This window comes from Budorcas taxicolor, chromosome 7 (assembly GCF_023091745.1).
Source record: "Budorcas taxicolor isolate Tak-1 chromosome 7, Takin1.1, whole genome shotgun sequence".
Classification (NCBI taxonomy): Eukaryota; Metazoa; Chordata; class Mammalia; order Artiodactyla; family Bovidae; genus Budorcas; species Budorcas taxicolor.
The window spans coordinates 5546274-5668169 of record NC_068916.1 but is presented as its reverse complement, the minus strand read 5'-3'; the positions used below and the strand labels follow the sequence as shown (position 1 = coordinate 5668169).

Below are 121896 nucleotides of genomic sequence, written 5' to 3'. Positions count from 1 at the left end.
ATGGTGGCAAAATTAAAATCAGTTCAAAATTGTAATGGCAGAATTGGTGCCAGAATTTCTTGTAGAAGTAGTTCCTAGTCTTAACCAGAAAATTACTATATGTATGTATATATATGTATAAATACAAAAACAAGAGCTGGGAGAACAAGCAGCATCTCAAGCTGTTTCAAATCCCAGCTGGTAAGCGGGGAGTCGGTGTGTCTGGCCGGCGGCTTAGGGAGCGCCCTCTGCTGTCAGCTCTGGGGTTTTGAAGGAACTCGAGGGCCGGGGAACCGCGGCAGGTCACACCGTCCTCTTTTCTGCTCGCCCCAACACTTGATTAGATGCGTCTGAGGGGACACTGCCGGGGTTGCCAGCGGGTGAAGCGGTTGGCATTCGCTTCACCTGCCAGCCGCTCCTGGGCTGGAAAGACAGACAGGACTCAGTGTGTGTGGGGGGTGAAGACTGGGGGCCCGTCCAGCCTCCACGTCCCTTAGAACGTGCTGAGGACTGTGAGAGGAGCCAGGGGACGAGGGGGCGCAGGGCTCTGCCCTGAGGCGCAGCTGGCCTCCACATGGCTGTGCTTCCTTGGCGGGGTCTGGCTTCCGCTGGCCGGGCGCTGGCAGGGGAGGGGCGGGGCACCGTGGCACGTGCTCTGAGGGGGAGGGAGACCCAGGCAGGCCCGGAGCTAACAGTGGGCCCTGAAAGACCGTGGTGAGATGTGCTGAGCAGCGAGAGGTTCAGGAACCCAGCAGGACCCGCCTGACATGGGAGGGCCCATGGCCGCTGGCTGGGGGCGATGTACTGGGCACACGTGACCGTGGGGTGTTCGTCCACAGACCCCCCACCATCATGCAAACCACTGTTGATGATGGCTGTCTGCTCCAAGGTGAGTCCTGTGTGCAGCCCGCGAGAGCAATGATGCACAAGCTCCCCTTCTCCCCCCTCACTCTCAAACTTCCCTGAACAGGCTGAACCTTCCTGCCTGCATCCAGGCCGACGATGCCCAAGACCCTGCTCCCTTCCCCCTCTCCCCACAGCTGTTACCTCCCACATGTGCCTGAGGACAGTGCTGGGCAAGAGAATTGGGAGGCCAGCGCTGCTGCACTCAGCCTCAGTCTGAAAGCGCCTGGGGCGGGGACGCTGGCTGCAGGGGGACACACTCTGCCCTCGGGTGGGCACCACAGGCCTGTGACCTCAGCAGGAAGACATGAGTGAGGAGGGGAGGACTCACCGGGCAGGCCTGGGAGGTGACAGGCTGGGGCCCAGTGTGGGCCTGGGAGCCAAAGGGCAGCTCAGGGCTGAGGAGTCGGCGCCCAGCTGGGTGGGGGGTGGTAGGGGAGCGGGGGTGCTCAGCCTGGAGACCTTCTCTCAGGAAGAGCATCTGTGCCTGCCCACGCCAGGGGACTGGGGCACAGCTGGGTGTACACACCACATCCCACGCTTTCCCACTTACTCCATGGGGCCGACAGGACCCGGCCCCCGGTCCACGGACCCCTCACCCTGAGTCACTCTCACAGGCTTGCCCCTACTGTGGTCGTGGCGCTGGGCCTTGGGCAAGTGCAGGGCAGGATGAACTGGCCACCCGGTGACAACAGAGTGCTGGCTCTGCCAGGTGCTCACTGTGGGCTGTGGGGTTGCCATGGTGACAGGATGCCCTGCACCAGGGGACATCCATTCCCTGCATCTTTAAGAGGGGTACACTGAGGAGGGAGATTTGTCTCTGAAGCAAACAGTCTGGCTGCGTAAGACCCTGCCCACTGCTGTGTGCCCGTGTTACACCTGTACCTGCATAGCTCCGCAGGACAGCCCTGAGTGTGGGGCCAGGCCCCCTAGCCGCCCCCCGCCGTGGCTGTCAGTGGGGGGCCAGGAGGCCCCAGGGCCCTCGAGAGGGATGGCGTCCCGCACTCTGAGAAAGTTCCTGAGGGCACATCCTGAGAGTCGGGATCCGAGGTCCATGCTCTTCCCAGTCGCCAAAATGGACCTTCACTCTGGCCCAGCTGGGTGCCAGCGGAGGGGGTGGCCAGGACGGTGAGGCATGCTGAAGGCTCTGAGCTCGGGGGCTGCACCTTCAGACCATCGGGGCCTCGTTTTCCCACCCCACCCTCTGCCTCCTCGGGGAGGGAGGGCCCCTTCCCAACAGGCAGAGCCTGCCGTGCCCACTGAGTCCTGTGAGGACTGAGGTCTCTGGTGAGTGGCCCTCTGTGCCCAGGGTGCCCCGGAGGGGCTCCGCCTGCCTGCACCATCCCCGTGATGAGGGCCTGGCGGGCCCAGCTGGTCGTCATGCCCTTCACGAGAGCCTGCGGAGACCACAGTCCTGAGGACCAGACACCCACGGGGGCTCCAGGCCTGCTCGTCACTGGGTCGGGGACCTCACAGGCCTCGGGGTTGTGCCACAGACTCACCTGGGCCAGAAGGCCGCCTTCCTGGGAGCTGGGCTGGAGGCAGGCCAGCGTCTGCAGGTGGATAAGTGTGTCCCCGGGGCCGGTCAGCGGAAACGGGCCAGAGGAGCCTGCAGGGGTCAGAGGGTCAGGACCAGCGTTCCCGCCCCGGGAGGCGCAGCGACGCTGCAGGTGGGACTCGCCAGCCCCTGGGTCAGGAGGAGGCCATGAACGTGACTCCCGTGGCTCCCAGCCCTCCTGCAGCCTGTGTGGGTGGGGAGACCAGCCTTCTGGGGTACACCTTCTGTCCCCACGGCACCTGCACAGCCGGCGGGGCTGTGTGACTTGATGGGGACCGTCTCCAGTGGGAATGGAAACCCCACAGTGTGAGCAGAGGGGAGAGGCATGTGCAGGGGCCTGCGGCTGCCCCGGATGCAGCTTGGTGCACTCAGCCTTGGGGGGCCGCCGAGCCCGGCTCTCTGTCCCACTCACTGGAGTGGGACATCGATGGGGGGCTGGCCTGGCGCCCTGGGCCCCTGACTTCTGTGGCGTCCACTGCTGTCTTGGCTGTGTAGATGGTAGCCTCTTCTTGAAACTTCCTCATGTTCTTTTTATACCGAATTCTTTTGTTGCCGAACCAGTTGGAGACCTGTGGACACACAGAGACAGAAGTCACTGGAAAAGCTGAGGGAGCAATGAGACACGCAAGGAAGGGGCGTTGCTGCATGACAGCGCATGGCCCCGGAACGGGGTGAGAGGCTAAGACTGTGAAGCTGGCACTGATGAACCCTGGGCACAGGGAAATGTCTGCTGTGTGTTGGGGGTGCCCTGGAGTCGGTGTGGCTTACAGAGAGGGAGGAGCTGCGTTGCTTGAGGACCAGGCGCTGCTGGAACTGGGATGAGGATGGAGGTGGGAGCAGGGCAGGCACGTGTCACACGCTTGGAGAGACCAGTGTCTGCTCACTGCAGGCAACAGACTGAATCCTGGTGCGGGACACGTGCACCAGGAACCGCATTTCTGGGAATGCGATTGAAGCAAAGAACACAGTCAAATCCAAAACTTATCAAAGGATAAAGGACCATCTGATGGAGCAGGGGAAGGAGCTGAGCGCGGATCGCAGGCAGCCTTCAGTCCTCGAAGCTGGTTGGGAGGGAGCTGCAATCACACACATCTTGTAAGCACAGAGCCGGCCCAGGGGCCCAGCTCTGACTGCACGTCTGCACGAGCCCTCTGGGGCAGGGCTCCTCCCTGTGGATTGTCCTGGGCCCTGAGGGTGCTGAGCAGCATCCCCGGTCTCCAGCGCCGGAGGCCAGGCGTGCCTTCTCCTCCCCTCAAGAGCTGTGACAACGAAAACGTCCCTGGCTGGCTGAGAGGCTGGACAGCGCCCAGCTGTATGAGCATGGAGACGTGCACAGCTGGAAACACCGTGTATCCCCAGGTAGGGCGCCTGGGCCTGCAGGTTCATGCACACATGAGACGTGTGCATTTTCATGAATAGAAACACACAGCTGAACTGCATGGCAGGACTGTGGATGACCTTTTCTCCTTTAAAAATTAGTTTCTTTAACGTCTTTCTGTAATCCTCTCAATGTCAACCATGGACAAAAAAAGCCCCATGTGTGTTCCCTGCTCTCAACTCTCCTGCCCTCAGTGTTGAGTGTGACCTGCTCGCAACCAAGCCAGGTAAGCACCTGGTTCCCACTTACCTCCAAGGAGTGCACCCACACGTCTGTGCTGAAGTTTGCAGAAGAATGTTGGCGAGCGGTTTTCCATGTTGAATTCAACTGGCATTTTAGAGGGACAAAGAGCAGACTTCCCGAGTGGGTGTCTGCAGGGGAGCTGGTTCAGGCTGGGGTCTGCCCTCCCTACAGGGTCTGTCCCAGCGCCTTGGACAGGAGCGAGATGCCCTCTCTGCAAGGGTAGCCACACCTCGGTGTCACCGGCCACTCCCTGCCCAGTCCCTCTGGCCCCTTTGGTCCATGTAGCTGTAGCCACTCAGGTTTCCACCCAATGCCCTGTCCATGGGCTCAGCTCTCCTGTCCTTCCCCCTCGGGCCTCCTCAGCCTGCAGTTGCAGCTGATCCTTCCTGAAAACATCCGTGGTCTCGTCTGCAACACTGTTTGCCCAGTGTTGCTCCACTATTTTCTCCTTAAGTGAACCTCACAGCGCACCATGTTTGGAGCCCTACTCAGCTGTCAGGCATTTCTACCGAGGAGCCGCCACAGCGGGGAGGGGTCCCAGGGCAGAATCCGGCTGCTGGTGGGTGGGTGGGGATGTCAGGGCCCAGCCACTGGAATGTGGCCAGAGCTTTTCAAACCTTTGTTTGTCACAAACTCTCTCCTCAGATGAAGTTTAGACCCCAGGCCCGCCTGCTGTCTGAGGTGGCAGGCCCTGGAGTGAGTCTGGTTCTTTCCAGACAACTGCTCCTGGGGACAGATGGGCTGCCAGGCCGCCCGCTTCTTCTGGGCCTCGAAGTCCTAGAGGCGTAGGCCCCACCTCAGCTCTGGCCAAAGTGCTGAGGACACCACGGCAGTTCTGGGTGAGTGAGGACACCGGTGTGACCCCGCAGGCCTCCCGAGCGCCGCTGCCCCCAAGGTGCTGCCGGACTCCGAGGGGGCTGGGGCAGAGGGTGGTGACTCAGCCTCCCCCTCAGCACAGGGGGAGGGGGAGGGCCAGCCTACTGCGTCCAGGCCCCTGATGGCCCTCTCTGCGGCCAGAGGCGGGCGCCGACCCCCACGCTGCCCCGTGGGTGTTGCCTGGTCTGCTCTCTCCCTTGTGGCCTGCCTGCACTTAACTGTTCTCATTGTAAAACCTTTTGAAAGCGCTTCCCTGGTGGCCTAGTGGTTAAGAGTCCACCTGCCAATGCAGGAGGCATGAGTTCAATCCCTGGTCCAGAAAGATCCCACATGCCTCAGAGCAACTAAGCCCAAGCCCGAGCACCTGTGTTGTGGAACTCCACAGCAAGAGAAGCCACCCGATGAGCAGGCCCGCAGCGCGGCTAGGGTATCCCCCACTCTCTGCAGCTAGAGAAAGCCGGTGCAAAGCAGCAAAGACCCAAGACGATAAAAATCAGTAAGACAAGCAACAAAACCTTCTGACAGATTTCTTGGGCTCTCGCCTTAGCCCCGACCCCACCCCAATCCCACTGAGATGAACAGTCATCCCAATATGGTCTCTTCTCCAGCCTGCGCTTCTGTTTCCCATCTGGAGCCAGCTGTCGCCTGTCTTGTGCCCCCAGACTCACACACTGGACTGTCTGAGCAACTAGCAGGTGATGCACACGCCTGAATTTATTCCAGGATAACTGAACTGGTACTTTTGCACAAGAGCCCGTCTATCACTTTCAGTCCTAATTTTGCTCCAAGTTCTTTTTCTTCTCCTAAGCTTACACCCCATCCATCTTACAGGACACAGCACACCCCTCTGATATGAGGATATGAAATCTTAGCGACTGGGCTTCCTTGGCGGTTCAGTGGTGAAGAATCTACCTGCCAACGCAGGAGACACTGGTTCGATCCCTGGTCCAGGAAGATCCCACATGCTGTGGAGTAGCTCAGCCCATGTGTCCCGACTATTGCGCCTGCGCTCTGGAGCCCGGGAGCCACGACTACTGATGCCCGCTTGCCCTAGAGCCGTGCTCCACAAAAGAGACGCCACTGCAAGGAGAAACCTGGGCCCCACAATGGCGAGTAGCCCCTGCCCACCACGACTAGACAGAAGCCTGCACAGCAGTGACGACCCGGCCCAGCCAAAACCAAATACATCAATAAAGAATGTAAGGTTTAAAAAAAAAATCCCTAAAGACTACAGTTCACCAAGGATCACTCTTAAGTGCTGTCCTCAGTGGTGGCAGGACCGCACACTCCACACCCATTGTGTCAGGGAGTGTGGGAGGGTAGGTATGGCTTCCTGCCTGAGGTCCGGGTTCGTAGCCCAGACCCGGGACCTGAGCCCAGCCAGCCAGCTCCGAGGCTGCACTGCGCGTGCTTGGCTGTGGCTGCACACCACGTTTGGCTCCTGCACCACACGTTTGATGAACCTCCCTGGGTGTCCCTTTCGGGTTCAGGGAGGTGTGGTAGGAAAAGACCATCACCTGGGAGACCGTGATGCCACCCCTCCTGGCCAGCTCCTCTTTGGTTTCTTCGCTGGGGTATGGGTTGCTCAGATGGGAATAAAAGTATTCATTCAGCACCTCTGTGGCTTGCTTGCTGAAATTCTGCCGCTTACGCCTGAGAAGATAGACAGCCTCAGCCGGTGATCATCCGTGGGGCCTCATCCCCATCTCTGATCTCCTAGAGGCTGTGACAGCAGCGGTCAGCACTTCCTAGCCTTCCTGGAGGCTGTGTGAGGGCTGCCCCTGCAGCCGTGGTCAGAGCCCCTGCCTAGGCCGGGAGGCTCCCGTAACTCAGACCCAAACCAGTGCAGGACTTGCTTCCCTTCCTGAGGTCAGAGGTTGGGGGGAGGGCCTGACCTGGCGTCGAGGAACCTCGCGCGCAGGGCCAGCACAGCCTCACAGGTGCTCTGCTTCAGCTGCATCTGGATGCTGTGGAACTTGCCGTGGATGATGCCCACCATGTGCTCCATCTCCGCGGGCGAGACGGGCCTGATCCTGCTCTGCTCCTGGAGGAGGTTGGTGACGTGCATGGTGAACTCACGGCAGGCCTGGGGTGGGGACACACGTGCTAGCTGGTGACCACCTAGCAGGCTGGCCTAGGGTCCCGGGTGGGACCAGCCACCTGCCCCCCAAGCCTCTCATACAGGCTGGCTACTGAGAAATGATGGCAAGGGGCTGGGGTCAAATCAGCCACCTCTGCTATGAGACCAAGCTCGTGGGCTCTCTGCTTGATGCTGCCAAGGGAAGGCAGTTTGTACTCCATGGGTTCCTTTGACAAATGTGCATTCCCGTGATAGAAACTCTTCACGCAGAAAATCACCTGTTCATATTTCTCTAGCTCGGAGTGGTACAGCTGTCGGATCTGGGACAGCTTGGCCCTGTAGTCAGAGTGCTCAAGGCCACCCTCGTTTGGACGGCCTCCTGGTGTTGCTGCGTTGGCCGCTGCCGATGCTCCCCTCCCTTGCTTGTCAGGCCTGGACATGCCCTCGGCCAGCAGCATGTTATCCAGCCTCAGGAGCTGAGCATCAGGGGGGCCCACTTCCTGAATGCCGTGGATGCTCGACACTGGATCAGAGAGAGGAGATGGAGTCAGTGCTTGTTGTTGGAGCAAAACCCCCCACGACAGTGCTAGCACTGGCTGAGTGTCTGAACCCTCTTCATGCATCCCTTTTGCGGAAAGAAAGACTATGATGACAGACATCAAATAACCCACTCTGATGCTGGTCTAGGTGCTGTGCTCAGGAGCCCAGCTGGGCTGCCAGGAGTGCAGGGGGCAGGCACGCCACAGCCCACAGCTCACAGCTGGGTACATGTGGAGCTCCAGGCAGGGCAGGGGTGGGATGGCACCAGGTGCTGGAAAGCCTGAAGCCCTGAATCATGCCTCCAGATGGGAGAGGTGGCACCTTCCAGAGGCTCAGAGTGCATAGACAGGAATATGAAGGCTGGTGGCAGCCTGGCTTTGGGAAGGCTGTGCTGGCATGTATCTGAAACTGAGCCCCCCCATTGAGCCACCTGAGAAGCCTCAACTCCATGTTCAGTTCAGTTCAGTTCAGTCACTCAGTCGTGTCCAACTCTTTGTGACCCCATGAATTGCAGCACGCCAGGCCTCCCTGTCCATCACCAACTCCCGGAGTTCACTCAGACTCATGTCCATCGAGTCAGTGATGCCATCCAGCCATTTCATCCTCTGTCGTCCCCTTCTCCTCCTGCCCCCAGTCCCTCCCAGCATCAGAGTCTTTTCCAATGAGTCAACTCTTCGCATGAGGTGGCCAAAGTACTGTAGTTTCAGCTTTAGCATCATTCCTTCCAAAGAAATCCCAGGGCTGATCTCCTTCAGAATGGATTAACTGAACACTAATCAACCAGTCAGATGATTAATACCCTGTTGTTGATGACATGGTTAAGGTGCTAAATTTGCTATCATAGATATTTCATCATTCACGCACAAACTCAGGTTGTGTCTCCGGGGCAAGATGAGCTAACAGGCACAGACCACCTGGAGAGAACCATAAGCCAGAAACATCCTGACTGTTGAAACTATGATTATGAAATGTCACAAGATGATGCTTAATTCCAGCCTCTCTGTTCTCCCCCTTAAAAAAAGACCCTCATTCAAAGACCAAAGTGGGGCAGATCTGAGGCTTGTCTTCCACTCCCTTGCTTGGCACCCTGAAATAAATGCTGTACTTTCCTTCACCATGATCTGGTGTCAGTAGAGTGAATTTGCTTTTCAGGTGACCGAACTTTGGTTTGGTAATACGTCTGTTGTGCCTGTGTCTGTTGTGTGAGTGTGTTGAGGGGAGGGTTTCTGCTGTAAAATCAGAGAGGAAAAGATGGATCCAGAGGTGCCAGAAGAGACGAACTAACCCACTGAGAGATGGGTTAGTTTGAGCACAGACACAGTTGCCTGACTTTATAACACGGAGAAGCCATCCTAGCTAGGCGATGTGCTCAAGGGCAGGACTGGACAGGCAGCGGGTGGGCAGGGGATGAGCTGCTGCTGTCCGAGGGGTGCATGTCAGCTATGAGGCGGCCAGAGGGAGAGGCCCCAGACTGTGACCACCGGAATATGAAAGTGTTAGTCACTCAGTTGTGTCCGACTCTGCGACCCCATAGACTGTAGCCCACCAGGCTCCTCTGTCCAAGGGATTTCCTAGCAAGATACTGGAGTGGGCTGCCATTTCCTCTTCCAGGGGATGTTCTCGACTCAGGGATCAAGACTGAGTCTCCTATGTTTCCTGCACTGGCAGGTGGATTCTTTACCGTCTGAGCCACCAGGACTTGAGAAAAAGGAAGACGCTGTGACAACTCCCACATTCCCCCTGGAAGGCGCTACTTTTTCCCAAGCAGAGCACTCAAAACAGCAGGCAGGCAGGTGAAAAGGTGGTGTCAGGCCGGTCCCTGACACAGCTCAGCACAAATGTCTAGGTGGCTGCGAAGCAGCTGCTACCTGGGAGCTGGGGCTGAGGTGACCAGTTCGGGTGCAAGAAGGTATTCCTGAGTCATCGGTGTGTGGCGTGTGTTTGGGAAGTCTGTTTTTATCTGCTCGTACCTGCAGGTACATCTATGAGAAGGCCACACCCCCTGAATGCTAGAAAATCAGTGTTTAAAGGGCAGGCAAAGGAGGAGATGGAAGGAGTTATGAGGCGGGTGGAGGAATAATCAGAAGTGGTAACAGAGGGGTGAAAACCTAGGCTTGGGGAAGATTGGTCAGTTCAGTTCAGTTCAGTTGCTCAGTTGTGTCCAACTCTTTGCAACCCCATGGACTGCAGCATGCCAGGCCTCCCTGTCCATCACCAACTCCTGGAGTTTACTCAAAATCATGTCCATTGAGTCAGTGATGCCATCCAACTAGGGGTAGATTGTTAACCTCTGCAAAAGCAGCTGCAAGGTATGGTGGGGTGAAGCCTGACTAGCAAGTTCAGAGGAGGACGGGAGGTGGGCAGTGTGGGGAGGAGTCTGCTACAGGGGTTACAGAGTGAGGCTTGGGTCCAGGGAGGGTGGTCTTGCAGGACCTATTTTTTCTCTGCTTTTTCAGTGATGGAACACATATCTGTGGAGACACAGGAAGGAAGGCTGAGGGGTGGTTCCTAAGGGGATGGGAGGCAGGGAATGCAGAAGGAGGTAATGATAGATGATATAGATTCCATGTAGTTCTGACTTTCGAGAAAAACAAAGTTTTAAGTCTTTTCTTAGAAACAGGCTCTTAATATTATCAGCTACTAATTGACTTCAGTGCTCAAATAAGAATTGAGCTTAGGGAATTCCCTGGTGGTTCAGTGGTTAGGACTCAGCACTTTCACTGACATGGCCTGGTTCACCCCCTGGTCCTGTAAGCTGCATGGTGCAGCTAAAAAAAAAAAAAAGTATAATCCTATCATATAGACATTTGCTCATTCATCATATGCCCCTTTCTTGTTCCCTATTTAACAGATGAACTTGTTTTGGTCAAAAACTCACTAGCGAAAATTGAAGGAGTTCAAGAGATATCCCTGCAGGAATTTTCCTCACATGCAGGAACCCCTACCTCCTCAGATTCAGGGACTCAATTCACACAAAAGAACCCTTTCCATTTAGTCTCACTGGGCTGCAACAGGGCTCTTTCTGAAAGCAATAAAGGAAAAGGGTCCTTTTTATGAGTTGCAGACCTTCCAGTTCAGAGACCTAATTCCCTAACAGCCTTACTTGGTCTTCAAGAAGCACCAGATGTAAAGGCTGGGGACTTCTGGACAGAGTGGAGCTGCACTGCCTGATCCTTGTAAAGGCCCACCCCCTCTTAACCGTTCCTAACCCAGAGCCGATTACGGACATGCTCTTCCCTCATCCCTCTGTGTGTGCAGATCCTATTGATTCTACCTCGACGCCTGACCCACCATCCAACCCCTTCCTTCATGCCACTCCTGGAGTCCTGTGCGTTGACCCCTTCCTGCCCTCTGCGACCTGTGAGGAAAGCTCCCCGCTCTGGTCCATCAGGCACACCTGCAAGCTGACCACGCTCAGAAGCTGTCTTCATCACGCCAGTCTCCTGTTCAGACTTCAACCAGCTCTGCATCCACGGCGGCAGCCTAGACTCTGACACCTGGCACTCAGGGCCTTTCCTGACAGCCTTCCAAACCCGCCCTTGTGGACTTTCCCTCTTTTGGGCCCTTCATGGCCCTTGGAAGCACAGCGACTGTCTCAGGCTTGCTCAGCAGCTCCTCCCTAAGCACCCATGGGTCCAGCCTGGGCTCAGGAGTGACCGAGAGGGACACACACAGCACCCCACCCCCCACAGAGGGCCCCCAGCACAGCCTGCCTCCCAGGGCTGGAGAGGTCCCTTCAGTTTCTCTCATTACAGTTAGGGGCAGGAGTGGTCCAGGCTGGACACATGGCTAAGTGAAGGGTGGCTGGGAGCACGTGTGTGTGTTTGTGCATGTGTGTGTGTATGACCCTGGGCTGCTGAGGACTGCTTAGTGGTTTGTCTTTTGTTTTGTTTTGTTTTTGGCCACACCTTGCAACCTGTGGGATCTCTGTTTCCCAACCAGGGATTGAACCTGGGTTAAGGCAGTGAAAGCACCGAATCCTAACCACTTGGGTACTCCCCTTTCATTCTTTTATTTAACCAACAGTGTGAAAAAAACACTCTGGTTGTAGCAAACACCCTCTTCCAACAACACCAGAGACAATTCTACACATGGACGTCACCAGATGGTCAATACCAAAATCAGATTGATTACGCTCTTTGCAACCAAAGATTGAGAAGCTCTATACAGTCAGCGAAAACAAGACCTGGCTCAGATCATGAGCTCCTTATTGCAAAATTCAGGCTTAATTTGAAGAAAGCGGAAGTTCCAATACTTTGGCCATCTGATGCAGAGTCTATTCATTAGAAAAGACCCTGATCCTGCAAAAGATTGAAGGCAGGAGGAGAAGGGGGTGACAGAGGATGAGATGGTTGGAGGGCATCATCAACTCAATGGACACGAGTCTGAGCAAACTCTGGGAGATGGTGAGGGACAGGGAAGCCTGGTGTGCTGCGGTCCACAGGGTTGCAAGGAGTCAGACAGGAATGAGCGACTGAACAACGGTAACAAAGAAACTAGGGAAAACCGCTAGGCCATTCAGATACGACCTAAATCAAATCCCTTATGGTTATACAGTGGAGGTGACAAATAGATTCAAGGGATTAGATCTGGTAGACAAAGTGCCTGAAGAACTATGGACAGAGATTTGTAGCCCTGTACACGAGGCAGTGACCAAAATCATCCCCATGAGAAAGAAATGCAAGAAAGCAAAGTGGTTGTCTGAGAAGGCCTTACAAATAGCTGACGAAAGAAGAAAAGCAAAAGGCAAGGGAGAAGGGTCCCAGAGAATAGCAAGGAGAGACAAGAAGGCCTTCTTCAATGAACAGTTTAAGCAAGGGAGTTTCAGAAAGACATCTAATTGACTTAATTGAAGATGCTAAAACCTTTGACTGTAGAGATCACAACAAACTGTGGAAAATTCTCAAAGAGATGGGAATACCAGACCACCTTACCTGTCTTCTGAGAAACCTGTATGAGAGTCAAGAAGCAACAGTTAGAACTGGACATGAAGGGCAGTCCTAAGATGGCAGAGGAATAGGACGGGGAGACCACTTTCTCCCCCACAAATTCATCAAAAGAACATTTAAACGCTGAGTAAATTCCACAAAACAACTTCTGAATGTCGGCAGAGGACATCAGGCACCCAGAAAAGCAGCCCATTGTCTTCGAAAGGAGGTAGGAAAAAATATAAAAGACAAAAAAAAGAGACAAAAGAGGTAGGGACGGAGCTCCATCCTGGGAAGGGAGTCTTAAAAAGAGAGAAGTTTCCAAACACCAGGAAACACTCTCACTGCAGAGTCTGTGGCGAGCCTTGGAAGCACAGAGGGCAGCATAACAGGGAGGAAACATAAATAAATAATTAAAACCCACAGATTACGAGCCCAACGGTAACTCCCCCAGCAGAGAAGCAGCGCAGACGCCTGCACCCGCCACTAGCAAGCGGGGCCTGGGCAGGGAGGCGCGGGCTGCATGGCTTAGAGTAAGGAGCTGGCCTGAATGCCCCGAGGGCAATCTGAGCAAACTAACTTGGGCTAGCAAACCAGACTGTGGGATAGCTACCACGCGAAAAGTCAACCCTAACCTAAGACACCACCAGGCCCGTGCACAGAACAAAGGACTGAACAGAGATAGCCGGCTGCAGACCTTCCCCCTCTGGTGACAGGCAGCCAGAGCTGGAAGGGGCAATCACAGTCCCAGAGAGACATTATCTACCAAACTGCAAGCAGGCTTCTTTGCTAAGACTTCTTGGGGTTCTGGGCAGTCAACATCCGCCTGAGAAGGTGCGCTGATTGTACACCCAGAAAACCAAGTGACAGGGACGGGGGAGGCGATAAGTGACAGCGACCACGCTCGCCAAACACCTCATCATCTGAACTGCTCGGACCTGAAAAGGGCACAAAACGCAGGCCCAACCGAGTCTGCGCCTCTGAGGACTACCCGAGTGCCTGAACCTGAGTGGCTTAGACCTGGGAGGTGCATGCAGCCTAGGGCTGGCCTCCGAAGGTTCCCAGCGGACCAACCTAGAGCCTGAGCAGTGTGGGCAGGGAGGGTACACGCGCCGTGAGCGGGGACAGGCCCAGTGTGGCTGAGGCACTGCGAGCACACGCCAGTGTTATTTGTTTGCAGCGTCCCTCCCTCCCCACAGCGCGACTGAACAAGTGAGCCTAAAAAAAAGTGTCCACCACTGCCCCCTTTGTGTCAGGGCGGAAATCAGACACTGAAGAGACCAGCAAACAGAAGAAGCTAAAACAGAGGGAACCGCCTTGGAAGTGACAGGTGCAATAGATTAAAACCCTGTCGTTAGTACCGACTACATAGGAAGGGGCCTATAGATCTTGAGAAATATAAGCCGGACCAAGGAACTATCTGAAAATGAACTGACCCCACAATACCCACAACAACACCAGAGAAAGTCCTAGATATATTTTTTCTATTTTTACAATCATTCTTTTAAAAAAAATTTTTAAAAATTTTTAAGTCCTCTATTACTCCTTTAATTTTCACTTCTATAACCTATTATTACTTTGCAAAAAAAAAAAGACCCTATTTTTTAAAGCAAACTTCATATATATATATTTTATATTTTTGTGACTTTTTTTTCTTCTTTTCTTTAATATTGTATTTTTGAAATTCCAAACTCTACTCTAGATTTTTAATCTTTGCTTTTTGGTATTTGTTATCAATTTTGTACGTTTAAGAACCCAATCTTCAGTATCCATTTTCACTTGGGAGCGAGATTACTGGCTTGACTGCTCTCTCCCGCTTTGGACTCTCCTTTTTCTCCACCAGGTCGCCTCTGTCTCCTCCCTACCCCCTCTTTTCTCCACCCAACTCTGTGAATCTCTGTGTGTTCCAGACAGTGTAGAACACTTAGGGAACTGATTACTGGCTGGATCTGTCTCTCTCCTTTTGATTCCCCCCTTTTATCCTCCTGGCCACTTCTGTTTCCTTCCTCCCTCTTCTCTTCTCTGTATAACTCCATGAACATCTCTGAGTGGTCCAGTTGTGGAGTGCACATAAGGAAGTGATTACTGGCTAGCTTGCTCTCTCCTCTATTGATTCCACCTCATCTCATTCAGGTCACCTCTAACTCCCTCCTCCCTCTTCTCTTCTCCATGTAACTCTGTGAACCTCTCTGGGTGTCCCTCACTGTGGAGAAACTTTTCATCTTTAACCTAGATGTTTTATCAACAGTGCTGTATAGAAGGAGAAGTCTTGAGACTACTGTAAAAATAAGACTGAAAACCAGAAGCAGGAGGCTTAAGTCCAAATCCTGAGAACACCAGAGAACTCCTGACTCCAGGGAACATTAATCGACAGGAGCTCATCAAACACCTCCACACCTACACTGAAACCAAACACCACCCAAGGGCCAACAAGCTCCAGAGCAAGACATACCATGCAAATTCTTCAGCAACACAGGAACACAGCCCTGAGCTCTATAATACAGGCTGCCCAAAGTTACTCCAAAACCATTGACATCTCATAACTCATTACTGGACACTTCATTGCACTCCAGAGAGAACAAATCCAGCTCCACCCACCAGAACACCGATACAAGCTTCCTTAACCAGGAAACCTTGACAAGCCACCTGTACAACCCCACCCACAGCGAGGAAACTCCACAGTAAAGAGAACTCCACAAACTGCCAGAATACAGAAAGGCCACCCCAAACTCAGCAATATAAACAAGATGAAGAGACAGAGGAATACTCAGCAGGTAAAGGAACAGGATAAATGCCCACCAAACCAAACAAAAGAGGAAGAGATAGGGAATCTACCTGATAAAGAATTCCAAATAATGATAGTGAAAATGATCCAAAATCTTGAAACCAAAATGGAATCACAGATAAATAGCCTGGAGACAAGGATTGAGAAGATGCAAGAAAGGTTTAACAAGGACCTAGATGAAATAAAAGAGTCAATATATAATGAATAATGCAATAAATGAGATCAGAAACACTCTGGAGGCAACAAATAGTAGAATAACAGAGACAGAAGATAGGATTAGTGAAGTAGAAGATAGAATGGTAGAATAAATGAATCAGAGAGGAAAAAAGAAAAATGAATTAAAAGAAATGAGGACAATCTCAGAGACCTCCAGGACAGTGTTAAATGCCCCAACATTCGAATCATAGGAGTCCCATAAGAAGAAGACAAAAAGAAAGACCATGAGAAAATACTTGAGGAGATAATAGTTGAAAACTTCCCTAAAATGGGGAAGGAAATACTCACCCAAGTCCAAGAAACCCATAGAGTCCCAAACAGGATAAACCCAAAGCGAAACACCCCAAGACATATATTAATCAAAGTAACAAAGGTCAAACACAAAGAACAAATATTAAAAGCAGCAAGGGGAAAACAACAAATAACACACAAGGGGATTCCCATAAGGATAACAGCTGATCTTTCAATAGAAACTCTTCAGGCCAGGAGGGAATGGCAAGACATACTTAAAGTGATGAAAGAAAATAACCTACAGCCCAGATTACTGTACCCAGCAAGGATCTCATTCAAATATGAAGGAGAAATTGAAAGCTTAACAGACAAGCAAAAGCTGAGAGAATTCAGCACCACCAAACCAGCTCTCCAACAAATGCTAAAGGATCTTCTCTAGACAGGAAACACAAAAAGGGTGTATAAACTCGAACCCAAAACTATAAAGTAAATGGCAACGGGATCATACTTATCAATAATTACCTTGAACGTAAATGGGTTGAATGCCCCAACCAAAAGACAAAGACTGGCCGAATGGATACAAAAACAAGACCCCTCTATATGCTGCTTACAAGAGACCCACCTCAAAACAAGGGACACATACAGACTGAAAGTGAAGGGCTGGAAAAAGATTTTCCATGCAAATAGAGACCAAAAGAAAGCAGGAGTAGCAATACTCATATCAGATAAAATAGACTTTAAAACAAAGGCTGTGAAAAGAGACAAAGAAGGCCACTACATAATGATCAAAGGATCAACCCAAGAAGAAGATATAACAATTATAAATATATATACATCCAACACAGGAGCACCACAATATGTAAGACAAATGCTAACAAGCATGAAAGGGGAAATTAACAATAACACAATAATAGTGGGAGACTTTAATACCCCACTCACACCTATGGACAGATCAACTAAACAGAAAGTTAATAAGGAAACACAAACTTTAAGTGATACAGTAGACCAGTTAGACCTAATTGATATCTATAGGACATTTTACCCCCCAAAAATGAATTTCACCTTTTTCTCAAGTGCACACAGAACCTTATCCAGGATAGATCACATCCTGGGCCATAAATCTAGCCTTGGTAAGTTCAAAAAAATTGAAATCATTCCAAGCATCTTTTCTGACCACAATGCAATAAGATTAGATCTCAGTTACAGGAGAAAAACTATTAAAAATGGCAACATATGGAGGCTGAACAACAGGATGCTGAATAACCAACAAATCACAGAAGAAATAAAAAAAGAAATCAAAATATGCATAGAAGTGAATGACAATGAAAACACACCAACCCCAAACCTGTGGGACACTGTAAAAGCAGTGCGAAGGGGAAGGTTCATAGCAATACAGGCATACCTCAAGAAACAAGAAAAAAGTCAAATAAATAACCTAACTCTACACCTAAAGCAACTAGAAAAGGAAGAAATGAAGAACCCCAGGGTTAGTAGAAGGAAAGAAATCTTAAAAATTACGGCAGAAATAAATGCAAAAGAAACAAAAGAGACCATACATAGCAAAAATAAACAAAGCCAAAAGCTGGCTCTTTGAAAGGATAAATAAAATTGACAAACCATTAGCCAGACTCATCAAGAAACAAAGGGAGAAAAATCAAATCAATAAAATTAGAAATGAAAATGGAGAGATCACAATAGACAACACAGAAATACAAAGGATCATAAGAGACTACTATCAGCAATAATATGCCAATAAAATGGACAACTTGGAAGAAATGGACAAATTCTTAGAAAAGTACAACTTCCCAAAACTGAACCAGGAAGAAATAGAAAATCTTAACAGACCCATCACAAGCACAGAAATTGAAACTGTAATCAGAAATCTTCCAGTAAACAAAAGCCCAGGTCCAGATGGCTTCACAGCTGAATTCTACCAAAAATTTAGAGAAGAGCTAACACCTATCCTACTCAAACTCTTCCAGAAAATTGCAGAGGAAGGTCAACTTCCAAACTCATTCTATGAGGCCACCATCACCCTAATACCAAAACTGACAAAGATGCCACGAAAAAAGAAAACTACAGGCCAATATCACTGATGAACATAGATGCCAAACTCCTTAACAAAATTCTAGCAATCAGAATTCAACAACACATTAAAAAGATCATACACCATGACCAAGTGGGCTTTATTCCAGGGATGCAAGGATTCTTCAATATCCACAAATCAATCAATGCAATACACCACATTAACAAATTGAAAAATAAAAGCCATATGATTATCTCAATAGATGCAGAGAAAGCCTTTGACAAAATTCAACATCCATTTATGATAAAAAATCTTTCCAGAAAGCAGGAATAGAAGGAACATACCTCAATATAATAAAAGCTATATATGACAAACCCACAGCAAACATTATCCTCAATGGTGAAAAATTGAAAGCATTTCCCCTAAAGTCAGGAACAAGACAAGGGTGCCCACTTTCACCACTACTATTCAACATAGTTCTGGAAGTTTTGGCCATAGCAATCAGAGCAGAAAAAGAAATAAAAAGAATCCAAATTGGAAAAGAAGAAGTAAAACTCTCACTGTTTGCAGATGACATGATCCTCTACATAGAAAACCCTAAAGACTCCACCAGAAAATTACTAGAGCTAATCAATGAATATAGTAAAGTTGCAGGATATAAAATCAAGACACAAATCCCTTGCATTCCTATACACTAATAATGAGAAAATAGAGAAATTAAGAAACAATTCCATTCACCATTGCAACGAAAAGAATAAAATACTTACAGATATATCTACCTAAAGAAACTAAAGACCTATATATAGAAAACTATAAAACACTGTTGAAAGAAATCAAAGAGGACACTAATAGATGGAGAAATATATCATGTTCATGGATTGGAAGAATCAATGTAGTGAAAATGAGTATACTACCCAAAGCAATCTATAGATTCAATGCAATCCCTATCAAGCTACCAACGGTATTTTTCACAGAGCTAGAACAAATGGCACCCCACTCCAGTACTCTTGCCTGGAAAATTCTATGGACGGAGGAGCCTGGTAGGCTGCAGTCCATGGGGTCGCTAAGAGTCGGACATGACTGAGCGACTTCACTTTCATCTTTCGCTTTCATGCACTGGAGAAGGAAATGGCAACCCACTCCAGTGTTCTTGCCTGGAGAATCCCAGGGACGGGGGAGCCTGTTGGGCTGCCATCTATGGGGTCGCACAGAGTCGGACACAACTGAAGTGACTTAGCAGCAGCAGAAGAACAAATAATTTCACAATTTGTATGGAAATACAAAAAACCTCGAATAGCCAAAGCAATCTTGAGAAAGAAGAATGGAACTGGAGGAATCAACCTGCCTGACTTCAGGCTCTACTACAAAGCCACAGTCATCAAGACAGTATGGTACTGGCACAAAGACAGAAATATAGATCAATGGAACAAAATAGAAAGCCCAGAGATAAATCCACACACCTATGGACACCTTATCTTTGACAAAGGAGGCAAGAATATACAATGGATTAAAGACAATCTCTTTAACAAGTGGTGCTGGGAAAACTGCTCAACCACTTTAAAAGAATGAAACTAGAACACTTTCTAATGCCATCCACAAAAATAAACTCAAAATGGATTAAAGATCTAAATGTAAGACCAGAAACTATGAAACTCTTAGAGGAGAACATAGGCAAAACACTCTCTGACATAAATCACAGCAGGAGCCTCTATGACCCACCTCCCAGAATTTTGGAAATAAAAGCAAAAATAAACAAATGGGACCTAATTAAAATTAAAAGCTTCTGCACAATAAAGGAAACTATAAGCAAGGTGAAAAGACAGCCTTCAGAATGGGAGAAAATAATAGCAAATGAAGCAACTGACAAACAACTAATCTCAAAAATATATAAGCAACTCCTGCAGCTCAATTCCAGAAAAATGAACAACTCAATCAAAAAATGGGCCAAAGAACTAAACAGACATTTCTCCAAAGAAGACATACAGATGGCTAACAAACACATGAAAAGATGCTCAACATCACTCATTATCAGAGAAATGCAAATCAAAACCACAATGAGGTACCATTTTACGCCAGCCAGAATGGCTGCGATCCAAAAGTCTACAAGCAATAAATGCTGGAGAGGGTGTGGAGAAAAGGGAATCCTCTTACACTGTTGGTGGGAATCCAGATTAGTACAGCTACTATGGAGAACAGTGTGGAGATTCCTTAAGAAACTGGAAATAGAACTGCCTTATGACCCAGCAATCCCACTGCTGGGCATACACACCTGGGAAAACCAGAATTGAAAGAGACACGTGTACCCCAATGTTCATCGCAGCACTGTTTATAATAGCCCGGACATGGAAGCAACCTAGATGTCCATCAGCAGATGAATGGATAAGAAAGCTGTGGTACATATACACAATGGAGTATTACTCAGCCATTAAAAAGAATACATTTGAATCAGTTCTAATGAGGTGGATGAAACTGGAGCCGATTATACAGAGTGACGTAAGCCAGAAAGAAAAACACCAGTACAATATACTAATGCATATATATGGAATTTAGAAAGATGGTAACGATAACCCTGTATGTGAGACAGCAAAAGAGACACAGATGTATAGAACAGTCTTTTGGACTCTGTGGGAGAGGGAGAGGGTGGGATGATTTGGGAGAATGGCATTGAAACATGTATAATATCATATATGAAACAAATCACCAGTCCAGGTTTGATGCATGATACTGGATGCTTGGGGCTGGTGCACTGGGATGACCCAGAGGGATGGTACGGGGAGGGAGGAGGGAGGGGGGTTCAGGATAGGGAACACATGTATACCTGTGGTGGATTGATGTTGATGTATGGCAAAACCAATACAGTATTGTAAAGTAATTAACCTCCAGTTAAAATAAATACATTTATATTAAAAAAAAAAGAACTGGCCATGAAATTGGTTCAAAACTGGGAAAGGAGTACAAGGCTGTATATTGTCACCCTGCTAATTTAATTCATATACAGAGAACATCATACTACATGTTGGGCTGAATGAATCAAAAACTGGAAATAAGATTGCTGTGAGAAATATCAACAACCTCAGATATGCAGATGATACCACTCTAATGGCAGAAAGTGAAGAGGAATGTAAAGAATCTCTTGATGAAGGTGAAAGAGGAGAGTGAAAAGCCAGCTTAAAACTCCACATTCAAAAAACTAAGATCATGGCATCTGGTCCCATCACTTCATGGCAAATAGATGTGGAGAAAGTGGAAGCAGTGACAGATTTTATTTTCTGTGGCTCCAAAATCACTGCGGATGGTGACAGCAGCCATGAAATTAAAAGACACTTGCTACTTGGAAGGAAAGCTATGACAAACCTAGACTATGTATTAAAAAGCAGAGATGTCACTTTGCTGACAAAGGTCATGTAGTCAGTGCTATGACTTTTCCAGTAGTCATGTATGGATGTGAGAGTTGGACCAAAAAGAAGGCTGAGCGCTGAAGAACTGATACTTTTGAATTGTGGTACTGGTGAAGACTCTTGAGAATTCCATGGACTGCAAGGACATCAAACCAGTCAATCCTAAAGGAAACTGATCTTGAATATTCATTGGAAGGACTGATGCTGAAGCTGAAGCTCATTGTCAGTGAAGAGCTGACTCACTGGAAATGACACTGATGATGGGAAAGATTGAAGGCAAAAAGAGAAAGGGGTGTCAGAGGACAAGATGGTTAGATGGCATCACTGACTCAGTAGACATGAATCTGAGCAACCTCCAGGAGGTAGTGGAGGACAGAGGAGTCTGGCATGTTACAGTCCATGAGGTTGCAGAGTTGGACATGACTTATTGACTGAACAATGACAGCAAAGCATCTGAGAACCCATCATAAGTCAAGTACCCAACCAGGTGCAGGAGAGTAAAAAACAACAACAACAACAGAAAACTATGGGACCTATTCTCAACTGAAAACTCTCACAGAGAACTCTGAGAACAAAGACAGCATCCTTTTCTCATCCCTTGTTATGGGGTATGCATTATTGTGACCTTTTTTGGAGGGGTGCTTTGAAATGCTGATTAACATCTTAAAATTCCTGTTCTGAGAACTTATCCTACAGGAACACGGACACCAGTAGATGTTATATTTATAGGACACACAAGACCAAACTGAAACTGTGAAAAACCAAACCTGCCTAGATGCCCAGGAATAAGGATACTCCCGGGCAGCGGATTGGCCCCAGGGCAGCCAGCAGCAGCAGAGGGACCCTGGAGCCCTCTGCTCCTAGGCATCCTCCGACCTATGCTCCAGCCTTCCCCAGACTCCCTTCCAAGCTACTCCAGCAGGAGCTTTGCCTTGACTTTTGAGTTGCATGGCCACTGACGGTTTACATGCTCAATGAGGACCAGCAGTGGGACAACCAGGGCACCAGGCATGTCACCCAGCTACATGGAGTGGCCGAAGGGCATGTCATTGCTAGTCAAGGCCTGACAAAACATGGTCCATCAGAGAAGGGAATGGCAAACCACTTCAGTATTCTTGCCTTGAGAACCCCATGAACAGTATGAAAAGGCAAAATGATATGACACTGAAAGATGAACTCCCCAGGTCAGTAGATGTTCAATAAACCAATGGGGAAGAGAGGAGAAATACCTACAAAAAGAATGAAGAGGCGGAGCCAAAGCAGAAACAACATCCAGTTGCGGATGTGTCTGGTGGTGAAAGTAAAGTCTGATGCTGTAAAGAACAATACTGCATAGGAACCTGGAATGTTAGGTCCATGAATCACGGTAAACTGGGAGCAGTCAAACAGGAGATGGCAAGAGTGAACATCGACATTTTAGGAATCAGTGAACTAAAATGGACCAGAATGGGTGAATTTAATTCAGATGACCATTATATCTACTACTGTGGGCCAGAATCCCTTGGAAGGAATGGAGCAGCTAGCCCTCAGAGTCAACAAAAGAGTCCGAAATGCAGTACTTGGTTGCAGTCTCAAAAATGACAGAATGATCTTGGTTCATTTCCAAGGCAAACCACTCAACATCACAGTAATCCAAGCCTATGCCCCAATCACTAATGCCGAAGAAGCTGAAGCTGAATGGTTCTATGATGACTTACAAGACCTTCCAGAACTAACAGCAAAAAAAGAGGCGTCCTTTTCATCACAGGGAACTGGAATGCAAAAGTAGGAAGTCAAGAGATACCTGGAGTAACAGGCAAGTTGGGACTTGGATTACAAAATGAAGCACAGCAAAGGCTAACAGAGTTTTGCCAAGAGAACACACTGGTCATAGCAAACACCTTCTTCCAACAATGCAAGAGATGACTTTACACATGGACATCACCAGATGGTCAATGTAGAAATCAGATTGATCATATTCTTTGCAGCTGAAGATGAAGAAACTCTATACAGTTAGCAAAAGCAAGACCTGGAGCTGACTGTGACTCAGATCATGAGCTCCTTATTGCAAAATTCAGGTTCAGATTGAAGAAAGTAGGGAAAACCACGAGGCCATTCAGGTATGACCTAAATCAAATCCCTATGCAAGAGTACTGGAGGGGGGTGCCATTGCCTTCTCCTATGATTATACAGTGGAAGTGACAAACAGATTCAATATACTAGACTTGGTAGATGGAGTGCCTGAAGAACTATGGAAGGAGGTTCATAACACTGTACAGGAGGTGGTGACCAAAACCATCCCCAAGAAAAAGAAATGCAAGAAAGCAAAGTGGTTGTCTGAGAAGTCCTTACAAGTAGCTGAGAAAAGAAGAGAAGTGAAAGGCAAAGGGGGAAGGGAAAGATACACCTAACTGAATGCAGAGTTCCAGAGAATAGCAAGGAGAGATAAGAAAGCCTTCTTAAGTGAACACTGCAAAGAAATAGAGGAACAGAATATAAAGGGGAAGTCTAGAGGTCTCTTAAAGAAAACTAGAGATACCAAGGGAACATTTCATGCAAAGATGGGCTCAATAAAGGACAGAAACGACAGAAGCAGAAGACATTAAGAAGAGGCAGCCAGAATACACAGAAGAACCGTACAAAAAAGCCCATAATGACCCAGAAAACCACGATGGTGTGGCCACTTGCCTAGAGCCGGACGTCCTGGAATGTGAAGTCAAGTGGGCCTCAGGAAGCATTACTACAAACAAAGCTAGAGGAGGTGATGGAATTCCAGCTGAGCTATTTCAAATCCTAAAAGATGATGCTGTTAAAGTGCTATACTCAATATGCCAGCAAATTTGGAAAACTCAGCAGTGGCCATAGGACTGGAAAAGGTCAGTTTTCATTCCAATCCCAAAGAAAGGCAGTGCCAAAGAATGTTCAATTACCATACAATTGCACTCATTTCATATGCTAGCAAGATTATGCTCAAAATTCTCCAAGCTAGGCTTCAGCAGTACGTGAACTGAGAACTTCTAGATGTATAAGGTGGATTTAGAAAAAGCAGAGGGATCAGAGAAAAAAATTGCCAACATCTTCTGGATCATAGAAAAAGCAAGAGGATTCCACCCCCCCCCCCAAAAAAAAAAACCACATCAATTTCTGCTTCATTGAGTACTCTAAAGCCTTTGACTGTGTGGATCACAACAAACTGTGGAATATTCTTGAAGAGATGAGAATACCAGACCACCTTACCTGCCTCCTGAGAAACCTCTATGCAGGACAAGAAGCAACAGTTAGAACTGGACATGGAAAAATGGACTGGTTCCAAATTGGGAAAGGAGTATGTCAAGGCTGTATATTGTCACCTTGCTTGTTTAACTTACATGCAGAGTACATCATGAGAAATGCCGGGCTGGATGACTCATAAGCTGGAATAAAGACTGCTGGGAGAAATATCAAACCTCAGATATGCGGATGATATCACTTTAAGGACAGAAAGTGAAGAGGAAGTAAAGGGCCTCTTGATCAATGTGAAAGAAGGTAGTGAAAAAGCTGGCTTAAAACTCAACATTCACAAAACTAAGATCATGGCATCTGGTCCAATCATTTCATGGCAAATAGGTGGGGAAAAAGTGGAAACAGCGTCAGATTTCATTTTCTTGAGCTCCAAAATCACTGCAGTGACTGCAGCCATGAAATTAAAAGACGCTTGCTCTTTAAAGGAAAGCTATGACAAACCTAGACAATGTATTAAAAAGCAGAGACATCACTTTGCTGACAAAGGCTCATATAGTCAAAGCTATGGTTTTTCCAGTAGTCATGTATGGGTGTGAGAGCTGGACCATAAAGAAGGCTGAGCACCGAAGAATTTGTGCTTTCCAACTGTGGTGCTGAAGACTCCTTGGACAGCAAGGAGATCAAACCAGTCATTCCTAAAGGAAATCAGTCCTAAATATTCATTGGAAGGACTGGTGCTGAAGCTGAAGCTCTAATACTTTGGATACCTGATGTGAAGAACTGACTCACTGGAAAAGACCCTGATGCTAGGACAGGTTGAGGGCAAGAGGAAAAGGGAGTGACAGGGGATGAGATGGTTGGATGGCATCACTGACTCAATGGACATCAGTTTGAGCAAATTCAGGGAGATAGTGAAGGACAGGGGAGTCTGGCGTGCTGCTGTCCATGGCGTCACAAAGAGCTGGACACAATTTAGCGACTGAACAACAACAAAGAGACAATATGGCTGTCACACCCCAGGCCCCATGGTGTTAACAGTGCCTATGTCACGGCAGGCGTACACACGTTAGAAGTTTAGTGTCCTCAAACTTGCACATTTCTGCAAATGTACCATGGTCCCAGCTGAGGACACAGCTCTGCTGAGCACCTCTGGGTCCTGTCAGCGGCCCCCGTGTGGAGCCCTTGGTCGCCCTCAGCACGGCCCAGCCGTCTCCCAGCACCCTGTCCCTGGCTTGACTGCGGCCATCAGCACATGTGACATTGGCACATTAGCTCCCTCTCACACACGTGCAGATGACCGATTACTATCAATCACAACAAGCTCGTTTCCGGCCCCAGGGGTGCTCCTCCGCTCCCCCAGGGCCCTCGACGTTGGAGCGGGTGGCTCTGGAGACCAGGAGACACTGTCAGTTAGAGGCGTTCAGAGGAGGAGCTGGGATCTAAAGCAGAGGCACTCCCCGCCAAACCACCAAATTTCCTTATGTTCCCAGTTTACTGTGTGTTTAAAAACCACACAGTGAGGTAAAATAAAATTACGAACATCAACACATTATGTTTTTTATAAGAAACAATATGGAACTCCTATGGACTAACTTGTGTTCCCCAAATTCACACATGAAACCCCAAATGTCTATGTGAAATAGGGCCTGTGAGGAAGAAATTAAGGTCAAATGAGGTGATAGGGGCAGGGCCCTAATCCACAGCACTGTGGTCTTCTAAGCAGAGGACAGGGCTTCCGTGGTGGCTCAGACGGTCAAGAATCCGCCTGCAATGTAGGAGACCTGGGTTCAATCCCTGGGTTGTGAAGATCCCCTGGAGAAGGGAATGGCTACCCACTCCAGTATTCTTGCCTGGAGAATCCCATGGACAGAGGAGCCTGGCGGGCTACAGTTCACAGGGCTGCAAAGAATCGGACACGCCTGAGTGGCTAACACTTCATTTCAACCAGAGGAGGAGAGACCTCTCTCATCTACAAACCAGTAAGAGAGCCCAGACTAGGAACTGAACTCGCTCCAGACGATAGTAAACCAGTGGGCAGCGGAGTTCCAATAGAACTGCTTACCAAGACCGCGGCCTGGGACTCTGCTCCTCCGTCCGTGTGCCGCCGAGCCTAACGGCGTCTGAGGAGGAGCCCACGCGCGCGGGTCCAGACGGGTCCTCACACCTCTGCTTCACTGCCTTCAGGTCCCCCCGTCCCTGGAGCGCGTCTGGACCCTTCCCCTTCCCTGACAATTTTTCTTCTATGCGTGCACTACAAAGCAGGAGATTTTAGTGTGTTTCCCTCAGTTCTAATCCAGAAAGGACTCCTCAAAAGGTCGTGTCTGGTCTGCCTTCTGTCTCCATAAAGGCCAGTGCAAACATGAGGGGCAGCAGCGTGACAGGTGACTGTATGTCTGTTGGATCTAATGAGATTTTTGAGCTTATTCTTTTAGATTAGATGTCTGCTGCATTTTTTGTTTCCCTTTCCTGGTTTCCTTCCTTGTGTTTCACATTGGTCCTGGACAGCAGTGAGCCAGAACGCTTCCTGTGGCCAGGGACACCCTGCGCCTGGGTCGCTCCCAGAGGCTGTGGGTGCGGCCCGGGGGTGCCCTAGCCCCAGCTGCAAGGTCCAGGCGAGGGGCAATCCTGCAGTGACACCCTCGGGGGGCAAAGCTGCTTCCTCTCACACATGTGCGGGAGGCCTGCCTCCCTGTGTGTCACGACCATTCTGTCTTGGGGTGGGGATGGCGCTGCTCCCCTGAAGGAGTCTGGACATGAGATGCTGAGGGAAAGCCCCGTGTGTGGTTTCATTCCAGGTGCTCCCATCGAGGGAACGCAGAGGCGCTAGGCGAGGAGGAGGGGGCCGGGCCCGGGTTGTAAGGGAAGAGCAATCCACTCTCATGGGAAGATCCATGTAGTGAGGAAGCAAGGCCCTTCAAACCCCAACAACGCCAGGTTGGTGGCATCACAGATGTGGCAGGAATTCAGGCTGCAGGTGCTTCCTTCGCAGAGAAGGCAGACCAGGCTTCCTGACCCAGGAGAGAACACCTCAGCCACGGCGACAGCATGGGAACAGGAGGAGGTGGGGGTGGCGCCCTGAGGAAGGCAGCTGGCGGTGACTGGGCTGAGGAGGCGGGCTGGGCAGGGTCGGGGGCAGAACAACGAGAGGGAGGTGCGGGCAGCGGGAGGCCCCCCAGGCGGCCCGGGGACCCTCCCTGAAGACGCGGGGCCGGAGCAGGAGCAGGAGGCGGCCCCACCCCCCAGCAGGCGCGGGGCGGTGACCCTCGGCCCCCGCGCCCTCAGGTTCTGTTCCAGAAAGCTCCCTGGCACTGCCTGCTGCTGCCACTCACTCAGCTCCAACCTGGTTGCCTGCCTTCGGGCCTGGATCCCAGGCCATTCCTGCCTCAGAGGCACTTTCCCAACGTGGAAGCAGAGATGTCCCATCAGGCAGGTCCTGGCTCAGGTCAGGTCCCCTGGGGAGACTGACCTGCCCAGCTGCCCACCCCACTGCCCCACTGCCCACCCTGAGGGCTCTGAAGGCCACAGCAGTCTCTGCATGGCTGTGTGGGACCACCCTGCTCCCCAGGGACCCAGGGACTGTTGCTGGCTCCTTCACTGCCAGGGCTCTGGTTCCTGTAACGTTCCTGGCCTCACGGAATCATGGCCCAGAAATAGTGACTTGTGCTAAGAAACCTCTCCCCAAAGGCTAGCAGGACGTTTTAGGGACCAGCACTACCAGGCCCTCAAGGAAGAGAGAGTGCCTTCCTGCAACACTTTGAGAAAAGAGAGACACAGGAAAAGCAGCCGCTCACAGATGGAGACTGAAGGTGGGGGCTTGCATGCAGAGTCACAGCCCCACGCGCTCATGACCAGAGCCCAGACAGTAAAACACGGCCAGCAGCCCCAAGTCAGCAGCATCTGTGTGCATGTGTGAGCGCAGGTACAGGGGCCACAGCCAAGGAGACTCACCTCTGAACACGGGGGCTTCCAAACTCTGTCAGTAAAAATCACCATTGTCAATGAAAAGCAATGTAAATCTATCAACATAAAACACCACAGTAACCCCCAAGGAGAAAAAGCATATCTCAAAAGATGCAAAAAGAAACAAATTGATTAAAACACCCATTAATGATAAAAACCCTTAGCAACCAGGAACAGAAAGAACCCTCCTTAACCTGATAAGGGGCATTTCCCTAAAGCACGCATGCGCACACACACACACACACACACACACACACACACACTTAGACGTACTGGGGACCCTTTGGAGGCACTACTTCAAGTCGGACACTGTCCTGTAGGTGCTGGTCAAGCAGATGGCCCAGAACCTAGAAAGGGACAGATGGGCAAAGTGAAGATGGGAGATGTCACCTACTTACAGGCTGAAGGGCATCCCTGTGTGGCTGGAGTTCCCCAGGGACTCAGTGATGCCACTGGCAACTCCCCTCTCATCCTCCACCTCACCCCCAAATTGGCCTCCAGGTGGGGTCGGGGCTGAGCAATGGCATTTGACCAGCTGGCCACCCACACTGCCAAGGGACCTTTAGATTCTTGCTTCCTGGGGATAATTTGAAACACAGCCTGCTCGTGTTGAGAACGGTCTGCAATTACCTTTGAGGCAATGTTTCCCAGGTCAGTTCTTTAAGCAAGATTCTAGATGAAGCCTTGTTTAATTAAAAAAATTTTTTTTGTATGTTATTTCTTTGGCTGCACAGGTCTTAGAGCAGCATGCAGGATCTTTAGTTGCGAGGCATGCGGGGTATTTTAGTTGCAGCATGGGGGATCTAGTTCCCTGACAAGGGATTGAACCCAGGTCCCCTGAAGAGTCTTAGCAGTGGACCACCCGGGCAGTCCCTGAAGCCTTGTTTCAAATCACTAGACTTTCTCAGTCCCATGAAAGTGAAAGTGTTCATCGCTCAGTTGTGTCCAACTCTTTGTGACCCCAAGGACTGTAGCCTGCCAGGATCCTCTGACCATGGGACTTTCCAGGCAAGAATACTGGAGTAAGTTGCCAGTCTCTTCTCCAGGGGATCTTTCCAACCCACGGATCGAACCTGGGTCTACCACACTGAAGGCAGATTCTTTACCATATTTCCCATAGGGCTTCACAAAGAATATTTCTTTAGGGTGTGCCCTGGTGGTCCACTGGTTAGGTCTCTGTGCTTTCACCGCCAAGGGCCCTTATCAGGAAATAAGATTTCACAAGACGAGTGGTGAGGCCAAAAAAAGCAAAAAACCAAAGAATATTCCTTTAGCAAACACTCATCAATTTCTGAAATCACAGCTGACATGAACGTTAGATATTCATCAGACTGAAGGGGTATAACACTATGCAAATTACCATCAGTTCTAATCAATCCTTAGTCAAAATACATCACAACCTAAGCGCTGAAATCTCAACCAAATATGCAAGTTGTTTTCATTTCAATACACGCTTGCAGTTGTTAATTAAAGGCCTGTGATTCTGTCATAAACTACTGAACTGCTGATGCTCAGTAAAAATGGCATGGAGTTTGCTTCAGCTCTGTTTTCTTGTGGCAACAGGGCAAAAGGACAAGACAGAGAAATGTTGTAATAGAAAATGCAGCCAAGTAAAATGTCTAGAAAACTAGTCCATGGTCTCCTGTGAGGCTTTGAGAACATTTAAGAGCAACAGGCAAGAAAAACAGCACTTACGGATGGTTTCTGTCTACCTTAAACAAGCTTATTTCTCATCCCAAGAAATGCTCAAATTTCAACTGAATGATATCTAGAAGCTTCTGAAGTTGGGCTACCCAAGGTGTGACCTTTACTTTGCTGAGTCCTGCACAGGGAGGTGACCAGCCCAGCAACACACACAACCATGTCCAATCCATTCTCAGGCTGGAAATCAGATTTTCAGGCCTGCCCCGGACCTAACTCCCCGGGATTGGCCCGGGGACTGCTGCCTGAGGGATTGGCCTGGGGACTGCTGTCAAGCAGGTTCTAGGTGACCGTCAAAGGGAGCATTCCCTGTTGAGAAAGGGTAGTCACTTTCACACCATGACCAGGTGTACTGATGTCGACTGTGGGCCAAGCCCGTAACTGGGCTGGGATACGCTGCAGGCGCATCTGTGCGTTCGTGGGCTGGCGTTCCAGGGCGGGGATCAGGAGACACACCAGAGACAAACCCACAGGAGGGTTTCAGCGAATGGTTAAGCCCTAAGAAGAAATGCAGTAGAGATACAGATCCTGCAAGAAGGCGGTGCTGTATAAGAATCTGTGTCCCAAGTCCTTAGGCTCTGGGCCCCTGACCAAAATCCTTCAGTCTCGGAGTGGTTTTTATAAAAGCGTCACTGAGAAATAATTCAGGTGACAGGCAATCCACCCATTTCCAGTGAATGACTCAGTGGTTTTCCAGGGCTTTCACCAGGTTGTGCAACCAGTGCCTAATTTTTCACCACCTCAGAGAGACCCCAGGCCCATCAGCAGTCTCTCCCCACCCTCCTCCCCTCCAGCCTCTGGTAACTACTAATCATCTCCTTCTGCCTCTTCTGGACATTCCACCTAAACGGAGCCACATGCTATTTTGGACATTTTTGTCTGGCTTCTTTCACTCAGCATAGAGGTTTTTCCTTTTTTAATGGAACTATAGTTGATTCAGAATGTTTCAGGTATACAGCAAAGTGATTTTGTTATATATATATTATTTATATATTAATATATAGAAACATATAACATATTAATGTACTATATATGTTATATGTATAATATATATTTCTCAGGTTATTTTCCATTATAGGTTATTACAAGATATTGCATATAGCTCCCTATACTATACAGTAGGGCCTTGTTAGAATAAAGGTTTTAAGGTTTATCAATGTTGTAGTTTGTGTCAGAAAACTTCATTTCTTTTTATGGCTGAATAGTGTCCACTGAACAGATGGACCACATTTTGTTTCTCTGGTCATCATCATGGACATCAGAGGTTTTTTTTTTTTTCATAATTCTTGATTTGTGTGTTTGTCTGTACTAATCCACCTGTCTGTCCAGCAGAATTTCCCCAGTGATGGAGTGTTCTGCATCTGCAGTGTCTAATATGTGAACCACCAGCTACACATGGCTACTGAGCACTTGAGATGTGGCTAGTGTGGCTGAAGAACAGCTTATTTAATTATACTTGATTTTAATTAATTCGAATGGAAATTGTCCCTGGGGGATGAACCACAGTCTGTGGCTGCAGAGGAGCTATGATAGGCTGGTCAGAACTGGAGGCTCAATTCACGAGTCACCCTGAGACTGTGGGGCCGAGAAAGGATACTCCAAGCAACCTGAAAAATAACCCCCAGCTCTAGGAGGTCTGCAGCCATAGTGAACTACTCAGGTCCAGCCAATCACAAAAGGGGTCCGAATTCCGAAAGAAGTCACACACTGGCCCAAAGGGTAGTCTTTGGGACAGACCCAACCAGAAGGCTGAAACTACCTACCACGATGTTACAATTGCAACAGCTCTGCGTGGCTGAGGAGGAAGGGAAACATGAGTGAAAAAACAAAAAAACTGCTGGATGACTATGCCTGAGAGCTCCCACCCAGGCCCGGGGAGCAGCGGTGAGAAGGGTGGTCCTTTGCGTGACAGCTCTTTACACCCGCTCTGCTGATAGCAGCTCCTGGTGCTCCTCGGCTCCAGAGCAAGGCTGGCAGAGCTGGGACGTCTCGTTCCTCAGAGACGAAGGGAAGCACAGAGGTGCGCTCGAGGCCAGCACAGGGGAAAGGCAGGCTTGGGGAAGACAGGGCAGGGCGCTCGGTGCAGATTGCCTGGAATGCCTGGAAGCTCTTCCGGGGCGCTCCAAGAGCCAAAGCTTTTTACACAAGCTGGCACTCGAGCTAATTTGCAGGTACAGCCTGACCCACACCAGGGTGTGTGGCTGTTCCTGCTCTGAGGCTCAGGCACTTCACACAGGCTCTGCTTCAGTCCTTGTCAGCACCACACACCTGAAACCCAAACAGAGTCCTGTCCTGCACCCAGCCCCAAGGGTTTCAGGAAGGGGACTGGGCCAGTACTGGGTCCTCCCAGCTAACTTCAAAGATCTCCAAAAAGGGTTTATTAGTTCTCAGGAGTGCTGCTCCAGACACCAAGAAGGACGGGTGTTTCAAGGGACGGATGAAGAGGGGAGTGTTCTCCGAGGATACGCTTGGCCTCCGGAGAGTGCCAACACAGGACCATCCAGACAGCGCACAGAGGAGAGCGTGGGTGGGGCACTGGCATCTTGACCCTGGAAGATGTGCCCACATCCCTGCCACAGGCTGGAGGAGGCGTTGGACGGAAACTCCTGGAACTTGTAGGTAGGGCTTCCAGGAAAACTGGGCACCATGGCTCACACAGAGGACGGTGCTCTCTTCAGGGTGATATGAACGATGAACCTTGTGTTCTGAATCAGGCCCCAGACACCCAATCTTCCTGAATCCCGTAAGATGTACAAGGTAGAAAGGATTTCACTCAATAGGTATCAGTCACCAGAAACTGCTCTTAATTCAACAGAAATACAAGCTGTGTACACTGTGTGTCAGGCACCAGGGCAGTCCTAGGACATGGCCAGTTAGAGACGCTGCACTCACGGGAGGAGGCAGATGGCAGAGGCCAGGAGCCACCGTGGAGGGAGCCAGAGCCGCAGACACGGAGGCAGCGCCTGGGGCCTGTGGGTGCAGGGTTCCCTCCCTGAGCCAGAGCAGCATGTGGAGGGGTAGCACGTGGCCTGGCTATGGGCTACTGCGGTGCAACCCTCTCTCTGGACTCCACTCTGCTCATCTTCAAAATAGGAGTGACGTAAACGTCTGCGCGGGGCCGCTGGAAGGCTGGGGCAGCGATGCTGGAGCTCGCGGAGCTGCCTTGCTGTGGGCCACACCCCATCAGTGCCTCGAGTTTGTGCTCAGTTGTGTCTGACTCTTTGCGATCTTATGGACTGTAGCTGGCCAGGCTCTGTCCATGGGATTTCCAGGCAAGAATGCTGGAGTGGGTTACCATTTCCTCCTCCAGGGGATCTTCCAGAGCCAGAGATCAAACTAGTGTTTCCTGCATTGGCAGGCAGATTACTTTATCACTGAGCCACCTGGGTACTGGCCTTTAAATCCTCTGTGCCAGTTTGGTTTTAGTTTTTATCCTAAAGGCTTGTCGCAGACATTAGCCAGAGGCAAATTTGGGTTAAATAAAAAAGCCGATGTGGGGCTGTGCTGGTGGTCCAGTGGTTAAAACTCTGCCTTGCAATGCAAGAGACACTGGTTTGATCCACCCTGGTCCAGGAAGAACCCACGTGCTGTGCAACAACCACAGAGCCTGTGCTCCGCAACAAGAGAAGCCACTATAATGAGAAGCCCGTGCATCGTGGTGCAGAGCAGCCCCTGCTCTCTGCAACTAGAGAAAGCCCTTGGGCACCAATGAAGACCCACCACAGCCAAAAAACAAAATCAATCAACCTTTAAAAAAAAGAAGAAAAAGCTGATGTGCCATTTCCTGCTGTGAGCGCCCCAGGAGGCCCAACCCCCAGGATTGCTCACTGGGCAGAGGCCCCTAGGAAGCCAGTGCAGAGTCAGGACCCTCAGCAGTTTTCTCTGGGCCAGAACTTGGTCATGCCTGGCCAGGGGGTTGGGGAAAGCTCAGGCAGAACTGAGATCTCGCTTCTTTTCTTTGTGGTCCGTCCTGAGACGGGAAGGCCGGTGGCCCGTGTGTTGGACACACAGTACTCCCACGACTGCACTTCCTACTAATATGAAAAGACGCCTGGCCACACTGAACCTGACGTTTAGGCAGCTCTTGGCAGTCATGATGGCTTGTGTTTTTCAAGGCTGAGTGGTGCTGCTCCATCCTGATGCCATACCCCCAAACGTACCAGGCACCCTGATGTTTGAGCCAATCAGTGGAAAGGAAGCATGATTTTCTGGAAAAAAAAAAAAAAAAAAGCCCAGATCTGATGCGTGGCCTATACTGTGGGCCCCACAGCTGCCTTGGGACCCAGTCTGGGTGGGGTCAGAAGCCCTGAGTGTGACCCCTAAGCCTGGGAGGACGGGCTAGCGCAACAGCGTGGGCTCAAATGGAGACCTCAGCCAGTCCTGATGGCGGTAGGTGTCAAGCCGTTCTTCTTCTCCTGAAGTTACTGAGTTGGAGGCTGACTAACGGCTGTCATCATGTCCGTACATACAGAATCAGATGAAGCCAAAGCGCATGTGGCCAGACAGCGCAGCCGCGGCACTCAGGAAGCAGTTCTCTGATCAGTCCCAGGATCTTGCTGATGGGAAAAGCTTGTCAAGAGCCACAGCTTCCTGAGATGACAGCTGATGAAACGACTTTTAACGATTGCTTATTATTGCCACTCAATTCTTTACTTTGCATAGCTAAGTTGTCAATAAAAACCTTAAGGATCCACACAGCCAAGGCGCTCTGATGACAGGGCCAGCTGCTGGGGGCAGTGGGGAGTCCCCCAGAGGGCTGTTTCTCCCCTCCAGGGCCAGTTGGGGGCTGGCTGGGAGACAGCACGCCTCAGAGAGAGGCACCAACACTGCACGATTTTGAGGAAGGTGATCAACATCACATAGTCCACGTGGTACTAAGGAGCATGTGACTGTGCCGGGAGCTCCAGGTGCTGGACACACACCACGTGTCCCCTGAGGGCAGTGTCTTCCAGACCACGGGGCTCTTGGGTTGGGGTGCTTTTCAGTTGCAGGAATGCTGCTTATCTGGTTCACACAGAGCTCTGGAGGGAGGTGCTGTGAGGCATTGAGAGCAAACTTGCTTATAAACCCCCCAAAAGCCCAACCTCTGTTTACTGGAAGCCATAATATCTGTGCCCCATAATAGAAATAAGGGACACAAATGAAAACATACATAAGTAAGGAACACAGAGGACAGACCACTAGACACTCAGACACCCGTGAGAAGCACCTGAGCAGGAGCTCAGGGGTGGGGCATCGTAGCCCTGTCGGGCAAAGGCCTGTCTGCAGGGCAGGGCGACCTGGTTGTGGCCGTTGGAGGCTGAGGAGGGTGAGGAGGGCCGCCGGCAGGAGCGGGCGAGGATCCGGGTGGTGGAAAGGGATCCGTGTGGAGGGGAGGAGGAGGGATACGCGTGAGAGGGGAGGGGTGACTGATTAAATAAGTAAAGCACCGAGGATGACGCGCGCAGGGTTCTGACTGTCGGAGAGACGAGTTACCAATCCAGAGAGAGAAAGAGATGGAGTGAAGCCTGTGGTGCTGAACTGGGATTAAAGATACTGACATGAGCGCCTGTCCTGGTGGCCCAGTGGTTAGGACTCCGTGCTTGCAGTGTAGGGGCACGGGTTCCACCCTGGGTTGGGGAGCTAAGATTCTGCGAGCTGTATCGCATGGCCAAAACCAGAGGGAGAGAGAGAGAGACAAGAGTTATAATAGTAACTGACTGTTTTAAATAATACTCCATGAATCAATAGTGATACAAAACCCAAAAATGAATAAATGGGAAATTTAATAAGGAGTAGTCTTAGAGTACCTCCAACAGAATAATTATTACAAAGGGAAAAGGAGCGACTTTAAAAAGGAGAAGTCTGGCAGACGCCACCTTACTTGAGTTAGCAAAGTTAATGTCACCAAGAGGGCACAGAGCCAATGTGGGCACCGCTGACCAGTCTTTGCGTGAGAAGAGGCATGGCTTCCTTGTGAGGATGTGCAGCAGAAGTCTCTTCATGAGGAAACACCAGACAAGCCCAAAGGAAGAGGGCTCGCCTGTGACCTTCCAGATGCTCAGGTCGTGAGGGTCAGGGGAACTCAGGGGTCTTATCACAGAGGCAACAAGACCAAAGAGACGTGACAACTAAAGGCGACATGAGACCTTGGCTCTTTTTGTCCTTTTCTCTAAGATACACCATTGGGGAAACTGGCAGAGCCTGAATGAGATCTGAGGGTTCCATGGTGGGTGACGCACCAGTGTTCCTCTTCTGACCGTGATGGCTGTTCTGCGGGTAAATGGGAGGCTGTGCCCTGTGTGTTGGAAATGTGCTCAACTGTGCAGGGCTCATGCGGCATCACGGCAGCAACTTACCCTCCAACAGTGCAGAGAGAAAGTTTATTGGTGCTATTCTTGGAACATTTATGTAAATCTGTGATTGTTTCAAAATAAAAAGTTAAACATGCATGAACAAACTTATCAGAACAAACGGAGACCACTCAAACGATAGTGGCTTTGTAAACCAAATGGAATATAAGATTCTGGGTTACAGAGCGCATAGAAGGTAAAATAATTAAAAAAGAAATACACCACAAGCTGGGCTTCCCAGGTGGCGCTAGTGCTAAAGAACCTACCTGCCAATGCAGGAGATGTAAAAGATACGGGTGTGATCCCTGCGTCAGGAAGATCCCCTGGAGGAGGGCATGGCAACCCACTCCAGTATTCTTGCCTGGAGAATCCCATGGACAGAGGAGCCTGGCAGTTACAGTCCATACGGTTTCAAAGAGTCAGAAAGGATTGAAGCAACTTAGCACACACACTCATATCATACCACAGGCTAGTTCTTATGAAAAGTCTCAGTTTAGGAAGATGAAAACGTGTTGGAGGTGGATGGTGGTGATGGTTGTACGACAATGTGAGTGTACTTAATACCACTAAACTGAACACTTAAAAATGGCTGAAGCGGTAAATTTCATGTTATGTATATTTTATCGCAATAAAAATATTCAAACTGTGGGAGGAAAAAAAGAATATTATGTCCTTACAGCATTTGGGTGAAACTTAAATAGGTTTAAAATTGAATTTCTCTTTCAGTCATCAGATAACTGCTGGAGGCTGGCACTTCACCCATAACCTTACATCTCTGAGCTCACAGTCTTCAGTCATCAGGAGCTAAGTGTTGTCACTGTCCCCAGTTCACAGGGAAGGACTAGAGATAGGAAGATTCTCAGTCACGTGCCCGGGTGATGGAGCCAGAAGCAAAAAGGAATACAGGCCATGTCACTGCCCTCTGCCACTGTCCATGTCAAGTACACATCAAGCTTGCACCTATCTTGCACCACTTTTGGACTTCCCTGGTGGATAGGAAACCACTCGCCAATGCAAGAGACGTGGGTTCAATCCCCAGTCTGGGAAGATCCCACAGGCCGCAGGGCAACTAAGCCCTGCACCATCACTACGGAACCTGCATCCTCTGGGCCCGCCAGCTGCAAGTGCAGAAACCCGTGCACGCCTAGAGCCTGTGCTCCGCAACAAGAGAAGCCCCCCCAAAGCAACGAAGACCCCAAAATAACTGAATTAACAAATAGAAAAAGAAACATACTTCTGTACCACATGTCTACTTTCTACAAGCCCCAGTATAACTGAAGTGCTATGCTCTAAAGTGATTCACAACGTTCAAATAACTGATCTCAAGAGACCAACTCTCTCTAAGAAATCAAGGGACAACCCTTCTATTGAGGACTTTAGTTTTAAAGATATCTTCACCATATTTGCTGGCTTCTCTTATAAACCATCTTCAGGGGACTTCCCTGGTGGGCCAGTGGATAAGAATCGCCCTGCCAATGCAGGGGACACAGGTTCGATCCCTGATTTGGGAAGATTCCACATGTCGTGGAGCAACTAAACCTGTGTGCCACAACGACTAAGCCCATGTCCCAGAGCCCACGAGCCTCGACTGCTGAGCCGGTGAGCTGCCACTTCTGGACCTCACGTGCCTAGAGCCTGCACTCTGCAACAGGAGAAGCCCCCACAGTGAGAAGCCCATGCACCGCAAAGAAGAGAGGCCCCTGTTTGCTGCAACTAAAGGCCCGTCAGCAACAACGAAGACCCAGTGCAATCAAAAGTTAAAAAAAAGAAACAAACCTTCAAACTGCCTTTAACCTTGACCAAGTGATCAAGGCCAGAACTATCAGTGGTAGGATTTATTGACAGCACATACCTCCGACATGAGGCACTGAGAAGTACACAACCTTGCTTCTGTGAGATTTCTGCCAAAGACGCACAGTCTCAGTCTAATTATGCAGAAACAACGGACAAACCACACTGAAGGACTCTCTATAGAATGGCTGAGCAGTCCTCAGCAGAAGTATGAACGTCATGAACGAGGACCAACAATGGAGAAAACTTCACAGGTTGGTGGTAACCAAGGAGACACGATGACTACATGCAGCGTGGATCCTGAAGCAGAAAGAGGGCATTTAGGGTCAAACCCGGGGAAATTCAAATTGCTCAGTTACAGAGCATTACACCAACGTCAGTTTCCTGGTTTTAATCACTGCACTATGGAAACAGTGACAGACTTTATTTTCTTGGGCTCCAAAATCACTGTGGATGGTGATTGCAGCCATGAAATTAAAAGACACTTACTTCTCAGCAGAAAAGCTATGACAAACCTAGACACATATTAAAAAGTGGAGACATTGCTTTGCTGACAAAGGCCTGCACAGTCAAAGTTACTGTTTTTCCACTAATCATGTACGAATGTGAAAGCTGGACAATAAAAAAGGCTGATAACCAAAGAATTGATGCCTTCCAACTGTGGTGCTAGAAAAGACTTGAGAGTCCCTTGGACAGCAAGGAAATCAAACCAGTCAATCCTAAAGGAAATCAGCCCTGAATTGGAAGGACTGATGCTGAAGCTTAAGCTCCAATACTTTGGCCACCTGATGTGAAGAGCTGACTCACTGGAAAAGACCCTGATGCTTGGAAAAATGGAAGGCAGGAGGTGGAGGAGGCGATAGAGGATGAGATGGTTAGATGGCATCACCGACCCAATGGACATGAGTCTGAGCAAACTCTGGGAGATAGTGAAGGACAGGGAAGCCTGGCGTGCTGCAGGCCATGGGATCGCAAAGAGTCGGACACGACTTAGTGCCTGAACAACAACAACCGTTTTGAAGGTGTTGCCACTAGAAGAAGCTGGGAGAAGGGTATATTAGAACGTTCTGTACTCGTTTTTCAACTTTCTGCAAGTCTAAATTAATTCAAAATAAAAAGTTTTTGTTTAAACAAAAGAACTTCCAATGGCAGAAACATCCATGGGGCTTACTTTAGATGCTTAAAACAACCAAAACAAAATTATTCTACTTTCCGAATTCTGTCATGTTAGATCCTTTTGTAAAACAATGGAATGCCACAACGCCTCTGAGGTTTTATACACAGAATGCAGCTGCTTGTTACTTACTGGCAACAGTACTTCTCCGGTTACAAACTATGAAATGAATGAGTGTAATACACCAGAAAGCAGGGCTGTGACAAGGCAGAAGTGAGTCATCTGAACCACTGCTGCCAGAGAGGGATGTGACGAGCAAGATGGCTCAGGATGCGTGTTAGGACTGAGCCAGGACCAGAGCTATGAAGTGGCTGCGGGCCTGGAGCCACACTGGCAGCACCTTCTCGATGGCCTACCTGTCTTTTCCTTGATCTCGCAGAGCACACTGTAGAGCGCAGGCTTCATCCGATGGCAATTCAGAGCATGCTTTCTGAAAGAGAGGCGACAGAGGCGCATGTGAGAAGGTGAAGAGTCATTCTGGGCACGAGAGTAAAGACCCTCCATCCTGAGTCTGCCAGTTCTGTTGAAATTTCCTATGAAAGGACACAACCGTAGCATTTCAAATAAATTCAATTTGTACCAAATCCAAACAGTAATATTCAAATATTCAAGACATTTCTCCTTAAACACCACAAATTCGAGTAACACAAATATGAAATTTCAAAGTCCAGTAATTTGACAGCTGTTCGCATGTTGCCCTATAGCAGCCTTTCAGTGCATAAGTAAAACCCCAATGGAACTACCCCAGTGTCCTGCAGTGTTAATTTAGCAGGACTGATGCTGAAGCTGAAGCTCCAGTACTTTGGCCACCCGATGCAAACAGCCGACTCATTGGAAAAGACCCTGATGCTAGGAAAGATTGAAGGCAGGAGGAGAAGAAGAGGGTGACAGAGGATGAGATGGTTGGATGGCATCACTGACTTAACAGACATGAACTTGGGCAAACTCGGGGAGATGGCGAGGGCTAGGGGAGCCTGGGGTGCTGCAGTCCATGGGGTCACAGAGAGTCAGACACGACTCAGTGAGTGAAAAACAGCAACTGAGCAGCTTCTAGGTGCCACACACAATTCCAGTGCCACGGAGACACAGAGGAGTTCCCGAGCAGCTAGGGTGGAGATGATGAGACACCGCACAAACAAACACCCCGTCAGTGGGGGCAGGCGCTTTCTGGTGGCTTAAACTAGAGTGACTAGAAGGCTTATTGGAGTTTGCATGTCTCTAAGGTGACATCAAAGCCGAGATCAGAATGACAAGGAGAAGTCAGGCGGGAAGAGGCCCAAAGAGTAAATGTTTAGGCAGAGGAAACAGCCAGTGCCAAGGCCCCAGGTGTGGGGTTTCCCTGGTGGTCCAGTGTAAGAATCTGCCTTGCAATGCTGGGAACACCGGTTCCGTCCCTGGTTCAGGAAGCCCCCTCGTGCCTCATGGCACCACAACTACTGACCCTGTGCTCTGGAGCCCACGTGCAGCAACTACTGAAGCGTACAGGCCCGAGAGCTTGTGCTCCCCAAGAGAAGACCCTGCCATGAGAAGCCAAGTCCCTCGGCTAGAGAGTAGCCCCGGCTCTGCATAACTGGAGAGAGCCTGCGTGCAGCAACAAGGACACAGAGCAGCCAGAAGCAATAAATAGTGGATAAAGAGAGCAGGGCGCTGTCGGGTAAGGGGCGAGGGAGACAGCCATATGGCTAAGTTAGAGAGGCAGGTGGGGCTGACTGGAGAGTCTTGTAAGTCAGGGGAAGGGCTCTGGCTTTTGCTCACAGTGATGGAAACTGTGGCTGGCAGAGGAATGGTCCCCAAAGATGTCGGTATGGTGACCCTCAGAACCACTTAAGAGAGAAAAAGGAACTCTCAAGAAGATTGATGTTAATGACTTTGAAGCGGAAGGGTTAACTTGGATTACACAGATGGGCACAATCTAATTCATGCGTCCTTTCTTTTCTTCAAATTGAAGTACAGTAGAAATGGCAACGCACTCCAGTATTCTTGCCTGGAAAATCCCATGGACAGAGGAGCCTGGAGGGCCACAAGTCTATGGGGTTGCAAAGAGTTGGCACGACTGAACACACACGCATACATACATAGCTGATTTACGTCTAATCATGTGTTCTTACAAGTGGACAAACTCTCCCAACTGTGGTCAGTGAGAGAGAGGCAATGACACAGGGTCAGAGACACTGTGTTGTGGGCTTTGAAGATGGAGGGACTGTGAGCCAAGGAATGCAGTTGGGAAAGGTAAGGAAGTGGACACTTTTCCAGAGCCTCCAGTAGGAATCCCCTGCTGACACCTTGATTTTAGCCCAACAAGAGCCCTGTTGGACTTGGAACCTACAGAAATGGAAGATCATAAATTTGTGCTTTTTAAGCTACGATGTGGTCATTTGTCACAGCTGGCAATAGGAAACAAACACAAGAAGCGACGGAGGATTTTACAGGGTGGTTTCACGTGATATGTACTGTACTTTTATTAGTGCCGATTTTTTTGATATAATTCACACGTCATAAAGTTTACCCTTAAGGGTGTATATAATTCAGTGACTTTTGACTAATTCGTGACATGCAATTCTCACCACTACCTAATTCCAGGACACTTTCATCACCCCAAGGAGAAATCCTGTTCTCATTAGTGGTCATTCCACATTTCTCCCCGCTCCCACTCAGCAACGCCTGAGCTGCTTTCACAGATTTGTCTGGACATTTCCTATAAAAGGAAGTCGTACAGCATGCGGTCTTTGGTGACATAGAGCGTGATTTCAAAGTTCATCTATGATACTGTGTATCGGTGCTTCCTTCCTTTTTACAGGCAACTAATACTCCATTGTTAGATTATATTTTGTTCAGCTGTTCATCAGTTGATGGACATTTGGGTTATTTCCACCTTTTGATTATTATCAATAATGCTGCTAGGAACATGAATGTGTTTTTGTGCGACCACATACCTAGGGAGTATGGCTGGATCATATAGTAACTCTGCGTTTAACTTTTTAAGGAAATGGCCAACTTTTGCAAAGTGGCTGCACCATTTCCCCTTCCTTTCAGCAACTTAAGAGGGATTCAATTTCTCCACATCCTCAACACTTGTTTTTTTTTTTAAATTATAGCCACCCCTGTGGGTGTGAGGTGGTATTTCACTGTGGTTTGGATTAGCATTTGTCTAATGGCTAATGACGTACATCTTTTCAAGTATTTATTAGTCACTTTTTTTGGCTGTACTGGGTCTTCATTGCTGAGTGCGGGCTTTCCCTAGTTGCGCTAAGCAGGCTTCTCATGGCGCTGGCTTCTCTCGAGGAGCACAGGTTCTAGGCATGAGGGCTCCCCTGGTTGCGGCGTGTGGCTCTAGGCCGTAGGCCTCAGTAGTGGTGGCGCTGGGGCTCAGTAGCTGCGGCTCTTGGACTCCAGAGCGCGGACTCAGAAGTTGTGGTGCACGGGCATAGTTGCTCCAAGGCTTGTGGAATCTTCCTGGACCAGGGATCAAACCTGGGTCCCCTGCATTGGAAAGCGGATTCTTATCCACCATGCCACCAGGGAAGTCCTATCAGCCTTCTTCTTCTTTTTTTCTGGTGTATTTGGTCTTTTTATTTTTAACATTTACTGGAGTATGATTGATTTATGGGCTTCCCAGCTGGCTCAGTGGTAAAGAACTTGCCTGCCAATGCAGGAGACCATGGATTCCATCCCTGGCTTGGGAAGATCCTCTGGAGAAGGAAATGGCAACCCATTCCAGTGTTCTTGCCTGGGAAATCCCATGGACAGAGGAGTCTGGTGGGCTACATCCATGGGGTCACAAAAGAATCGGGCACAGCTTAGTGACTAAACAACAGCAACAACAACAAATCGTTGGTCTACAATATTGTGTCCTTTCAGGTGCACAGCAGGCCACTCTTTAGAAAAATGTCTGTTCAAATCCTTCACTTACTTGACTGCACTGGATCTTAGTTGCATCAGTCACGGTCTCCGATGTGTCCTGTGGGGTCTTTTGTTTTGGTCACAGACTTTGTCTTTTGTTGTGGCCTGCTGGCTCCAGAGTGCATAGGCTCAGCGGTTGCAGGGTGAGGCCTCAGTAGCTCTGTGGCAAGAGGGATCTTAGTTCCCCGACCAGTGATCACACTCTAGTTCCCTGTATTGCGAGGCAGATTCTTAATCACTGGACCATCAGGGAAATCCCCTTTGTTCCTTTTTAAATTAGGCTCTTTTTTATTGTTGAGTTGTAAGACTTCCTTATATATTCTGGATACCAGATGCTAATATGATTTGCAAATTTTTTCTCCTATTCTATAAGCTGTCTTTTGACTTTACAGTGTCCTTTGAGGCACTATAAAGAAAGTTTTTCATTTTTCATTTTAATGAAATCAAATTTATCTATTTTTTTTCTTTTGCTGCGTGTGCTTCAGGGGTCATACTAAGAAGCCGTTGAGACTGGAGGGCTTTGGGGGTTTGAGTGTTGAGCATGTTTGGGGGAGGGTCTGGAAAAGAGGGCTGTGTTTTAATCAGGTTATACCTGAGATCCCTATAAACTTCCCAAGAGGAGGAATCACGTAGGCAGATAGCACACAGGCATGGACTCAAGGCTGGAGATAAACAACATAAATGTTAGCGGAAACACTGTGTGAAACTGCCCACCCTGGCCAGGCACCATAGTAACCATTTACGTGTTATTTTGTGACAGGAGGTCCTGGTAAGAAATATGGAACTAACAAGCCACCACCAGTGGGAAGAATATGCAAAAGGTCAAAAGGAGACACCATATGTCCTACCAACCTCCCAGGATCCTTCTCGCTGGAATCCATCTTGGCTGAGTGATGCGTGCACCACCAGGAAGGACCCTGAGTCAGAATGATTGGCCAGAGACGATCTGGAAACTAACCGCATCACCATAAAACCTGAGACTGCGAGCCACGTGGCAGAGCAGTCCTCCCGGGTTCCCTTACTCCCCTTCTCTCCACCCAGGCACCCCTTCCCAATAGAGTCTCTTGTTCTGTGAGCTTGTGTGTCCTCTCGGACAGTTGATTTCTGAGTGTTAGACGAGGGCCCACCCTCTGGCCCTGGAAGGGGTCCACCCTGCCTTCTTGCAATGTAAAGATGGAGCCTTGGGCCTAGAGATGGCACTTTTAAGTCACAAGACTTGAGGGAATCACCACGGGAGAATGTAGATAGAGGAACCCAGGCCCCAGGCTCAGCCATCTGGCCTTGGAGAGGCCAAGCAGATGATGAGAAAGTCCTGCAGAGGAGACTGGGGCCCAAACTGCCAGTGGGGAGGAACCAAGAACAGTTTCAAAGACAGAAACGTATTCTGTGAGAAATGCTTCTGAGAGGTGAAGCAGGAGAAGAGATCTTGGATTTAGCAACATGGAGGTCACTGGTCACTGACTCAGCAGAGGGAGGAGAAGGCTGGGAGAGGGTGGGTGGAGGTGGGAGAGGAAGTGGAAGTAGCAACCACAAACTCTGACACCATCACAAAAAGCAGCAGAGAAATGCAGCGAGTGCTAAAAGAAAGGGTGTATATTAGTCATGTTGAAAATTTTTCTTATTTTATTTATTTTTAAAAAATTCATGCATGCATTCATTCATTTGGCTGCACCGGTCTTAGTTGCGGCATGTTCTGTCTTTTATGATGCTTTGACTTTGACATCCTGGGGTAGGGAGAGACCGACTTTCCCAGGGCTAGCTAAATCCACAATGCTTGTCTGAGAGTGTGTCTTCCATATGCAAACTCCAATCCAAGGCCCACATTCTTACCTACTGCTTTATCTCTCAGCATCAGTCAAGATGCCCCTAGCCCTAAATCACCCCAGGTGCCAGGTACCAGAAGAGGAGAGAGGAACTGCCGAAATTATTGAAAATACCCAGTCCCAAACTTGCTTAGTTGTCTACCCAGCCTCACTGCTTCCCCCTCACACGTGCATGCTAAGCTGCTTCAGTCATGGCTGACCCTTTGCGACCCTATGGACTGTAGCCTGTCAGGCTCCTCTGTCCATGAGATTCCCCAGCAAGGACACTGAAGCGGGTTGCCACTTCTTCCTCCAGGGGATCTTCCTGACCCAGGCAGCGAACCTACATCTCTTATGTCTCCTGCATTGACGGGCGGGTTCTTTACCACTAGCGCCACATCATGGAAATCATAATAAAGGCTCCAGGCCATGCTTTCTCTTCACTTCTGCCCCTGTGGCACTTCCCCATGTGGCCCTGCATGGCGTGGACTGCCTTCTCTCAGGAATTTTAAGTGATGAACTCTTCTTTTGAAGTTGTCTCTGTCTTTCATCTTATTATACCTGATTAAAAGCAAATCTTAGGGATTTCCCTGGCGGTCCAGTGGTTAAGAATCTGTCTTCCCATGCAGGGGACTTGGGTTTGATCCAGATCTCACATGCCTAGGGACCAAGCACATAGCAACTAGTGGGCCGACGTGCTCTAGAGTCTATGCCCCACAACTAGAGATCCCCCACGCACTGCAACTGGAGGAAAGCTGGCATGCCACAATGGAGAGCTCCTGAGAGGCAAGGAAGACCCAGCACAGCCAAAAAAACAAAAAAACACCCACCCAAATCCCAGGTACAAGTCAAAGACAGTGAGAGTCAAGGGAGGTTTTTGTTTCTTTGTGTGTTTTTAAAGATGGGAGACACCAGCACATGTTTATATGCCCAAAAGCCAGTCTAGGGAGGGGATTTGATAACACAAGAGAGAGTAAGGATAACTGTAATCTCAAGGGTGTATATATATGTGAGAAGTCAGCATACAAATTTGATTGTTTGTAGCTAGGCTTCAACGGTACATGAACTGAGAAATTCCAGATGTACAAGCTGGATTTAGAAAAGGCAGAGGAACCAGAGATCAAATCGCCAACATTTATTGGATCATAGAAAAAGAAACAGAATTCCAGAAAAACATTTACTTCTGCTTCATTGACTGTGTGGGTCACAGAAAACTGGAAAATTCTTAAAGAGGTGGAAATACCGGACCACCTTACTTGCCTCCTGCGAAACCTGGATGCAGGTCAAGAAGCGATGGTTAGAACCAGACATGGAACAAAAGACTGGCTCAAAATTGGGAAAGGAGTACATCAAGGTTATATACTGTCACCCTGCTTATTTAACTTACGTGTAGAGTAGGACATGTGAAATGCCCAGCTGGATGAAGCACAAGCTGGAATCAAGATTGCAAATCTGAAGAGGAGAAGCGGATGGGAGAAATATCAATAACCTCAGATATGCAGATGACACCACCCTTATGGCAGAAAGCGAAGAGGAACTAAAGAGCCTCTTGATGAAGGAGAAAGAGGAGAATGAAAAAGCTGGCTGAAAACTCAACACTCAGAAAACTAAGATCATGGCATCCAGTCCCATCACTTCATGGCAAATAGATGGGGAAACAATGGAAGCAGTGACAGACTTTATTTTGGGGGGGCTCTAAAATCAATCACTGAAGATTGTGACTGCAGCCATGAAATTAAAAGATGCTTGCTCCTTGGAAGGAAAACTACAACAAACCTAGGCAGCATATTCAAAAGCAGAGACGTTACTTTGCTGACAAATGTCCATATAGTCAAAGCTATGGTTTTCCAGTGGTCATGTATGGATGTGAGAGTTGGACCGTAAAGAAGGCTGTGCACCAAAGAATTGATGCTTTTGAACTGTGGTGTTGGAGAAGACTCTTGAGAGTCCCTTGGACTGCAAGATCAAACCAGTCAATCCTAAGGGAAATCAATCTTGCATATTCATTGGAAGGACTGATGTTGAAGCTGAAGCTCTAATACTTTAGCCAACTGATGTGAAGAGTCTACTCATTGGAAAAGACCCTGATGCTGGGAAAGACTGAAGGCAGGAGAAGAAGGGGACAGCAGAGGATGACATGGCTTGATGGCATCACCTCCTACTCAATGGACATGAGTTTGAGCAAGCCCTGGGAGATAGTGAAGGACAGGGAAGCCTGGCATGCTGAAGTAAATGGTTTCACAAAGAGTTGGACATGACTGAGCATCTGAACAAAATGGCAACAAAATGCCATTATTTTAACATTTACTGCTGCTTTGAATGTTTAAAAGCATTTATGATTTTAAACCCTATAATGCTGTCTGTCATCTAAGCATCCATTATTAAAGGATGCTGCCAAGGACACATAATGTACCTGAAAACCAGTAGCTTCATTATGGAAGCCAGATGTGATTAACACTCTGAGAAAGGTCAAACACCTGCCGCAACACACTATAATGTTGATCCAAGGGAGAACGCCCTCATTTTCAAATGCTTTCCAAATTCACCACGTGCCCCTGCGGGATGCCTTTCAAAAGGTTAGGGTTGGGGTGCAGAGCTAAGATACACATCTCTGAAGCCAAATATGAGAAGGTTAATGGGCGATGAGATTCGGTGCTCTGCAAAGCTGAACCCAAATGTTAGTCCTTCTTACACAGTGTACGGTAGTTGATCACATAGGATATTATGCCGAAATGGTTTCCTTCCATAGAAGCAGTTATTATCATCATAAAAATGGACTCTGGTTAGAGCTTGTTATCCTCTGTGATGTAATTCTAAAAATACAAGGCAAGAGGAAAGAACATAAAGTTGGCTGCTTTGCTTCTCAAAGGGGATTCTAGGAAAGTTTATTCCCAGGTCAGTTTCCTGCTTATAAAACATCTTACTTAAGATACAGTATAGTGCTCGCTTTGGCAGCACATATACTAAAATTGGAACGATACGAGAAGATTAGCATGGCCCTTGCGCAAGGATGACACGCAAATTCATGAAGCGTTCCATATTAAAAAAAAAAAAAAGACAGTATAAAAGCACCTTTGAATGAACACAAAGTGATTTCACAGAATGTTTTTTGTGGTTTATTATAAACAGTAAACAAATGTCTAAACATTCAGCATGTTCCTGGCCTAGAGGTGATCAGCTGACAGCAAACCATTAATGATCTCATAAAATATGACAGACCAGGGAGTTCACAGCATCACCAGAAAGGATGGATTATTTTCTGCGATGGACACACCCTGAGGTGACCCCACTGAGTGTGATCTTCTCTCCTTGAGTTTGGGCAGATTCTGTGACTTGCAGGGCAGCAACGGTGATGATATAGTCTTGCCTGTGGTTTTGTTACATTATGTTATGACTCCAGTTTAGTAGACTGGGGAATGTAACCTGTCGTCCTTGAAGCCAGGACATCCTTGCTATGTTGTGAGAGGGCCATCACGCGGAACTCTAGGGAGTCTCTTAGAGTTGAGAGCAGATCCCATCTGACAGCTGGCAAGAAAATAAGAACCTCTGTCCTATAACTGCAAGGAACAGTTCTGCCAACAACCCTGAGACTGGAAGAGGACCCAGAGCTTCAGATAGGAACACAGACCAGCCAGCACCTTGCCTGATGCCTTGCGAGACCCTGAGCAGATGACCCAGCTCACATGTGCCCAGATTCCTGCTCATGGAAACTGAGATCACAAAGGTATGTTGTTTCAAGCCATTAGGTGTGTGGTAATTTGTTACATAGCAACAGATAACTGACCAGATAGCAAGGCAGTGAATGGGGACTGTGGGCAGAAAAACAAGGTCTGTGTTGGCACCTCTGGCAAGTACATCACATGTTCTGCCCAACCAAGTATCTGCATTAAAATAAAACAAAATGTTCATGTTTATGAAGATGTAAAATTCCAATGAATGAGAAACGATAAATCCTTTAAATAAACTTCTGAGGATAAACTAAATTAAAAAACAAATCTGTGAGTATCCTTTTAAAACCAACCTGTAACAAAACTATTATCACATAGAATCATGCCAGAAAATTAAAGCATTCAGCTTTACCACCCTCCAACCATGCTTATTCAATATTTACGGGACAAACATTGAGGCACTACTATATAGTGGTCACTGTACAAGGAGAAAGGACTGTGGCAATGAATAGAACATGAATCACATCCTGGCTCCTACCAACAGTGTACTACAGCCTCTAATTTTAGTTATTATTTACTTTTTCAAATTATAGAATGATCTGCCTTCCTGAACAAAGTATTGTTTCATTTACTTTTGGGGTAGTTGTTTACTAATTTTTTATTAAAGTATAGTTGACTTACAATGCTACATTAGTTTTGGGTGTGTGTGCGTCCTAAATTACTTCAGTGGTATGCAGCTCTTTACGACCCTATGAACTGTAGCCCACAGGCTCCTCTGTCCATGGGATTCTCCAGGCAAGAATACTGTAGTGGGTTGCCATTCCCTTCTCCAGGCGATCTTCCTGACCCAGGGATCAAACCCAGGTCCCCTGAGGCTCCTGCTTTGCAGATGGATTCTTTACCACTGAGCCACTAGGAAGCCCAGTCTAGGGTGTATACCATAGTAATTCAATGTTTTTATAGCTTATACTCAAAACAAAGTTACTATAAAATATTGTCTATATTCCCTGTGCTGTGCATAAAATTCCTCAGTTCAGTTCAGTTCAGTTCAGTCGCTCAGCCATGTCCGACTCTTTGCGACCCCATGAATTGCAGCACACCAGGCCTCCTTGTCCATCACCAACTCCCAGAGTTCACCCAAACCCACGTCCATCAAAGTCGGTGATGCCATCCAGCCATCTCATCCTCTGTTGTCCCCTTCTCCTCCTGCCCCCAATCCCTCCCAGCATCAGAGTCTTTTCCAATGAGTCAACTCTTTGCATGAGGTGGCCAAAGTACTGGAGTTTCAGCTTTAGTATCATTCCTTCCAAAGAACACCCAGGACTGATCTCCTTCAGAATGGACTGGTTGGATGTCCTTGCAGTCGAAGGTTCTCTCAAGAGTCTTCTCCAACACCACAGTTCAAAAGCATCAATTCTTTGGCGCTCAGCTTTCTTCACAGTCCAACTCTCACATCCATACATGACCACTGGAAAAGCCATAGCCTTGACTAGATGGACCTTTGTTGGCAAAGTAATGTCTCTGCTTTTCAATATGCTATCTAGGTTGGTCATAACTGTTCTTCCAAGGAGTAAGCGTCTTTTAATTTCATGGCTGCAGTCACCATCTGCAGTGATTTTGGAGCCGCAAAAAATAAAGTCTGACACTGTTTCCACTGTTTCGCCATCTATTTCCCATGAAGTGATGGGACCAGATGCCGTGATCTTTGTTTTCTGAATGTTGAGCTTTAAGCCAACTTTTTCACTCTCCTCTTTCACTTTCATCAAGAGGCTTTTTAGTTCCTCTTCACTTGCTGCCATAAGGGTGGTGTCATCTGCATATCTGAGGTTATTGATATTTCTCCTGGCAACCTTGATTCCAGCTTGTGCTTCTTCCAGCCCAGCGTTTCTCATGATGTACTCTGCATATAAGTTAAATAAGCAGGGTGACAATATACAGCCTTGACATACTCCTTTTCCTATTTGGAACCAGTCTGTTGTTCCATGTCCAGTTCTAACTGTTGCTTCCTGACCTGCATATAGGTTTCTATAACTTACTTATTTCATAACTACTAGTTTGTACCTTTTAACCCCCTTCACCTATTTAGCCTCTCCCCCAGTCCTCTTCCCTCTGGTAACCACTGGTTTGTTCTCTGAGTCTGTTTCTGTTCTATTTGGTCACTTGCTTTATTTTTCAGATTCCACATATAAGTGAAAACACACTATGTATCTTTTTCTCTCTGACTTATTTCCTGAACAAGGTCTCATTTTAAATTATTGAGAAATTTGACTTAGAGATACATCCAGAGATCTTATCCCTTAGAATAGGATACTTCTTGAAAAAACTTCCCTAAGAGCAACAATGATCAAATACCTCAACAAAAGACGGAATCAAATCCCCTTAATTATTTTCGTTTCTGAAGAACTGTTTTAGCTGACAAATATTATGTACCTCCTGGAGACAGACTGAGGTGAAGAACAACAATTAAAGACATGGTCTCTACTCTGAGGAAATAAAATCTTGATGGAAAACCTAGAAACTCACAGAGGGTGCCAAGCTCCAGAAGGGAATGCAATCCAGGAGGCAGATGCCCCTGGCATTTTAAAATAAACTTCTTAGTAAACTAGGAAGAATCAAACTATAGTAGGTATCATCAATCATTTGTACAGTCATTCAAAAAACAAACTTACACACGATGAAACAAAAACAGCTAAGTAAATAGGAGCTGAGAATATGTCCTGATACCCAAGTTCAACCATGGAAATCATTACAGCAATTTTAGCAAAATGAAGCCTTGAATCAGGAGCTAACTTTGGCACCAGGAAACAAGGACAATTATTCAATACAACACAAGAAAAACTCTGTAGGACTTGAATGAAAGAGCAACCTTTATGTAGAATAAGTTTAAGACTGCATAAAGCTCATTTCAATGTTCTTATTTCCTAATTTGCCCGTGGACTGGTCACGATTGACACTGCCGCGAAATTTCTTACTGAAAACCATGGAGAGATGAGAATCTCTCTGAGCACAAGATGAAATGGCTACTCACTATCTGCTCCAATAAACTCAAACCCCTCAGCAAAGTATTTGAGGCTCTTCACCAGCATCTCTCTGACCTGCTCCCTCCGCTGGTCCTGAGAGTGAAAAGTGAAAGTGAAAGTTGATCAGTCGTGTTCGACTCTTTGCAACCCCATGGACTCTACAGTCCACGGAATTCTCCTGGCCAGAATACTGGAGTGGGTAGCAGTCCCCTTCTCCAGGGGTCTTGGGGGAAGTCCTACCTTTCTGTCAAGTCCAAGACTCCAATGGTTTGGCCTGTCCCAGCCTGGATTCATTACTCCCTCCTCTGTTCTATTGACAGTGCTTACCAAGTCTGGCCTGGGCATGATGAAGGCCTCAACTTACACATTTTAGGAAGTCCAGGCCAGCACCACACTTGGCACAATAACTGGGCAAAGATTTGTTGAATTTCACTGAAGGAAAGGCAGAGGCTAGAGATGTCAAACTAATAGAGGAGAAATGAAGTGGCAGAGCTCTGACATCTCTAGACTGACGTAGAGCAAGTGGAGAATCAAAAACTAGGGCGGAACCGTAGCTGCCACGGCCAAAGAAGAGAGGAGAAGCCAAAGGCACACAGGGCTCGGTTGGGAGCCCCTCCTTCCTGGTCTCAGTTATAGGGCTGAGCTCCTGGTGGGCACTCATCCACTCTAAGAATGAAGAGAACATATTAAGGGGTTTAATAATGCCGCATGACGAGAGAGACAATCAAAGAGGATGATGGCCAGAACACACCACATTTGGAGAATTCCCTAGAGGTCCAGTAGTTAGGACATTGGCACTTTCACTGCTGGGGCCTGGGTTCAACCCCTCGTTGGGGAACTAAGATCTTGCAAGCCTCATGACATGGCCAAAGGGAGGGGGTGGGGAAACACTAGATTTGGGCAGGAGAAAGTGATGAATAAAGAAGAAAGGTGCTTTAATAAGAACTAAGAGCAAGAGTCCTTAAACCACTGGAAGGCTCAATCTGCAAGAGAAATGAGTGTCTCAAGACATTTCTGAAGAATGGATGGTAGAGAAGAGCCAGTGACTGCTCAGCTTTCTTCGGATCCAGGACCAACACCTGAGGACGGATGGAGTGCCTCAAGAAGGACTCATACAAGGAGCAGAATAAACCTCATGCTCACTCCTTGCCTGGGGCTTGGCAAGGAATCCATGCTCGACTGGACAGCAGAGAAGACAGGCAGTCACCCCGCTGAGTCCCCGCCTTGCCCTCCACTCCGGTCTGACAGAACCACATGTTCCATGCCTTCCTTGCACACATGCCTGCCCCAGCCTGGAATACTGTTGCCTCCTTGGCCTAGGCAAAGCCTCTCATCCAGGCCACAGTCACCTCCTCGGGGGATGCTTCTGACACCCAGCCTGACTTCAGCTGGACTCTGGTGTCCCAGGGTGCACATTCCACGGGCTCTCATCTTGCTGACAGGTAGTCTCTCTTGCCCTGGCTGATCGATTCCTCATCACACTCTCTCTGGTCGCCCCTGCACTGCACTCTGCGGTGTCTGCCTCTCCTGAACTGTGAACTTTTGCGACTCACTGCTGTATCCCCAGAACCTGGCACAAAAGGAAAGGTTACTGAGCAGTTGAGATTAAATGCTTAAGAAGGAACTTTAAAAAACAGCTTCTGATGCTTCAGTCCAGCTTTCTAGTCTTCCACAGTCTTGGGGCAGCTCCAAGCTCCTCTGAGTGATGTCATGCTCCAGGGAGCCCGTGGGGCACCGGGAGAACAGGGAGGACAGCAGGTCAGCACCAGAGTTCAAGAGAATAAGGCCAAATCTCCAGCCACCCACACCCTAGTCATCTGACCTCAGGCAAGTTCTTACTCAGGTCCCGTTCCTCTTCTAGAAGCTCAGTGAAACCACCTACTTCCTAGGGTTTTTGGGAGATTTAAATGAGAGACAGAAATGATGGCTGCCGTCATCATCATCAACCACTGTATTCTGAAAGAGGTGCTGAGTGCTGTGCTATGCTTAGTCACTCAGACGTGTCTGACTCTTTGCAGCCCCATGGACTGTAGCCTGCTAGGCTCCTCTGTCCATGGGATTCTCCAGGCAAGAATACTGGAGTGGGTTGCCATGCCCTCCTCCAGGGGATCTTCCCAACCCAGGGATAGAACCCAGGTCTCCTGCACTGCAGGGGGATTCTTCACTGCCTGAGCCACCGGGAAAGTCACACTGTCGCTTAAATGACCGAAGCCTGCTCACTTATGAAACTTTTCTGAAACAGTCACATATCGCTTTACTTATTGATAAAACCATGTCCAAAGGGATTTTGCTGTGATCCTAGATAGCTTCAGGAAATCATTTTAAAACCAGCAAAGTCCACCTCTTGGGAAAAGTACACCAAGGACAGCAAGACTTTCCTTTGGCACTAGATCAAGTCAAGCTAAGTGTGTTAAGCTAGAAGCAGAGCTAAAACCTGCAAGCAGGCTAAGGACACAGACTGCCAGGCGCCAAGTCGACTTGCATTTACAGAACCTCCTTACGGGTGATGAAAAAGAAAATTCGAGCGCTGAAATTTTACTTCCCGGGTTTGGACTAATAGGTCCTCTCTTGCTAATGCTATCTGGCTTTAGGAAATTACGAACCATAAATTCCTCTCCTGACTCCTTGCCTTCTTTGACGGGTGTGTTGAAAGGCTGAATGCTCTCTGATATGCACTAAGATGCTTACTTCTAATGGTCTCTGTTCCCATGTTTAGTATCCCAGAGGTCCTGAGACAAGGGGCACACCATTCACTTGACAGTACATGCCTTGCCATTTGAGTAAGTTCTAAGAATAGTCAAATTTATGTCATCACCATCTTTTAGTATTCAGAACTTAATCCATATTATAACTAAAATCTGCAGAAAAACTGGAGGAATTAAGAAAGTCACGCAAATTTTGACCAGTAGAAAATATCTTACAAGTCATATAAGTAAAAATCCAATTAAAAAGCGTTTCTTCCTAAGGAAAGTTATGAAGGTCCTAATTGAAGTGTCCATTATGTTGCCTAAAAGCCAACCTCTAAATATAACCTTTTTAGTTTCAGGTGTACCACCCCATATGTCATGTAGCTAGCTCCTAACACATGTATAATAGTGATGGGTTTCTTTAATCATATAATCTCATCTGTTGCATTGTAATCCCTTTTTAAAATTTTTATTTATTTAATGAATTTATTATTTGGCTGCATCAGGTCTTAATTGCAGCATGCAGGGCCTTTCAGTTGTGGAATGTGGGATCTAGTTCCCCAGCCAGGGATCGAACCCGGGCCCCCTGCTGTGGGAGCACAGAATCTTAGCCACTGGACCACTAGGAGTCCCTCTTCATCATATTTTTATTTGTTATATATAAAGCTTTTTTGCCCTAAAAACCTTAGTACCATTCCCCATTGGTCATTTGCTATTATACTCAAATTCAACAAACTAACACAAATTTGAGCTATGGTTTTATAGGCTATGTACAGAAAATATTAGAAACAACGCCTGGAACCTCTAAAACCTGACTTCCTTGGACTGGAAATTAAACAGATGCTGAAACAACAGGGCCCCAAGCCCCCAGATCAAAAGTATCATCTACAGGGGAAAACAATCAACTATTTTCTGATTTTTATTTGGTTCATTTCTAATTTTCTTTCTGTATTAAGTAGGCAAAACAACACTAATATGTGACCCTTGTGGTTAATTTTAAATTCCTTATGCCCACACACAATATGGGCTCAAAAATAATTTCCATTTGTCAGATTAACCATCTATTCAAGAAGATCAAACCAGTCAATCCCAAAGGAAATCAACCCTGAATATTCATTGGGAGGACTGTTGCTGAAGCTGAAGCTCTAATACTTTAGTCACTTGACGTAAAGACCCAACTCCTTGGAAAAGACCCTGATGCTGGGAAAGATGAAGGCAGGAAAAGGGGACGACAGAGGATGAGATGGTTGGATGGCATCACTGACTCAATGGATATGAATGTGAGCAAGCTCTGGGAGATGGTGAAGGACACAGACGCCTGGGATGCTGCAGGCCATGGGGTCACAAACAGTCGGACACTGCTTAGCGACTGAACAACAAAAACAAGGTAAAATGATCCATCCATCCCTACTCTTGAGAGTCCAACCTCTCCAAGGGTGGTCAGGGATCAGCACCCTTGGGAGATGGTTAGAAATGTGGACTCTTTGGCCCCACTGGGACCTGGCACATCAAAATCTGCAGTGCAACAGGATTTCTGCAGAGATCTGCTGCAGGTCCAGCCGAGAGACACATTGCTCTAAAGCACAGTTGTCTGGAAATTTCTGCAGTGACGGGAATGTTTTTTACCTTCATTAATATAGTAGCTATTAGCCACATGTGGCTACTGAGCACTTGAGATATAGCTAGTGTGACTGAGGAACTGAATGTTTAACTCTGTTTACTTTTAATGCATTTTATTATTTCTAATTATTATTATTTTTTTGCTGCTCTGCATGGCATGTGGGATCTTAGTTCCTCAACCAGGGACTGAATCTGTGCCCCCTGAAATAGAAGTGCAGAGTGTTAACCACTGGGATACTAAGGAAGTCCCCAATTTTAATGCATTTAAATTGCTACCACAATGGACAGTGTAGCGAGTACCTGCATTTCCTTGCAAGCAAACGGTCAAGAAGTGCCCACAACAGCCAAGTCTGCCAATCTGGCAGCGCAATCCGTCTGTCCTTCCAACACGCAAAATGACCTGAAGGCCAGTCCTCTTTAGCTGCTTCTCCCAGAACATCAGGCCTGAAGCTGGGGCTCCAGGGTGACACCGCTGACCATTCTGCTTCCTTTTTTTTTTTAAGGTAAGAAGTGGATTTATTTAGATTCAGAGGGAAGTACACTCCACAGACAGAGTATGGGCCATTGCAGAGGGCGAGTGGTGAAATTTGGTGTGGTTAGTTTTTATAGACTATTTTTGCTCAGGGTCTTGACGTCTCATCACAGAAACAATTCAGTGAGAGACAAGTGATAGGTAAGAAGTAGGTTTATTTAGATTCAGAGAGAAGCACACTCCACAGACAGAATGTGGGCCATCGCAGAGGGCGAGTGTGGCCCCTTTTTAAATCAAATTTCCAAAACTCACCCGTCAGCTTTGCCAGGTCCAGAGTTTTCACCCTGACTTCTTAGGAATCTCACTACTAGACAAAAGTAAGTCCACCAGCCTTTGATGACTGGCAGCTTTCAGATCCCAGGGCAACTGAAGCCTGAGGATTCTCAAAGGTGTGGTAGACAAGTACACTGTTTGGGGCCACGGTAGTGGGGTGGGGGACCAGAGATTGCACCAGATTTTCAGAGCGGCCCACGATTCAAACACTGGTTAAGAACTCTGGGAGGAGTTTGGAGCCTGACTGTCCTGACAGAAGAGCCTTCAACCCGAATCTGGCAGTCTCATAAACCCTTCATAAAGGGTTTCAAAGGTATCCATAAAGGCATTCAAAAGAAGCAAATGAAAAAAAAAAACTATGTCAACTTCAAAATGAAAAAGGCACTATTCTAAAAAATAAGGCTATACATGATAGAGCGATATACTCAGAAAATCTTTGGCAAATGAGAGAAAATTTTCTGCCTTCCTGGTTCCATATAAGAAATGAATGAGGACATGGTCAGTGAAAGGTCCAAGTCAGAAACTGTAAAACTGTCCCTTCTCCAGGAAGACCTCAGGGTGTCACCCAAGAAAGTCAGAAGATCATTCAAGGAAACTGGTTATCCCTTACACAGAAAGTCTCCAGCTGATGAGGGCTGAATTTCAACTAAGACGGTGCATTCCAAGGTCCCCAGTGTCCATCTACTATCTGTGTAGCCGGAAGGAAGAACGATACACAGTTCACTATTCCAAGACTCCATCAAGCTGAAGCTATAATGACAAAATGAATTACACACAAGCACGTGGAGCTGCCTTCCTAATAACGTAGAAGGGTGTAAGAAAAATCCAGGTTTAAGGAGGACAGGTGTGTCTTCCTTCTTTAAACACATTTAATGGTGACAAAGTGGGCTTCCCTGGTGGCTCAGTGGTAAAGAACCTACTTGCCAGTGCAGGAGACCTGGGTTCAATCTGGGGGTCAGGAAGATCCCCTGGAGAAGGAAATGTCAACCCATTCTAATGTTTTTGCCTGGAAAATCCCACGACAGAGGAGCCTGGCAGGATACACTCCATGGGTTGCAAAGAGTCAGGTACGACTTAGAAACTGAACACACATGCATGGACAAAGCAGGTTGAGAGGGTCTCAGATCTGAGATCAAAAGCTTTTTCTTGCCAGCCAGTTGGGCTAAATGGATTCCAGGGGCTATGAAGGGGTTGGGAAGGCACAGAGAGAGCGCAGGGTCAAGAAGGCTAAGAAAGGTCTCACCCAGTTGGCCAATCAGGAAAACACAGTCTGCTCCCCTGCCCAGGTTGATAATCTACCTGGCTGCTGGGTTTACTATGAGGAATGAAGTAAAGTGTTAGTCGCTCAGTCATGTCCGACTCTCTGCAACCCCGTGGACTTCAACCCGCCAGGCTCTTCTGTCCACAGAATTCTCTAGGCAAGAAGACTGGAGTCAGTAGCCATTCCTTTCAGGGAACAGGCCCACCCAAGCTGTGTTTTCTCCGAAATGGAGTAAGTGGCCCGCCCACTAGAGGACTAAAGACTGGTGTCTGGACTTGGGTGACTTTTAGGGCCCGAATTCATCTAGAGACTACGCAGGAAGCAGAGCAGATGTAAAGCTCCCCAAAGTCTCCAAATAGACACCCCAGGGTGCTTTCTACCTCAGAAGGAAAACAGGAATCAGCTACCTAACAGCTCTGTGGTGGTAAAGCAAGTACCATACCCTCCCTTTTCAGTTTCTTAGGCTTCAAAGAAAAACGACTCTCTTTGAGAACAGCAAGTAGTGACTGCATTCCATTCTAAAGCCTACCTAAGAGAAAAGCAGCAGCCTCGGGGCTGTGCTGGGGTGCCACATGCCTGAGGAAGGCTATGTCTGAGCAGAGTTCAAGCTGCTTAAGCAGCTCCAGGCCTAGAACAGAAGGAACTGAAAACGCTGCTTCTGTGGTTCCTTGGTGTGAAAAGCCCGTTTTCCCTTTTCCCTAGCTCCAACCAATCCTTCCAGAATCTAAGTGCCACAAAACTTGACTGAATACTAGGTGCCAGGTATTGTGCACAGCCCTGGGAATACAAAGGAAAGCACAACAATGCCCTTGCTCTCAGACTGGCTTAGCAGACAGGGCCTCACAGAAGGGCACCCTCTCCCGGCTCAGCTCTTTGTGCCAGGAATCACCTCTATCCGCACACTGCTATTATGATGACTGTTTATAAGTCAGTCTCCCCCACACCTTACTTCTGAATGAGCTTATTATAAGAGAACCTCTTAGCCATCCTGGTTTCTGTAGCACCTAGCACACTGCTCCAAGGGGGTAGGGGTGGAAGTATATATATGTGACACTTAACTTTCCAGATAGAGGCCTTGAAACTGTGGAAAGAATTGGCATGTTATAAGAAGCAGAGGAAAGAAAGTTTGAAGAAAGCCTGCCACATCCACCTTTTACTTGCCTCCTCTGTTTCTGGGGCTGCTGTTGACCTGGCTTTGTAACCTGTCCTCCCTAGAAGGTTCTAGGCACTATACAATTCACAACTCCAGACCCTGGTCCCATCCCCAGGGACCATCCTTTACCCCAAACAGGTCCCATTCAACAAGACCTCATCTTCGAAAAGGGCTTTGCTATTTTCTAATAATTCAGTTCATTTCAGTTCTGTTCAGTCGCTGAGTCATGTCCGACTCTTTGCGACTCCATGAATCGCAGCACGCCAGGCCTCCCTGTCCATCACCAACTCCCGGAGTTTACTCAGACTCACGTCCATCGAGTCAGTGATGCTATCCAGCCATTTCATCCTCTGTCGTCCCCTTCTCCTCTTGCCCCCAATCCCTCCCAGCATCAGAGTCTTTTCCAATGAGTCAGTCAACTCTTCGCATGAGGTGGCCAAAGTACTGGAGCTTCAGCTTTAGCATCATTCCCTCTAAAGAAATCCCAGGGCTGATCTTCAGAATGGACTGGTGGGATCTCCTTGCAGTCCAAGGGACTCTCAAGAGTCTTCTCCAACACCACAGTTCAAAAGCATCAATTCTTCGGCGCTCAGCTTTCTTCACAGTCCAACTCTCACATCCATACATGACCACTGGAAAAGCCATAGCCTTGACTAGATGGACCTTTGTTGGCAAAGTAATGTCTCTGCTTTTCAATGTGCTATCTAGGTTGGTCATAACTTTTCTTCCAAGGAGTAAGCGTCTTTTAATTTCATGGTTGCAATCACCATCTGCAGTGATTTTGGAGCCCCCCAAAATAAAGTCTGACACTTTCCATGTTTCCCTATATATTTCCCATGAAGTGATGGGACCAGATGCCATGATCTTCATTTTCTGAATGTTGAGTTTTAAGCCAACTTTTTCCACTCTCCTCTTTCACTTTCATCAAGAGGCACTTTAGTTCCTTTTCACTTTCTGCCATAAGGGTGGTGTTATCTGCATATTTAAGGTTATTGATATTTCTCCCGGCAATCTTGATTCCAGCTTGTACTTGATCCAGCCCAGCGTTTCTCATGATGTACTCTGCATAGAAATTAAATAAGCAGGGGGACAATATACAGCCTTGATGTACTCCTTTTCCTATTTGGAACCAGTCTGTTGTTCCATGTCCAGTTCAAACTGCTGCTTCCTGACCTGCATACAGATTTCTCAAGAGGCAGGTCAGGTGGTCTGGTATTCCCATCTCTTTCAGAATTTTCCACAGTTTATTGTGATCCACATAGTCAAAGGCTTTGGCATAGTCAATAAAGCAGAAATAGATGTTTTTCTGGAACTCTCTTGCTTTTTCCATGATCCAGCGGATGTTGGCAATTTGATCTCTGGTTCCTCTGCCTTTTCTAAAACCAGCTTGAACATCAGGAAGTTCATGGTTCATGTATTGCTGAAGCCTGGCTTGGAGAATTTTGAGCATTACTTTACTAGCATGTGAGATGAGTGCAATTATGCGGTAGTCTGAACATTCTTTGGCATTGCCTTTCTTTGGAATTGGAATGAAAACTGACCTTTTCCAGTCCTGTGGCTACTGCTGAGCTTTCCAAATTTGCTGGCATATTGAGTGCAGCACTTTCACAGCATCATCTTTCAGGATTTGAAACAGCTCAACTGAAATTCCATCACCTCCACTAGCTTTGTTCATAGTGATGCTTTCTAAGGCCCACTTGACTTTATACTCCAGGATGCCTGGCTCTAGGTGAGTGATCACACCATCGTGATTATCTTGGTCGTGAAGATCTTTTTTGTACAGTTCTTCTGTGTATTCTTGCCATGTCTTCTTAATATCTTCTGCTTCTGTTAGGTCCATACCATTTCTGTCCTTTATCAAGCCCATCTTTGCATGAAATGTTCCCTTGGTATCTCTAATTTTCTTGAGGAGATCTCTAGTCTTTCCCATTCTGTTCTTTTCCTCTATTTCTTTGCATTGATCGCTGAGGAAGGCTTTCTTATCTCTTCTTGCTATTCTTTGGAACTCTCCATTCAGATGCTTATCTTTCCTTTTCTCCTTTGCTTTTCGCCTCTCTTCTTTTCACAGCTATTTGTAAGGCCTCCCCAGACAGCCATTTTGCTTTTTTGCATTTCTTTTCCATGGGGATGGTCTTGATCCCTGTCTCCTGTACAATGTCATGAACCTCATTCCATAGTTCATCAGGCAGTCTATCTATCAGATCTAGGTCCTTAAATCTATTTCTCACTTCCACTGTATAATCATAAGGGATTTGATTTAGGTCATACCTGAATGGTCTAGTGGTTTTTCCCTACTTTCTTCAATTTAAGTCTGAATTTGGCAATAAGGAATTGATGATCTGAGCCACAGTCAGCTCCTGGTCTTGTTTTTGTTGCCTGTATAGAGCTTCTTCATCTTTGGCTGCAAAGAATATAATCAATCTGATTTCAGTGTTTACCATCTGGTGAGGTCCATGTGTAGAGTGTTCTCTTGTGTTGTTGGAAGAGGGTATTTGTTATGACCAGTGCATTTTCTTGGCAAAACTCTATTAGTCTTTGCCCTGCTTCATTCCGTATTCCAAGGCCAAATTTGCCTGTTATTCCAGGTGTTTCTTGACTTCCTACTTTTGCATTCCAGTCCCCTATAGTGAAAAGGACATCTTTTTTGGGTGTTAGTTCTAAAAGGTTAGTTCTAGTAATTCTAATAATCATATTAGTTATCTAATTATCTAATAATGTTAGTTCTAATAATTCAAGCAGACCCCAGACATAATGGGCTGCCTTGTGAAGCACCTTCTACCAATCCTGGCTGGCTGACAAATGGTAGGTGGAGGTGAGACATAAAAACCACTGTGATTTTCCCACTACACCTGAAATAAAACCCAGACTCCTTCCCGAAGCTTGTCATCCCCATGTGATCTTGGTTCCAGACTCTCTCCACTCTACTGGGGACTTTCAGTCCCTAGCTCTGCTTTCTTCCCGCCCTTTCCCACCTTGGGGCTTCTGAAGGTGCGGTGCCCTCTCCACCTGGCTTCCCACAGCTTTCCATCCCTTTACTTACAGTTTTCCTCGCAACTTAGTTTTGTTATTATTTTCTCTCTGTCAAACCATTAGCTTGACCACAGTGACTATGACAGCACCCCGCTCCGTGCCCCACACATAGTATCGAACAAATATTCGCCAAATTAATTTAAAAAAAGAGGGGGATCCTTTGTCTCCACTCAGCTTCCCCACTGACTTTTTTACTGGATCATTCCCAAATCAAACGACACCATCTCTTTATTCTCCAGTCTTATTTCCTACAACTCATTCTCCATTACCGGCCCCCTCAATTTCCCATCTTCATAAATACCACTGATTCATTCAGTTGTCCATTATTCACAAATCCTGTGTGAACCCACCTCTCAGCTCTTACACCCCTCATCTCCAAAACTCTTCCCTCTTACATTTCATAAACTTTGAAACCACCTTTCACCATAAACCTCTCCATCCACAAACTCTCCTTCAACCCATCCCTCTCACCTCAGGACGAGCTCTTAAAATCTATCACTCAACTGCTTAGCTCCATAAGCTCCCTTTCAATCTGTTCCATTTTAACCCCTCACGTCCCTTCGGCCTCAGAATCCGGCTTCAGTCCTCCTCAAGCCTCCCCGTCCCATGCGCCCTGCCCTCCCTCTCTCCGCCCAGAGACTCATCGCATCTCTCACCTTGCACCTTCCTCACCCCTCACGACCCCAGCTGCCCCGGTCCTGGCCCCTCGGCCCGCCCCCTTCAGTGAAGCGACTTTGGATGGCCCCCCGCCGAATCCGCGCCAGCACCTGGCCTGCGCCTCGTCCAGGCTCTGGTCGGTAATGGCCATGATCTGCTGCAGGACGTCTCCTGTGTTGGAGCCCGGTGGGGGCCCGGGCGGCGAGCGGCGCGGGGCAGGCGGTGGCGGCGCGGGGCGCGGCGGGCGCTGCGGAGCGTCCATGAGCTGCGGGTGCTCAACCAGGAGCTGGCGAGCCTGGAGAGCTCGCGCAGACGTCGTAGCCAACTGCCGCAGTCCGGGCGCCCAGTGCGTTCACCTCGGAGCCCCGGCCCTCGCCGCCGCCCACGGCCAACCGCCGCCAGCCAGGCGGCTGCGCCCCGCCTAGGGACACGCCCTACTACCGCCGCCAGCCAACCACCGCCGCCCAAGCATCCCCGCACCGCCTAGAGACACGCCCCCACCAGCCCCACTCAACGGCCTGGGACTCTTTTGGAGGTTGCTGAGGCAACGGCGCTTTCCATTTTAACCCCCTCCCTCTTCCCCGCTGGCTCAGACCGTAAAGAATCCGCCTGCAATGCGGGAGACCTGGGTTCGATCCCTGGCTTGGGAAGATCCCCTAGAGTAGAGCATGGCAACTCACTCCAGTATTCTTGCCTGGAGACTCCCGTGGACGGAGGAGGCTGGCGGGCTGCAGTTCATGGGGTCGGACTGAGCGACTAAGCCCACATTGTTCCAGCCGGAGCGGGCGACACCGTGTTTGTTCTGCTTTGGAGACTCCCATCTCTCACATCTCTGCCTTCCGCATTTCCTCAGAGCGACCGCTCCTGCTCAGAGGCACTTTACTTCTCCTCAGAGCCAGAGCCCACCCCCCTCCCCTTTTCATAGGCTCCCATGTCTCAGAGCATCCCTCAGGAACCTATACATCTCAGATCCTAACTTCTCAGGCACTCCACTCTTTCTTCAAGCCACCCTTTATTTTCAGACCTTCCCTTGCCTTTCAGAACCCCATCAACAGCCCCACCCCCCCACCCCTCCGCCGCCACACACACAATCTACAGAAACCCTGAGCCCCAGATCCCTGCTCAGTGAGCTAGTGCGTCCCTCAGCCTAGGTCCCATCAGGTGGGTTGGGGCTTCCGGCCTCCTGGCTCCCCCTGCTGCACCTCCAGTGTTCCATGGGTGGCACAGGAATATGTGGTGATGGTGGCTGGGAGTTAAAACTGAATGATTTTCTCAGCTGCAGAAACCAATTCACCTTTCAAGATTCAGCTTAAGAGTGACCTTGCTTGTTTATTCATTCTTTCGCTAGCATGGGAAGGATGCTTTCTGAGGACCTACCCTGATGCACCCCCAAAGCAGAGTGAATCTTCACAGGCCTTTGTTTCTAGCTGTTAGGACTCCCACCATCAGAGGATTTTTGTGTGAGAGAAAAGGATTTATTATTGGCCATAAATCACTTCTCCAAAGTCATGGGACCTCCTCGAGCCTGTTTGCTTTGGGGACAGATTTCTGACACAGGCTCAGAAAGGAACTTCAACTTCCTGTGAACATTTCAGAATCTTCTTCCCACTACTGTTGGAGAGGAAATGCGAACACCATCTAATGTGAAAACCACGACATGGCCCGTTAACAGAAGTACTAGACCACGTGGAGACCACGGAAATGTCAGTGACTACAGTGGTCAGTGACGACACAAAAGACCTGAAAAGTGGTCGGTAACTTTGGTGTCCTTCAGAGAATAGTGGTGGGAGGAGGGGGTTGAAAGCTATGAGTACCGTCTGAGACAAAAAAACCTGGTCACCTGGCGGACAGGAGTGAACCTACAGGGGAGGGAAAAACTGACGGCACAAGATCCCAAAGGAGACCAGAACTGTGTGGGTTAGAACCTGGAAGATGCTGATGCAACAGCAGCCCGCTCAGAGCACATGAAACAGAGCTGCCTTTGGAGACCACTGGGGGCGGTTCCCACCCCACAGGAACTGATTGCCTCTGCACCTGAAACAAATACTCCTGTCCAACAGGCACGGAGCTCCATGGAGACAAGGACTGCATACTCATCTGTGGGGTAGAGGTGCTGGCCAAGGTCATCACTTCGGGCAATTCAGGAACCACACTGCCCACCTTGGACCCTGGGATACCTAGCACCCCAGTTTATTCTTGCCTCCTCACAGAGCTGTTGTAGGGCCGGGAGAGTTTTCCAAAGGGAAACCCAGCCCCATTTCATGTAGAAAGACCTACATGTTTTTGGTTCTTTGGCAATGAATGCTTTAGTAGTTTAAGAGTTTGGTCTCTGATGGGAGGCCTGGGTTCAAATTCTGGCTAGGTGTGGAAGCAGAGAACCCAGATCCTGGTTCACTCTGCGCCTAGCACATTGCCTCTATGAGCATCTGAGAGGGGGTTCATCATGGGTCTGGCACATCTGAGACCATAGAGTGAAGCGGGCAAAGCCGGGCTGAGCTTGTGACCAATTCTGGACTTGATGGAAAACTGAAGCCCTTTCTTCAGGGGCCTCTCTAGCCCCTTGTGTCCTTCTGAAGCTATGTGACCATGGGCCAAATCTCGATCTTTTTGGGCCACTGTCCTCACATGAAAAATATGTATAACACCTTTGCCACAAGAAGCAGATGGTGATTAAATAATGTACCTAAAGAACCCTGATGCTGGGAAACAGAGGGCAGGAGGAAAAGGGGGGACAGAGGATGAAATGGATGGCATCACCGACTCAATGGATATGAGTTGAGCAAGCTCTGGGAGTTGGTGATGGATAGGGAAGCCTTAACGTGTTGCAGTCCATGGGGTCGCAAAGAGTAAAGTACATATCTGTGTGCCAGGCACAGCAGAGGAGCTTGAGAAATGGCAACTTTAAAATCCTGCATGCTGGTCCATGGACCGCACAACCCCTAGCCCTTCTATTATAGGTAGGTGATAGAGTGGGCAAGGGGATAGACACACCTGACTATTAACAACCTGGACTCAGACAAAAGGGCAAGCAGCAGGCTTACACAGGCCAGGAACCACTCTGGGTCCAGGGGATGGAGACAGGCAGGTGGCAAGACGGAGGCAGGGGAACAGGGGGAGGAGACAGAGGACAAAGGAACGAGACCAAGGGGGACTGAGGATAGGGCCGAGGAGATGCCATGTTGAAGGATCCCAGCTCATTCTGAGCCAAGGTGGACAATTCTGGGACACAGGGACAGACAGACCAAGCTAACAACAGAAGAGGCTTTGGAGATCTCAGAGTAGAAAAGTTTACTCCTTAAATCATGCCCTCCTTGTAGACTGCCTCAGTTCTCATGGGGACAGGCAAGACCCTTGGAGGCTGCAAGGGGTCACAGACCTTTCCCAGCTCACACTCAGCACTCCTGTCTGTGCCCCTAAACAGCCTCAGGCAGACGGGGCACCCATAATCCATCCTTGTTACCCTGCTTCCCTGGGCCGCGTGGTCCGAGAGTCCTCATCTCTCTCATCTTTATCATCTACACCACCCCAGACAAGAAAGCAGTCCACAGGGTTACCAGGCATGTGCACAAAAAAGTAGAAAAGTGTCTGTTAAAAAGCCCCTCAACCTGAGATGACTTCAGAGCCCGATTCTTGCACCCCATTCAGCTCTCTCCCAGTTGCATAGATGACCCTAACCCGCAGGCTCAGAGATAGGCACAGCTGTGTGCCTGGGTAGGGCTGGCAGTGGTTCATGCCATGTGAGACTGACGGTCTGCCTTTAAGTCTGGCCCGCAGACTGGGTAGAGCCAGGTGCATCCACAGTGGCTGGGGCAGCAATGTGGCATTTGCTGTACCCTGCTGAAGTCCAAGGTTAGCTAAAGGGTGGAGTCCATCAGGGAATGGCCATTCTCAGGAAGCATGATGCGAGTGCTAGTGCCTGTGTGAGTGGAGGCTGTGTAGCGAACAGACTCATGGGTAGATGGGCGGAGGCACCGACAGCAGAGGAGACGGCGGAAAGTGAGGCGCATCTCAGCGTCACGGCAGGAGTACACCACAGCATTGACCAGAGAGTTGGCCTCGGCTAAGAGTAGGAAATACTTCTCCACTGCCAGGACGTTGCAGGACTTGCAGCCCAGACCATCCAGGAGCAGCGCCACCTGGCCCGGCGTCCAGCAGACCACAAACGCCCCTGTGGGATAGAGCCTGATGTGAGCAGGGCCAGCTGTTACAACCGCTCAAAGCTGGAGGGAATCTCTAGATCTTGGGCGACAGCTGAGCGGTTTACAAGGAAATGCTTCCTGTCTTGCTGCCTTTGCAGCATGATGGGCAGAACAGCTAAGAAGGGGAACCTTTCTCTGATTTGTCTGCCTTTCCTAACTGGTATACGGTGGACAGGTGGAGTAGGAAATGGCAGCTACAGTATTCTTGCCTGGAAACTCCCATGGACAGTGGAGCCTGGTAGGCTACAGTCCATGGGGTTGAAAAGAGTCAGACATGACTGAGCACGCATGCACACAGTGGACAGGACCCTGGACACCGAAGATTCTTTGGTGGAAAGGTCACTGTGGGACTGGCCAGTTAGTTGGTGGGGGAAAAGGAATGATTGGGAAGAGTTATTCTGTTTCTTGGGGGTGGTGTGTGTCCTCAACCCAGACCATTCTACATTAACAGCCGAACTGACCTCATTACTCCTGGCTAAGAACCCTTAAATTCCCACGGAACTCAGAACAAGCTCCTGTCTGTCCCCTTTAAGGCTGTGCTGACCTCTCCTCACAGAACAGCTACGCAGGCCTTCTTTTCTCTTTGGGCTGGTCCTGTTGGAGATCTCACTTTCCGTTCCCGCTGATTGGAACTCTTCCCTGGCCTCATCGCAGGTATCACTTCCTTGGAGAACATTCCCCACTCAAATCATCCCCACCCATCACGCTCGATCAGACTGGCAGTCAGGAAGCAGGGTACCACTCACCTAGGATGATGACAACCGTCTTGACCAGGTTCAGCGTCGTTTCACGGTAGCGGGGGTGGCAGCTGACGTGCTCGGACATGCGCTGCACTCGCCGCCTCACATAGAAGAAGATGCGGGTGTAGACAGCCACCATGAGCAGGAAGACGAGCAGGCTGGACAGCGCCCAGACGGTGAGGTAGGAGCGGCTGAGCAGGGGGGCCATTCGAGAGCAGCGGTCCAGGGCACAGAGGCAGTGCCAGGAGTGGGCGGGCAGCAGCCCCAGCCCCAGCGCGGCCACCCACACACCCACAATCAGCATGATGACCCGGCCTCGGGGCAGGCGGCTGTGCAGCTGCACGGCCATCACACTGCGGTGCCGCTCCACGGCAATGGCCAGAAGTGTGGCCACGGAGGCCGTCAGGCTCGTGTCCAGCAGGCCCTGCCGCACGAACCAGCCCCGGAGTGACAGCCGGGCTGTGCGCGGGCCTGTGTGGAACATGAGGAAGAGGTAGGCCACACCGGCAAAGAGGTCAGCTGCGGCCAGGTTGCCGAGCAGGTAGTAAATGGGTTGGTGGAAGCGGCGATTGGAGGCGATGGCTGCGATGACCAGCAGGTTGGTCAGAAGCACCAGCACGCTGACAGTCAGGCCCAGCGCCACCACGACCAGATCTTTGGGCCGCCAGTGGGAGCTGAGCTCCTTGCCGCTGTTGTTGTAGAAGAAGCCGATGGTCTCATTGTAGTAGCACTGGCCCATGGTGACTGTCTGGGGGCAGAGAGGGGGAAGTCAGTACAGGCAGTCCTTGGTGGAAGGACACAGAGGGGAGCAGCAGCCAGAGGGAGGGTTAAGATGGGAAGGGCAAGTGTCTCAAACTCAGATGAAAGTGAAAGCGAAAGTCGCTCAGTCCTGTCCAGCTCTTTGAGACCCCAAGGACTGTATAGTCCATGGAACTCTCCAGGCCAGAATACTGGAGTGGGTAGCCTTTCTCTTCTGCAGGGGATCTTCCCAACCCAGGGATGGAACCCATGTCTCCCGCATTGCAGGCGGATTCTTTACCAGACGTCTGACCACCAGGGAAGATGCCTCATGGCAAAGCGGCACTGGTGGGGACAGGGCTGACCTGGAAAAGAATGCTCCATGGGTTGGGGGGTGGGCAGCTGTTGCTTAATTACCAATACGCCTCTCCTAAAGATATCCCCTGAATCAAATGACTGGGCGGTTTTGTTTTTAACTGAAAAAAGCAAAACAAAACTCATTTGCCCACCCGGGGCCAATCTGTAACCAACTTGCGTTGGGTGATGGTGGGGGGCGTAGATTCGGGCAGGACAAAGGGGTGTGAGCCGTGAAAGCAGACAAGGGAGTTTCAGTTTGGTGCCGGGGTCAGTGCAGGGAGCAGAAACCAGCGGGCGTGTTCGCAGGGTGGGGCCACTGCTAGGACCTGGCAGGAGGTCGGTGCTGGGGTGTGGTGACCTGGGCGATCAGATTGGACAGCGAGTTGGGCGGCGGGCTTTGCTTTGCGCGCGAGTGCTCCCGAAGCAGGCGGTGCGTCGGGCCGCTCCGGGTGGGAGTGAAGACGCTGGCGGCCTCTGGGACAAAAGGGGCTGTCAGGAAGGCGGTGGCAGGCCTGGCCTAGGGGGGTGGGGGTGGGACCCAGGCTGGGGGAGGAGAAGAAGGAAGGAGAGGAGGGTGAGGCGCCTGGGGCCCGCGGGCACGTGCCGCGCCCTCCCCGGGGCCCGCGCCCACCCACCCCCCAGTCGATGCCGGCCTCACCTGAGCCGCCCGTCACGCCGCAGACTGGGCGCCCCCGCGCCCGAGACCCATGGCCGGGCGACCAGGGCGGGAGCAGAAGAGAGTCTGGAAGCGCCGGGCCGGAGCGGTCCGGGAAGGGCGGGGGGCGGGGCCCCGCCGCCACGCCCCCGTCGCGGCGCCCCGCCCCCACCACCTGGGCGAGCCCCGCCCCGTCCCCGCCACCTGGAGGAGCCTTGCTTCCGCAGCCGCGGCAGGGACAGGGGCGTCCGGAACCGCCGCTCCCCGTTTCCTCTCCGCCTCGCGGCCCCTCGGCCGCCCCCTCCACTTCCGGCGCGGGACCCCCACCTCCTGTCCCCGCACACCTCTCGCGCCGGCAACTGTGGGCCTTCGCGGGGCTGGCCGAGAGTTCCCGCCGTGACCTGGCGCCGCCCGAGCCCACGTCCGGGTGGTCGCTTGGTCCGCGCCCCCGCCCCGGCCCTCCCCCGCCCGCTCCCTCGCGTCCAATCCGTCGCCGAGTTCCAAGCCACGCCCTGATCCGACCCCGCTCCCCTCGCCCGGACCCCAGCCCCTCCTTGGCTTCGCCGGCCCGGAGCTACCGCACGCCTGGCCCCAGCTGACTGTCCGGTCGCACTCAGGTTTCTCGGAATGCCTCCCTCCTCAGCGCTGTTCCCTACCCGGCCCACGCCTGTGGCAGCCCTGGACTCCCACGTCCCAGAGCACACAGCCCTATTGTCTCGGTTATCTGCACTTTGTTTAAGTGTTTGATTTCGCAGGACCAGATCGCAAGCGGAGCTCTGGGAGGGCCGGCCCGTGTGACTCAGCCAGGTGTCCAGGCCCAGCCTCTACCGCCTGTACATGCTCGGGGGTGTTCTGAGATGAAAATAAGGGCTTTGGCTTCCGTAGTTGGTGAAACTGGAGCGGAAGACTGCTGCCTCACCGACCTCTCCTGTGTCACCCTCCCCCAGCAAAGAAAGACACTCAAGGATATAAAAGACACAGTTTATTCAGAGGCCACCAGACCGCAGGCACCACCAGGATGCTGAGTCTGAGTTGCCACACCCTCCAAGATCTGGTCACTTGGGATCAGCTAAGGAGACAGAGATGGGGGAGTGGCCACAACCAAAGTAGCAAAAAGCACCCCTGTCTCAAGGATCCTGTGACCTATACTGACCCTGAGTGACCTCTGAACCTGAGTGGCCCTGATGCTTGACATTGACCTGTGTCTTGTAGAGGGTATCCTGGTACCGCCAAAAGGGTTTTAGTTCTCTGCTAGGCCATGTAGTCTTTCCTCAGAGCAACTCTCCAGACACCCCAACATTTAACTCCTGGGAAGTTGGGCCCATCTTCTCAGTCCTGGCCTTCTTGATCAGAGCGCTGGAATAGTCAGAAGTGGTCCTCAGCTTCCTCAGTTTGGGGGTCTGGGTAGCAGGTAGCCGTGGGCACAGACTCGCTGTGCAGCTTGGAGAGTAGCCTGGCTGTCTCCTGGGTGATCTCAAAATGCTTGGGCAGAGGGGTGCGGCGCAGAGGGCTGTCCTCACGGGTGGTAGCGGCAGGGCTGGGTCCTCGCCTCTGCAAGCTCCCTTGGGGCACTGATGTGACGGGGGTCTCCTCGGACAATTTGGAAGCCACCAGGGCCAAGCCGGACAGCTGGTGGGTGACAGGCCGCACACCTCCCCGGGGATACTTCACTGGCTGGCGGCTGAAGTGGCCACGGGGCTGTGTCCCCAGGGGTGAGTCCTCAGGCCCTTGGCTGGGCACTGTGGGATAGGGTGGTCAATGCTAAGCACCCCAAAGTCCTCTGGATACCACCCTCCATTGTCATCATCAAGTCCAGCAACCCCAGGGCAGAACCCTGGGCTAACCTCTAACACACTCACCTTCCCCTCCCTCATTTTTGACGTCTTCGGTTATTTCCTCTTCCTGCTCACTCTGCAGAGTTGAAATCTGTAAGAAACCCAGGAATGAGACCTCCAGGAATAAAATCCCAGTTCTTGGAGACTCTTGAACCAGCAATAAAATCCTAGTTCTTGGAGACACTTGAACAAAGCTCCTCTTTGCAGTTTTGTTATTTGGGGAGAGATGATGCCCTTAAGAATGTACTGCTTGCCGTGCTATCATTAATCTCAACTGTGGGCTCTGTCAAGTGGGAGTGCCTTTGTTCAGCAGAGGTTGTTGGTTGTTAGTCAGTCATGTCTGACTCTTTGCGACCCCATGAACTGTAGCCCACTGGGCTCCTCTGGCCACAGGATTCTCCAGGCAAGAATACCCGGAGTGGGTTGCCATTCCCTGCTCGAGGGGATCTTCCCGACCCAGGGATCGAACCCAGGTCTCCCGCATTGCAGGCAGCAGAGGACCAGCCTGGAAAGTGACAGCCAACTCTCTGTTAGGAAGGGCTGAACTACTGATCTCCATCCTGCTATACTTTACAATTTTAGGCCTGCTTTTTTAGCTTATCTGTTTACCTTTTAGTTTATCCTTTAGCTAAATGCGAATAGCAGTTGGAATGCTCTCTCTGTGTCCTGAGCACTTTCTGAAGTTCTGAGTCCCACACCTCACTGACAGCCCCTTTCCCAGCTCTGGGGTTCTACAGGGGAGATCCAAGCTCTCAGGAATGGTGAGTATATCAGGACCCGAGGGACAGGAAGCCTCCCCTAAGAGTCCCATCTACATATGGTTTTCACTAACAGTACGTACCTCTTAGGGCACTTAGTATGGAAGCTCACCTGCACTGTAGGTATGCAGTCAATGGAGGCTTGCACACCCCTCTTTGGCCTCACTTCCTACCACCTTCCCCTCACTCATTCATTACAGCATAGGGCTATGCCCTGAACACTCCAGGCATGGTCCTACCTCAGGGGTTTTGTACTGGCTGTTCCCTTTGCCTGGAACACCCTTTCCCTGGTCTCCACCTGGCTTACTTCCCCCTCACATCCTTCTAGTCTCTGAGCGAACTCATCTTCTTCATGAGACCCACCCACAGCATCCTATTTACTGTTACAAAGTACCCACCACCTCTCACCTTGGTGCCCTTGACTTCTTTTACTTTACCTAACCCTTTGTCTCTTACTTTACCCAACCCTTTCTTTCCTTTATAGTACTCATCACCTTGTAACATCCTATATACCTTTGTATGACTTTGTATCATATATCTTGTTTATTGTTGGTTTTTTCCTCACTAGAAGTTAGGCAACCGAGAGGGTGGAGTCTGAATATTTTGCTGATATATATGTAGTGCCTAGAACAATGCTTGGCACACAGTATGTGTTCAATAAATACTCTGTTGAAGGAATCAATAGTATTCCTGTTAGGATCTCTGCAAGGCTGTACCCTGTTGTTATTCCATTATTTTCCACCACTCCATTCCTTACTTTTCCTTTCAGGATGAGCGCAGGGTCAATAATAAAAGAGGAAGGGAATGAAATAGACAATTTTAAAGGGGAAGGAAGGAAGGAAGGAAGGCAGACAGGAGAGAGAGTGGGAGGACTGCATGGAGAGCAGGTTCTCCCCATGTCTGTGGGCCCAGCAGGTTCCTACCTCTGGGAGCGTGGCCTCGGGATGCTTCTCCAGAGCACTAAGGAGCATGGCGTCTGGGTCCTGGTCTGAGGCTAGGGATAAGGGCAGGGGGTCCAGGACAAGTTGTAAGTGTGGTGGCTGGAGGCTAGCTGGGAGGGTCACAGGGGGTGGGCTGGGTTCTTGGGGCAGGGGCTCAGTGGGCAGGAGGAGCTCGTCGGGCCCGAAGATCTGCTCATAGTGCACAATGAGGAACTCGACGAGCTGAGCCTGGTGTGCGGAATCCAGCAGGCAGGTGACGGGTCCGGCACCGGCTGGCCCTGGACCGTCGGGCAGCCGCAACAGCGTCGGCCCAAATACAATGCCCAGGTTGTTGGCAGACATCTTGTTGTCCTCAAACTGTGCAGCCACCCTGGGGACAGCATGAGCAGAAGGATCAGGGCACAGAGTGTCTGATTACTGGTCACTGGGTAGGACCTGCAAACCAGGCTAGTGGCGACTTGCTCAAGTCATGGGTAAGAGGTTCTGGTCATTGTTTGCGACCAGCAGCCACAAGCCTGGAGATGGGGGTCAAGGGTCAGCATCCAAAGTCAGGAGTCATGTATTAAGTTTCAGAGCTCAGAAAATACATATGAAGGTTAGAAGTCAGTGTCAGGGGTCAGTGGTCCCATGTCTAAGGGGGGCACAACAGTCTGAGCCGCAGGTCAGAAGTCACGTGTTAAGATCAAGGACAGTGCACACCTGAACAGATGGGCCACCAGGTGCCGCAGGGTGCTGTAGTTAGAGTCGGGCAGCTGCACCAAGAGGGTCTTCAGCGAGCGGATAACCTCAGGGCTGGGGCTGGGGGTCCCAGGGTCGTGCACAGGGTCTGCATGCAGGGTCTTAGCCAGAGAGATGAAGGCATCGTAGAGGTGGAAGGGGATCACGGGGTCAGTGAGCTGGGGGTGGAATGGCAGGGGGGATATGGGTGTGGGTGGGCTGCAGAGGGTCCTCAGCCTGAGCCCATCTGGCCCATGAGTCCCAAGCCACTGAGCACCCACCTCCTGGAGGAATCGCTTGAGAACACTCGAGACATCATGAGGTGAGTTCCCTGACAGGTCAACCAATGCTCGGCCATTCTCAAAAGCCTGGCACAGCCGTTCCACGCGGACCCTGGACCCGCTGACCCGATAAATGCCCTGCAGGGCAGGGGTGGGAAGTGGACACCTGGCTTGCAGTCTGGCCATTGAGAGGGCTGGGTCACTACTAGGGGTGGTCAAAGGTCAAGGCAGCACCTGCACATGGAGCGCGCGCTGTTCTATCTCGGCCGTGCACCTGGTGATCACAAAAGGCACCTCCTCTGGGAAGTCCCTGGGCAGCTGCAGGAAGCTGACCCCAAAGAGGGGAGTCCGGGCTGGTAGCCGCTTATGTCCACAGAGGATCAGTAGGGTCTCGAGGCAGCGCTTGTGGCAGGCCAGAAAGCACTAAGGGAAGGTCATGAGGGTCAGTGGGGAGAGAAGGTCATAGAGATACTCAGGGGGTTCATAGGGGAGCATCAGATCAGGGCAGGCCTCTCATGGGAAGGTCTTAGAATCTCAGGTCGGGGAGATGCCTGTGGTCAGAGAGGTCACTGGGGGTCAGCCCAGGCCGCACCTCCTCGCACTCTGTCCCGCTGACCATGAAAGCCTCACACTCTCGGCACTTGGCTGGGCCCCGCAGCCGCCGCAGCCGGTGGGTCTGGGCCGCGCTCGATAGTGTCCACTTCCTGAAGGGGGTCCCTGGCCCGTTCTCCAGCCCATCTCCCAGGTCTGCAGGGAGGGAGACAGGGTCAGAAGTGCCTAGTCCATCCCCAGCCCACCTCCACCTGCTTCCAGCCTCACCAGGGTCTCGCTCCTCGAAGTCATCTGAAGACTCGGTGCCTATGGATGACACTTTTACCAGCCGCCTTGTGCCGGAGCCTGGAGTCAGAAGGTTACAGAGGGTGAGGGTCACAGAGGTCATGGGGGAGGCTCCAAGGCTAAGGAGACCTTCCTGGTCTTCAGGCTTCCCAAAGCACCCACGGATGCCCTTGGGGAAAGGGTCAGAGGTCAGAGGGGTCAGACAGGTCAGGGGTTAGGGGCTGAAGAATATAGGTCAGTAACCTGAGGGTAAAGGTGGTTCCAAGTTGGATCAAGAGAATGGGTCAGAAGTTGAGAAAATAGGTCAGGGATGCAGGGTAGGTCAGAGGTCAGAGAAAGAGGGTTCAAGATTGAGGGTCGGAGCCTGGCAAGGGGCCGAGGATGGTCCCACCTGGACTGGAGGTGGGAGAGTCCTGGGAACGAGGCTCGCTGCCACCACCCACACCGTCCACATCGCTGCCCACAGTGGGGCCCGGAGCTCCTAGGGAGGGGCAGGTCGGTCAGGTGCGGCCCTCTCCCCGAACCACTCCTGCCCGCCTTTCCCGGTACTCACCCTGGCAGCCTGTGCCTGTGTCCTCCCAAGGGCCTGGCTCAGCTGCACTCTCCTCCAGCTGTGGAGGGGGTGCTCCAGAGAGCTTCTTTCTTGTGTCCAGAGGGGAACTGAGAGGAGAGGTTTGAGGGCTCTGATAATCGGGAAGCTCGCCGGGGACTGACATCACCCCTGGCCTCCCTTTAAGGACCCAACTTCACGGACTTGGGTCTGCAAGCCCTATGGCCATGGGCATCATGGCCCCCAGTGCAGTAACCCCAAATTCCCAACCCTCCCACGACTAGGATAACCCCACCCAAATGCCTGGCACCGTGTCTCCCTGGCTTCCTATCTGACCCTGCTCCTGGGGACCCACCTGTGCGTGAACTCCTGGAAAGAATAGGCGGGTGGTGGGGGCGGTGGGGAGTGGGGCTGTATGGCCCTCACGAACTCTTGGTATCGCTGGCCAGGCTCGAACGGAAGGCAGCACTCGGCCAGGGCGGCGAAGGCGCGCGGGGCCCGCTCTGCCTGAGCCTCTCGAAGCCCGAACAATCCCAGGGTCACCTGGGGGGCGGAGCCCGCGTGAGAGGGGCGGAGCCTGGGAGCCTGGGGCGTGGCCTGACCCTGAGAGACACCAGCTCCGTCCAGGCCGGTCCAGGCTTGGGGGCCTGGCAGGGCAGTGGGAGGTGGCTGAGGGACTGAGCCTGCCGCTGGCATAGGAGCGTGATCAGAACCCGGGTGGGTCAACCTCGGGGGAGGACGCCTTGAGTGGGGACGAGAAAGGAAGTCTGCGGGCAGAAACTGGCTGTCCCGGGAGAGGGAGCGAGTCCTGGCGCGCCGGAGGCGGTCTAGGGGCAGGTGAGGCCCAGCGGCGCTACTGAGGGGCAGCTGCCAGGTCAGGGCCTCACCCGCCTCAGCACTTCGTCCCCCTGCAGCACCAGTTTGCGCACGTGTGACACGATCCGCTGCTTGGCGGCCTCCAGTTCCTGTTGCCGCGCGTTGGCCTCTCTGACGCAGGCCTGGTACAGCGCTTCGGCCTCCTGCGCCTGGAGAAACCGAGGCAGGGAGCGTGCATGGGAGAGATCCGTGGGGCTGGGGGCGCCGAAGCGCCGCGGGGCACGGGGCGGGGTCCCCACCTTGGCCTGGGCCTCTTCTCGAGAGCGCCGCCGCCGCTCCTGATGTTTGTTGGGGCCTGGTGAGGCCTGGAGAGCCAGGTCTTCAGGCGACACCTGGGAGCGAACCCGCAGCTCCTCGCTGCGCTGCATGTACTGGAGCTGGGCCCGCCGCAGCGCCTGCACCGCCTCGTTCTAGGGGCGGAAGAGGGACGGGTCTTCCGGCTTCTTCATCTCCTCCCCCAACGCGCTTTCCCAGCCCGCAACCCTAGGCCTCACCATGCGTTTCTGCTCCTTCATCCACTGCTCCTTGAACTCCTTCCGCCACTTCTCAATCTCAGTCCGTTTGGCAGCCAAGGGCTGGCAAGGATGGGGAATGAGGAATGCTGCCTGGGTTGCTTGGTCATCCCATTCACTGTGGCCACCTGTCTTTCACCCTCTGGACCCTTTTCTGGGTCTGCACTGTCTCCTGGGTCTTCTCCCCCAGATCTGCCCTCCCCTACCCCGGTGGCCTCTCCGCAAAGAATCTCGGTGGTCACCTCCATCCTTTGGGTCTGGAGCTGGGGATGCCAAGGCTCTCTTCCTGAGTACACTCGGCATCTCGCCCCATGGCCCGCAGACAAACAAAAGCACAGTTTTGCAATCACACAGGAAGCCTGGTTTGAATCTCTGCTGGGTAACCTCGGGCAAGTTCCGCAGCATCCCTGGTCTCGGCTTCCTCATCAGCAAATGGTGCTGATGGTAATGATGCCTCCCCGGATGCTTGTGGAGAAATGATGCATGAGGGCCCCCCTCACCTGGTAATAGTCCCTTTTCTGCTGGGCCAGTGTCTCCATGGCCAGGGTTGCTAGGCTGAGGTCGTGCTCCAGAAACAGGAGGTAGATATATTGCAGTGACATTTGGCTCTGGGGGAGGCGAGAGGCAGCTGGTGTTAGAGGATGCTGAGGATCTAGGGGGGGCCCAGCTGGGATTCTGGAGGGGTTGGGCTCTGGGGGCCAGTGTCTGCTCAGGGCTACCTGCTGCTGGATTGACACCTTGCCAGCCTCGGCAATCTTCATAATGCTTTTGGCAAACTCCAGCTCTGGGGGTAGACAGCAGGGGTCTGAGTCAGGCAGGGTGCGAGGACACCAGGGTCCAGTGCAGGGCCTGAGACTGGGCCCTGGAAGCCCTCACCATAGCTGGCTCTCTTCTCAGTCCAGGCCAGCAGCTCCTTGACGTAGCGGCTCCAGGTCTTGGCGTACTCCAGGGCTGCATCCACGCCTCCCTTGGTTCGGATGAGCCGCAAGTCCAGTTCCTCCCCTGGGGCAGATGGGGGGACCTCTGAAGCTTCCCTGAGCCCTCAGACCAGACCAGTGAACCCTGTTCTACATGCCATGGCTTCCCCAAACACTTCTTGCTTTTACTTATCCAGGTTGCTATCTTATGCTGATTCTCTGCTGAGACTGGGGCTCCCTGAGGACAGGGGCTCACGCCTGTTGTGTGCTCTGCCATGCCCCTGGTGCATGGAACAGGCAGTTGGTGATGAAGGACTCCTTTCTGCCCCCACGCTACTGGCCCCAGAGCCCCCTACCTGTAAGGGGTGCAGGATCCTCTGGGGAGGGGCCACTCCAGCGGCTGGTTTCACTGGTCTGAGGGGTGGGGGGAGACAGCATTCAGCAACACGCAGTGCAAGCGCCCCACCTTCCTCAGTCTCTCCTCTGAGGCCCCTCCTCCCTGTCCCCTGGGTTCCATCTCTCACCAAAGTGGCTGTGGGTTTCTTGTCAGGTTCCAGGTCTCCTGAAATCACAGGGTCTCCAGCCAGCATCTCAAGAGTCCTGGGAGGTCAGGGAGTCAGGATGCCACCCTCCACCGAGTCTGTCCCACCTAGGGTGCTGGGGACCCCAGGGAAGTTTGGGGATGATCCTAGATATCACCTCTGTGACATCTGTCATATCTGGGTCCTGAGGGATGGGACTTTAGGGAGGGAAGTGAGGTTTTTTTTAATGAAATTTGAGATAGAATTCGAAGGATCCTGGGTAACTTTGGGGTTTAGAGTAGGATTATAAAGCTCTCCAATGTTTTAAGGAGTCACAAGCGTCACAAGAAGGATACGTGGGGGCCCTAGGATCACTCTGGGGGTTGCTGGTGGATTTAGGGGGTTGAATTTGGGGATATTCAGATGTGTTGAGGGCCCTCTCTTAGGCTTCTTGGGTTATTAGGTAAGTGCATCCAGAAGCTGCAGGTTCCTAAAGGGGCTTTGGGACCCTAAATGGTTAGAGATTTAGGGGTTCTGGCAGAATTTGGGGTGACTCAGGCTCAGACTCACACGTTCCCCAGTGAGATCTCGAGGTTGTCCAGGCTTCGGAAGATGTCACTGTACCTCTTCCTGCTCTCAGGAGCCGGGGGTAACCCTTGGAGAGGGGACTATCACACATAGGCCAACAGAAGCCTCTCTCCACCCACTGCACCTTGGCAGGGCGGTGTGGTGTGTGTGTGGGGGTGGGGGTGGGGAGGTGGGGTGGGAGGAGGGAAAGAGAAAGGAAAGAGAGAGAGAGAGAGTTCTGGTCCCATGGGGAGTGCAGGATGGTGTGGGTGTTTGAGCTGGGATGGCGGGAGTGTGGGCTTGGGTGGAGCCCGACTCAGGACAGGCAGATGGACTCAGACACAACCCAACACAGAGCATTGCTTGGAGAAGCAGAGACACCCACACATACATGGGCCTAGAAGCAAAGTGACAAAACAGATGTCCTAGATACAGCCGCACTGTCTCCAGGGACAGAGACAGCTTGACAATGGAGCCACACGGACCTCAGGCCAGACAGATGGAAATACACGTGGGACAGACCAGCACAGGGCCCGCGGCAGAAACACACACGGGCAGATTGAAACCCGGAGAGGCATAAAGACCAAATGACACTCAATATGCAAATCAGAGACACAAAGACTGGCGGAAACAAAGTCGGACCTCGCCACGTTTCTGCTGCAGGCACCCCTTCTAGGGGGCGCAGATCAGCATGTTCCCCTCCCTGGGCAATGGAGTAGCTGGGTGGGGATCCTGCCGCGTTGCCCTCTCCATCAGCAGTCGTGACACCCTGCCCCCATCACAAATATCAGAAGCAGAAGCGGCCACTTCCCCTTCCTGGGCCCCCTCCCCCAGACATCCGGGGTGAACTCTTACGGGGGAGGGGGTCAGGGGCTGGTGTCCCGGGCCCCCTCTCAGCTTGGGAGTCCCCACAGTGGAGAATTCCCGCGTCCTCCCCATTCAGGAACTCCTCTCCCAGCTCTCCGGACAGAGAGGGACAGGAGGGGACCCTCACTGATTTAGGAAGTAGGATACGGTCGGGAGAGGCCCCTCGAGGATCACGAGTCCCGGACCGCCTACCCGGCTCTGTTGAGTCCATGCTCCGGCCCTAGGGTCGCTCGGCTAGGACGGGGACTGGGATGGAATCGCGCGCCGGCGCCGCCGGGGCAAAGCCCCGGTTTCCTGCCTTGGCCGCCGCTGCCGGGGTTCCGCGCGGCCCCGCCTCGCGAAGGCCCCGCCCCCAACCACGCCTCTGCTGCTAGGCCACACCCTCCAGGCAAAGACGCGCGGACCACGCCCCCTGCCGGAGCGGCCGGGGGTGCACTCAGGACTTCCCGGGTGACCGGCCGAAGCGACCCCATCCCGGCTAGGGTTTCCTCTTCCCAGATCTTTGTGGGGCCCCCCAACCCCAGCATATTCCCCTTACACTGAGCCCACACAGTCTGCCTGGCCAGAGGAGCCTGTCCCAAACTTTTCCCGTTCTACGACCCAGTGACACCCCTGCCCATAAATCTCTTGGAACTCAGTGGGAGCCCCCTGGTGGTGGTCTGATGTTCTGCCCCATTCCGGTTGAATCTGAAGTCCCCAAAAGCCGAACGCCGAAGAACTGATGCTTTTAAACTGTGGTGTTGAAGACTCTTGACAGTCCCTTGGACTGCAAGGAGATCAAACTAGTCCATCCTAAAGGAAATCAGTCCTGAATATTCACTGGAAGGACTGATGCTGAAGCTGAAACCCCAATACTTTGGCCACCTGATGCGAAGAACTGATTCATTGGAAAAGACCCTGTTGCTGGGAAAGATTAGAGGCGGGAGGTGAAGGGGACGCGAGAAGATGAGATAGTTGGATGGCATCACCAACTAGATGGACATGAGTTTGACCAAGCTCCCAGAGTTGGTGATGGACAGGGAAGGTGCAGTCCATGGGGTCCACAAAGAGTCGGACACAACTTGAGCGACTGAACTGACGGAACACAGCAGTCCTCAATCTTTTTGTCACCAGGGACCGGTTTTCTGGAAGACAATTTTCCCATGAATAGGGGCGGTCGGAGCAGGGGTATGGTTTCAGGATGACTGGAGAGCATTACGTTTACTGTGCACTTTATTTCATTATTACATTGTGATACATAATGAAATATTTATACATCTCACCATAATGCGAATCAGTGAGAGCCCTGAGCTTGTTTTCCTGCAACTGGAAGGTCCCATCTGGGGTTGATGGGAGACAATGACACCTGAAGTGTGTTGCTTATGTCCAGTCTACTCTGGGATCTCATTCTGGTTGCTGTCACTGCAGAAAACCCTGCTTCACAAAGATGAGATGGAATGGAAGTGGAAATGGAAGCAGGTTTTTCAGGGCTTTTGTGGCAGTCGCCGGATATTCTGCTTTGACTTTAATCCAGAACATGTGTGCGTGCTAAGTCGTTTCAGTTGTGTCGGACCTTCTGGACTATGGACCATATTGCCCATGGGATCCTCCAGGCAAGAAGACTGGAATGGGTTACCAAGCCCTCCTCCAGAGGATCTTCCTGACCCAGGGATCGAACTGGTACCTCTTATGTCTCCTGCATTGGAGGCAGGTTCTTTACTACTAGCGCCACCAAGCCTGCAAGTGTTAGTTGCTCAGCTGTGTCTGACTCTTTGCGACCTCATGGACTGTAGCCCACCAGGCCTCCTCAGTCCACGGAATTTCCAGACAAGAGTACTGGAGTGGGTTGCCATTCCTTTCTCCAGGGGATCTTCCTGATCCAGGGATCAGACTCTTTACCATCTGAGCCACTAGGAAAGTCCATCCAGAACATACAGAAATTTGAAATGATCTCAAACATACTTTTAAGGCCACCATCATTTTTTATCTCAATCAGCTGATCCTTTTCTAGCATGGACAAAGTCAATCCACCTGGCTTTTTCACAAATGGGTTGAGGATCCATTCCTTCCCAATTTGGGGGTCTTCTGTGGTTGGGAAGTAGTGCTCAAACTCTTGAAAGCTGCGGTAGGTGATCATTCATCAGCTGGGAGAAAGTAGGCCCTGGCTCAGTCCCTTTCAAAATCTCTGCTAACGTTCGAAACATGTCAAAAATCCCCAATGTTCACTCGTTGCCCCCGTAATTCTGGTGTGTGTTTGAATGCAGCCACTTTATCTGCTGACTTGAACTTAGTTGTTTGCCCCTGAAGTGAGAGATTGAGTTCGCTGAGCAGGTTGAAGATGTCACACAAATAAGCAAATTTTGCAACCCATTCTGTCACTGGAATATGCTGCCAGTGGTGACTGTTTTTCTAAAAGAAATCTCTAGAGCAGCTCCCATAACTCAAAAACTCTGGCTAGGGATCCACTTTTGTGTAATTTATTTTTATGTATTACTTTGGGCTGTGTTGAGTCTCCGTTGCTTTGTTTGAGCAGGGACTGCCCTTCATTGCAGTGTGCGGGCTTCTCATTGGAGAGCGCAGGCTCTAGGCGCATGGGCTACAGCAGTTGCAGCTGAGGGCTCAGTCACTGTGGTACATGGGCTAAGTTGCTCCTTGGCGTGTGGAATCTTCCTGGACTAGGGATCGAACCCATGTCCCCTGCATTAGAAGGTGGATTCCTATTCACTGTACAACCAGGGAAGCCTCGGTGATCTGCCATTAGAAAGCATCTCACTTCTGTGTAGAAGAGAAGAGATGCTTGTGCTCTGTGTCTGTCTCTTCACAAAGCTGCTCGAACAGATGTGAGTTAAGGGCATGTGCTTTAATGTGGTTGGTAATTTTAATCACATCATATAACATGTTAAGTTCAGGTGACATTTTTTGGCTAGCAGCATTTCTTTATGGATGACACAGCGTGTAGACTCGCACTCAGAAGTGACCTCATTGACCCAAGAAGTGAAAGCAGAAAGACTTTTAGTCACGGCAGCCCTTCAGTCCATGCATATACCGACAGTGAGCCGATACGTAAGAACTCAGACTTGTGGTGTTGGTGGCAACAGAAGTGCAGGTAACATATTCTCATGAAAAACACAGAACACACACTGCTGCCTTGTCACACTGGTGGATTAGTCAACCTGGATTGCGTACTGTGTCGATTTGTTAATCCTAACAACTGTGCCTCAATATTCTCTATTTCATCAGTTAGTTTAGTTATGAAAGTGAAAAGTCAAAGTGCCAGTCACTCAGTCGTGTCTGACTCTTTATGACCCGCGGACTGTAGCCCGCCAGGCTCCTCTGTCCATGGGATTCTCCAGGCAGGAATCCTGGAGTGGGTTGCCACTCATTCCCTTCTGCAGGGGGACCTCCTTGACCCAGGGACGGAACCTGCGTCTCCTGCATTGCAGGTGGATTCTTTACTGTCTAAGCCACCAGGGAAGCCTAATTATGGTATCCTCTAGTTATGGCACTAGCCAAAAAGGAACACACGCCACCTTTTGAACTGCAGCCTCTCCTAAAAGTTCATGACAAATGTTCTCAGCAGCAGGAAGGATCAACTCTTCACCAACAGTAAAGGGTTTAGCAATAGGGTTAGCCACTAAGAATGTTTTCTGTTCAGACACATTTAATGAAGTGGTGGCCTTCAATAATTGCTTCTGTTCTTCGGTTCACTTTTTTTTTTCTTTTGAAAAACTCCAAAGGCTTGTCTTTTAACACAGGGTGCTTGGTCTCCATGTGGCAAAGCAGTTTTGAAGGCTTCATGGCTTTGTTGGATAGCCAGTCGCCCATATTACACAGCACGGTCTTAGAGCGTGTGAGCCACCTTTTACAGTGAACTCGTAAATTAACTATGCTAGGACTCTTGGTTGGTGTTGTTTAGTAGCTAAGGTGTGTCCGACTCTTTTGCGACCCCATGGACTGTAGCCCACCAGGCTCCTCTGTCCATGGGATTTCCCAAGTAAGAATACTGGAGTGGGTTGCCATTTCCTTCTCCAGGGGATCTTCCCAAACTAGAACTCTTGGTATTTCCTTTCAAACGCTTTTTTTTTTTGGCAGTCTTGGAGTCTTCTGCTGTCTCACCACTGGGTCTTTCCTCCCTTACAGAGCTCTCCAGTGACATTTGCTTTTACACATTTGGCTAGGGTCAACTTGCGGGCTTATCAAAACTGTTACCTGAGTGCAGTTCGGGAAAGAGGCACAGACGGAAGTGAAGCGGTAAATAAAATGGGCAGGCCACACATGGACTAAAACGAAGTGTCGGATTCTGACTTTAAGCCTGCCATCAGATGTAGCTGCATAATCGAAATACAACTCACTTGCCACTAAAAATCCTGCCAAGAGGTGCAGCTTAACTGGCACTTGCCACTCACTGATAGGGATCTGAGTCTGCAAGCAACTGACGATGGCCTCTGTGCAGCGGAACCTCTCTACTACTGACCACCTGCATCTGCAGCTGCTTCCTGTGCTGGCATCGCCACCTCAGCTCCACTTCAGAACACCAGGTATTGGGTTCTTTTAAGGAGTGCGCAACCTAGGCATCTAGGTTTGAGTCCTTGCATGCGCAGTTCATGATGCTGTGAGACTCTAACGCTGCCACTGGTCTGACAGGAGGTGGAGCTCGGGTGGTAACGCGAGAGCTGGGGAGCGGCTGTAAATACAGACGAAGCTTTGCTTGCCCACCTGGCGCTCACTCCTTGCTGAGCAGCCTGGTTCCTGAGGCCCAGGGCTTGGGGACCTCTGCCCTAACACGCTGGGGCTGAAGACACTACTGGGGAACCCCTGGGAGGGCCCAGTCAGGGGTCAAAGCACCCCTCGGACCTCTCTCATGCACGGAGGGTACAAGGACCCTTGCTCTGAGCCCACTGAGAATCATTCCCAGCAAACTCCCCCACCCAGAGTGCTCCCCTTCCCCATCTGAGTGCCTCAAACGGTCTCAGGGGTCCCCTGCTGGATGGGGTCTGGCACCTCTGTTGTTGTTCAGTTGCTAACTGGAGTCCGGCTCTCTGCAATGCCATGGGCTGGGAGACGAGCAGAGAAAACAGCAGGCACCTCTTCCCCTCTGGACACCCTGGCCAGTGTCCAGGGCCCACGTGATGCTCACGGCCGGTCCCAGCCCTGTCCTCGCTCTGGCTTCCAGGGCTCTCGGTGGGCTGTGGGCCACACCCCCTCTGATGGAGAAGCCTGTTGGGTGGGTGGCTGAGGATGACCAATGAGGCAGGAGCAGAACAGGGTAGAGTCCCTCACTGAGCATCAGCGGGGAGAGGAAGCAAGTTGTCCAGAAGCCTGGGCTTGGGTTCTGTGGCCTGAGGTCGTCACATGCAGCCTGTCAAGAGTTATCAAAGGCACCCACACCTCACACTCTGGAATTTCTGACTGGAAATAAAAGGCTTCTTCTAGTTTTTTTTTTGGCTGTTGAAAAGCGAAGAAATCTCTGACTGTGGCTCTTAGCTTTCACACCACCAAGTCCACAGCTCCTGAACTGTAGTGGGTGAACGCCTTCTGGAAGGAAGGACAGTGTCAGTATTGAGAGCCAGACTGCAGGCCAGACCCTGGCTAGGATGACCGTGTGCTGGTACCCGTGTGCTGCGGAATCCTGAGGGCTGCGACCCGACTCAGTATCTGTAATGACTTCAACTTCCTTGTATCTGACACCATGAGAGGAAGGCATGCTGTTATTTTGCATGTTACTTAAAAAGGAAAACTGCCACGATCCTAAGACTTCCCTGAGTGCCTGAGATGTCAAAAATGTGAAGCTGCGAGGCCATGGAAACGCTTACAAAACTAGGAAGTGCACAGAGGTCTCTGGGTTCCGAGCTTGGCCTGTCCAAGTGCCGAACGAGTTGCAGAGCAAAGTCAGAACCTCACACTGCCCAAGGCGGGAGGCAGGGGCCAGGACCTTCCTTGGGGACCACTCAGACCCTGACAACCCCCTCTGTGGCACACAGATGCAGGAGAGGCTTCTTAAAATCATCAATGCTGCTTTATTTACCAAAGGTGCTAGCCCAGGGCTGGTTCCGCCAGCCAGGCCCTCAGCCAGCCATAGGGGGGCAGGGTCGGGGGTGGGGGGGGGTGTCCCAGCTCAGTCCTGGTGGGCAAGGCCAAGTCGGCCTCATTGTGGGGGCAGTGCTCCCTCCTGGGGCCCTTGTGGGGCTCCTGCCCAGTGGCAGCAGGGGCCAGCACTGCTGTCTCAGGAAGGCACTTTCAGCTTTGGGGTCCCCAAGAAGAACTGCAGGACGCGGTCTGCCAGGAGCGCCAAGCAGAAGTCCAGGAGGAGGACCTGGGCGATGACCAGCTTGAACTGTGGGGCAGGGAGTGCTGGTGAGTCAGGTGCCCAGACAGGTCCAGGCTGAGTCCCGGGACCATGGCTACGGAGCGACTCACCTCCACAGGGATGTCCACGAGCCCAAACTGGCTGTTGAACTCAGGTGAGGAGCCAAGGAGCAGGCCCACAATGGCCAGGAGAGACACGGCCAGGCTCCACACCAGGGGCCTGTTCTCAGGCAGACTCTCCATGAAGGGCGGGCCCTGTGGGGACAGACGGATGGAGAGCTGCGTCACGGGGGCCGAGGGTGGGCAGGGGGTGCCTGGACAGGGGCCGGGCCTCACCTTGTAGTTAATGGCGAAGGTGGCCATCTGCATGGCCATAGCCATGATGTACACTGTGCTGTTGACCAGGCTCGGCTCAAATTCTTTGTACAGGTCCACAAACTGCTCCTGCCTGCAGGGACATGGCGGGTCAGGGCCCCTTCGTGGCCTCTGCTGCACCTCCAGAACCAGGGCTCTGCTGGCCTGCCCACCCCAGGCCAACGTCTGCGCGTGTCCCTCCTGCCCCCTGGCCCCGGGCGGGCACTCACTTCTCAGGGCTCCGGGCCTGGGCCTCGCTGTACAGGTAGACGAGACTCACAAAGTGCACGCAGAACTGCAGCGTGACAGTGAGGATGGTGTACAGGTTGAAGATGTTGGGCAGGGGCCGCTCTCGAGACAGTGTCTTCAGGGGCTGCAGAGGCAGGCAGGGGGTCAGGGCCCAGGCTCAGCCTGGGGCCACCCACTACCCTGCTCCCCGGCAGGCCTTCTGCAGAGGGCGGTCACTGCACTCGGGGGGGTAGGTCGGTGCCAGCCCCCCGCTCACTCCTCCAGCTGCTCGGCGCAGGCGCCACGCCAGCCTTGCTCAACGCCACGTGCCACCACAGGGGTCTCAGGACCCACTGTGCCCCTGCTCTAGCATAAACGTAGAGCCCCCTGGCCCCACTACTGCTCATGGCACAGGCACGGTCAGTGCAGACCACCGCCCATGCCCTCTGGCCTCCAGGGCCTCCTGCAGCAGCCCTTGACCACCCGCAACCTTTGTGGGGCTCCTGGCTGCTTCTCTTGCTCTTTATGCGCCCACCCGAGTGTCGGCATCACCCAGGCCTCCCTGGCTGGCCCCGAAGCCGTTCCCTACAGCCTGCGTGGCCCCACTTGGTGGTGGTCTCAGCACTACATGCTTTCTGAGTGGCCTTGGTCATCGTTTCCCCAACTGTCTTGGCCTCACCTGTGTGGCCCAACTGAGACCCCAGCCTGTGGACAACGCTGGACCAGAGATGCTACACTCTGAAGAACCCAAGTGGGCGCCCACCCTGCCCTCGATCTCCATCTGAAACTTGGAGCTGACAGTTCCCACCCCAAGGGTTGCTGCGCAGGTAAGTCAGACCTGTGGCTCCACCTTTAACTGCGTGCCCTGGGTGGCCCAACTGTCAACTGATGGCCGACTGGCCTCTCAAGACCTCCAGGGCAGGAATCATGGCTCAGAAAAGCAGAGGGTACCCTGGGGCTGGGGCTGGGGCAGGAGCCCCTGCTTTTCGGCTCCTGGCCCACCTTGGAGCGGGAGATGAAGAGGAAACAGCCAGCCAGAAGCAGCCCCTGCAGCGTGGCCTGGAAGTCACTGAACTTGACGCCCTCCAGGTACAGGACACTCTGGCTGTAGGCCAGGATGAGGGCGTTGAGTGCCAGGATCTTGAACATCTGCAGTGTGGTCACCAATGTGCATCGGCCCTGCTTGATCACGTGGCAAACTGCGGGGGAATGCAGGTGTGGGCGTGGGGGCCAGGCAGCACGGGCCGAGGGACGGGGCAGCGGGGGGAGCAGGCAGCAGGACTCACTGCACTGGATGGAAGAGAGCTTGGAGGTGAAGGGCGCGGCGATGCTGGCATCCCCCAGCTTCACCATGGGCGTGCTCTCGTCCTCTAGGTCCCGCAGCACCTGACTCAGGCGGTCCTGCGAAGCAGGCAGGTGGGTGAGACCTGACCACAAGGGGGCGCTGGTGCCCCTCCTCCTCTGGAGACTCACCCGCTGGGAGGCCAGCTGTTCCTCGGGGGCTGGGAGCCCTGACCTCTGCTTGGCAGCCCTGGAGGTGGCCCTGACTCCGCTGTTGCTCAGGACGGGACTGTCCCGGGGCCGTCGCCGCCGTTCGACAACCCTCTCAGGGGCGTTGGCCAGGAGGGCCACACCTGGTGGGAGAGTGTCAGGGGCCAGAGCATGGGGCCTCTGCTCAACGCAGCTTGCCCGGTACCAAATCCCCCCATTTCACCTGCCCACCCACCCCAAGGAATGAGCGCCTCAGAGAGCATCCATCCTACTTTCTACAAACTACTTATAGAAAAACGACATGAAAAAAGCAATACCCAAATAAAGTATGTGACCCTGCTGCTGCTAAGTCACTTCAGTCGTGTTTGACTCTGTGCGACCCCATAGACGGCAGCCCACCAGGCTCCTCCGTCCCTGGGATTCTCCAGGCAAGAACACTGGAGTGGGTTGCCATTTCCTTCTCCAATGCATGAAAGTGAAAAGTGAAAGTGAAGTTGCTCAGTCGTGTCCAACTCTTAGTAACCCCATGGACTGTAGCCCACCAGCCTCCTCCAGCCATGGGATTTTCCAGGCAAGAGTACTGGAGTGGGGTGACATTGCCTTCTCCGTATGTGACACTACATAGGTCCAAAGTGATTCCCAGAGAAGTTTATTGCCAAGAGTCATGCGGTCAAAAGCAGAGATATAACTTTGCCGACTAAGGTCTGTCTAGTCAAGGCTATGGTTTTTCCTGTGGTCATGTATGGATGTGAGAGTTGGACTGTGAAGAAGGCTGAGCACCGAAGAATTGATGCTTTTGAATTGTGGTATTGGAGAAGACTCTTGAGAGTCCCCTCGACTGCAAGGAGATCCAACCAGTCCATTCTGAAGGAGATCAGCCCTGGGATTTCTTTAGAAGGAATGATGCTAGAGCTGAAAGTCCAGTACTTTGGCCACCTCATGCGAAGAGTTATTTCATTGGAAAAGACTCTGATGCTGGGAGGGATTGGGGGCAGGAGGAGAAGGGGACGACAGGGGATGAGATGGCTGGATGGCATCACGGACTCGATGGACATGAGTCTGAGTGAACTCCGGGAGACGGTGATGGACACAGAGGCCTGGTGTGCTGCGATTCATGGGGTCACAAAGAGTTGGACACGACTGAGCGACTTAACTGAACTGAACTGATGTGGTCATGAGAACTGTAGTTGATGAACCAAGTAAATATCTGAAACGCACTGAAAGAAGGTGGGGCTTCCCAGGCAGTGCTAGTGGTAAAGAACCCGCCTGCCAATACAGGAGACCTGGGTTTGATCCCTGGGTCAGGAAGACCCTCTGGAGGAGGGCATGGCAACCCAGTCCAGTATTCTTGCCTGGAGAATCCCATGGACAGAGGAGCCTGGTGGGCTGCGTGGGGTTGCTCAGAGTCGGACATGACTGAAGCGACTTAGCACACGTGCATGAAAGAAACGAAGTTAAATTGTCTTTAAACACCAGCTCGCTATCTGTGCTGTGTGACACGTAATCAAGGTGGTAAACTCTCCTGGCCTTGGCTTTTGGTGCTCACACTGCCTAGGGGGAGGGCTGAACAAACCGAGTTGTGTCTGCCCCATGGAACCTGCCTGGGCCCCCACCACACTCTTCCCCAGGCACATGTATCCCTTCCTGGCCTTGGAGCCCTTCAGATCCCCAACCCCATCGGTCCCTGCCCCATCTCTCCACCACTGCCACCTTACAGAACTGGCTCAGTAGCGTGCCCCTGACAGTAAGCCAGTGATGGCAGAAGAGCCCCCTCCCCTGACCCCAGGCTCACCCACATCGGCGTGCTTCAGGGCACCCACGTCATTGGTGCCGTCTCCGCACATGAGGGTCACGTAGCCCAGCTCCTTCAGGCTGGTGATGACAAACTCCTGTTTGGGGAAGAGATGGGCCGAGTGAGGGCTCTGTGCTGTGCCCAATGCCCCGCCTGCCCTCTGCCACCCCCGTACCCACCTTCTGTTTGGGGGCCACTCGGGCGAACACTTGCACGTAGGGGATGAGGTGAAGCAGCAGCTGGGGGTCCTCGGCCTGCAGGTGGGCCAGGCCATCGCCCGTGAGGCACAGCGCGTGCTCCCGGGCCAGGGTCTTGGGGGAGCCCTGGGCCAGGGGCTGTGAGACGCTGCCGTCGATGGAGCGCCACTCACACGGGCCACCTGCAGAGCCAGGGCCCAGGGTCAGGGCGGGCGTCAGCTGTCAGGTGGGCCCTCTCCCCTGGACCCCACGTAAGCAGTCCTTGTTCTTTCTCTGGAGCACCTTCTTACTCCTTACCCCTCCTAATCCAGGTCCACAGCAACCTGCCTCCTAGACTCTCAGCACCCCACAGAGATCATGCATGGAAGGCTCTGATACAAAGAATAGGAAAACCTAGGGCCTAAGCCACTAGAGACTGCATGAAGAGGCCAGACCCAAACCCAGATAGCGTTTGCCTATAACGCTGCTCTCCTAGGCCAGGGCACCCCATGTCGCTTCCTCAGGCCACACACTGCTTGCTATCCACTTCCCCTTTCTAGCCGGTGGGTCCAGGCTCAGAGGCTGAGTGGCAAGGATGGCTCAGGGCAGTCTACCAGCCCTTGTGGCACTAGGCTGGCCCTGAGCTGTCTCAGCCTGGAGGAAAAGCAATCTCCACCTGGCTTGTTCTGGCTGTTTTGCTAAAGTAGCTTGGCTAGAAAGCTAACAGTCTTGGTATCTCTGGGCCACCCACCTACAATTTCCCAGGCTTTGGAAGAGCGCAGTGCCTGGGGCTGGGACAGAGATCTGGGATAGAACACAGACTGAGAGAAGGGCGAGCAGGCTCCGGAAGCCCCCTTGGCTGGGCCACGCCAGCATCCTCCTCTGTCTGGCCTGCTGCCTGGTGACACCCCTGCTGCACGCTGCTCCCAAGCCAAGCCCCGCACTGGGGGCCACCCTAGGGCATCTGATAGATTCCACCCCACCAGCTGGAGCTGCTGGACCTGGATTTGCCTCTTGACCAGTCTGATTCTGAGGCACCACTCACAACCAGTTCGGTTACTCAGGAGACGCCAGAGACCACGAGCTCTGGACCTGAGTTCAAACCCTTAGCCACAGTGTCTCCAAATGACCCAGGTGGATGGATTCACTTCTGTTTCTTTATCTACAGAGCTGGGATCCCCAACAACTGATCCAGCTGGGTTCCTACGTGGTGCGGGAATGGCAGGCCCTTCCACGTGGAGCAGAAGGGCTGACCTGGTGAAGCAAACCAAAGCCTCTGCCCTGGGTCCAGCCACGCCAAACACGAGCACCAGAAGTCCCCGTGCTCTCAATGGGAGCACTCAGGCAGTCAGCCGGGCCCAAGGCGGGGGGAGACTACAAAACGCGGGCTGCTGTGAGTATAACCCATTGCTTTAAGACTGCAAGTCACCGCTGGTCCTGGAGCTAGGGGTCACCTGACGCTGCTGCACGGGCGGGGTATGGAGTTCCCTGGCCGGGTAGCGTGAGTGTGCTTACGGGGCAGGACTGTGACCAACGGGCCTGTGTCACAGGTGCCGGAGGATGCCAGGCATGCTCACTCAGGCTGGGCAGAGGGGTGAGCCACCAGGTGGGAACTGCTCTTGGACCTGAGGCCCCCCAGCTCACGAGACATGGGGCCTCACCTTTCCCCGTAGGAGGCTGCAGGATCAGCGTCTGAGCCTTCTCGATGAAATGCAGCTCCCGAGCCACGTGGCAGGCAGTGAGTGGGTTGTCACCTGTGATCATGACCACCTGGGGAGAAGGCAGACGCTCAGGAGAGCAGGGCTCAGTGGTCAGAACTGCAGCCTGGAGACACGGGGGCTAAGTCTCTTCTAAGGAAGGCCGCAGAGGGAGCTCTTGGCCTCCTACTGGGGACTGGGCTTCCAGGAGCCATAATGGCTGGTAGCGGTTTCTGCAAACAGTATACGTATCTGTGTCCTTGTGAGAACACTCACAGCCTTTAATTATAACACACACCAAGAAGCAGCCTTTGGGGTGGACCCTCTTGGCTTGGAGGCTGGTGATGGGAAGACGGGCCCCGACTGCTGAAGGCCGGGTGAGGACTAATCATATCACTACCCCCTGACACTTCCAGCTCATCTCCCACACCCTAAAACTGCAATCTGAACCCCCAACTAGAAAACACAAGCCGCGAGGACTGACAGCAAAGCCACCGGGACAGACGCAGCCTGTATGGGTGTGGTCTCCACATTCTCTCAGCCAGTCTCAACTTTCCCCTAAGATGGGGTGGAATGGGGGAACAGCCCTCCTCTCCCGGGACGCTGGGGCCTGATGAAGTGAGGTGACAAGGGTGGGCAATGGGTCCTAGAGCATCCTCAAGATGGGTCAGCACGAGCGTAAGTCATGGTGGAGTTCAACCAAGAGCCACTCTTTTTGCTTCCAAGGCCCAGACGCCCACCCCTGGGCACCCCACGGAGGGCCAACTATCTTCCACTGTCACATCCCCTCGGTAAGGAGCAGCCAAGACCGCCACCTGGGGGCTGGCAGGAAGGGGGCCAGTGGCTGTACCCGATGGGAGGCATTCTGGATCTCACGGATCACGGCCTTGGAATCAGCCTTGAGTGGGCAGGAGACCACGATGAAGCCGACGAACTTGAGGTTGCACTCCAAGGCCTCCCGCTTGACCTCCCGGGCCTGTGGATGGAGACACCGGGGCCCTAAAGATCTGTTTCTCTCCTCCTTCCTCAATACCTAAGCTCTGACACGACAACACACTGGGGATGGGCGTGTCAGAGACAGCCCCCTCCTTGCAGGAGGGGAACCTGAGGGTCAGAAGATGAGAGATGTGGGGAGGGTGAGGCACCCTGGTGGCAGAGGGGCTGAGCAGTGGCTGGGCGGCCCTGGCCCCCAGCGGCACCTCTCCCCTCTATCACAGTCAACAGCGTGGCACAACGTCGCTGCGAGTCCACTTCTAGGACCAGAGAGTCTGGCCTCTCCTTTGATGACCACTGAGTGCAAGCTGACCCTCCTCACCTTGTACAGAAAGCAGAAAATCTCTGCTCTCCTGGCGCTTGCCTTCTCCGGGAGGAGACGTGTAGTAAAGGCATAGAAACCAGAGCACCGAGTACCGTGAGAGAGACGGGGTGGGGCGGAGGGGCGTGGGTGGCACAGGGTGGGGTGGCTCTGGCAGGTCTGTAACTAGGCTCTGGAAACAGAGGTGTGACCTGCTGCACTTTCTGGAAGGATCTCCTGGCCACTGGGTGCAAGCAGATGAAAGCCACTTGGATGAGGGCCGAAGTGGAAGCAGACAAAGGAGCAGTGTCGGTGATGGGGGTGGGAGGAGAGCCTACACGGATGTGGGCTGTGACCAAGCGCTGGGGATGCCCCAAGACCATACAGTGGCCAGGTGGCTAGGCAGGGCAGGGGCGGAGCTGGGAAACCCAAGGTGCCCCAAGGCCTCCGCAAAGCGGGTGAGCATAGGAGGTGAGACCTGGGTGTGTTCTCCAGGGAGCAGCCCTGGATTTGGGGATGGGACGGGGTCCCGTAGGGGAGGGGGCGTGCTGGGGAGAAGAAGAAACCGCAGACGGAGTGCCACCTGGGGTCTCCAAAGGTAGAGGCCAGAGAAGAAGACGATGAAACTGTGGCTGCCCGTGGTGGCACTACAGCGGGTAGGGGGTGATCTGCACGGGGGTTGGCGGGTGGGGGGCCTGGGCCCTTACCTGCTGGTGAGTGAGGTGCCCCAGCTCCTTATACCCCAGCGCCAGAACTCGGGCTCCTTCCCGGGAAATCTCCGTGTGAATGTGGTGGTAGTCAGGTGGGCACTGGGCGAACTGCAGGGAACGCAGGGGGAGATCACCGACCGCCCTGGACCCCCCTCCCGACCCTGGCCGGGGCTGGCTCACCATGGAGTGCAGGGTTTCGGGGGCCCCCTTCACGGCCGCGATGTAGCAGAGATCGGTGGAGCCGAGCTTCTCATAGGAGGCGAGCACGGACATTCGCTTTAGGGCACTGGCAAAATGAAAGCGCTGGTGAATTTTCAGCCCCTGAGTTTTAATACTTCGGGGGAATACTTTCTCATCTGGAAACAAATAAGCACGAGTCCTGAGGGCCTTCGCCCCGAAGAAGCTGCCAGGCCCCCGCCCGCCCCCGCCGCGCCCTGCCTCCCTCCGTCCCGTCCTCCCCCCACCTCCACACACGGGGTCTGGCTCGGGGAGGGGTCAGAGCTGGGCGACCTGGGCACAGAGGCGAGCCTGTGCCACCCGCCTGGCCCTGAGGTGAACACACAGGCGTCTGACAGGTACCCGCTGCCTGCCCGGGGATGTATAAGCTGGTGGCGTGCTGGCGGCCCCAGCCCCTCACCTCTGGTCAGTGTCCAGTCCACGGCCGTCAACATGGCTTTCTCCAGGGGGTCACCCACGAGGGTCCCGTCGTCCAGCTGCACGAGGGAGTGGCATGAGGCCAGAGCCCGGTGTGTCTCTATTGGGATGCTGGACACAGGGGTCACCTCCTTCCCGTCCCTGCAAGGAGGACCGCTGCTCACAGAGTGCAGGGGAGTGAGAGCAGCCCCTGGGGGTCAGGACGACGGGCCCCCACCCTCCACTCGTCACGGGGCGGGGCAACAACGACAGCGCTAGGGTGTCACCTTGCTCCTTGTAACGTCTGTGCCTGCTCCACGACGCCCCCAGAGGTCACGTGGCTGCCTGAGGCCCGAGCTGGGCCACGTGTCGCTGTCACCCACACTGACAGCTGCTGGGGGGACCCCTGGAGTGGGCCTCGGTGGGAGGGCCGGTGCCAGGCCCTCACTTTGAAAGCTTGGGCTGGGCAGCTCTCTGTCCCGAGTGCCCAGAAAAGCCCCCGGTGGGCACCTGGTGACCCCGATGCCCCATGCTCACCGGAGCCCAGCCACACCGCGCACCACCAGGCTGTCACTGGTCAAGGTCCCTGTCTTGTCGAAGCAGCACACCTCCACCTTGCCGGCGAAGGGGATCCGGAAGGGCTCCGTGCAGTACATGTCTGGGTGGTGGGAGCCAGGGTCAGGGGCCCTGCTGGGCCGCAGCCCACTCGGCGCCCTGCCCCTGCCCCGGAGACTCACAGAGCTTGGCCAGGGCGATGAGAGAGGTGTTGACGGCCAGAGACAGCTCGATGGGCAGCTCAGGGGGCACGACGGAGGTGAGGATCAGCGTGCACTCCAGAAACAGCTTGTAGCGGTTCCGGCTGGGGTCCTTGGTACCTGCACAGACAGGGCCTGCCAGTCTGGGGGCCTCGGGCCTGGGGCCGAGCAGATGGGGGGGCAGGGGGTCAGGGCACTTACCTTCAATCCACACGTAGGCGGCTGCTGCAATGGCAAAGACCAGGAGGAAGAGGATGAAGATGAAGGTCTCCAGGTTGTTCGCCGTCACCCTCTTGACCCCAAAGAGAATGGTGCGCAGCAGCTTGCCCTAGAGGGATGGAGGGGCAGAAGGCTTTCCTGGGAGGGCAGCAGCCTCTCCTGCCCCCCGACTGAAGATGGGGGTCAGGGAAGGAAGTGGCTGTGACTGGGGCCAGGGGTTGAATTTTCCAGGGGAGAGCTGACCATCATCTTTCCTAAGGAATCCTTAAGCCACTTCAGTGTTTACTTGGCCCAGACAGTTTCTGATCCCCAGGTGTGTGGGGTCACAGTCTGGGGTCTCCACTAGAGCCCCAGCCAGGGAAAGCAGACCTGCCCTGGGGCTTGTCTCTGCACTTGCCCCCAGCCCAGCATCTGCTGCCAGAGCGCTTATGGGCTGCATGTTCTGGGGTCTGGAAAGGCTGCCACCTCAGCTGCCCACCGGTCGGCCCAGGTGCCACCCTCCTCAGGACGGGGCAGGTGCCACACCTGGGACGTGTTGAATCCGGTCCTCAGGACGTAGGCCACACACCCGTTGTCCACGGCTGGGGAGACAGAACGGCCGTCACTCGTGCCCGCACACCCCAGGCCTCTCTCAGGGCCGAGCAGACCCGGGGTGCGGGGACCCTCCACGCCCGAGGCACTCACGCTTCAGGCCTGCGGCGGCTTTCTGCGGGGGGATGTGCTGCACGACTTTGGTGCCCCCGAAGACGATGTGGAGCCGGGCGTCGGCCTGAAGGTCCAACACCCGGCTGGGGCTGAGGTCCTCGATGGGCTCCTGGGGAGGTGGGGAGGATGATAGAGTCAATGGCTCACCCCACCCTGGCCTCCGTCCCTGGTCGAGTCTGCAGGGAGCCCGCCCGACCCTCACGGGGCTCCCTATCCAACCTGGTGCGTGTCACCAGGGTCACGGCCCCGGTCTGTCTTCTTTCCACCTTCGTGCACAATACTGACTCCCTGGGACCCTGTACCCGCCCCACCCCGGAGTCACAGCTTCTACTTCTCCCTCAGCCCACCTCAGCCTGAGACCCCACAGCGCCTGACTCCCCACTGACACTGCTGCCTCTCGTCTCCTCCTCACCACCCGGCTTCCCTTAGTCCAGGGTGCTAACCCGCCAGGAAAGCCAGGAGCCCCGTCTGTGCCTCCTTCGTCTCCCAGGCTCCGTCCCTCCTGGGTCTGAGCCCGGGCAGGACCCTGGCCCGTTTCCTCCCCGGTGAGTGTGATGCTGAGAGGCCTGAGCAGACGGAGGCGCACGCCCCTCCCCGACGCCCGAGCCGGCACCTTCATCTGGGGCACTGACTCCCCGGTGAGCATGGCCTCGTCCACGATGCAGCGGCCCCGCAGCAGCAGCACATCGCAGGGCACCAGGTTCTCCTGGGGGGAGCGGCCTGTGGGGCAGGGCGGGGGCGTTGGACTGAAGCCCGAGGCAAAGGCTCCCGCGGGGCAGAGCAGGACTGGGCCTCACCGATCGAGACGATGTCCCCGGGAACAATCTCATCGCTGGCAATGGGCCTCCACTTCCGGCTTCGGTAGACCTGGGCGAGGGCGGGGTGCCGTCAGTTCTGGGGATGCTCCCGTGCTGCGCAGCCCCCAAGACCACAGGGACCCTCCTACCCGCCCACTGCCCCACTGGCTGCACCTGGATCATGTGGGGCTTGTTGCCCATCTTCCGGATCTCTGACATGTTCCGCATCTGCTGCTGCACCAGGGAGGCCTCGAAGGCCACCAGCATGGAGAGCGTGAAGACACTGTAGTACCAGTACTCGTCCAGACACCAGAGCCCCACACAGAACACCTGCGGGGCACGGGCCTGTCTGTTCCCAGGAACGTGGGAGACCGCCTGAGGCAGACTGGCTGGCAGGCTGAGGGCCACTCTGCCCATGGGCTCTGCCCACGAGGGCAGGGGAAGCTTTCACGTTTGGAGGTGGGCTGGGAGGGTTCCAAGAACAGGTGGGGAGAAGGACCGATGCTGCTGCTTTACCTGGAACACAAAGAAGGGCGCCGTGGCTCTCTCCTTGAACAGCTCCAAGAAGTCAGGCACCACCATCTCGGCCCTGAAAGACAGACGGCTCACCCTGTTACGGGCAGGAGGCCCCACTTTGACTCCTCCACTTGGGGGCACTGAGGGCCTCCCTGGGCAAAGGGACGCTCCATTCAAGCCTGTCTTCTTGACCGTGCAGCGCCGAGGCGGGCATGCTGACTGCCCCAGCCCTCTGCTCTGCAGAGCCCTGATGAAACCTCTGAATCTGCACTACAGGCACTTCAGCGAGCAGCCACACGCTCGGTGTGCTGGTGAAGACAAGAACCTGTCAGGTGGTTGGGGGACAAGGCCGGGGGGAGGAAAGGCTGACTGTGGGCCGGGAGCCTTGAGGCTGCACAGAGGAGGCTGGGCAGCGCGGGGCTGTGGGGCACCCCAGGGCCTGAACCCCACCCTACTATGGAGAGGGGCGGTCTGAGCTGGGATTTCCCAAAAGATTCCTTGGATGAAAGCCCTGGAATTTGAGGAGAAGGGCTGAAAGGTACGCTCTGCAGTACTCTGGGTGGTGGCTGGCTCTGCCCAGGGGACCAGGTCAACTTGGGCTGTCTCTGTTTGGCCCTGCAGAACTGCAGTGATGTTCAGGATGTGGGACTTAAGAAAAAGAAACTGCACCGTGGCTGCGTTGCGATACAAACTGAGCTCTGACCCGGACTGTCCAGGATGCCTTCACCCAACTGAAGGTGGGGTGAAACAGGACACCCCAGGCTGCCGGCACGCTGACCAGGGTGGGGTGGGAGGAGATCAATAAATGCTTCCGGTAAGACTTCCGATTAGATTGCTGGGTGTGGTAACGTTTTTGTGATTTTTGAAAAGCAGCTAGGTCAAGAAGTAATTTCCTAGAGATTCTGAGGGTTTTCAAGTCACGGACAATCACCACCAGGATGGGGGCTCTGAAGCCCAGCTCTGGTCCCACCCAGCCTGGTGTTGACACAGGTGGTTCTGGTGAAGGTGAAAGGACAAAGTGCTAACAGAGCATCTGCCTTCCACCTGGTACAGATGAGCTGCTCTGATCACCACCGTCTTTTTTCTTATTATCCCTCATACGCTGCTGGGGTACTATGAGAAGAATGACAAGAATTCGCATCTATAGACAAAACTTCAAACAAAGAGAGAACTAGAAACACAAGGCAAGGATGAACAGCCCCAGGCCAGGCTTCCAGTTGCGGGCCCTTCAGGGGGTCCTATCAGCAGGCAAGTTGGGAGAGGCTAGACTAGAACATCTTTCTCAAAGGGCGCCTGCCGCGTTCACCCGGGACGTTTTGTTGAAAGGCAGACTCCCCCAAACCGTTGAGCATACACAAACGGGGCAGGCGCCATTAACTGGAGCAGGGACCCGGCCTGTGACTATAAGGCAGAGCCCCAGCCCTGTCTCAGCAGGGGCAATATACAAGCGTGCTGGGACTCACTTGTTGCTCCCAAACTTCTTCTCGGCAGCACGAATCTCCGAGTCCTCCTGGAACCCTCTGTTGCTCTGGTAGAATGAGAAAGCGTTTCCCACTGGAAAGGCCACGGGGAGAAAGCGCTTCTTCTCCAGGGCATCATAGGAATACTTGATCTTCTGGAATTCGAAGGACAGCACCTCCTGCCCGTCTTCGCCCTGTGGGAGGTGAGTCTGTGGCAGGGGCCCCTGGCCTGCGGACCCCATCTGAGCCCATGCCGGAACTGGTGGTCCCTACCTCATCGCGATGCAGGGCCACGAGTTCGGTGGAGCCGTTGTTGGGAGTCGGCACCACCTTCACAAAGGTTGCTTTGCGGGCGTCGTACTCCTGTGAAAGGCAAAGCGCCACTGCTGAGCCCTCCTCAAGTCCCAGCTCCACATTCTGGAACATGCCACTGGGCTCTTGGTGTGGGCTTTGCCACACCCAGTTTACCATTGGGACAAGGGACAGCATTTCACTGGGCCTTTGGTCCCGCCCATATCATAAAGCCAGGGTCATGAACAGTGCCAAATGCCCAGGGCTCTGCTGACGAAGGTAAACGCCAACAGGAAAAATGCTGCCTGGCACGAGGTATGCTCTCAATCCGTGTGAATCAGGCCCTGTCCCAGCCCACCTGGCCTGCTGCTCCCGCTGACCCCCCGCCGCCCATTACTATTCTCACTGTGTTCTCCAGTGGCAAGGGACAAAAAGGCTCATCCTTACTTCAGCAAAGGGCACATGCTGTTTTTTTCCTGCCTGGAGCGCATGGTCACACTGCTGGCTTTAGGCCTTTGCTCAAACGTCACCCCTCACTACCTCAAGCTCCCCCACAGAATCTGTGTCCTGGTTTTCCCTTTTGCACTGACTGTGGAGTTGCATCTCCCGCACTAACACCAGGAAAGCAATGCATTTTGTCTGTTTTGTTATTTCTCCAGCACTTAGGACACAGAGGCACCGAATAGAGCTGCGTTAGCGCTTTCTGCTGTGAGCTGCATCCACTCCACGACTGCTTCACCAGAACCTGTGTTGCCCTGTTTTTTTTTTGGGGGGGGGTGTGGAGGACACAGCAGTGATCCTGAGAAGCAAGGCCCTGCCCCTCCAGGAGTTCATGGTCCCCAAAGCAGGCAGAAACTAACGACAAAAGACAGAACTACCAACCCTGGGAACGCCAGGTAGAAAGGTGCAAAATAGTACATGGGGCCAGCCGCACGCCGGGTGCTCTGCAGATGGCGTCTCAGGTTCTTCTTACGCTGGCACCCTGAGCTAAGTGTTACGGTTCTCACTTTACATTAGGGGAAACTGAAACCCAGAGAGGAGAAGCACACTTATCTGAGACCTCTGATGTAAACTCAGATCTGCCGGTCCTAACCTCCAGCTGTTGAGCTCTCCATTTCTGGAGAGGAAGTTAATAACAGTCCCACTTTTCGGCTGCAGGCTAGCAGGCAGCTGTAAGTTTGGGGGTGTCACCCCCCAACTTCCCTCCATTCTTTTGTCCGTCACTGGGGTCTTTCATTGCACTGACTGGAAGCTACCAATCCCAGAAGGTTTAGTCTCCCTTCTGGGATAAGAGATTTCAGTTTCTCAAAAGAGAGAATTCAGTTCATATTCGGAGTCAGACAGGTTGTAGGGTGGGGTTGTTGCTTCCCTTTCTCTTTCTGGAGCCCGTGGCGCTGTTCCCTTTCTCTCTTCTTTTAGCAAACAGGTCTGGGATGAGGGGAGGCTGGTTGGAGGCTGCCCTCAGTCCCCATGGGTCCACACCTGCTGGTGTCATGAGGCAGGCCCAGAGGGCAGTGGACAGTCAACTGCTGAGTGGGCAGTGCTCATCCAGACCTCACTGCTAAAGGTCATGTGTACTAGCAGGCTGTTACATTCTGAGGGCGGCCCTCTTTAACATCATACCCTTGCAGACGGACATAAGGGTCTCTGAGCAGTTAAGTCACTTGCTCACAAATACCCACTGCTCCTCTTAAACGCTGCAATTAACTGCGTTTCAAGCTCATTTCAGTCGTTGTGGGGTGGAGGCTCCCAGCACTGGCCAGGACTGATGCTCAGTTCTCAAGATGCACAGACAGGGATATCCATCCTACAGGTCTAGCCTCACACTTTGAAAAACAAGGTAGGAGACAGACAACAAAGAAGGCAGGACCGATTCTAGGAGACTCGTACTCGCTAGCAATGGGAGCTAGCAAACGGTGACATATGCTAGGCTCGGCGCTAAGCTTTTTACAGGGTACCTTATCGAATCTAATTGACCACACCAGGGAAAAATTTCAGAGAAGGGAAGTAACCTGCGCCAGGGTCGTACAGCTAGGTCAGTAGCAGGTCGGAATCTAGCGAGCAGCGCAAAAGGATGGAGGGCGCTCGGCGACGCCTGGGACCGGCTGAGGCAGCCCCGGCTGGGTTGGGGACCGACACGAACGCAGAGGCTGAGATCCGCGGTGAGGCCTGACCACGGTTGTGGTCGGTCTCGGGCGCGCACACTTACCGGGGTGCAGGTGAGCGCGCAGTGCGCGTGCACGGACCAATGCCCCGAGAGGACGGTGAGCGCGTGCGCCAGGCAGATGGTGGCGAGCACAAGCAGCGCGGCCTCGGGGACCTGCGCCCAGCTGCTGCCCCAGCCCCAGAAGCCGGTAGCTGCGGAACCCAGCCAGGCCGGGTAGAGTACACCCACGAATGGGAGCAGCGTGAGGCGCCGCAGCAGCGCCAGCCGCCGGTACGGCCACACAGCGGCGACCAGCTCGTCGCCGCTCTGTATGAGTGCCGGCCCAGCGGCGAGGAGCGTGCGCTGTTGCGGCCTGGGCTTGGGCTGCCCGGCGGGCCGGGCCCCGCAAGGAACCGCATTGCCCACCGCTGCCTCCGCCGCCATCTTTCCCAGCGCCGCGCTCGCTTCCGGGCAGAGGCACCGGCTCACTTCCGATGTTTTACTTCCGGTAAACCCCGGGGGCCGCCATGACACATGGGAGGAGGAAGAGCCCGGGAAACGTAGGTATTTGTGTCTGACTTTGGCTACTCAGGGCATCGCCATGACAGGCTGTGCCCGGAAGGAGACGCAGGGCACCGCCATGATAGAGAGGGCTTGAGATGACTAAAACCGCCTACCTACTCTGCCACGCCGGATTGAGACCGGAAAAGACGAGGCAAGGTGGGCTGGGCGCCACCATGACAACCTAAACCGGAAGAAGCGAATTCTCTTCGGAGTCTGCACTGTCTGGGTCGGGAAGGGTGGAGCCTAGATGCTGCGGAGGCGGAACCTAAGAAGAGCCGGTGCTGCGTGGGCGGGGTTTATCATTGAGGGTGGAGCTTGTGTGGGTGCGGAGGGGGTGAGGCTTCCCTCCCCCTGGGCTTGGGTTTAGCTTGAGGCTGGTGAGCTTACAGGGTCAAGACAGGATACAGTTCAGCTCAGTCGCGTCCGACTCTTTGCGACCCCATGGACTGCAGCACGCCAGACTTCCCTGTCCATCACCAACTCCCGGAGTTTACTCAAACTCATATCCATTGAGTTGGTGATGGCATCCAATGATCTCATCCTCTGTTGTCCCCTTCTCCCGCCTTCAATCTTTCCCAGCATCAGGGTCTTTTCAAATGAGTCAGTTCTTTGCATCTAGGTGGCCAAAGTATTGTATTTTCAGCTTTAGCTTCAGTCCTTCCAATGAATATTCAGGACTGATTTCCTTTAGGATGGACTGGTTGGATCTCCTTGCAGTCCAAGGGACTCATCTCCAACACCACAGTTCAAAATAATAAATTCTTCAGCGCTCAGCTTTCTTTATAGTCCAAATCTCACATCCATGCATGACTATTGGAAAAACCATAGCTTTGACTAGATGGACCTTTGTTGGCAAAGTAATGTCTCAGCTTTATAATACGCTGTCTAGGCTGGTCATAACTTTTCTTCCAAGGTGTAAGCATCTTTTAATTTCATGGCTGCAGCCACACCTGAAAAGAGGCATCATGTAATAGGTAATAATTACACACTCACAAGGGGCTTCCCACGTGACCATAGTGGCAAAGAATCTGCCTGCCTATGCAGGAGAAACTGGTTCTATTCCTGGGTTGAAAAGATCCATGGGCTAGAGGACCCTGGTGGGCCCCAGTTTGTGGGGCTGCGAAGACTGGGCCAGGACTGAATCACTGAGCACATACCCACAAGATTACTTCTTTTACATAAGAATATGAAAAATTGGTGTTTATTTACTGTTTCATAAATGCTGTTGTTTGAACAATATCAGCATAGGACTAAAAACGATGGTGATTAGTATTTCAATACTTGTTATTCAGTCACATCTGACTCTTTGTGATCCCATGGGCTGCAGCAGGCCAGGATTCCCTGTCCTTCACCATCTCCCAGAGCTTGGTCAAACTCATTTCCATTGAATCGGTGATGCCATCCAGCCATCTCATCCTTTCCCAGCATCAGGGTCTTTTCTAATGAGACAGCTGTTTGTGTCTGGTGGCCAAAGTATTGAAGCTTCAGCTTTAGCATCAGTCCTTCCAATGAATATTCAGGACTGATTTCCTTTAGGACTGACTGGTTTGATCTCTTTGCAGTTCAAGGGACTCTTAAGAATCTTCATCAACACCACAGTTCAAAAGTATCAATTCCTTAGTGCTTAGCCTTCTTTATGGTCCAGCTGTCATGTCCATACACGACTACTGGAAAAACCATACCTTTGACTATATGGACCTTTGTTAGCGAAGTAATGTCTCTGCTTTTTAATACATTGTCTAGGTTTGTCAAAGCTTTTCTTCCAAGGAGCAAGCATCTTTTAATTTCATGGCTGCGATCACCATCCACAGTAATTTTGGAGCCCAAGAAAATAAAGCCTGGCACTGTTTCCACTGTTTCTCCATCTATTTGCCATGAAGTGCTGGGACAAGATGCCGTGATCTTAGTATTTTGAATGCTGAGTTTTAAGCCAGCTTTTTCACTTTCCTTTGTCACCTTCAAGAGGTGGTCTAGCTCCTCTTTGGTTTCTGCCATAAAGGTGGTGTTATCTGCGTATGTGATAATATTGACATTTCTGCCAACAATCTTGATTCCAGCTTGTGCTTCATCCAGCTGGACATTTTGTATGATGTACTCTGCATGTAAGTTAAATAAACAGAGTGACAATATACAGCCTTGATGTACTCCTTTCCCAATTTTGAACCAGCCCATTGTTCCTTGTTTGGTTCTGTTGCTTCTTGATCTGCATACAGGTTTCTCAGGAGGCAGGTAAGGTGGTCTGGTTTTCCCATCTCTTTAAGAATTTTCCACAGATTGTTGTGATCCACATAGTCAAAGGCTTTAGCATAGTCAATGAAGCAGAAGTAGATGTTTTTTTGCAGAATTCTCTTGCTTTTTCTATGATCCAATGGATGTTGGCAATATCACAGTCAATATCACAGTAATCCAAGTCAGAACCTAAACAACTAATGCTGAAGAAGCTAAAGTTGAACAGTTCTATGAAGATCTACAAGACCTTCTAGAACTAACACCAAAAAAGGAGATATCCTTTTCATCATAGGGGATTGGAATGGAAAAGAAGGAAGTCAGGAGATACCTAGGGTAACAGACAAGTTTGGCCTCAGAGTACAAAATGAAGCAGGGCAAAGACTACCAGAATTTTGCCAAGAGAATGCACTTGTCATAGCAAACTCTCTTCCAAGAACACGAGAGATGACTCTACACATGAACATCTCTAGAATGATTACATTCTTTGCAGCCAAAGGTGGAGAAGCTCTATACAGTCAGTAAAAACAAGACTGGGAGCTGACTGTGGCTCAGCTCATGAACTCCTTATTGCAAAATTCAGACCTAAATTGAAGAAAGTAGGGAAAACCACTAGACCATTCAGGTATGACCTAAATCAAATCCCTTATGATTATACAGTGGAAGGGACAAATAGATTCAAGAGATTAGATCTGATAGAGTGCCTGAAGTACGATGGATGGAAGTTCACGACATTGTATAAGAGGCAGTGATCAAGATCATTCTCAAGAAAAAGAAATGCAAAAAGGCAAAATAGATGTCTGAGGAGGCCTTACAAATAGATGAGAAAAGAAGAGAAGCAAAGAAGAAAAGGAAAGATATACCCATTTGAATGCAGAGTTCCAAAGAACAGCAAGTAGAGATAAGAAAGCCTTTCTCAGTGATCAATGCAAAGAAATAGAGGAAAACAATAGAATGGGAAAGACTAGAGATCTCTTCAAGAAAATTAGAGATACCAAGGGAACATTTCATGCAAGTTCAGTTCAGTCACTCAGTTGTGTTCAACTCTTTGCAACCCCATGGATTGCAGAGATGGACACAATAAAGGACAGAAATGGTATGGACCTAACATAAGCAGAAGATATTAAGAGGAGATGCCAAGAATACAGAGAGGAACTATACAAAAAATATCTTCATGACCCAGATAACCACGATGGTATGATCACTCACCTAGAGCCAGACATCCTGGATTGTGAAGTCAAATGGGCCTTTGGAAGCATCAGTATGAACAAAGCTAGTGGAGGTGATGGAATTCCAGTTGAGCTATTTCAAATCCTAAAAGATGATGCTGTGAAAGTACTGCACTCAATATGCCAGCAAATTTGAAAAACTCAGTGGTGGCCACAGGACTGGAAAAGGTCAGTTTTCATTCTAATCCCAAAGAAAGGCAATGCCAAAGAATGTTCAAACTACCTCACAATTGCACTCATCTCACAGGATAGCAAAGTAATGCTCAAAATTCTTTAAGGTAGGCTTAAACAGTATGTGAACTGAGAACTCCCAGATGTTCATTTCAATACTTAGTAGTACTACTAGTAGAAAATGCATAACAATATGTTTGAGGTAAATTTGTTTTGATATGTTTATAATTTTTTCTGTCCTCCAATATGGTAGTTTATTTGAACTATTTTTTAAACTTTCATTGGATATTAAATTTATAGGTTTATATTATTGCCTATTAAGGTATATACATGTAAGACTGCAAAAGGAGAAGAGAAGTGCAATAGGGCTTGGATAATATTGTATGTTTAATTAAAAATACGACATTTCTATGTTTCCCATTTTCCACAGTAGGATACCTTTACTCTTTCAGTTTTGTTTCCCAGTAATGCTTCTTTGAGTGGACTGCAGTCATTAGAGCATCCTTTTCACAGGAACTCCCTGGTGGTCCAGTGGTTAGGACTCTGTGCTTTCACTGCATAAGGGCTAGGGTTCAGTCTCTGTTTGGGGAACTAAGATACTGCAAGCTTGGCCAAAAAAAAAAAAAAGAAAAAAAAGAATGTTTTTTATTTTATGTGGTGATAAAACTGGCCCAGGCAGGGATTCCCTTGTTGATCCAGTGGTTAAGAACCTGCCTTGCAATGCAGGTGACATGGGTTCGTTCCCTGGTTGGGGAACTAAGATCCCGCATGATGCTGAGCCTGAGCGCCAAAACTAGAGAGTCTGTGTGCTGTTTCGAAAGATCCCGCATGACGCAGGGAAGATCCTGGGTGCTGCAGCTAAGATCTGATGCAGCCAAATAAATAAATAAACATTACACACAAAAGCTAGCTCAGTCAAAGATTGCATCACTTTGGGATCCCCTGGTGGTTCAGTGGCTAAGATTCCCGGGGCCAGGGTTCCATCTTTGGTTGGGAAACTAGATCACACAAGCCGCAACTAAAGATCCGGCATGCCACAGCTAAGACACAGCACAGCCAAATAAAGAAAAATAAATATTAAAAATGGTGACATCACTTTAACTCGCTCCCCTGCTCTTAGCAAACCCACAATTACACTGACTCTTGGTGTCATTCCACTGTGAAGACATCAAGCAAATATCCTCCCACCTGAAGTCGTTCAGCATGGATTTTACTAATTATTATAGCAGCAACAAGCTTTTTGACTTGCAAGAATTTGTTTCTACTAATAGCTCTCCAGACCAGATTTGTTTTGAGACCAGCTGTTTGTCAGTCAGGTCTTTGCAGCCGATGATGACTCTGTAGTGAAGTCATCGTATGCCACTACTGGTGTCCAAGGTGTTCAGTTTTGAACACTCTGAAGGACAATTCCAGTGTTAACTTATTCCAGGTTAACTGTAAGTTAAACCTCCCTTGCTCAGGGAGAATGGTTTTAAAGTGTAGAGGTAACCTGTGAAATCAGAGTTGGATTCCAAATAGTTACGTTTTTAGGAAAGAAACAGTCTATCCCATTTTTATTGACTGCACGTTTCTGTTGACATTTTGAGTTCCAAAGCAGTCATACTTCAAAAAATGAGTCATTGTCGTATGAGCTTAAAACATTTTATTTCTGTGTTTATATATTTATATTTGGTTGCACTGGGTTTTTGTTGCTGCACGTGGGCTTTCTCTAGTTGCAGTGAGCAGGGGCTACCCTTTGCTGCAGAAAATGGGCTTCTCTTGTGTGAAGGCACACGGGCTTGTCTAGGCACACGGGCTTCAGCAGTTGTGGCATGTGGGCTCAGTAGTGGTGGCACACGGGCTTGGTTGCTCCTCAGCATAAGGAATGTTCCTTGACCAGGCATTGAACCCATGTCCCCTGCACTGGGAGGTGGATTCTTACCTGCTATACCACCAGGGAAGTTCCATATGAATTTTTGTCACAACCTACACACGACTAACATGTCCAGCAACTTAGGGGTAATCAGTCCTTATCTGGGCTCCTTATGGCTTCTTTAAACAAGTGTTTTGGAGGAACAGCTTATAAATTTCTGCTTTGCTATCACTGTGTTTTCATTCTAATTCTCATGCCTTTGCAAATTAGAGAAAGTAATTTTTCTTTTCTAAAACTTTGAAAATAGGTTTTATGGCAGGTCAACTTAAAAAAAAAAACTTTATTAGAGCAAATAAAACTTCAAGCTCAAGCAAAGCTGAGAGAAAGGTACAGTAATTTCCCACATTATCACCTGCCCTCCCACGTTTATAGCCTTCCAGATTATCATCTAACTAAATGGACATGAGTTTGGGCAAACTCTGGGAGACGGTGAAGGATGGGAAGCCTGCCATGCTGCAGTTCATCGGGTCACAAAGAGTCAGGCACGACTTAGCGACCAAACAACAGCAGATTATCAACCTCCTCCACCGAAGTGGTACATTGTTAACTTGATGGACCTATATCGACACATCATAATCATTCTAAGTCTATAGTTTGCTGTAGGGTTCACTTTTGGCATTACACATTCTTGAAGAAGTGAAGTGAAAGCCACTCAGTCGTGTCTGACTCTTTGCGACCCCATGGACTATACAGTTCATGGGATTCTCCAGACTAAAATACTGGTAGCCTTTCCCTTCTCCAGGGGATCTTCCCAACCCAGGGATCGATCCAAGGTCTCCCGCATTGCAGGCGGACTCTTTACCAGCTGAGCCACAAGGGAAGCCCAAGAGTACTGGAGAGGATAGCCTTTCCCTTTTCTGGCAGATCTTCCCCACCCAGGAATCAAACCAGGGTCTCCTGCATTGCAGGCAGATTCTTTACCAACTGAGCTATCAGGGAAGCCCCCTCAAATAAAGATGTCATGTGACCAAGTCTGCAGTGACCCAGCAGACCTGACAGGGAAGTCACACCCCATGGACGATACAGTCCATGGAGTTCTCCAGGCCAGAATACTGGAGTGGGTAGCTGTTCTCTTCTCCAGCGAATCTTCCCAAACCACGGATCACACCCAGGTCTTCCACACTGCAAGTGGATTCTTTACTAGCTGAGCCACCAGGGAAGCCTGTACATTTGAAGTGAAGTTTCTCAGTCATGTCTGACTCTTTGCAACCCCATGGAAAGTAGCCTACCAGGTTCCTCCATCCGTGGAATTTTCCATGGCAAGAGTACTGGAGTGGGTTGCCATTTCCTTCTCCAGGGGATCTTCCTGACCCAGGGATAGAACCCAGGTCTCCCGCATTCCAGGCAGACGCTTTACCATCTGAGCCACCACAGAAGCCCATACATTCTATGGTTTGGGGCAAATGTATAATAAAATGCATCCACCATTATAGTATCATACACAGTAGCTTTACTGTCCTGAAAATCTCTTATTCTGCATATTCACCCCTTCTCCCCTGAACTCCAGGCAACCACTATCTTTGTTTTTCTGTCTCCTTGCCTTTTCCAGAATATTATATAGTTGGAATCATGCAGTATACAGACCTTTCAGACTGACTTTTTCACTTAGTACTGCATTTAAGGTTCCTCAATGTCTTTTCATGGCTTGATAGCTCATTTCTTTTTAGCACTGAATAATATTCCATTATCTGGATGTACCACAGTTTATCCATTTCCCCTACTGAAGGATACCTTGGTTACTTCCAAGTTTTGGCAATTATGAATGAAGTTTTGCTATACGTGTATGCTGTATGTGTCACAAAATGGTAACATGGTGACATACGTATCTTTTTTCTTCCTTTCACATGTTCTAGCTTTATTGAGACACAATTCACATATAACATTGTATAAGTTTAAGGTGTACAATGTGATGATTTCCTATGCTTATGTATTCCAAAGTGATTACCACAATAAGTTAACACCTCCATCCCCTCACATATTTACGTGTGTGTGTGTGTGTGTGTGTGTGTGTGTGTGTGTGTGTGTGTGTGTGTACTGAGAACATTTAAGATCTACTCTTTCAGCAACTGGGCTTCCCTGGTAGTTCAGCTGTTAAAGAATCTACCTGCAATGTGGGAGACCTGGGTTCGATCCTTGGTTTGGGAAGATCCCCTGGAGAGGGAAATGGCAACCCACTCCAGTATTTTTGCCTGGAAAATTCCATGGATAGAGGAGCCTGGTAGGCTACAGTCCATGGTGTCACAGAAGAATTGGACATGACTGACTTCACTTTCTTTCTTTTATCAATTTTCAATCATACAGTACAGTATTAACTATAGTCATCATGCTGTATATTACATCCCCAGAACATACTCATCTTGTATCTAGAAGTTTATACCCTTTGGCCAACATCACTCCATTTCCCCCACTCCTCAGCCCTGGGAACCACCTGTCCACTCTCTGAGTTCCAGGTTTTCAGATCTCAAATATAAATCATGTGATCATGAAATATTTGTCTTTCTCTTCTCTGTCTGACTTCTTTCACTTACTATAATATCCTTAAGGTCCATCCAGGTTGTCTCAAATGGCAGGATTTCCTTTTTTTTTTTATTGGCTGAATGTGTGTGTACATATATATATATATGTACATATAACACATTTTATTGATATACATATTTGTAATATGTATGTTTTATAAATGCATATACACATATATTTGTAATATGTCTATACCTCACATTTTCTTTATTCATACATTGTCAACAAACACTTAGATTTTTTCTGTGTCTTGCCTGTTGTGATTAATGCTGCAATGCACATGGGAGTGCAGATAACTCTTTGAGATACTGATCTAACTTCCTTAGAGATAGTGATTTCTTTTGCTTTGGATATATACCCAGAGTATGATTGCTGGACCACACGGCAGCTCTAATTTTACTTCTTTGAGGAAACTCCATGCTGTTTTCTGAAGTGGCTGTGCCAGTTTAACATTCCCACCAATAGTGCGCAGTTTTCTCCAAATCCTTGCCAGCTTTTGGTATTTCTTGTCTTTTTGACAAAAGCCATTTTAGGGATGAGATGATATCTCATTATGATTTTAATTTGTGTTTCTCTGATAGTCATGTTGAATACCTTTTCATGTACCTGTTGGCCATTTATATAACTTTGGAAAAATGTCTATTCATACCCTCTGCTCATTTTTAAATTGGATTTTTTTTGTTATTGAATCATAGGTGTTCCTTTTATATTTTGGATATTAATCTATTATCATATATCTGGGGTTAAAATATTTTCTCCAGTTATATAGGTTGCCTTTTTTGTTATTCTTGTTGATTACTTCTTTTACTTCTTTTAGTTTGATGTAGTTTCTCACTTATTAATTTTTGTTTCTGTTGCTTATGCTTTTGTTGTCATATTCATGAAATGGCTATCAAGACCAATGTCAAGGAACTTATTCCCTTTGTTTTCTTCTAGGATTTTTACAGTTTTAGACTTATGTTTAAATCTTTAATCTATTTCATTGTGAGTGATGTAAGATAGGGTTCCAGTTTCATTCTTTTGCATATGGATATCCAGGTTTCTCATTACCATTTATGCAAGAGACTAACTTTTCCCATTGAGTATTCTTGGCTTTCTTGTCAAACATTAGTTGACCATATATGCATGGGTTTGTTTCTGGGCAGATGGTTCTGTCTCATTGCTCTGTGTGTCTCTTTTTATGCAGGTACTGTACTGTTTTGATTACTATACTTTTATAATATGGAAATCAGAAGTATTCTCAGTATTCGTCTACTCAGGGTGTTTTGGGTTCCATGCAAATTTTAGGATTGTTCATTTTATTTCTGTGAAAAATGCCATGGGAATTTTGACAGCGTTTGCATTGAATCTGTAGATGGCTTTGGGTGGTATGGAAATTTCAATTATATTAGCTCCCCTGATCTGTGAACATGGGATATTTTCCCATTTATTTGTCTCTTCTTCCATTTTTTAATCAATGTCATATAGTTTTCAGTGTGTCTGTAAATATATATATATATTTGTATATATCTTTCTCTTGGTTGAATTTACCCCTAGGCATTTAATTGTTTTTGATGCTACTCTGAATAGAACTGTTTTCTTTCTTTTTCAGATAGTTTATTGTTGTTGTATAGAAATGCAACCAATTTTGTATGTTGAATTTTTTTTTTTTTTTTAGCACTCTTCAGAATGCAGGATCCTAGTTCCCCTACCAGAGATCAAACCCACACCCCCACAGTGGAAACACAGAATCTTGACCTCTGGACTGCCAGGGAAGTCTCTTTGTATGTTGATTTTGTATCCTGAAATTTTACTAAATTTGTTTATTAGTTCTAACAATTTTTTTTTGAGGAGTCTAGGATTTATAAAAAAATCATATCCACTGATAGAGAAAATTTTAGTTCTTTTTTTTTTCAATTTGGATTTTTTTTGTTTTATTTTTTTACTTGTCTGAGCATTCTGACTAGGACTCCCAGGACTCCCTAGGACTGTGTTGAATAGGAGTGGTGAGAGTGAGCATGCCTGTCTTACTTCTGATCTTAGTGGAAAAATGTTCAGTGTTTTACCATAAAGTATAATGTTAGCTTTGGGTTTTTATTTATGGCCTTTGTTATGTTGAGGTATGTTCCTTCCATACTCACTTCTTTTGAGAGTCTTTATCATGAAAGGATGTTGAATTTTGTCAAATGCTCTTTTGGCATCTACTGAAATGACTACATGATTTTTGTCTTTCATTCAAGTAGTGCAGTGTACCATATTTACTGATTTGTGTGTCTTGAATTATCCTTGCATCCTAGGGATAAATTCTGCTTCTTCATGATGTGTGATCCTTTCAGTGTGCTGTTGAACTTGGTGTGCTAATATTTTATTGAGAAATTTTGCATCCATGTTCATCAGGGATATTGGCTTATAATTTTATTTTCTTTTAGGGTCCTTATCTGGCTTTAGTATGAAGATAGTGTTGGACTTAAGAGTAAATTTGGGCATGTTCTTTACTATTCTATTTGTTTGGAAGAGTTTGAGAATGATTGGTGCTAATTTACCCTTGATTGGTAGAACTGGTAGAAAACTGGAGTTTTCTTTCTTCAGTTCAGTTCAGTTGCTCAGTCGTGTCTGACTCTTTGTGACCCCATGAATCGCAGCACACCAGGCCTCCCTGTCCATCACCAACTCCAGGAGTTCACTCAGACTCACATCCATTGAGTTGGTGATGCCATCCAGCCATCTCATCTCGGTTGTGCCCTTCTCCTCCTGCCCCCAATCCCTCCCAGCATCAGAGTCTTTTCCAATGAGTCAACTCTTCACATGAGGTGGCCAAAGTACTGGAGTTTCAGCTTTAGCATCATTCCTTCCAAAGAAATCCCAGGGCTGATCTCCTTCAGAATGGACTGGTTGGATCTCCTTGCAGTCCAAGGGACTCTCAAGAGTCTTCTCCAACACCACAGTTCAAAAGCATCAATTCTTCAGCGCTCAGTCTTCTTCACAGTCCAACTCTCACATTTATACGTGACCACAGGAAAAACCATAGCCTTCACTAGACGGACCTTAGTTGGCAAAGTAATGTCTCTGCTTTTGAATATGCTATCTAGGTTGGTCATAACTTTCCTTCCGAGGAGTAAGTGTCTTTTAATTTCATGGCTGCAATCACCATCTGCAGTGATTTTGGAGCCCAAAAAAATAAAGTCTGACACTGTTTCTACTGTTTCCCCATCTATTTCCCATGAAGTGATGGGACCAGATACCATGATCTTCATTTTCTGAATGTTGAGCTTTAAGCCAACTTTTTCACTTTCCACTTTCACTTTCATCAAGAGGCTTTTTAGTTCCTCTTCACTTTCTGCCATAAGGGTGGTGTCATCTGCATATCTGAGGTTATTGATATTTCTCCCGGCAATCTTGATTCCAGCTTGTGTTTCTTCCAGTCCAGCGTTTCTCATGATGTACTCTGCATAGAAGTTAAATAAGCAGGGTGACAATATACAGCCTTGATGTACTCCTTTTCCCGTTTGGAACCAGTCTGTTTTTCTATGTCCAGTTCTAACTGTTGCTTCGTGACCTGCATACAGGTTTCTCAAGAGGCAGGTCAGGTGGTCTGGTATTCCACTGGCCTGCAAAGTTTCTGCTAAGAACTCTGCATGTAGCCTTAGCAGTGGATAAGTTACTTTGTGCGAGAAAAAATTGAACTTTTCCGCTTTTAACGTTCTCTCTTTAGTTTTGATTTTTGATAGTTCTGTTATAATGTGTCTTGATGAATATCATTTTGGGTTGAAATTTTGAGGTGATCTATTAGCTTCATGAAGTTGGATGTCTAAATCACTCCACAGGTTTGGGAATTTTTCAGCCATTCTTTCTTTTTACTTTAACATTTTTCTTTATCTATTTTTATTGAGATATAGTTGACAACATTATATTAGTTTCAGGTATACAAAATAATGATTTGGTATTTATATGTACTGTGGAAGACTTAAGATTTACTCTCTTAGCCATTATTTTTATTTTATTATTATTTTTATAAAAATGTAAATTTCCCTTTTTATTTTATTTTTTTAATATAAATTTATTTATTTAATTGGAGGCTAATTACTTTACAATATTGTATTGGTTTTGCCATACATCAATATGAATCCGCCACGGGTATACACGTGTTCCCCATCCTGAACCCCCCTTCCACCTCCCTCCCCGTACCATCACTCTGGGTCATCCCAGTGCACCAGCCCCCCATTATTTTTAAAAATAAGCTTTCTAACCTTTTCTTCCTCTCTTCTTCTGGGACACAACTGTACACAATCATGTGTACATTGTTCACTGATTATTTCTGCTGCATGGTCAAGTTTGTTGTTGAAGCTTTCTGTACAGGTTTCTGTGTGGACATAAGTTTACAGTTCTTTGGTCATATACCCCAAAGTTAGATCGTTAGATTGGTGGTATGCTCAGAAGGGCATTAAAAACACTTCCTCAGGCTCTGTATCACTCTAGAGGGGTGGGATGGGGCGGGAGATGGGAGTGAGGGTCAAAAGGGAGGGGATATAAGTATACCTAGGGCTGATTCATGTTGAGGTTTGACAGACAATGACACAATTCTGTAGAGCAATTATCCTTCAATAAAAAAATTAAACAAAAACAAAAAAACTTCCTCTGATGAGGCTGTGGCTCCACTGAGACCAAGATGTCTCCCGCAGATTCATGATCTGAAGATGAAACATGTTCTGTGGGACTGAGAAGGGACCCTGTGGGTTGCTACCAGATGTCTCAAGTGTCACATCTAAGGAATCGTTGCTAAATGTCATCCCAAGAGCATTTTCAGCCATGTTTTCTTCTAAGAGTTTAATAATTTAGGTCTCCTGTTTAGTTCTTTACCCATTTTGAGTTAATTTTTGTATCTGGTATTAGGTAAGGGTTACTTCATTCTTTGCGTGGGGAGATCCAGGTTTTCTAGCACCATTTGTTGAAAAGACTGTCCTTTCCACTCTTGAATGGTCTTGGCACCCTTGTTAAAAACCACTTGACCATATATGTGAGAGTTTATCTCTGAGCTTTCTATTCTATCCCATTAGTCTAGATGTCTTTTAAAAAAATTATTTATTTGGCTGCAGTGGGTCTTAGCTGTGGCCTGTGAGCTCTTTGCAGCGTGTGGGATCTAGTTCCCTCACCAGGGACTGAAACTGGGCACCCTGCCTTGGGAGCGGGAGTCTTATCCACGGGACCACCAAGGAAGTCCTTGTGTGTCTTTTTGCAATGCCACTGCCATGCTGTTTTGATTACTGTAGTTTCTACTAAGTTTAGAAATCAGGAAATGTGAATTTTCCAAATGCTGGGTCCTGCTGTGGCTCCTCATGGATGTGCTTCCTAATTTTTTTTCTAAGTTCTCCTTTCTGGAGCAGAGTATGCCCAGCACTGCCATGGGCCCACGTGGGGCATAGTTGCTGTGTCTAGTTCTCCCTTCAGAAGGGGTACATTTCCAAGCCAGCCACTTCAATCCTCCCAGGTCAAGACTGCAGGGGAACTGGGCCAAACTCAGGTAGGTAGCAGGGCACATTTCCAAGCCAGCCACTTCAATCCTCCCAGGTCAAGACTGCAGGGGAACTGGGCCAAACTCAGGTAGGTAGCAGGGCTCTTGCCTTTACCCAAGGATCTGGATTAGGCCCATTCCTGCTCTAGCTGGTTATTGGGAGTTGACTGGCTCCTGTCTTTGTGTTGCTCCTCTGGAGCTCTGATTGTCCGTGGAACAGAACTGCATCTGGCCATTATGGCCTGAGGCAGAGTTTCAAGAGGCTGGCAATAATGGCAGGATTGTTCTGTTATGCTCACTGTGGCAGGGGAAAGCATTTGCCACAGATTTACTTACAGATGGGGAGAGAGTAGAAAGTTAATTCCCAGGTAGGTTGATAAGGAGTCTAGGGCCACTGAGGAGGAGAAAGGGGCCTGGGGCCCTCGAGGTGGAGTAAAGGGACAATTTTTTTTTTTTCTTTCCTACATTTCTTCATCTTAGTCTGGCTTCCCTGGTGGCTCAGACAGTCAAGAATCAACCTGCAATGCAGCAGACCCCTTCTCGATTTCTGGGTCGAGAAGATCCGCTGGAGAAGGGATAGGCGACCCACTCCACTATTCTTGGGCTTCCCTGGTGGCTCAGCTGGTAAAGAATATGCCTGCAGTGTGGGAGACCTGGGTTCGATCCCTGGGTTGGGAAGACCCCCTGGAGAAGGCAATGGCTACCCACTCCAGTATTCTGGCCTGGAGAATTCCAGGGTCTTAAAGAGTCTTCACTTTTACTTTTCATCTTAGTCACAAAAGATAAAAGTCTTTTTTCTTAAGCTGCGTTGTTATGCAACAATATATTTCTTCTAAGACTAACTTAAATTGCACTCATCTCACACACTAGTAAAGTAATGCTCAAAATTCTGCAAGCCAGGCTTCAGCAATATGTGAACCGTGAACTTTCAGATGTTCAAGCTGGTTTTAGAAAAGGCAGAGGAACCAGAGATCAAATTGCCGACATCCGCTGGATTATGGAAAAAGCAAGAGAGTTCCAGAAAAACATCTATTTCTGCTTTCTTGACTATGCCAAAGCCTTTGACTGTGTGGATCACAATAAACTGTGGAAAATTCTGAGAGAGATGGGAATACCAGACCACCTGACCTGCCTCTTGAGAAACCTGTATGCAGGTCAGGAAGAAACAGTTAGAACTGGACATGGAACAACAGACTGGTTCCAAATAGGAAAAGGAGTACGTCAAGGCTGTATATTGTCACCCTGCTTATTTAACTTCTATGCAGAGTACATCATGAGAAACGCTGGGCTGGAAGAAGCACAAGCTGGAATCAAGATTGCTGGGAGAAATATCAATAACCTCAGATATGCAGATGATGCCACCCTTATGGCAGAAAGTGAAGAGGAACTAAAAAGCCTCCTGATGAAATTCAAAGAGGAGAGTGAAAAAGTTGGCTTAAAGCTCAACATTCAGAAAACGAAGATCATGGCATCTGGTCCCATCACTTCATGGGAAACAGATGGGGAAACACTGGAAACAGTGTCAGATTTTCTCTTTTGGGGCTCCAAAATCACTGCAGATGGTGATTGCAGCCATGAAATGAAAAGACGCTTACTCCTTGGAAGGAAAGTTATGACCAACCTAGATAGCATATTCAAAAGCAGAGAGATTACTTTGCCAACAAAGATCTGTCTAGTCAAGGCTATGGTTTTTCAGTGGTCATGTATGGATGTGAGAGTTGGACTGTGAAGAAAGCTGAGCGCTGAAGCATTGATGCTTTTGAACTGTGGTGTTGGAGAAGACTCTTGAGAGTCCCTTGGACTGCAAGGAGATCCAACCAGTCCATCCTAAAGGAGATCAGTCATGGGTGTTCTTTGGAAGGAATGATACTGAAGTTGAAACACCAGTACTTTGGCCACCTCATGCGAAGAGTTGACTCATTGGAAAAGACTCTGGGAGGGATTGGGGGCAGGAGGAGAAGGGGACGACAGAAGATGAGATGGCTGGTTGGCATCACCGACTCAATGGATGTGAGTTTGAGTGAACTTCAGGAGTTGGTGATGGACAGGGAGGCCTGGCGTGCTGTAATTCATGGGATCGCAAAGAGTTGGAAAGGACTGAGCAACTGAACTGTCTGAATGATCATAACAAAACAAGTTATCTTGCTGAAGGGTATGTTTTTCCTTAAACTCTGCACTAATGATTATATAACAACAATGTATGTTGCTTGAGGACATCTTTCTCCTTCTTAAGAACCTTCTGACTAATCCTGTTATCTTAAGATGTATGTTGTGGGAGTGGGTCTGGGAAGACCTTTCTGTCATTAGTAACCAACTGAAAAAGTATACAGGGCTTAGATAAGCCTAGCCAGCGGGGAGCTCTCTACCTCCTTCTGAAGTCCTTGTTAGAAGCGTTCTCTATGCTTTCCCGCTTTAATAAAATGTGCAACATGAAGCTCTGAGTGACTGAAGCTGTGTCTTTGGTCCGAAAGTGAAATTCTGTCCCACAGAGATCACAAATCTGACACCATTCACTGTAAGCTATCAGGAGGCCACTGTTCACTGATCAGGTAGCAGCTGGGATAAGGCAGGTGCTTTGATTGACATATGGGGGAACTTCCACTGGTTTGGACTGTCCCAGTTAACCACAAGTAGGATGTATGGGATTGGGTCATCTGATGAGCTTCCTGAAAATGTTTCTAAGTCCTCCTCTGGACACCTGGAATGCACCCTCCCTGCCTCGGCCTGGAGTAGGACATGGGATCCAGGCCTTCCTGCTGCTCTATGTAGGGAGTAGACCAGTTGGCCCACAGGATCATCTGATGGTGACAAGGCTGTTGCAGCTTCCGGTGGCCAGGCTGAAGTTCCAGCAAGTCAGCCTGTGGCGTAGCTATCACACACTGTGGGGGGTGGGGTGTGTTTTCTGGCCTGGCAGCCAGATTGGGCCACCAGAATGCTGGTGACACGCTTTGGCTATGCAGACTGTCCACCGCCCGAGGTATGCCTGCCTCAACCGCACGTGTGCTGACTCCTGTCTGCCCGCATGCCCTAGTCTCAGTGCTGCTGCTGATCCGTGGCCCCTGGCAGTGGCAGAGGTGACAGTATAGGCTCTTCACCCAGCAGAGGACAAGTGTCTGAAAAGCACTGAGGTCAACCTGAGGTCACGTTCAAGGCCAGACTAGACTGAAGCAAAACTTTCAGGCAGCAATAGACATTATGAGGATAGTAGTCAAGGACAGTATATGGGTCTTCAAAAGTCAAGGTCAGGGTCAAATTATTAGTCAGTGATAGAAATAAACACTGCTTAAGATCAATGGCAGGATTTGGTTTGAAACAGAGTAAATATAAAAGCCTAGGGCAAGGTTACATAATCAGTCAATAATAAAAATTGTCAGGATACAGAGTATGGGTCTGAGAAGAGGCAAGATCAAATCTAAATCAAGTTTAGGGGAAAGGGCGAGGGCAAGGTTGAGGCTTAAGCCAAGGACAAGTTTTCAGTCAGTAATCGAGAAGTAATAGAGAAGATCAAGACGATTGTAAGGGACAGGACATACACGAAAAGAAGAATATGGGGAAAGTCAGTTCACAAAGTCGGATCAAGGCCAAATTATTGGTCACAGAGAAATTGAGGAAGACAGTTAGAGACATGTTGTGTCTGACCAATATCTATGTCAATTTCAAGATTACATCAATTTCAAAGTCAAGTCAACAACAAGATCAAGGTCAAATTCTCAGTCATTGTTAGAAATGGTGAAGATAATATTTTTACTGAGACTATGGTTCTGAAAAGGGTGAAGGTCATAATTAGGCCATGATCAAGTTCAATGTCATAAAAGCCGAAGTCAGGGAGTTCTCTAGTGGTCTAGTGGTTAAGACTCTGAGCTTTCACTGCTGAGGGTTCAATTCCTGGTCAGGAAACTAAGATCACACACACTACATGGCACAGCAAAAAAAAAAAAAAAAAAAAAAAAAAGCCAAAATCAAGCTCATATTAACAAATTAGTGATAGAAATGATCAAGATAGCACATAGGAGATACAGTTTGTTTAAAATAAGGGTCAAGGTAAAGTTAAAGGTCAGGGTCAATATTAAGATTGGGGTCGAAGTTAAATTATTAGTCATAGAGAATTCTAGGATGATAGTCAAGAACAGATTACAAAACTGGAACAGATAAAGGTCAAGAACAATGCCAGGTCAAGTTCATATTCAGGGTCAAATTCAAGTTTAAGTTTTCAGTCGGGGGTAGAAAAGAACACTGGAGAAGGTGAAGGACAGGATTTGGTCTGTATCAGAGTCAATATACAGGTTAAGGTTAAATTAAAATAATCATTCAGTAATACAGTAATGATAGGGACAGAATATGGGCCTGAAAGGGGTCATGGTCAAAGTGAGGTCAAGGTCAAGGTAAAAATCTAAGTATGGTTCAAACAATGTTAGAGATATGAAAAGACAGTCTGATATAGGCCATTGGTCTGAAAACGTCTAGGTCTAGGAAAGGTGAAGGTCAAGAGAAAAGATTGACAGGTTCCTTGGACCCATTCTTGGCCACTACTTTTAAGAAACAGGGAGGCCAGCTAGAAGGAGAAAAACAAAGACCCTCACCCCGCACCCCCATCCTAGGGGCCAAAAGGTCCGTTAGCCAGGGCCTGGCAGTGAGGGAAGCAGAAAACCTCCCTGGTGACCCTTGCTCCCAGTTCCTCCCCTAACTTGAAAGCCAACTCTGGGCAGCGGCTCTCTTCCTGGCCCAGCCCATGGGCAAGTTCGCTGACAGCCAGCCTCTCCACCAGGACAAGTTCTCTTTTCCCCAAGGGCAGAGTCCTGGTCTGGGTGGGTGGGCGGGGTGGGAGTGAGTATGGAGGGCGTCAGTAGGGCTGAGCTAGAGGTCCCCGCTTGCACAGGCGGCTCTGGGTGGGAGGGTTAAGCTGGGGCCAGGTAGATGGGGCATTGGCTTCACTGAGGTCCTGGAGGCCGGCAATATTCAGAAGGACACTTTTGGGGCACCCGGCTGAGGTTCCCAATGACAACAGCCATCCAGCCTGAATGAGCCGGGTCTCTGCTCTCGCAAGCTAAGTGGCGTCAGGCCCATCCAGGATACTGGGTGCTTTCCTTTTACTGTCCTCCCCACTCACCCCAGCCAGCCACCAGTCTCACTTCTTGCAGCAGATCAGACCACAGCTCCTTCAAAACATCACCTGCCCCTCCATCTCCCGGATAGGGGCCACAGTTCACAACACCGTCAGCTGCGCAGTACTGTATCCCAAACCTGACACCCTGCGGGCCCAGGTCAGACCAACAGGCAGAGTGGGCCCTGACGTGTGACGCTCGACCCACCTGGAGGGTCCCGAACGGGGCACGGAAGTGCGGAGACGGCCTCCAAGTACTTGCACCTCCAGTCTTTGAAAGTGACTGAGCTGTTCAGTCCCCAGTGCGGCACAGCCTGGATGATCCCTCTAGAGCCTCCAGCCTCAGAGACCCTCGCCTAAGGCACCGCCCCCAGATCCGTACCGGTTTCCCTGGAGCTGAAAACTATATGATAGAGGCCGCCAGGTGGCGCCAGACAACCGGCGCGAACGTCCGCGGGAGGGATCCGGGTCGCAGGGCGGGGAGGGAACACCGCCCGTCCCCTGGATGCCCGGTCCTGGTCCAGGCTCACCTCTGAGCGTGTCTCTCCAGACAAGCGTCAGCAAGGGCGTCAGCCTGGGAGCTCAAAGCGTGCGCGGCATGACCCCAGCAGCAGAAGGGGGACTAGGAAAAAAATCTTTTGGGAAAGGTCCCAGAACCACTGTTCACTTCCAGAGACGTCTGCTGGGAAGGGACAGTCTTCCTACGCCGACTGCGCGGCTCGGGGCTCCGGAGGGGAGGTAGAAAAAGTCCCGGAGATAATGCCAGGCAGGGGCGTCCTGCCCATCTTCTTAGACCTGCAGGAGCGGCAGATTTGGGTGGGAGGGCATGCACTGTAAACCTGAAATCATGGAAGTACTCCTAGGAACATGGATGAATCATTTTTATTCTAGTTTCGGAGAGGAAGTTTTTCTTAAAGCATAAAACGAGATCCAGAGCCATAAGGGAAATGACTGGTAAACTTGATCACACAAAGTTTAGACAAAGTCTGTCTATTTCACAAGGAAAGTCCAACTGTAGCAGTGGTCAGAGATAGGACACAAGGCATAAGGGGCCTTTCCCTCCTTGGCACCGGCCTGCAGGCTCCACTGAGACAGACACCAGCTCTGTAGAACAGTCCCCGCAGCCCCCTGTGGGCCCCTCCTCCCAACCAAGTCAGCAACTGTCAGCCCCAACCAGTTAACAGCCCTGCTCTGCCATTGGTGCCGGCCACAGAAAGCGCCTTCCCACTCTCTCTATTGTGTATAAAAGGACCCTGATTCCTGAGGGAGATGAGATGGCTCCTAGGCTAGTCTGGCATCTCCGCTGTCTGCTGGCCTTCCAACTAAAGTAATCATTCCTTGCTCCAACAACTTATCTTGCAGTTTATT

General features: G+C 50.3%; 4 protein-coding genes and 1 non-coding gene across 6 annotated transcripts; 1 reads left to right on the top strand and 4 right to left on the bottom strand.

Annotated features, from left to right (window-relative positions):
- Nucleotides 1-282: 282 nt before the first annotated feature.
- Nucleotides 283-63165, bottom strand: PBX4 (PBX homeobox 4). The gene is made up of 8 exons (XM_052644023.1): nt 63014-63165; nt 39657-39730; nt 7296-7540; nt 6833-7023; nt 6455-6590; nt 2853-3009; nt 2385-2491; nt 283-402 (listed from the first exon to the last, which is right to left on the bottom strand). The coding sequence occupies exons 1-8, from the start codon at nt 63163-63165 to the stop codon at nt 283-285; spliced, it is 1182 nt and encodes a 393-aa protein (XP_052499983.1).
- On the top strand, nt 47942-48047 carry LOC128051862 (U6 spliceosomal RNA). The gene has a single exon (XR_008199781.1). It is a non-coding gene; the product is annotated as a U6 spliceosomal RNA (small nuclear RNA).
- Nucleotides 63166-66757: 3592 nt separating the features above from the next.
- LPAR2 (lysophosphatidic acid receptor 2) lies at nt 66758-68581 on the bottom strand. Its single transcript, XM_052644269.1, has 2 exons — nt 67849-68581; nt 66758-67071 (listed from the first exon to the last, which is right to left on the bottom strand). Exons 1-2 carry the CDS (start codon nt 68579-68581, stop codon nt 66758-66760), a joined length of 1047 nt encoding a protein of 348 aa, XP_052500229.1.
- A 2013-nt stretch (nt 68582-70594) lies between these two features.
- GMIP (GEM interacting protein) lies at nt 70595-79982 on the bottom strand. The gene is made up of 21 exons (XM_052643750.1): nt 79964-79982; nt 78908-78992; nt 78341-78416; nt 78173-78230; nt 77776-77901; nt 77619-77683; nt 77400-77507; nt 76882-76962; nt 76627-76797; nt 76399-76536; nt 75867-76054; nt 75515-75621; nt 75353-75442; nt 74944-75021; nt 74717-74871; nt 74359-74547; nt 74125-74262; nt 73826-74022; nt 73109-73496; nt 71452-71518; nt 70595-71331 (listed from the first exon to the last, which is right to left on the bottom strand). Exons 1-21 carry the CDS (start codon nt 79980-79982, stop codon nt 70958-70960), a joined length of 2898 nt encoding a protein of 965 aa, XP_052499710.1. The 3' UTR covers nt 70595-70957.
- Nucleotides 79983-85768: 5786 nt separating this feature from the next.
- On the bottom strand, nt 85769-101764 carry ATP13A1 (ATPase 13A1). Of its 2 annotated transcripts, XM_052642897.1 has the most exons (26): nt 101384-101764; nt 99157-99246; nt 98887-99077; nt 97424-97496; nt 97082-97237; nt 96908-96977; nt 96724-96830; nt 96090-96219; nt 95931-95986; nt 95388-95514; nt 95169-95306; nt 94969-95089; nt 94436-94593; nt 93979-94154; nt 93796-93906; nt 92645-92770; nt 91759-91867; nt 90101-90300; nt 89922-90018; nt 88112-88272; nt 87925-88039; nt 87641-87837; nt 86641-86783; nt 86393-86504; nt 86168-86311; nt 85769-86084 (listed from the first exon to the last, which is right to left on the bottom strand). In XM_052642897.1, the coding sequence occupies exons 1-26, from the start codon at nt 101762-101764 to the stop codon at nt 85974-85976; spliced, it is 3600 nt and encodes a 1199-aa protein (XP_052498857.1). In that variant the 3' UTR covers nt 85769-85973. The 2 variants fall into 2 exon arrangements, with proteins under 2 accessions (XP_052498857.1, XP_052498856.1); XM_052642896.1 differs by having other exon boundaries at nt 87925-88272.
- Between the last annotated feature and the right edge of the window lie 20132 nt (nt 101765-121896).

Coding starts and splice junctions, on each gene's coding strand:
- GMIP (XM_052643750.1), bottom strand. Junction 77,508..77,618: donor AGGTGTCAATCCAGCAGCAG/GTAGCCCTGAGC, acceptor CGCCTCCCCCAG/AGCCAAATGTCACTGCAATA. Junction 75,443..75,514: donor CACAGGCACAGGCTGCCAGG/GTGAGTACCGGG, acceptor GCCCCTCCCTAG/GAGCTCCGGGCCCCACTGTG.
- LPAR2 (XM_052644269.1), bottom strand. CDS start 68,581: ATGGGCCAGTGCTACTACAATGAGACCATCGGCTTCTTCTACAACAAC. Junction 67,072..67,848: donor GACGGTTGTCATCATCCTAG/GTGAGTGGTACC, acceptor TCTATCCCACAG/GGGCGTTTGTGGTCTGCTGG.
- PBX4 (XM_052644023.1), bottom strand. CDS start 63,165: ATGGACGCTCCGCAGCGCCCGCCGCGCCCCGCGCCGCCACCGCCTGCC. Junction 7,024..7,295: donor AGCTAGAGAAATATGAACAG/GTGATTTTCTGC, acceptor TCCCCACCCCAG/GCCTGCCGTGAGTTCACCAT. Junction 403..2,384: donor AAGGCGGCCTTCTGGCCCAG/GTGAGTCTGTGG, acceptor CTGTCTTTCCAG/CCCAGGAGCGGCTGGCAGGT.
- ATP13A1 (XM_052642896.1), bottom strand. CDS start 101,764: ATGGCGGCGGAGGCAGCGGTGGGCAATGCGGTTCCTTGCGGGGCCCGG. Junction 95,515..95,930: donor CCGGATTCAACACGTCCCAG/GTGTGGCACCTG, acceptor CCATCCCTCTAG/GGCAAGCTGCTGCGCACCAT. Junction 90,301..91,758: donor GCAGCCTCCTACGGGGAAAG/GTGAGGCCCCAT, acceptor CTGGCTCTGCAG/GTGGCCCGTGTGAGTGGCGC.